Source organism: Somniosus microcephalus, unplaced genomic scaffold (genome assembly GCF_052327205.1).
Source record: "Somniosus microcephalus isolate GS21.2 unplaced genomic scaffold, FLI_Smic_1.0 unresolved_chr2, whole genome shotgun sequence".
NCBI lineage: Eukaryota > Metazoa > Chordata > Chondrichthyes > Squaliformes > Somniosidae > Somniosus > Somniosus microcephalus.
In genome coordinates, this window is record NW_028225180.1 from 94606450 (window position 1) to 94750628 (window position 144179).

General features: G+C 48.6%; 1 protein-coding gene across 2 annotated transcripts; it reads left to right on the top strand.

The window, feature by feature from the left end:
• The first annotated feature begins 24748 nt into the window (after positions 1-24748).
• Positions 24749-93867, top strand: LOC147093050 (NACHT, LRR and PYD domains-containing protein 3-like). 2 transcript variants are annotated; one of them, XM_085976375.1, is made up of 9 exons: positions 24749-24836; positions 28978-29144; positions 35411-35582; positions 35688-35753; positions 68289-68561; positions 71824-73291; positions 93212-93298; positions 93440-93607; positions 93780-93867. In XM_085976375.1, the coding sequence occupies exons 1-9, from the start codon at positions 24773-24775 to the stop codon at positions 93865-93867; spliced, it is 2553 nt and encodes an 850-aa protein (XP_085832501.1). In that variant the 5' UTR covers positions 24749-24772. The 2 variants fall into 2 exon arrangements, with proteins under 2 accessions (XP_085832501.1, XP_085832502.1); XM_085976376.1 differs by lacking the exons at positions 93212-93298; positions 93440-93607; positions 93780-93867 and having other exon boundaries at positions 24758-24836; positions 71818-73295.
• Positions 93868-144179: the final 50312 nt, after the last annotated feature.

The window sequence follows — 144179 nt, forward strand, 5'->3', positions numbered from 1 at the left end:
GGGTTTCAGGGCTGGGTGAGTGGAATGTGAGATTGAGTCAGTGGGGTGTGGGGCTCGGTGAGTGGAATGTGAGATTGAGTCAGTGGGGTGTGGGGCTGGGTCAGTGGGTTGCAGGGATGGGTGAGTGGAATGTGAGAGTGAGTCAGTGGGGTGTGGGGCTGGATGAGTGGAATGTGAGATTGAGTCAGTGGGTTGCAGGGCTGGGTGAGTGGAATGTGAGATTGAGTCAGTCGGGTGTGGGGCTGGACCAGTCGTGTGTGGGCCTGGTCTGTGTGGTGTGCGGCTGGATGAGTGGTATTTGAGGTTAAGTCAGTGGGTTATGGGCTGTGTCAGTGCGGTGTGGGGCTGGGTCAGTGGGCTGTGGGCTCGGTCAGTGGTGTGTGGGTCTGTGTCAGTGGGGTGTGGGACTGGGTCGATGTGGTGTGGAGCTGCTTCATTTGGGTGTGGGGCTGGGTCAGCGGGATGTGGGACTTTGTAAGTGCGGTGTGGGGCTGGGTGAGTGTGGTGTGTGTCTGTGTCAGTGTGGTATGGGCTGGGAAAGTGGGTTATGTAACTGGGTCAGTGGGGTGCGGGGCTCGGTCAGTGGGCTGTTGGCTCGGTCAGTGGTATGTGGGTCTTTGTCGGTGGGGTGTGGGGCTGGGTCGATGTGCTGTGTAGCTGGTTCATTTGGTTGTGGAGCTGGGTCAGTGGTGTGTCGAGCTGCGTCAGTGGAGGGTGAGTTGCTTGGCTGGGCTATTGGTGTGGTGGGCTGTGTTTGTTGGGTTTAGGACCCAGTCAGTGGGCTATGGATCTGATGTAGTGGGGTGTCTGTGTTGGGCTGAAACAATGTGATGTGGATATGCATCAGTGGGGTGTGCGGCTGTGTAAGTGGGGTGTGGGGCTGGGTCATTGGGGTTTGGGGCTGCCTCATTGGGGTGTGAGTCTGGGTCAGTGGGGTGTGGGGCTGGGTCAGTGGGGTGTGGGGCTGTACCCCTGGGGTGTGGGGCTGGGTCAGTATGTGTGGGGCAGAGTCAGTGGGGTGTGGGGCTGGGTCAGTGGTATGTGGGGCTAGGTCAGTGTGTGTGGGGCTGGGTCAGTGGGGTTTGGGGCTGGGTCTGTGTTGTGTGGGGCTGGGTCAGTGGAGCGTCGGGCTGGGTCAGTGGGGTGTGTGGCTGGGTCAGTGGTGTGCGGGGCTGGGTCAGTGGTGTGTGGGGCTGGGTCAGTGGGGTGTGGGGCTGGGTCAGTGGGGTGTGGGGCTGGGTCAGTGGGGTGTGTGGCTGGGTCAGTGGGGTGTGGGGCTGGGTCAGTGGGGTGTGGGGCTGGGTCAGTGGGGTGTGGGGCTGGGTCAGTGGGGTGTGGGGCTGGGTGAGTGGAATGTGAGATTGAGTCAGTGGGGTGTGGGGCTGGGTGAGTGGAATGTGAGATTGAGTCAGTGGGGTGTGGGGCTGGATCAGTGGGTTGAAGGGCTGGGTGAGTGGAATGTGAGATTGAGTCAGTGGGGTGTTGGGCTGGATCAGTGGGGTGTGGGACTGGGTGAGTGGAATGTGAGATTGAGTCAGTGGGGTGTGGGGCTGGGTGAGTGGAATGTGAGATTGAGTCAGTGGGGTGTGGGGCTGGATCAGTGGGTTGAAGGGCTGGGTGAGTGGAATGTGAGTTTGAGTCAGTGGGGTGTGGGGCTGGGTCATTGGGTTGCAGGGCTGGGTGAGTGGAATGTGAGATTGAGTCAGTGGGGTGTGAGGCTGGGTCAGTGGGTTGCAGGGCTGGGTGAGTGGAATGTGAGTTTGAGTCAGTGGGGTGTGGGGCTGGATCAGTCGGGTGTGGGCCTGGTCTGTGTGGTGTGCGGCTGGATGAGTGGTATTTGAGGTTAAGTTAGTGGGTTATGGGCTGGGTCAGTGGGGTGTGGGGCTGGGTCAGTGGGCTGTGGGCTCGGTCAGTGGTGTGTGGGTCTGTGTCAGTGGGGTGTGGGGCTGGGTCGATGTGGTTTTGGAACTGGTTCATTTCGGTGTGGGGCTGGGTCAGTGCGATGTGGGACTTTGTCAGTGGGGTGTGGGGCTTGGTGAGTGTGGTGTGAGGCTGGCTCAGTGTGGTATGGGCTGGGAAAGTGGGTTGTGTAACTGGGTCAGTGGGGTGCGGGGCAGGGTCAGTGGGCTGTGGGCTCGGTCAGTGGTGTGTGGGTCTGTGTCGGTGGGGTGTGGGGCTGGGTCGATGTGGTGTGAAGCTGGTTGCTTTGGGTGTGGGGCTGAGTCAGTGGCGTGTCGAGCTGCGTCAGTGGAGGGTGAGTTGCTTGGCTGGGCTATTGGTGTGTTGGGCTGTGTTTGTTGGGTTTAGGACTCGGTCAGTGGGCTATGGATCTGATGTAGTGGGGTGTCTGTGTTTGCCTGAAACAATGGGATGTGGATATGCATCAGTGGGGTGTGCGGCTGGGCAAGTGGGGTGTGGGGCTGGGTCAGTGGGGTGTGGGGCTGGGTCAGTGTGGTTTGGGGCTGCGTCATTGGGGTATGTGTCTGGGTCAGTGGGGTGTGGGGCTGCGTCACTGGTGTGAGAGCTTGGGTCAATGGAGTGTGGTGCTGGGTCAATGGGGTGTGGGGCTGCTTCAGTGTGGTGTGTGTTGCTTGGCTGGGCTATTTGTGTGTTGGGCTGTGTTTGTTGTATTTGGGACTCGGTCAGTGGGCTATGGATCTGATGTAGTGGGGTATCTGTGTTGGGCTGAAACAATGGGATGTGGATATGCATCAGTGGGGTGTGCGGCTGGGTAATTGGGCTGTGGCGCTTCATCAGGGAGGTGTCAGATAGGGTTTGGATCAATCTGGTTTCAGTGCTGGGGATTGGTCGGTGGGGTGTGGGGCTGCGTCAGTGGGGTGTGAGGCTGGGTCAGTGGGGTGTGGGCTGTGTCAGTGGGGTTAGGGGCTTTATCAGTGTGTGTGGGGCTGGGTTAGTGGGATGTTCGTCTGGGAAGTGGGGTGTGTGGCTGCATCAGTGGGATATTGGTCTGTTCCAGTGTGGATTGGGCCTGTGTCAGTGGGGTGTGGGCTGGCTCAGTTCGGTGTGGGCTGTATCAGTGTGTTGTGGCGCTGGGTCAGCGGGGTGTGCGTCTGGATCAGTGGTGTTTTGGTCTGTGCCAGTGTGGTGTGGGCCTGTTTCAGTGGGCTGTGGGCAGGCTCAGTGGGGTGTGGGCTGTATCAGTCCGGTGTGGGCCTGTGTCAGTGGGGAGTGGGCTGGTTCAGTGGGGTGTGGGCGGTATCAGTGTGTTGTGGGCTGGCTCAGTGGGTTGTGGACTGTGTCAGGGTCGTTTTAGTGATAGGTCATTGGGATGTCATTGTTTGGCTGGGCCACTGGGTTTTGGGACTGGGTCAGTGGGGTATGGCGCTGGGACAGTGGGATGTGTGGTGGGTCAGTGGGGTTTGGGGTTGGGTCAGTGGTGTGTGAGGTTCTGTCAGTGGGGACTTGTTCTAGGCCAGTGTGGTGTGAGCCTGTGTCATAGCGGTGAGGGCTGTTTCAGTGGGGTGTGTGCTATGTCAGTGGGGTGCGGGTCTGTGTCAGTGGGTGTGGGGCTGGGCCAGTGTGGTTTGGGGGCGGGGCTGCGTCAGTGGGGTGCGGGGCTGTGTCAGTGGGATGTGGGCCTGGGTCAGTGGCGTAAGGGTCTGTGTCAGTTGGGTGTGAGGCTTGGTCAGTGGGATGCGGGACTTTGTCAGTGGGGTGTGGGGCTGGGTGAGTGTGGTGTGAGGCTGGGTCAGTGTGGTATGGGCTGGGAAAGAGGGTTGTGTAACTGGGTCAGTGGGGTGCGGGGCTGGTTCAGAAGGTTGTGGGACTAGGTCAGTGTGGTGTGGTGCTGCGTCAGTCGGGTGCGGGTCTGGGTGAGTCGAATGTGAGGTTGATTCAGTTGGCTGTAAGCCAGTGTCAGTGGGGTTTGGGCCTCTGTCAGTGGGGTGCTGGGTTGGGAGTGTGGGGTATGGGGCTTGGTCAGTGGGGTGCGGGGATGGATGAGTGGAATGTGATTTTGAGTCAGTGGTTTGTGGGTCTGGGCAATTGCAGTGTAGAGCTGCATCAGTGGGGTATGGGTCTGGGTCAGTAGGGTGTGGAGCTCCATCAGAGGGGTGTCGGTGCGGTGTTGGAGCAATCTGGTTCCTGTGTTGGGCTGGACAAGTGAGGTGCGGCGATGTGTCAGTGGGATGCGGGCCTGGGTCAGTGTGGTGTTGGGCTGGATCAGTGTGGTGTGGGGTTTGGTCAGTGGTGTGTGCGGCTGGGGCAGTGGGGTGTGGGGCTGGGTCAGTGGGGTGTGGTGCTGGGTCAGCGGACGGTGGCACTGGGTCAGTGGGGTGTCTTGCTGCCTCAGTGGGTTGTAGGGGTGGGTCCGTTGGATGTGGAGTTCGGTCAGTGGTGTGTGAGGCTGTGTCAGTGGGTTGCAGGGCTGTGTCAGCGAGGTTTGGGGCTGGGTCAGTGTGGTGTGGGGCTGGGTAAGTAGGGTGTGGGTCTTAGTCAGTGTGGTTTGGGGCTTGTTAAGTGTGGTGTTCGCCTGCTTGTGATCTTTGGTCACTCATGTGTTCGTGTTGGGCTGGGCATTCAAGTTTCGGTGGGAGCTAGGTCAATGTGGGTGGGGCTGGATCACTGGTGCGAGGTGCTGTGTCAGTGGGGAAAGTGGGGCTCTGTCAGTGGGGTGTGCGGCTGGGTCACTGGGGTGTGTGGCTGAGTCAGTGGGGTGTGGGACTCTGTCAGCGGGGTATGGGGCTGGATCAGTGGTGTGTGGAGCTGGGTCAGTGGAGTGTGGGGCTAGGTCAGTGGGGCGTGGGACTGTGTTTTTGGGGTGTGGGGCTGGGTCAATGTGGTGTCGAGCCTGTTCATTTGTGTGTGGATGGGTCAGTGCCGTGTGGAGCTGCGTCAGTGGAGTGCGGGTTGCTTGGCTGGGCCAGTGGGGTGTTGAGCTGTGTTTGTTGGGTTTGGGACTCGGTCAGTGGGGTGTGGATCTGATATAGTGGCGTGTCTGTGTTAGGCTGAAACAATCGGGTGTGGATCTGCTTCAGTGTGGTGTGCGGCTGGGTGGGTGTGCTGTGGAGCTCCGTCAGGGAGGTATTGGAGAGCCGTTGGATCAATCTGGTTTCAGTGTCGGGGCTGGACAAGTGCGGTGTGGCACTGGGTCAGTGGGATATGGGGCTGAGTCAGTGGGTTGTGGGGCTGTGTCAGTGGGGTGTGGGCTGTGTCAGTGGCGTGTTGGGTGTGGGCTGTGCCAGTAGGGTGAGTGGCTGGGTTAGTGGGTGTGGGACTGGTTCAGTGGGTGTGGTGCTGGGTCAGTGGTGTGTGTAGCTGCGTCAGTGGGCTGTTGGTCTGCGCCAGTGTGGTGTGGGCTTGTGTCAGTGGGGCGTGGGCTGGGTCAGTGGAGTGTGGGCTTTGTAAGTGGGGTGAGTGGCTGGGGTGCTGGGTAAGTGGGGTGTGTAGCTGTGTCAGTGGGCTGTTGGTCTGTGCCAGTGTGGTGTGGGCGGTGTCACTTTCGTTTTAGGGATGGATCATTGGGATGTCATTGTTTGGCTGGGCCACTGGGTTTTGGTACTGGGTCAGTGGGATATGGGGCAGGGTCAGTGGGATATGGGGCTGGGTCAGTGGGGTGTGCAGCTGGGACAGTGGGGTGTGCGGTGGGTCAGTGGGGTTTGGGGTTGGGTCAGTGGGAATGAGGCTGCTTCAGTTTGGGTTTGGCATGTGTCAGTGGAGTGCGGGGCTGGGTCACTACGGTGTGGGGCTTTGTCAGCGGGCTGTGGGACTTTGTCAGTGGGGCTGGGTCAGTGCAGTATGAGCTGGGAAGCTGGTTTGTGGAAATGGGCCAGTGGGTTGTGGGTCTTGGTCAGTGCGATGAGGGGCTGGGTCAGTCGTGTGTGGGACTGGGTCAGTGTGGTTTGGGGCTGCGTCAGTTGGGTGTGGGGCTAGGTCAGTGGGGTGTGAGGCTGGGTCCGTGTGGTGCGGGTCTGCGTTAATGGAGTGTGGGTCTGTGTCAGTGGAGTGTGGGTCTGTGTCAGTGGGGTGTGGGTCTGTGTCAGTGTGGTGTGGGGCTGGGAGAGTGGTGTGTGCTGCTTGATCAGTGGGGTGCAGGGATAGTTGAGTGGTTTGTGGGTCTCCACAAGTGCAGTGTGGAGCTGCGTCAGTGGTGTGTGGGGCTCGGTCAGTAGGGTGTGGAGCTCTGTCAGAGAGGTGTCAGAGAGGGGTTGGAGCTATCTGGTTTCTGTGTCGGGCTGGACAAGTGGGGTGTGCTGATGGGTCAGTGGGGTGTGCAGCTGTGTCAGTGGGATGTGGGCTGGGTCAGTCAGGTGTGGTGCTGGATTAGAGGAGTGTGCGGCTGGGTCAGTGGGGTGTGGGGCTTGGTCAGTGGGGTTTGTAATGATCAATAACATGTCATTCTAGAGTGGTACACTAGGTGCAGCTGTACAGCTGTATAGAGCTGTATATTTAGTTGTATGTGTTTAAGACTACACTACCCACAATGCCGTAGGCTACCCAGAATGCAGTAGTCAAGATGGCTGCCTGCACACAGAAGTACGCATGCTGAATCTCTACAGATGCTGTACCTAGAGAATGTGTACTGAATAAATGACTAGCTAGAAGCTAGCTGTTCATAATAAGAAAGTCTAGTTATTAATGAACATAACACGGTACCAGGATTGGTGAAGATCTGCTCAAAATTGTGAAACGCGACATGGAGAATTTGAAGCCACCGGAGTTTTTGAATCTCACGGGAAATGTCGACTACAATTGGCGGACATTCAAACAACAATTCGAACCCTACATTGCTGCCATCTGGTTCAGTACAAGCCAGACGCAAGGAAGGTAGCGTTGCTGCTCACGGTTGCAGGCCCACAAGCGATAGAGGCATTTAATACATTTGTATTCAATCCAGAGGAGAACAGAGAAAAATTATACGATGTGCTAAAGAAATTTGATACATATTGTTCTCCCAAAAAGAATGAAACCTATGAAAGTAACGTGTTCCGTTCAAGGACAAAGCAGCAAAATGAGACTTTTGATAACTTTGTGACCAGTCTGAAACTGAAAGCACAGACATGTAATTTCTCTGAACTAAAAGCATCCATGATTCGTGACCAGATTGTGTTTGGTATTCAGGATAAAAAGGTCAGGGAACGTCTGTTGAGAGAAACCGAACTGACATTGGAAAATGCTGTGAAAATATGCCAAGCCAGTGAGCTAGCTCGACAGCACGCGAAGACATTCAGTGAAATCAATAATGTTGCGATTGTCGTAAGTGCTGCTGTCGGTGCTGTGTCCTAGAAAGGGAAGAAACATGGGCAGAACAGAAATAAAAAGCAATCGGAGGAAGGAATTTTTAATTGTAAACGCTGTGGTTACAAACACCAGTTAAAACAATGCCCAGCGTTTGGAAAAATATGCACAAAATGTCTTGGAAGGAATCACTTTGCCAAACAATGCTTTACAAAAGTAAAAACAAAGAAAGGGCAACGAGTTAATGTGATTGAGGACACTGATTTAAGTGAGACATTTTTTGTAGGAATGGTGTCATGTGACAATATAGAAAAGGATACAGAAAATGTGCAGCCCTCAGGAATAAACAATGCTGAACATAAACTTAATGCAGTAAAAGAGGACAAATGGATGATCCCACTGCAGGTAAATGGAGCATTAGTTACATTGAAACTAGATACTGGGGCAAAAGCAAACTTAATCAGTATGAATGACATTAAAAACATGAAAGAAAAGCCCAAAATACAGAAAAAGTCAGTAATACTGAAGAGCTATAATGGACAGAAAATAGATAGCTTAGGTGTATGCAGACTTAAAGTGACAGTCAAAGAGAAAGAGCATCATCTCATGTTTTCTGTTGTGGCTGAAGGACTTGATTCACTAGTAGGTGACAAAGCTTGTGAAGACTTAGAACTGGTCAAGAGGGTCTTCCGTATAAACTGTGCCATAAGCAGACCAGATGACTCGGTGGATTCTGTAGTAAATAATTTCCAGGATGTGTTCAAAGGATTTGGAGTTCTACCATTCACTTACAAGATCCAGCTAAAGGAGGATGCTCAGCCAGTGGTACATGCTCCACGAAGAGGTCCAGCACCCCTGCGTGACCAGCTCAAGAAAGTACTGGACAGAATGACTAAACTAGGAGTCATCAGGAAAGTCGAAGAGCCAACAGACTGGGTTAACTCCATGGTATGTGTAAAGAAAAAGAACAATGATCTAAGAATATGCATGGATCCAAAGGACTTAAATGCAAACATAAAACGTGAACACTACCAGATTCCCAAGCGAGAAGAAATCACCAGTGAAATGTCAGGTGCCAGATACTTTACAAAGCTCGATGCCTCAAGGATTTGGCAACTAAAACTGGATGAAGAGAGCAGCAAATAATGTACCTTCAACACACCATTTGGCAGGTATTGTTTCCTCAGAATGCCTTTTGGGATAATATCTGCATCTGAAATCTTTCATCGAGCGATGGAACACATAATTGAAGGTCAGGAAGGAGTCCGGGTCTATGTTGAAGACATCATCATCTGGGGCTCCACACTGAAAGAACACAATGTGCGACTGACTAAAGTGCTACAGAGCAAACGCCGGAATGGACTGAAGCTCAACAAAGCCAAGTGTCAGTTTGGCGTCCAGGAAGTCACTTTCCTAGGAGATATTCTATCTGGTAAATGAATAGAGCCAGATATGGAAAAAGTAAATGCCATACTCAAATTGCCCCGACCCACTGACAAAAAAGGAGTACTACGCATCATGGGGATCCAGGCCGCACCTGGAATACTGCATACAGTTTTGGTGTCCATACTTAAGAAAAGACATACTTGCTCTTGAGTCAGTACAAAGAAGGTTCACTCGGTTAATCCCGGGATGAGGGGGTGGTCATATGAGGAGAGGTTGAGTAGATTGGGACTCTACTCATTGGAGTTCAGAAGAATGAGAGGCGATCTTATTGAAACATATAAGATTGAGAAGGGGCTTGATCGGGTGGATGCGGTGAGGATGTTCCCAATGATGGGTGAAACTAGAACTAGGGGGCATAATCTTAAAATAAGGGGCTGCTCTTTCAAAACTGAGATGAGGAGAAACTTCTTCACTCAGAGGGTGGTAGGTTTGTGGAATTTGCTGCCACAGAAAGCTGTGGAAGCTGCATCATTAAATAAATTTAAAAGAGAAATAGATAGTTTCCTTGAAGTAAAGGGAATTAAGGGTTACGGGGAGCGGGCAGGAAATTGGACATGAGTCTAGGTTCGGAATGGTCATGGCGCTGTGGGTAGTGGAGTGGGCCCAGGGGCCGTGTAGCCTGGTTCTGCTCCTACTGTGTTCTAATTCTGTGTTAGATTTCAGGAGATGGTTTTATTCCTGTTCCTGGCTGGGGTGGAGATCGCCTTTACAGAAGGCAAGTACTGTCGAAAATATAGGGACAGAGTGATCTCCTGGAAGAATTTCTATCGCCTAGATGGGTCGGAGAGTAATTTCCCAGATTTTTTTCTCCCAAATTGGCCAGTGGGTCTTTATCTGGTTTTTCGCATCTCCCGGGAGATCACATGGGTTCAGGTGGATGCACAGTGATAGAAGATTTGAGGTTAGAATCAGATCAGCCATGATCTTATTGAATGGTGGAGCAGGCTCGAGGGGCCGATTGGCCTACTCCTGCTCCTATTTCTTATGTTCTTATGAAAGTTAATTCCTAACTTGTCAGCCAAGACAACCTGTCTGCGAGACCTGCTACATAAAACAAATGAGTTCACATGGACAGAAAGTCATGAACAAGAGTGGATGAACCTCAAAACAGTGCTGACAACCACACCTGTACTCACTTTCTTTGACCCAACAAAGAGAATCAAAGTGTCAATGGATGCATCAAAGGATGGCCTAGGCGCGGTCTTGCTACAAGCAGAGGGTGACATTTGGAAGCCAGTTGCCTATGCCTCCAGGTCTATGACTGATACTGAGTGTCGATACGCCTAGATTGAAAAGGAATGTCTAGGCTTGGTAGTTGGATTAGAAAAGTTCCATGACTACATATATGGACTTCCCACCTTCACAGTTGAGACAGACCACAGCCCACTGGTTGCCATCATAAAAAATAATCTGAATGAGATGTCTCCAAGGATCAACGACTCATGATGAAGCTGCAAAGATATGACTTTGAACTGATCTACACACCAGGCAAATTCATAGTGTTAGCAGATGCACTATCCTGAGCACACGCAATGAGTCATGTGAGCTCTACTGAAGAAGACGTGGATGTTCATGTGAATATGGTCACTGCTGCACTGCCCCTGTCAGACACAAAATCAAAGCAAATAGCAGAAGAAACAGTAAAAGAAACAGTGTTACAAACAGTAATAGAGAACATTCATCATGGTTGGCCAAAAGGTTCCTGTCCAAAATACTATCACATAAGGTCAGATGTGAGTGTCGTAAGTGGACTATTACTAAAACAGAACAGAATAGTCATTCCACAGGCTCTACGTCAAGACATGCTCAAAAGGATTCATGAGGGACACCTCGGAATTGAAAAATGCAAAAGGAGAGCAAGAGACACTGTTTATTGGCCTGGCATAAATAAGGACATTGAGAACATGATAGGCAAATGTGAGACATGTCAGAATCACCAAAACAAACAAACAAAGTAACCAATGATAGTAGCTGACTTACCAACAACACCATGGCAAAAGTTTGGTATGGACCTCTTTCATTTAAATGGTAAAGACTACCTAATAGTGATTGACTGCTATTCTAACTATCCTGCGATGGCGCTGCTCTCAAGCACCACAGCAAGCAGACATGGAATTCCCAGGATTGACATTAGCGACAATGGTCCGTGCTTCAACTGTAAGGAGTGGCAACAGTTTGCAGCACATTATGACTTTCAGCACATCACATCCAGTCCTTTGTATGCTCAGTCAAATGGTAAGGCAGAGAAAGGTGTTCAAGTTCTCAAGCAGCTGCTGAAGAAAGCGACAGAAAGCAAGTCTGATCCTTATCTCGCCCTGCTGAGCTACCGAGCCTCACCTTTAGACTGTGTTTCTTCACCTGCTGAACTACTAATCGGTCGCAAGTTGCGCACCACGCTACCCTGCTGTGCAAAAGATCAGCAAAGTAAGGAACTGAGACAGAGACTTCAACTGTTAAAGCTGAAACAGAAATCATACGATGGCAAGTCATCCAAAACTCTAAAACCATTGACAAGGGATGATGTTGTCAGGATTGAGGATCCAGATGCATGGAACAGGAAAGCTACAGTTCTTGAGGAAGTACGACCAAGGTCATACACTGTTAGAACTGAGGAAGGACAGATTCTCAGGAGGAGCCGCCGTTCCCTCCTGAAAACACAAGAAACTATCCAAGAGCAGATTGATGACAATGCCGCAACTGAATCTTGTCATTCACCACCAGAACAATCTCATGAAAACACATCAGACTTACCCGTGCTGAGAAGATCCACACGCGAAGTAAAAAAGCCTGATAGACTTAATCTTTGAGTACAAAGAAAAACTATATTGAAAATGTATTGACTGTTGTGAAAATGTTTATGTTTATAGAGCACTAACAAAAGTGTTACTGATATCATCTTTATCGTTTTTCTTGAAAGTTGATTGATATTGATTTTGTTAACCTCAAAGAAAGAGGGATGTAATGATCAATAACATGTCATTCTAGAGTGGTACACTAGATGGAGCCGTAGAGCTGTATATTTAGTTGTATGTGTTTAAGACTACACTTCCCACGATGCACTAGGCTACCCAGAAGGCAGTAGTCAAGATGGCTGCCTGCACACAGAAGTACACATGCTGAATCTCTACAGATGATGTACCAAGAGAACATGTACTGAATAAATGACTAGCTCGAAGCTAGCTGTTCATAATAAGAATGTCTAGTTATTAATGAACATAACAGGGTTTGGGGCTGGGCCAGTGCGGCTTTGTTAGAGGGGTCTAGTGGTGGGTTAGTGAGGTACAGTGCTTGGTCAGTGGGATGCGGAGTTGTGTCAGTGGGGTGTGGGTCTGTGTCAGTGGGGTGTGAGTCTGCGTCAGTGGGGTGTGGTGCTGTGTCAGTGGGGTGCGGGCCTGTGGCAGTGGGGTGTGTGGCTGGGTCAGTGGGGTTCGGGACTGTGTCACTGGAGTGTGGGTCTGTGTCAGTGGGGTGCGTGGCAGTGTCAGTGGAGTGTGGAGCTGTGTTAGTGGGTTGTCTCTGTTGGGCTGAGACAATGGGGTGTGGAGCTGCAACAGTGGGGTGTGGGGCTGGTTCAGTGGGTTGCAGGGCTGTGTCAGCGAGGTCTCAGGCTTGGTCAGTGTGGTGTGGGGCTGGATAACTGGGGTTTGGGGCTGGGTCAGTGGTGTGTGGGGCTTGGTCAGTGGGGTGTTGGTCTGGATGTGATCTTTGGTCACTCGGGTGTTGGTGCTGGGCTGGGCCGTGCAGTTTCGGTGGGAGCTAGGTCAGTGTATGTGGCCTTGGGTCAGTGGGGTGAGGAGCTGGGTCAGTGGGGTGTGGGGCTGTGTCAGTGGGGTGCGGATCTGGGTCAGTCGGGTGTGGAGCATGAGACAGTAGTTTGCGTGACTGGATCAGTGGGGCGAAGGACTTGCTCAGTGGGGTGCGGGTCTGTGTCAGTGGGGTGTGGAAATGCTTCACTGGGGTGAGCGGCTGCATCAGTGGTTTGTGTGACTGGGTCATTGGGAGTGTGGCTGGGTGATTGGGTGTTGGGTTGTGTCAGTGCTTTGCGGAGCTGGGTCAGTGTGGTGTGGGGCTGTGTCAGAGTTATGTGGGGCTGGCTCATTGGGGTGCGGGGCTGTGTCAAGTGAGGGTGTGAGTCTGGGTCACTGGCAGGAGTGGCTGAGCCACTGGTTTGTGGGGCTGGGTGAGTGAGGTATGGGGCTGTGTCAAGTGGGGTGTGGTGCTGGGTCAGTGGGGTGTGACATAGAACATAGGAGCAGGAGTAGGCCTATCGGCCCATTGAAACTGTTCTGCCCTTTAATGAGATCATGGCTGTTCATCCAAATTTTGTACCCTGTCCCTGCTTTCTCCACACATCCCTTTAGCCTTAAGAAATATATCTAACTGCTTGTTTGATGTATTTATTGAATTGGCCTCAACTGCCCTATGTGGTAAATAATTCCACAGGTTCACCACACTCTGGGTGAAGAAATTCCTCCTCATCTGAGTCCTAAATGGCTTACCCCTTAACCTTAGACTGTGCCCCTGGTTCTGCACTTCCCCTCCATCAGGAATTTACTTCCTGCATCTAGTCTCTCTAGTCCTGTTAGAATGTTATAAGTTTCAAGGAGATCCCCTCTCATTCTTCTAATTTCTAGCGAATACAAGCCCAATAGACCCAATCGCTCTTCATACGTCATTCCCGTCATCCCAGGTATTAGCCTGGTGCATCTTCGCTGCACTCCCTCCATGGCAAGAATATCCTTCATCAGATAAGTCGACCAAAACTGCACACAGTACTCAAGGGGAGGTCTCATCAAGGCCATGTACAACTGCAGCAAGGCATCCAAGCTCCTTTACTCGAATCCTCTCGTTATGAAGGCTAACATACCACTTGCCTTCTTAACCGCCTGCTGCACCTGCATGTTTACCTTCAGCGACTGGCAGGGCTGTGTCATTGGTTGTGGGCCTGGGTCAGTGAGCTGTGTGGGGCATTGATATGTGAGGCTGAGTCAGTGTGGTGCAGGGCTGGAGCAGAGGAGTGTGCGGCTGGGTCAGCGGCCTGTGGGGCTTGGTCAGCAGAGTGTGTGGCTTGGTCAGTGTGGTGTGGGCCTGGTTCAGTGAAGGTTGGGCCTGGATCAGAGGAGTGTGAGGCTTGGTCAGTGGGGTGTGCTGCTGGGTCATTGGGGTATGGGGTTGGGTCAGAGGGGTGTGGAGCTTGGTCAGTGGGGTGTGGGGCTGGGTCAGTGGGGTGTGGGATTGGGTCAGTGGGGTGCAGGGCTGGGTCAGTGTGGTATGGGGCTGGGTCAGTGTGGTGCAGGGCTGGGTCAGTGGAGTGTGGGGCTGGGTCAGTGGGGTGTGGGACTGGGTCAGTGGGGTGTGGGGCTGGGCCAGTGGGGTGTGGGACTGGGTCAGTGGGGTGCGGGGCTGTGTCAGTTTGTTGCGGGCCTGGGCCAGTGGGGTGCGGGACTCGGTTAGTGTGGTGTGGGGCTGGGCCAGTGGGGTGCGGGGCTGGGTCAGTGGGGTGAGGAGCTGGGTCAGTTGGGTGCGGGGCTGGGTCAGTGGGGTGCGGATCTGGGTCAGTGTGGGGTGGGGTTGAGTCAGTGGTGTGTGGAGCTGAGTCAGTGGGTTGTGGCGATGGGTCAGTGGGTTGTGAGGCCGGGTCAGTGGGTTGTGCGGCTGGGTCACTGGGGAGTGGAGCTGGGTCAGTGGGGTGCGGGGCTTTGTCAGTGGGTTGCATGGTGTGTCAGTCGAGTATGGGGCTGTGTTAGTGGGGTGCGGAACTGTATCAAGTGGGGCTGTGAGTCTGGGTCGCTGGCGTGTGTGGCTGGGCTACTGGATTGTGGGGCTGGGTCAGTGAGGTATGGGGCTGTGTCAAGTGGGGTGTGGTGCTGGGTCAGTGGGGTGTGACATAGAACATAGGAGCAGGAGGAGGCCATCCGGCCCATCGAACCTTTTAATGAGATCATGGCTGATCATCCAAATTTGGTACCCGGTTCCTGCTTTCTCCCCATATCCCTTGATCCCTTTAGCCTCAAGAAATATATCTAACTTCTTGTTTAATGTATTTAATGAATTGGCCTCACCTGCCCTCTGTGGTAGAGAATTCCACAGGTTCACCACTGTCTGGGTGAAGAAATTCCTCCTCATTGCTGTCATAAAAGGCCTACCTCTTATCCTTAGACTGGGTCAGTGGGGTTCGGGGTTGTGTCAGTTCGGTGTGGCTGGGTCAGTGGGGTTTGAGACTCGGTCGGTTGGTTGTGGGGCTCGGTCAGTGGGGTGCGGGGCTGGCTCCTTGGAGTGTGGTGCTGTGCCAGTGGGGTATTGTGCCAGGTCAGTGTGGTGCGGGACTGGGTCAGCGGGGTGTGGGGCTTTGTCAGTAGGGTGTGTGAGGCTGGGTCAGTGGGTGCGGGGCTGTGTCAGTGGGGTGTGGGCCTGTGTCAGTAGGGTGTAGGGCTGGGTCAGTGGGTGCGGGGCTGTGTCAGTGCCGTGTGGGGCTGTGTCAGTGGGGTGTGGGGCTGGGTCATTGGCGTGTGGGGCTGGGGCAGTGGGGTGTGTGGCTGGGTCAGTGGCGTGTGGGGCTGGGTCAGTGGCATGTGGGGCTGGGTCAGTGGCGTGTGGGGCTGGGTCAGTGGCGTGTGGGGCTGGGTCAGTGGGTGCGGGGCTGTGTCAGTGGGGTGTGCAGCTGTGTCAGTGGTGTGTGGGGCTGGGTCATTGGCGTGTGCGGCTGCGTCAGTGGGGGTAGTGGGGCTGTGTCAGTGGTTTGTGTGTCTGTGTCCGTGGGGTGTCTGTGTCAGGCTGGACCAACGGGGTGTTTGCTGGGTCAGTGGGGTGCGGGGCTGCGTCTGTGTTCTGTGGGTCTGAGTCAGTGGGGTGTCTGTGTCAGGCTGGGTCAGCGGGGTGTTTGCTGGGTCAGTGGGGTATGGGACTCGGTCAATGGGTTGTGGGGCTCGGTCAGTGGTGTGTGGTGCTGGTTCATTTGGGTGTGGTGCTCTGTCAGTGATGTATTGTGCTGGGTCAGTGTGGTGTGGGGCTGGGTCATTGGCGTGTGGGGCTGGGTCAGTGGGATGTGTGGCTGGGTCAGTGGGGGTGGTGGGGCTGGGTCAGTGGTTTGCGTGTCTGGGTCAGTGGGTGTTGGGGCTGGGTCAGTGGGGTGTGGGGCTGTGTCTGTGGAGTGTGGAAGTCAGTAAGTAATTTGCAGGGCTGGGCCAGTGGTGTGGGTTGTTCTGCTGTGTTAGTTTATTTTGGGACAGTGTCTCTGGGGTGTGGAGATGATTAGTGGAGTGTCTGCGTTGTGCTGAATCAATGGGGTGTGGGGCTGGGTCAGTGGGGTTGGGACAGTGGCGTGCAGGTCTGGGTCAGTGCGGCGTGAGGCTGTGTCAGTGGGGTGTTGGGCTCTGTCATTGTAGTGTGGGGCTGTGTCAGTGCGGTGTGGGGCTGTGTCAGTGTGGTGCGGGTCTGGTCAGTGTGGTGCGGGTCTGGGTCAGTGGGGTGTGGGTCTGGGTCAGTGGGGTGCAGGGCTGGGTCAGTGGTTTGCTGGGCTGGGTCAGTAGCTGCTGGGGCTGGGTCAGTGGGGTGTGGGGCTGTGTCAATGGAGTGTGGGTCTCAGTTAGCATTTTGCGGGGATTGGCCGTTTATGTGGGGTGATGTGCTGTGTTAGTTTGTTTTGGGCAGTGTCCCTGGGGTGCAGAGATGATTTAGTGGCGTTCTGTGTTGGGCTGAATCAATGGGGTGTGGATCTGCATCAGTGGTGTGTGGGGCTGGGTGAGTGGGGTGTGGGGCTGGGAGAGTGTGGTGTGGGGCTGGGACAGTGGTGTGTGGGGCTGGGAAAGTGGGGTGAGCGGCTGGGTCAGTGGGTTGCAGGGCTGGGTCAGTGGGTGATGGGGCTGGGTCAGTGGGTGCTGGGCCTGAGTCAGTGGGTTGAGTGGCTGTGTCAGTGGAGTGCGGCACTCGGTCTGTATGTTGCGGGGCTGGGTCAGTGGTGTGGGGTGTTGTGCTTTATTAGTGTGTTTTGGGACAGCGTCTGTAGGGTATGGAGATGAATTAGTGGCGTGTCTGTGATGGTCTGAATCAATGGGGTGTGGGGCTGGGTCAGTGGGGTGTGGGGCTGGGTCAGTGGGGTGTGGGGTTGGGACAGTGAGGTGCGGGGCTGGGTAAGTCCAGCGTGGGGCTGTGTCAGTGGGGTGTTGGGCTTTGTCATTGTAGTCTGGGGCTGGTTCAGTAGTTTGCTGGGCTGGGTCAGTAGGTGTTGGGGCTGGGTCAGTGGGGTGTGGAGCTGGGAGAGTGGGGTGTGGAGCTGGGTCAGTGTGGTGTGGGGCTGGGTCAGTGGGGTGTGTGGCTGGGACAGTGGGTATCGGGGCTGGCTCAGTGGGTTGTGGATCTGTGTCAGTGGGGTGAGGGGCTGGGTCAGTGTGGTTTGGTGCTGTGTCAGTGGGGCATGGTGTTGGGTGAGGGTGATGAGGGGCTATGTCAGTGTGGTGTGGGATGTGCCAGTGGAGTGTGGGGATGTGTCAGTAGGGTGCCGGCCTTGGTCCGTGGGGTTCGGGGCTGTGTCAGTGGGTTGCGGGTCTGGGTCAGTGGGGTGTGCGGCTGTGTCAGTGTAGTGTGGCAATCGGTCAGTATATTGTGGGGCTGGGTCAGTTGTGTGGGGTGTTGTGCTGTGTTAGTGTGTTTTGGGAAAGCGTCTGTGAAATAGAGAATAGATTTGCGTTTCTAATCTAGGCTTTATTAACTTAAAAATCCTGTAGCACATCTTCAACACCCAGTCCCAACTAAAGGCTGGAAAGAACTGAATTTAAGATGGCCACCACAAATCACATGACATCAAGTACCAATGAGATTACAGCATATATCCCAAGGCAGGAAACAAACAACCAATCACAATACTTCTTACTAAACATAAAGAATAATCACCACATTCACCCCTCCTTTTAAAATATACTCCAATCTAAATAACCTTTACAATTTACAATTATTTACAACTAAAACTATGCACAGACAAAATAAAACTATTCAACATGACACAATACTAAGTGAGCAACAACAAATAGTAACATTGCCCAGAAGTATTAAGTATCTCTCAAATAAAACAATATAATATAATATAATATAATTTTAAAACATTACTATCAATTTAAATGTCCATTTTCAATCGGTCGACCGGATATCTTGTTTGTGTCGACCTTCTTAACCTTGGTGAAATTCCTTGCCCTCCCACACCAGGAGACAGAGAAGTATCTTCTGCAGGAAGGCTATCCATATCCCGATTTTCAACGGTTTCCGGATTAGAAATCCCATCAGGAGGTAAACTGGGATGGTCATGAACTTCCATCAAGGGCTGACTAATAGAAGTATAATTATCTGCAGTCGGATTGGAAATATTCGTAGTATCTGTAACAGCATCCACATTACCTGAATCATGACTATTGTTAATATCCTCAGAAGAGGGCAGGCCACCACAAGAAGCCAAGTCTTTAATTGAAACGGTACTTTCTTTCCCATCTTGGAATCGAATATGAGCATATTGGGAATTTGCCTCCAACAGCTCCACCTCCTCCACTAAAGGATCATATTTTGACAATCTAACATGGCGTGGAAGCAGCACAGGTCCCTGCATAGTAAGCAATGAAGGTACCGAATATCCCGTAGTAGATCTCCGTGGATAGTTAAAGAGCCTTTCATGGGGGGTCACATTAGTAGCCGTTGAAAGCAATGATCTAATGGAATGCAGGGCATCAGGCAGTATCATTTCCCACTGTGTATTCTTAAGGTTCCGGGATGTCAAAGCCAACATAACTGCCTTCCAGATCACCCCATTGTATCATTCGCACTGTCCATTACACTGGGGATTATACGGGGTAGTTCTGCTAGCAGAAATTCCCCGACTCTGAAGGTATTCCTTCAACTGGGAAGACATAAAAGAACTTCCCTGATCCGAATGGATATACGCAGGCATCCCAAAGATGACAAAAAGTTGAGTCCGACATTTGATAACTGTAGCAGCTGATACATCTGTGCAAGGAAAAGCAAAAGGGAACCTTGAAAACTCATCCACAACAGTAAGTATATATCGGTTTTGAGTCGTTGAAGGAAGAGGCCCCTTAAAATCGACGCTCAAACGTTCAAAAGGAGAAGTAGCCTTTATAAGATGAGCTCGTTGAGGCTTAAAGAAATTCGGTTTACACCGAGCACAGATAGAACATGATGAAGTCATTCGCTTGACGTCTTCAACTGAAAAGGGCAAATTCTTACTGCGTACGAAGTGTATCTACCTCGTAACCCCAGGATGGCATAAGGCATTGTGAAGATTAATAAGCGTATCTCCGTGAATAACAGAACAATAAGCCCTCGACAGCGCATCAGCAGCAACATTATCCTTCACGGACGATAAACTATATCAAAATGGTAACATGCCAACTCAATCCTCCACCTCATTATTTTATCATTCTTAATCTTTCCAAAATGTTTGACATCAAACATAAAGGACACAGACTTTTGATCAGTTACCAACGTAAAATGTCGCCCCGATAAATAATGTCTCCATTTACGCAGTGCTTCTACTATTGCATATGCCTCTTTCTCTATTGAAGAATGCCTTTTTTCACTATTGTTCAAGGTACGTGAGAAAAAGGCCACAGGTCTTCCATTTTGGTTCAGAGTAGCCCCAATTGCATAATCAGAAGCGTCCGTCTCAATCACAAAAGGAACCTGCTCATCAATAGAATGCACAACTGCTCCAAGGATATCCTTTTTAAAATTATCAAAACACGTTCTGGCCTCCCATGATAGAGGATATGTCGTAACCCAAATAAGAAGCCGGATCTTCTGTGAAAAATTTGCAATCCAATTAGAATAGTAAGAAAACAGTCCAACAACTCGTTGCAAAGCCTTAGAATTAGTAGGACAAGGTAAATCAATCAATGGTCGCAGACGTTCTGGGTCTGGTTTAATCTTGTTTCCCGAGATAATGTACCCCAGTAGATTTACCTCAGTGGTCGAAAAGGTACACTTCTCTTTATTGAAAGTTAAACCAACTTTTTCTGCAGCTTGAAGGAATCATTCTAAATTAGAATCATGCTCCACCCTTGATTTGCCACACACCGTGATGTCATCTAAGTATGAAAAGGTATCAGAGAGAGAGTTATCACTTATAAAAGCATCCATTGCCCGTTGAAAACAAGCAACATCATTAGTAACACCAAATGGTATTCGGCAAAACTGATACAGCTTTCCACCAGCCTCAAAGGCCGTATATGGTTGATCCTTCTTAACAATAGGAATCTGATGATAAGCACTCTTTAGGTCAATAGTGCTATAAACCTTATACTGAGATACTTTATTGATAAGCTCATCAGTCTTAAGCAAATGGTACGCATCTAATTGAGTATACCTGTTAATAGTTTGGGAATAGTCTATCACCATTCGTTTCTTATGTCTCTCATTAGTCGTGACAACTACCTGTGCCCACCAAGGCGAACAACTAGGTTCAATGATTCCTTCCAATAAGAGACGTTGAACTTCAGAATTAATAAATTATCTATCCTGACTGCTATACCTTCTTGACTTGGTAGCAATTGGCTTACAATCCGGCATCAAATTGGAAAAAAGTGATAATGGAGAAATGGATAAAGAGGTTAATCCACAAATAGATAAAGGTGGCTTAATCCCTCCAAATGAAAGACTGAGAGACTCGTGTAACTGAAGCACATCATGATCAATCAAAATATCCACACAGAGATTAGGCAAAACAGATAGGCGTATATCAGTATACGTATTACCTAGAAGAATCAATTTCACAAGGCAACAACCAGCTACTTGTGAAGTGAGAGTCGTCTGAGCCATACACACCTGATAGGAAACAGGCGAAATTTTCAAATGCTTCTCCTTTGCAAACTGAAGACTTATAAAACTCTGGGTACTGCCCGTATCTATAAGGGCCTTCACTTCCAACCCATTAACTTGGGCTGTAAATATAGCTTTGTTTAGGCCATGAGCAAATGCAGCAGAAATTGATGCAATAAATGCCCTATCTAAAGGCTGAATAGTCACAGAGGAGGTAATTGAACCTGATGATTTACACACACGTGCTTAATGACCTCTCTTGCCGCATTTACTACACACAGCCTCCCGAGCAGGACACTTCAGACGAGGGTGCCGGACGTTCCCACAAAAATAACACTTCTGAATCCTAGAGGCAACAGCCGCTGAAGTAGAAACTATTTCAGAATCTAGTAAACCACTCCTATTAAGCCCACATAATTCCTTTTCATCCAGAACTGCCGAAACCTCAGTCACAGGCCGATTAAAAAGAGCATAAGAATCCGAACTTCTCTGAGCCACATCCAATGTAGAAGCTTGCTCAAAAGCACTCTTAAGATCCAAAGTCTTATTTTCTAACAACCGCTGAGGAATTGATCTAGACAGTAATCTATTAATAAAAGCATCCCGTACCGATTCTTCCTTATATTCTTCAGCCGTCACGGCCTTATAATTACAGTTAACACTAAGGCACCGAAGTGCTTGTAAATAAGTATCCAAAGATTCTCCCACCTGCTGCCTACGGGCAGATAGAAGGTGACGTGCAAATACCTCATTCTTTGGTTTAACAAAAATCTTTTCCAATGTAGAAATAGCCACTTCGTAAGTTTTACAGTCCAAAATATACTTATACACATCCGGAGCAATGTAGTTGATCAGCATATTCAGCTTATTTAGAGACTCCTGATCCAACACGCCCAAAAAGTTTTTAAATGTACAATACCAGTGTTTCCATTTATCATCCACTCCTGCAGAATTAGGGTCAGCATTGAATCGTTCTGGTTGTAGATATCGCTCCATTCTGACATAAAGTTAATAAATTGAAATAAAGAATAGATTTGCCTTTCTAATCTAGGTTTTATTAACTTAAAAATCCTGTAGCACTTCTTCAACACCCAGTCCCAACTAAAGGCTGGAAAGAACTGAATTTAAGATGGCCACCACAAATCACATGACATCAACTACCAATGAGATTACAGCATATATCCCAAGGCAGGAAACAAACAACCAATCACAATACTTCTTACTAAACATAAAGAATAATCACCACAGTCTGTCGGGTGTGGAGATGAATTAGTGGCATGTCTGTGTTGGTCTGAATCAATGGGGTGTGGATCTGCGTCAGTGGGGTGTGGGGCTGGGTCACTGGGGTGTGCGGCTGGGTCAGTAGGATGTGGGGCTGGGACAGTGGGGCGTTGGGGTGGGTCAGTTGAGTGTGGGGCTGGGATAGTGGGATTTGCGACTAGGTCAGTGGGGTGTGGTGCTGGTTTAGAGTGGTGTGGAGATGGCGCAGTGATGTGTGGAGCTGGGTCAATGTTGTGCGGAGCTGGGTCAATGTTGTGCGGTGCTGGTTCAGTGGGGTTCGTGGCTGCGTCATTGTGTTCAGTGCTGGGTCTGTAGGGATCGGGGCTGGGTCAGTGTGGTGTGGGGCTGTGTCAGTGGGGTGTGGGGCTGTGTCAGTGGGGTGTGGGGCTTGGTCAGTGGTGTGTGGGGCTGGGTCAGTGGTGTATGGGGCTGGGTCAGTGAGGTGCGGGGCTGGGTCAGTGGGGTGTGGGGCTGGGTCAGTGGTGTGTGGGGCTGGGTCAGTGTGTTGCGGGGCTGGGTCAGTGGGGTGTGGGGCTGGGTCAGTCATGTGTGGAGCTTGGTCTGTGTCAGTGTGTTGCGGGGCTGGGTCAGTGGGCTTCGAGGCTCGGTCAGTGGGGTTCTGGGCTGGGTCTGTGGGGATCAGGGCTGCGACAGTGTGGTGTGGGGCTTGGTCAGTGGGGTGCGGGGCTCTGTCAATGGTTGGGCGCAGCTGGCTCACTGTGGTGTGTTTCTGTGTCAGTTGGGTGAGGGGCTGGGACACTGGGGTGTGTGGCTAGGTCAATGTGGTGCGGGGCTAGTTCAATTTTGTGTGGGGTTTGGTCAGGTGGGTGCGTGGTTGGGTCAGCGAGGTGCGGTTCTGGGTCAGTGTGGTGTGCGGCTGTGTCAGTGGGGTTTTGGGCTGTGTCTGTGTGGTGCGGGGCTGGGTCAGTGGGGTGCGGGGCTGGATCATTGGTGTGCAATGCTGGGTCTGCGGGCTGCAGGACTGGGTCAGTGGGGTGCGGGGCTGTGTCAGAAGGGTGTGTGACTGGGTCAGTGGGTTGTGGGTCTGTGTCATTGGGGTGTGGGCCTGCGTCAGTGGGGTGTTGAGCTGGGTCTGTGTGTTGCCAGGATGGGTCAGTGGGATGTGGGGCTGGGTCACTGGGGTGTGGGACTTGGGCAGCGGTGTGTGGGACTGCATCAGTGTTGTGCGGGGCTGGCTCAGTGGGGATCGGGGCTGGGTCAGTGGGGTTCGGGGCTGGGTCAGTGGGGTTTCGGGGCTGGGTCAGTAGGGTTTCAGGGCTGGGTCTGTGGGGTTCGGTGCTGGGTCAGTGGGGTGTGCGTCTGTGTCAGTTTGGTGTGGGGCTGTGTCAGTGGGGTATGGGGCTGGGTCAGTGGGGTATGGGGCTCGGTCAGTGAGGTGCGGAGTTGGCTCAGTGGTGTTCCTGGCTGGGTCTGTTGTGTGGGTGGCTGCGACTGCGGTGTGAAAAAAAGCATCAAAACTCTGCTCACAGATCCCCCCTGTCCTTGCGAACTTGCAATGGCTCGTGGATCCCCAGCACATGCAAATTAAAACAGACAACATCGTTTAAATTCCGTCATGGTCTTCTCCCTCCCTGTCTCTGTATTCTCCTCCAGCCCTACAATCCAGCACCACCAAGATCGCTCTATTCCTGCGGCTCTGGCCTCTTGTGACATTTCGCCCACTCCTCCCCATGTCTATGGCGGCTGTACCTTCCGTTATCCCAGCTCAATGCTCATCAATTCCCCACGTAGACCTCTCCAGCTCCCTCCTCCTTTAGAACCCCCCGAAACTCACTGCTGTGACCAACATTCTGACCACGTCTCCTTCTACCTCCTTTAGTCTGAGCCCATCTTTTGTCATGCTTGGCTTCTGTGAAGCACCTTGTGATGTGTTTCGATGGAAATGTAAGTTGTTGTTGCTGTGTGTTTATTGTGCCAGTGGCAGCGTGAGTGACACAGCAGATAACTGAATCTTACAAGATCTCAAACTTGGTTATAATTTAATGCGGGAGAATAACTTCAATTACATTTTGGAGGTATTACTGATCCGAGACTGAATCACTTTTACATTTCCCCAGTGGGGAAAGGAAAGGTCACTGATTGAGAATTTGATTGAACGCACGTACGTGGACACACATACAGCGAGACACGCGTACAATTGCAGAATTGTGTTTGTTAAACAGCAGGCAAATCCACCACTTATATATACATGGCCAATTTTGAGATTGCAAGACCCCTAAAGATAATCCACAAATCAATGTTGAGCAGCATCTTAACATTTAAAGTTACATGATGCACTTCATTATACATTGGTGTTAATATTAGTGGAACAGCGGTAAATGCCCTACAGTGATCAATAGTCGGTGCTGACACCATGAGAGATATGCTGAATATATTCAAATATAAACACCAACCAGGACACGTCTGCATGAAAACACGGACAATGTCACTGCCCATAGAGACCAGAGCGATCACACCCAGCTATATATTGTATATGTGGATAGATGTCATATTCATAAAGCACCAGAATTTAATATCAAAACTCAATCTTGTCATTCAACACAAATCTGTGCTTAAAAATAATCCAATTCCACCAGACTGCGAAAACCTACTGGTGGATTATTCAATTCATCAATGATCGCCCCACTCCATATTTCCCTGCAGAATATTCTCTACCTCAGGAATAAGGCTGGTTTTCGCCTGCACTGTGTGAGTAAATCTCACCAATAGGCGCTCCCAGTGCGGAGTCTTGGCCGATGCGAACCCGTCAGGAACTGGGTTGTGGAGATCAGCGGAACTCACTGGATTTCACTGGGCAGCTGTCTGTGTCACACCTGATGTGGAGAGTTGATCATAACACTCGGGAAATGCTCGATCCCGGAGCTAACAGCTGTTGTACTGATGGGGGAGGAGGGATTGATATCATGTTTAACAAGGCAATATTCTCCATCTCATTTTATTATTTCCATCTATCCCTCCTAATATTACATTTATTACAGGGAATAAGAATCTGGGAACGCCTGTCACCACAATGGCTGAAGGTCCAACCAGGGGAGAAGATCGAATAACTTCAAGAAGAATGAGAATGGACACAGGTTGGTTCACAAAATTCCTTAGAGTTTTATGTTCGTCCTGACAAAAGGTCCAGATCTCCAGCAAGAACCAACAACTCACACCGGGTGAGGGAATAGGACAGGAGCTGAGTAAAAAGAGGGCAGTGACTGATTTTCCACTGGGGCATCACAGTCACAGTTGTAGGGAGCCCCTGAGTACTGGAACTGTCCAATATGTACTTGGTATTGGAGCTTATAAGGTGGATAGAGACAGTGATTCAGAGGAGTGTTTTCCTGAGCAACAGTTTGACACCAGGGAGCAGGAAACCACCCCAAGTTTGGCTGAGGTGAGGGGCAGGTTGCGAACATGTATAGCAGAGCGATAGTGACGGGAGATTTTACAGTCAGGGGGATACACGTACTCTACTGAAGCCCTGACCAGGTCGCGAATGGTAAGTTTCCTCCATGGTGCCAGAGGGAAGAACCTACTGGAACGGGTTTGACCATCTCTGGAAAGGAAAGGAGAGCAGAATTTATCCATGGTAGGAACCGATAACTTAAGTTTATGAAGGGAATTTTAAGACTTCTGCACTAGACTACAAACAAGCTCTCAGTACAAGAACACATTCGTAATCTTGCAGATGGGACAGTTAAGTGGGAAATGAAATTTAAAATAGATAAAACTGTGGTGATGCACTTTGGTAGGAAAAATAGAAACATCACCTACACCTTAGAAAATACAAAGTGAATGAGATAGAATGGAAAGATAACTAGGAATACAGGTAAACAACTCCTTAAAACAGTTTCAGAGGTCAGAAAAACATTTAGATACCCCAACAAACACTGGGTTTATTTCTGGGGGTTTAGCGTTCAATATTAATGAAGTTATTTTAAACTTGTAAAGAAACCTGGTCAGGCAGTACTTCGAGTACAGTGCACAGTGCTGGTATCCAGAATATACAAAATAACATTCAAGCACTGAAGAAAGTGCAGAAAAAATTATAAGGATGGTACTAGAACTGAGGGGTTACAGCTGTCGGGAAATATTGAACAGATCAGGACTTTTCCTTAGAAAAAGATCTTAGATGCGACCTGATAGAGTTCTTCAATATTTTGAATTGTTTGGACAGTGTAGATGTGGAATGAATGTATCCATTTGTGGGAAAATCCAAAACTAGGGTCCATAAGTACAAGACAGTTAATAATAAATCCAATAAGGAACTAAGCAGAACTTTCTTCCCTCAAAGAGTGGTTAAAGTGCGGAATTTGCTATCGCATGAAGTGATTGAAGTAAATAGCTTAGATGCTTTCAAAAGGAAACTAGATGAGTACGTGATAGAAAAAAAAAGATTGTAAAGAGGGGCTGAAAGGCTGAGGTGACGTAGATAGAATTGAAGGGGAATCATGTGGTGTGTAAGCACCAGCACAGACTAAAATAGCCAAATGAGCTGTTTCTATGCTGTACATTCAGTGTAATTCAAGGTGGTGATCTACAGATTGTTTTACACTGTTTCGCTTCAGTAGTGCAACATGGGGCAGTTCAATGTGCGGCGGCAGGGCTGGAGCAGAAGGGAAGTGTTCACGTTCTTGGGACACTAGAGTGAGTTCAGGTAGAATGGAATGGATGGCCATGATCTGAACCGATAGCCAACAATGGTTTTGCATAAAAATGAATGGAGCAGTGAGAAGCTGATAGGAATGGAAGTTGGGAAATTTCAGGATCTGAGACTAGAGAGAGGAATTATTAAAACTGTTAGAGATGGAACACAAGATTATGAAATAGTGAAAAGCCATTACCAGGAAAGAAGGAAAATATTTTCAAGTAGTGAGCGATAAAGTCACTTGCTATTAAATGAAAAATGAAAACGGGTAAATATTCAAAGGAAATGGAATTTGGATTGAGTGCTTTGCCGGTAATATGTGCAAATCACTCCAAACACATATGGATCTTAAGAGGCATGTGAGCTGTGATTTGGTATCTATAAGACAGTTTTTTTTTAAATTCATTGATGGGATTGGGCGTCGCTGGCTAGGCCTGCATTTAGTGCCCATCCCTATTTGCCCTTGAGAAGATGGTGGTGAGCCGTCTTCTTGAACCGCTGCAGTCCATATGGTATAGGTACACCCACAATGCTGTTAGGAAGGGAATTCCAGGATTTTGGCCCAGCGACAGTGAAGGAACGGCGATACAGGTCCAAGTCAGGATGGTGTGTGGCTTGGAGGGGAACTTGTAGGTGGTGATGTTCCCATGCGTCTGCTGCCCTTGTCCTTCTAAGTGGTAGAGGTCGCGGGTTTGGAAGGTGCTGTTGAAGGATCTTTGGCGAGTTGCTGCAGTGCATCTTGTAGATGGTACACACTGCAGCCACAGTGCGTCGGTGGTGGAGGGAGTGAATGTTGAAGGTGGTGGATGGAGTGCCAATGAAGTGGGCTGCTTTATCGTGAATGGTGTCGAGCTTCTTGAGTGTTGTTGGAGCTGCACTCATCCATGCAAGTGGAGAGTATTCCATCACACTCCTGACTTGTGCCTTGTAGATGGTGGAAAGGCTTTTGGGCGTCAGGAGGTGAGGCACTCGCCACAGAATTCCCAGCCTCTGGCCTGCTCTTGTAGCCACAGTATTTATATGGCTCGACCAGTTCAGTTTCTGATCAATGGTAAGACCCAGGATGTTGATAGCGGGGGATTCAGCGATGGTAATGCCATTGAATGTCGAGGGCAGATGGTTTGAGTCTCGCTTGTTGGAGATGGTCATTGCCTGGCACTTGTGTGGTGCGAATGTTACTTGCCACTTGTCAGCCCAAGTCTGAATGTTGTCCAGGTCTTTCTGCATATGGACACGGGCTGCGTCAGTATCTGACGAGTCTCGAATGGTGCTGAACAGTGTGCAATCATCAGCGAACATCCCCACTTCTGATCTTATGATGGAGGGAAGGTCATTGATGAAACAGCTGAAGATGGTTGGGCCTAGGACACTGCCCTGAGGAACTCCTGCAGTGATGCCATGTGATTGAGATGAATGACCTCCAACAACCACAGCCAACTTCCTTTGTGCTAGGTATGATTCCAACCAATGGAGAGTTTCCCCCTTGATTCCCATTGACTTCAGTTTTGCTAGGGCTCCTTGATGCAACACTCGATCAAATGCTGCCATGATGTCAAAGGCAGTCACTCTCACCTCACCTCTTGAGTTCAGCTCTTTTGTCCATGTTTGGACCAAGGCTGTAATGAGGTCAGGAGCTGAGTGGCCCTGGCGGAACACAAACTGGGCGTCAGTTAGCAGGTAATTACTGAGTAAGTGCCGCTTGATAGCACTGTCGACGACACCTCCCATCACTTTGCTGATGATTGAGAGTAGACTGATGGGACGGTAATTGGCCGGGTCGGATTTGTCCTGCTTTTTGTAGACAGGACATACTTGGGCAATTTTCCACATTGCTGTGTAGATGCCAGTGTTGTAGCTGTACTGGAACAGCTTGGCTAGGGGCGCAGCTAGTTCTGGAGCAGAAGTCTTCAGTACTATTGCCGGAATATTGTCAGGGCCCATAGCCTTTGCAGTATCCAGTGTCTTCAGCCATTTCTTGACATCACGTGGAGTGAATTGAATGGGCTGAAGACTGGCATCTGTGAAGCTGGGGACCTCAGGAGGAGGCCGAGATGGATCATCCACTCGGCACTCCTGGCTGAAGATAGTTGCAAATGCTTCAGCCTTGTCTTTTGCATTCATTTGCCTGGATTTTCACAGAATTCTAGAAAAATATTCAGGTCATAATGTTTTGAGAGGAGAAAGAAACAACCGTGGATGCCACTATTAAGAAAGGGTTCCCCGATGGCACCAGAAAAGAAGGGTGTGTCGGGAGTTTTGTTAAGATAAAATCCTTATGTACGGACGTAGTTGAGGAATAGGAAGGGAAATATCACAATTCTCGGTGGGCATTGCTGGCCGTGCAGCAGAGATGAGATAGAGGGGAAGATTCACAGACACTGCAGGGACCCGTACAAGAACAACAGGACTTTAATACTGGCAGTCGCAACTGTCCCAAAATATAACCTGCGGTGTATGTGCGTTATCAGAAGCTGTTTGATAATGTGGCTCACAGGAGCTTTCAATCGTTTGATATTAGAGGGAATATAGCCACCCGGATAGAAAGTGTTAAAGTATTTAGTTTTCTCCATTTGTGTTCACAGATCCGAACACTACAATCACTTGGTTCTTGACGAAGTGTGACGATTACCAGCTGTTCCAGTTGACGAAATTCTACCGGGACAGTCTAGAACAGGCGATCGAAGAAGGTGTGGAGGGACTCGGTCTCTGGTTAACAGGAGAGGACCATTTCAATTCACAAGAATATCACGTAAGTGAGAGAGACGCAGATTGAGTTTAGTTTATTCTATCATCACAGAACTAACAAAATATCAAATTTTAGAATTATAGAATGTTATGGAATTGAAACCGGCAAATGGGGGAATAGAGGATAAAACTGCAAATATTGTGAATCTGAAACCATGATACGAAAAGGTGACAACTGAGTGCAAAAGAGGAAATCCTCTGGCCCTGTGCTCTTGGTGGGGAATGTCAGTCCCCAGAAGGGAATATGAGATTGAGCTCATTCCGTGTGTCATTTCCTGGTCCTGTGCTCTTGGTGGGAATTGGCACTTCCCAGCAGAAAGAGGAGACTGAGCTCGTTCAGTCTGTCATTTCCTGGTCCTGTGCTCTTAGTGGGGAATGTAAGTCCCCAGAATGGATATGAGATTGAGCTCATTCAGTCTGTCATTTCCTGGTCCTGTGTTCTTGGTGGGGAATGTCACTCCCCAGGAATAATATGAGATTGAGCTCATTCAGTCTGCCATTTCCTGGTCCTGTGCTCTTGTTGGTCAATGTCACTTCATTGAGTCTGTCCCACACAATTGCGATACCTTGTGTATCACAACATATAGGCCTAGAAATTCAGTGGTGTTAGCGCCCACTTAGCGCCTAAAGAGGTCTTTTGCGCCGGCGCTGTTGGTAGCCTGGAATTCAGTGTAGCGCAAATGGTGGCGTTAGCCGGTAGCGCTGCGCCGGCAGCGATGATGTCATCGGTGTGCGCAATGCCCCAGTTCCAACGCGATGCCGGCCCGACACCCAAATTCAGTTGCCGCCACCTCTCCCGTAGCGGGCGCAAAGAGCGTTTGTAAAACGGGGCCTTGCAGCTCCGAGAGGCCGGGGCATAAAGGTGGAGGTGCGGCCGGCCGCTTTCCCGGCGGCCGCTTGGCCGCACCTTCCTCCCCGGACTCCCACACCAACCCCCCCCGCGGCATTGGTCTCTGACCCCCGCGAGCCCGGCACTTCTCCGTGGTGCCGGGCTCATTTGCCGGGGGAATCCAGCGGCGATCTCACGGCTGCAGGCAGCTCCTCCTTAAGAGAAGGAGGAGGCCTGCAGTACCTCAGCCTGCCGCACCGCATCGGGTGGCGCTGCGGCAGCTGGACGCCTGAAATTGACTTTCGGCGCCCCAAGCGGAGGCGGCCAAACACTGCAATAGCGCCCGCCTCCGTCTTGGGGCGCTGCAACTGAATTTCAGGCGGGCGCTACGGGAATCCGGGCGTGCGCTAACTTTCGGGCGCTAAAGACCTGGCGCGGCGATAGCGAATTTCTAGGCCATACACTCCTCCCCACCCCAACCGAAACCATGTGATCTCCTGGGAGAGGCAAAAATACAGGTAAAATTCCAGGTCAATTTGGGGGAAAAAATCTGGGAACTTCCTTTCCGACCCATCTGGGCGATCGAAAAAAGTCCAGGAGATCACTCTGACCCAGAATTCCCTGCAGTACCTACCTTCTGTAGGAGGTGATCTCCACCCCATCAGAAACAAAAAAAAGGGTATCAGGATGCCAAAAGGAAACAGACACTGTGGATAGAGGATCACTTCCGCAACAACTCGGACACCCGGCGCATGTGGCAAGGCATCCAGTCCATCACTGACTATAAGGGCAAAAACACCAGCCCCCCGGCTAGCGATGCCTCCCTTCTGGAGGAGCTTAACAACTTCTACGCTCGCTTCGACAGGGACAACAGGGAGCCGGCTACCACAGCCTTGCCTCCCCCGGAAGACCAGGTGCTCACTCTGTCGACATCCGACGTAAGGGGTGTTCTACGCGGAGTGAACACACGAAAGGCTGCTGGACCGGATAGCATCCCTGGACGGGTACACAAGGAATGTGCTGATCAGCTGGCTGATGTCTTCACAGCCATCTTCAATCTGTCATTGGCCCAGGCAGTTGTCCCTACATGCTTCAAGACCGCTACCATTATTCCTGTGCCAAAACAAACGGCTGTGACGTGCCTGAACGACTATCGACCTGTCGCACTCACACCCATCATAATGAAGTGTTTCGAGAGACTGGTCTTAGCCCACATCAAAGCCAGTGTTCCTGCCTCTCGTGCAAACAGATCAACGGAGGATGCAATCACAACTGCTCTACACTCGGCACTGAATCACCTAGATGGTAAGGAGACCTACATCAGAATGCTGTTCATAGACTACAGCTCAGCATTCAATACTATCGTCCCCAACAAGCTGGCCAGCAAACTCCAAACTCTTGGCCTGAACACTTCCCTCTGCAACTGGACCCTGGACTTCCTAACAAACAGACCCCAGTCTGTCAAATTAGGTAACCACACCTCCCCGCCCTAACCCTGAACACGGGGGCCCCACAAGGATGTGTGCTGAGCCCCCTCCTCTACTCCCTCTGCACCCACGACTGTGTGACTGTTAATGGTTCCAACACCATCAAGTTTGCAGATGACATCACGGTAGTAGGCCAGATCACCAACAACGATGAGTCAGCCTACAGGGAGGAGGTCCAGCATCTCGTGAAGTGGTGCGCCGATAACAACCTGGCCCTTAACATCAAGAAAACCAAAGAAATCATTGTGGACTTCAGGAAGTCCAAAGGCGGAAGTCACACCCCCATCCACATCAATGGGGCTGTGGTGGAAAGGGTGGACAGCTTTAAGTTCCTCGGAGTCCACATCACGGAAGACCTCTCCTGGTCCCTCAATACCTCCTCTCTGGTGAAGAAGGCCCAGCAGCGCCTATATTTCCTAAAGAGGCTGAAGGGATGTAACCTGTCACCCCTGATCCTCTCTAACGTTTATCGCTGCACTATGGAGAGCATCCTGACAAACTGTATCACAGTATGGTATGGCAGCTGTAGCTACTATGATCGGAAGGCCCTGCAGCGGGTAGTCAAAATTGCCCAACGCATTACCGGCACCCGGCTACTGACCATAGAGCACATATACCAGAAACGCTGTCTACGGAGGTCACAGTCCATCATCAAAGACCCTACCCACCCCAGCCACAGTCTGTTCGCCCTCCTGCCATCTGGGAGACGCTACAGATGCATTCGCACCCGTACGAGCAGATTTAGGAACAGCTTCTTTCCCAGGGCTGTCATCCTACTGAACTCCACAAATAAACTCTAAAGCCTGCACATCTGCCAATGCACTTTATTATGATTATGTTTATGTTAATATACTACAAGCCAAATGTATGTTGAATGTTTAAATGTCTTAATCCAAATGTACACTCTCGGGAGCCGTAAGCCTACATTTCGTTGTACTGCACTTGTGCACTAACAATGACAATAAAAGTCGATTTGATTTGATTTGAACAGGTCCAGCCTGTTCCAGACATCCACTGTTCTCTGGGAAAGAACTACCTCCTGACATCTAACTTAAATCTAGCCTTATACAACTTAACTTTGTGACCCTAGGGAACAGCAGTAAATTGAGCTCATTCATTCTGTAATTTATTGTCGGTTAACTTTAATTTGGTGGTAGTTTGATTATGGAGATAGTGACTGAGAGATTGGTAGCTAAGTCTTTTTATATTCTTGCACTGGTTAGCATCTGTATATTTCTTTAGATCATGCCGTTTATTTAGTTTGATTGATTTCCAGTTAAATATTGGGAAGACTGAATCATCATCTAATATCAATCCCACAAACTCTGTCTTCTCACCGCTTGATTACATTCCCCTCCCCGGCAACTCTCTGGTGCTAAACCTAAATGTTCACAACCTCGGCATCCTATATTCTCTAGAAATAAGCTTTCGACCCCACATCCTCTCCATCTCAAATACCACATCTTCACCTTCATAACATTGTCCACCTCCACTCCTACCTCAGCCCATCTCCTGCTGATACCTCATCCGTGCATTTGTCACCTTTATCCTTCATCATAATAATGCTCCCCTGGCCGACCGAACTTCCTGAGCCCTCCGTGAACGTCAGCTCATCCAAATCTTTGCTTGTACCCTGTCCTGCCGCAAACCCCGTTAACCAACGCTCATGTGCTCTTTCCCGGTCCTCGAATGCCTTCTGTCCATCTTCCAATATAAATTCCTTCACCACCTCGCCCTCTCCTATCTCTGTATCCAGCTCCAGTGCAGAAACCTTCTGCAGGCCTAGGATTGCCTGTTCCACGATCTCTGGCCTCTTGTGCACCCCTCGACCTTCTGCTTACCAGTGGTGGTACAGCATGCATTTGCCTTAGGATCTACGCTCTGGAATTCACTCACTAGATCGCTCCACCTTTCCAGCTTCATTTCCTCCTTAAAACTAAACACATACTTTCTGCTTTCTCTCAACCCTACTCGGTAAAATGCTGCATTGATGTCAAGGACAATCACTCTACCTTCACCTCTGGAATTTAACTCTTTTGTTCATGTTTGGACCAAGGCTCTGATGAGGTCTGGATCCAATTGGTCCTGGTAAAAACTAAATTAAGCACCGGTGAGCTGATTAATGGTGAGTAAGTGCTGCTTGACTGTATTTTGATGACTGCATCCCTCAATTTGCTGAAGATTGAGAGTTGTTTGATAGGACATTAATTGGCTGGATTGGATTTGATCTGCCTTTTGTGAACAGGACTTATCTGGGCAATACACTACATATTTTGTTATCAAAAGTTATATTTTATAATCCATAATAATGATGTAGCAATTCACACAAGCCTCAAGCGATACATACAACCTTTATACCAAGGAATCCATGTCAAGGCAGCAGAGTGATCAGCTCCCACCTGGCACTTTAGGTTCTTCGAATGGGAAGCCCTCGTCCACGGCGCAGCCAGTGTCAGAGCAAGGAAGGACATACCGCAACTTCAGGATGTCCAGATTTAGATGCCCATGTGCTAAATCCTGATGTTGTGGTCATTTTCAGTGGTGTAATAATGGCGAACGCTGATAGGGCCGTTGTTTTTGCAGTGAGGAAAGGCTGAACACCTCAGCAGTTTTTGATCATTTGGTACATTTTATAGTTTATTATTCCTGTCCCAATTGCCTCCTTACTTCCTTATCAGTAGTTTTTGCAAACGAGACGCCTGCTACTAAACAGTTATTGAATATTCTTAAAGCCGCTAAAGTGATTTCAGTGACAACACACTGCCATTTTTGCAGTTTAAACTATCAATGCCCAAATGGATTTTCGAGTATTTACTTTACCACCACCTACAAGGCAAAAGTCAGGAGTGTGATGGAATACTCTCCACTTGCCTGGATGAGTGCAACTCCAATAATACTCAAGAAATCTCGACACCATCCAGGACAAAGCAATCCACTTGACCAGTACCACTGGCGGAAGGTGGTTGAAGTGTTTATCAGCTACAAGATGAACTGCAGCAACTTGCCAATCTTCTTCAGCAGCACCTCATGAACTCTTGACCTCTATCACCTAGAAGGACAAAGGCAAAAGGAGCAGGGCAACATCATCATCTGCAAGTTCCCCTCCAAGGAATACACCATCCTGACTGGGACATATATTGTTGTTCCTTCATCATCGCTGGGTTGAAGTCCAGGAACTCCCTCCCTAACATCACCGTGGGAGTACCTTCACCAAATAGACAGCAGCGCCTCAAGGAGGCATCTCACCCCTACAATCTCAAAGGTAACTAGAGATGGGCAATAAATGCTGTCCCCATCAGTGACGCCCACATCCTGTGAATTAAAAAATGGAATTAAAAAAGACGACATATAAATTTAGGCTATTGTCGATGAAAGTGCCCCATTGCTGGACATGTGCTCCTGGTTATCGAGGTTTCATACTGGCAGCGGGTGTGCAAAATAATATTTCAATTACTGAGGGGGAACAAGAGATTAGAGTGAAGGGAATTTTCATTGTTAGAATTACTGGTCGATTCTCCACACCGATAACCACCAATGGTTGTTTTGATCAGTCGGTGTAAATTCTCAGCCAGTTTTCTAGCTGCTTCCCTCACTTAACATTAGACCGAGTGCATCATCTTATCAATCAGTAATCTGATGTCATGTTAGAGACGGAAGGGCAGAGAAAATTAATCCCATTGAAACTATTGCAGATTCTCAGTGATTCCTGACTTTCCAGAAATGATATTTCTGATTTTATTTTAGTTTCTTTACATGTATGTCCCGTTAATGAGTGGATCAAGATGTTTACAGAATATTGTCCCCCTGGTCAGAATGGATCAGTACCCGGCCTTGTGATTGTTTTCTTTGATCAAAACAAATTGGAGATCCCATCACTGAGCAGATCATTTCCTTCCCATTCTCACTGTTTGTCTTTCAATGCGGTCCTCAATATATTCATTAATGTTTTAAGAGAAAATAACTGAGCTCGCGGAGAAGGGAAACCGGGAGGACAGTTCCAAACTTCTTCTAAACCTGGTGATGGATAAAGGCTCTCAGGCCCTAAGGGTGATGTGGGAATCATTTGTGAAAATGCGCCACAGGTTACCAAAGCTGAACAAAATACTGATAGAAATACAGGAACATGGTACGGTAAAATCACACACTGAAAGCAAATTCAGATTCAAACACTGCAGACTTTATTATAATGTTACACAGATATGATTCCATGAAGTTTAATTGATTTAAACAGGTTTTGATCCAGTTGATTACATGAACATCGCACGAGATTTATCCGAAATACCCAGTCAACTGAAAGGTAAGTGATGGAATGGAGATTAAAAAACGTTTATTTACCTTCGGAAAATCGGAATGATTGAATGTAGCCATATGTTTAGAGATTGTCAGAATATGGGAATCAGAGGCGCAAAGTCTGGGTAAACAGGATTGAACGTGGTTTGGATATGTCATCAATTCTGAACTACTCACTGTCAATTCAAGTTACAATTAATATGATTTTTATTGTTTCCTGTAAACGTGCTCTAAATTCAGCTGCTGATCGCTATCACTTGTGAAGTGTTAAGTACAACTGACAAGTACCTGATACACTGTCAAACCCCATACACACATGGCAGGATCCTGATACACTGTGAAACCCCATACGCACCTGGCAGGATCCTGATACATTGTGAAACCCCATACACACCTGGCAGGATCCTGATACACTGTGAAACCCCATACACACCTGGCAGGATCCTGATACAATGTGAAACCCTATACACACCTGGCAGGATCCAAATACACTGTGAAACCCCATTAACACCTGGCAGGATCCTGATACACTGTGAAACCCCATAAACACCTGGCAGGATCCTGATACACTGTGAAACCCCATACACACATGGCAGGATGCTGATACACGGTCAAACCCCATACACACCTGGCAGGATCCTGATACACTGTGAAACCCCATACACACCTGGCAGGATCCTGATACACTGTGAAACCCCATACACACATGGCAGGATCCTGATACACTGTGAAACCCCATACATACCTGGCAAGATCCTGATACACTGTGAAACCCCATACACACCTGGCATGATCCTGATTCACTGTGAAACCCCATACACACATGGCAGGATCCTGATACACTATGTTCCCCATACACACCTGGCAGGATTCAGATACACTATGAAACCCCATACACACCTGGCAGGATCCTGATTCACTGTGAAACCCCATACACACATGGCAGGATCCTGATACACTGTGAAACCCCATACACACCTGGCAGGATCCTGATTCACTGTGACACCACATACACACATGGCAGGATCCTGATACACTATGTTCCCCATACACACCTGGCAGGATTCAGATACACTGTGAAACCCCATACACACCTGGCAGGATCCTGATTCACTGTGAAACCCCATACACACATGGCAGGATCCTGATACACTATGTTCCCCATACACACCTGGCAGGACCATGATTCACTGTGAAATGCCAGACACACCTGGCAGAATCCTGATACACTCTGAAACCCCATAGGGCAGAGATGGGGAAGAATTTCTGAAGAGTGTTCAGGAGAACTTTCTTGATCAGTATGTTTCCAGTCCAATGAGAGAGGAGGCATTGCTGGCTCTGGTTCTGCGGAATGAGGTAGGACAAGAGGAGCAAAGTGAATATTTAGGGATCAATGGTCATAATATCATAAGGTTTAGATTAGATATGGAAAAGGACAGGAAGCAATGTGGAGTTAAAATACTTAATTGGTGGAAGGCAATTTTCCGTGGAATCAAAACAGACCTGGCCCGTGTAAATGCGATCAAAAGAGTGGCAGTCAAACCTGTAATCAAACAATGGGCTGCATTTAAAGAGGAAATAGTTTGGATACTGTCGAGGTACATTCCCACTGGGCGAAAGGTAGGGCAAATAATGTCAGAGCTCCGTGGATGACGAAAGAGATAGAGTGTAAGAAAAAGCAGAAAAAGAGCACTTATGACAGATTTCAGATCGAGATTACATCTGAGAATCAGGCAAAATATAGAAGCTCAAGCAAGAGCTGCAAAAGAAAATAAGAGGGGAAAAGAGAAGGTATGAAAATAGAATGGCAGTTAACAAAATCATTCTAAAAGTCTTCTATTGGCATATAAATAGTAAGCGGGTAGTAATAGGAGGGGTGGGGCCGAGTAGGGACCAAAAAGGAGACCTACATATGGAGGCAGAGGGCATGGCTAAGGTGCTAAATGAGTACTTGCATCTGACTTCATCAAGGAAGCAGATGCTGCCATAGACATATTGAAGCAGGAGGTATAGGAGATAATGGATGGGGTAAAAATGATAAAGAAGAGGTAATAGAAAGGCTGGCTGAACTTAAAGTAGGTAAGTCACCACGACCTTATGGGATGCATCGTAGGATACTGAGGGAAGTGTAGAAATAAATCACGGAGGGACTGGACATAATTTTGCAATCCTCCTTAGAAACGAGAATGGTGTGAGAGGACTGGAGAATTGAAAATGTTACACCCTTGCTCAAAAAATGATATACAGATAAACCGAGCAACTACAACCACGGAAGTGGGCATTCTTTTAGAAACAATAATCAGGGACAAAATTAAAAGTCACTTGGACAAGTGTGTATTAATTAAGGAAAGCCAGCACGGATTTGTTAAAGGCAAATCATGTTTAAACAAATTGATCGATTTTTTTGATGAGGTAACAGAGAGTGTTGATGAGGGCAATGAAGTTGACATGGTGTACATGAATTTCCTAAAGGCGTTCGACAAAGTGCCACATAAAGGCTTGCCAACAAAGTTGAAGCCCCCGGAATAAAAGCGACAATGGCAGCAGTGATAAGAAATTAGCTAAGTGACAGCAAACAGACAGTAGTGGTGAACGGTTGTTTTTTGGTCTGGAGAAAGGCCATAGAATCATAATGGCGCAGAAGGAGTCCATTTGGCCCATGGAGTCCGCCCCAGCTCCCTGTAGAGCAATCCAGTCAGTCCCATTCCCCCGCACTATCCAAGTAGCACTGCAAGTTTATTTCCATAAAGTGCCTATCCAGTCTCCCCTTGAAAACATTGAGCGTCTCTGCTTCCACCACTTCCGTTCACAGTTAAGCCCAGGTCACCACTCGCTGTGTAAAAAAGCGTTTCCTCATGTCCCCCCTGTATCTCTTGCCCAAAACCTTAAATCTGCAGCCATTAGTCCTTTTACCATCAACTAGTGTCAACATCCTTTCTCCATCTAGTCTATTCAAACCCGTCATAATCTTGTACACCTCTATCAAATCACCCCTCAACCTCCTTTGCTCGAATGAAAGGAAATCCAGCTTCTCCAACCTGTCCTTGTAGCTAAGATTCCTCATCCCCGGAACCATTCTGGTAAATCTCCTCTGCACCCTCTCAAGGACCTTCACATCCTTCCTGAAGTGTGGTGACCAGAATTAGAAGCATTGGTTCAGTTGTAGCCTAACCAGTGCTTTATAAAGGTTCAGCATAAGTTCTCCAATTTTGTGCTCAATACCTATATTTATGAAGCCCAAGATACAATGGCCTAGAAATTCAGTTGGTTGCGCCAGCAGTTAGCGCCTAAAGAAAAGTGAATGTCGGGCGCTATGCGTGTTGCGCCCGGGCGCAGCGCAGTTTGCGCCTCGCCCCAAATTAAGTTGGCCGTTAGCGCCGGCGCAAAGTTTTGCGCCCGCCCGGATGCGCACGCAGAAAATGACGTCACATCCTCGTGCAACGCCCTTTGGCCACCCCGATTCCAAACTTCAGTCGGACCGCCCCATTGTGCGGCTGGCGGCCGGAGCATTTGAAAAAGGGAACACAACACAGCCAGCGCGGGCCCCAGGGGGCGCAAATTAAAGGGGACGTACCCTCCAGTATAAAGGCCAGCCATTTTGTAGCAAACACTCTTGTGCAACGCATTTCTGGACACACAACAAGGAGGATAGCTAGCTGGTTTCAAGCAGCAACAGCTCAGGTATTTTTGGACTCAGGCCAGAGCGCTGCAAGTGGCCTTTTGGAAATTTGACTGTTTGCCAGGATTTGATGGGGGTTGCATGGGGTGCCAACGCGGAACTGCAGCGCCATGTCCGTAGGGCTCGCAGACGCATTGTGAGAGGGGCATCCCTGGCTAGAGGCAGAGGGGGCAACAGGCGTCGGCCACGTAGGCTTTACCCAGTCAGGCTATACCGCCAGCAGCGCTCCTACCTCAACATGACTGGCGCGTGATGTGTTAGAAGGCTCCGATTCCGAAAAGAGGTGGTTGCAGAGATCTGCCACCTGCTTCGCAGAGATCTGCGTCCAAAGCTCAGGTGCAGGATGTCTCTGTCGGTGAAAGTGAAGGTGATGGTGGCATTGAACTTCTATGCCACCGGCTCCTTCCAATCCGCTGCTGGGGACATAGCTAACATCTCCCAGTACGGCGTGCATCACTGCATCCACCAGGTGACCGAAGCACTGTTCAGAAGGAGACGCCAATTCATCTCCTTCCCCATGGCCCTGGAGAGCCAGCATCAGCGCGCATTGGGATTTGCAAGACTCGTGGCCTTCCCCTTGGTGCAGGGCGCCATTGACTGTACGTATGTGGCTTTGCGGGCCCCTCTGGAGCATGGCGAGCAGTATCGCAACAGGAAGGGCTACCATTCTCTGAATGTGCAGCTGGTGTGTGACCACAAGCAGCGCATCATGGCTGTCAATGCCAGCTTTCCAGGCAGCAGCCACGATGCGTTTATCCTGCGGCAGAGTACTGTGCATGACATGTTCGAGGCACAGCCTCCCCCAAGAGGATGGCTACTCGGGGACAAAGGCTATCCTTTGTGTACATGGCTCATGACCCCGCTCCGCGCGCCCAGGACCGCTGCTGAAGAGGCATACAACGACAGCCATCAAACCACCCGCAACATCATCGAGCAAACTATTGGGGTCCTCAAGCAGCAGTTCCACTGCCTTGATCGCTCCGGAGGATCTCTGCAGTATTCGAAGGACCGGGTCTCCAAATTTGTGGTAGTTTGCTGCATGCTACACAACCTGGCTATCTGCAGGACTCAGGCACTGCCACCTGATGTTGGACCACCACCTCAGGAGGAGGAGCAGGAGGAGCAGGAGGAGGAGGAGGAGGAGCTGGAGTACATTCCCAGGAGGGAGCGACCAGGGCCAAGGGCCACGCGACGCCACTTTATTACACGTTACTTCTAAGCCCCCTGTCAGGGAATGCCTTGTGGCCATGAGGGAAGATGAATGCAGCCGCTCCGCAAGCCCTCAGCCAGCGAAGCCAACAAACACTGACAAGAATAACCATGGAGACTCTATGAATAAAGATAATTATTTATTACACAAAAATGAAAACCCCTTCCCACATGAATCCCCAAAAACAATCAATGGGCCCCACAAAAGCCCAACGAACGACTCACTCCCACAAACTGGGGAGGAGTAACTCCACATTTGTACAAACCTGGCCTCAACCTCGGCCTTAACGCAAAAAATAAGCCCACGAACCAAACAACCATGGGCAAAAATAAGATGGCCACCGCCATATAAAATGAAAGCTGGCCACACCCTCTACTGAGTGGCCCGCGAGGGCGAGACCTTGTCCAGCCTTTTGCCTCCCCTGCCCGGCCTGCTGCTCCTTCGCAAACTCTGCCCAGTGGCTGCTGCGAGGCTGGGAGAAGGTGCCTGAGGCTCAGATGTCCTTCCGCCAGATGCCCTTGGGGGGCGGCATACACGGCCTTTGGGCCTCGAGGGGTCGGCTGCTGAGTGGCGCACCTGAGCCTGGCCACCATCAGCTCCAGCCGCTTGCCCTTGACGCCCCAGTGGGGGAGTGGCAGCGACGGATGGCACAATGTGGGTAAGCTGGCGTCTGGGATGCGCTGGCTGGTGCTGTGGCGCGCTGGCACTCGGCCGGGCCCACACTGCAGGATCCGCACCAATCAGCCGAGGAGCGGCTCGCTGGGATGCTGCAGTGCGGCGGGTGCCCTGGCGATGCCTGCCTGAGACAGCGCGTGTGGTAGCAGTGAGTGCCCCTGTTGTCCTGGTGTGCGCCCGCATCACACCCGCCAGGGACTTGACGGCATTAGTGAGCATGCGGCCACTCGCGGCAGTTGATGCCCCGAACTCGCGCACACTGTTCGCCAGTGACTCGATGGCCTCAGGCATGCGCCCCACCACACGCATGAGCTCCGTGTGGCGCCGGTCCGAATCCTCTGCCATCTTGTCCAGCTTCCGCGCCTCCTCCGAGGTGAAGGTGTCCGGACTGGAGTCGGGACTCTCTCGCTGGGGAGCAGGGGACCGAACTAGGGGAACCTTACCACGTTGGTGGCAACGAGTGTCCCGATCAACTGCACTCCCCTCTGATCCTTCCCCCCTTTGGGGGAAGGCCGCGGCCCATGCGCAGGGCTCCTGGGTGGCTAGACGCCACTGGTCCCAGCAGCTGCAATCCCCTGCGACAGTTGGTCCAGGCACTCGTGCAGTGAGGACGTGTCAATCATTTTACATAGATACATAGATACATAGAAGATAGGAGCAGGAGTAGGCCATTCGGCCCTTCGTGCCTGCTCCGCCATTTAATGAGATCATGGCTGATCCTTTAATTCAGTATCCCGTCCCCGCCTTCTCTCCGTAACCCTTAACCCCTTTTGCCCGTAGAAATTTTGTCCTCTCCTGCGGGATCTGAGAGTTCCCCTGATGGTCCGGCTTGCTCTTGCTCCTCCTCCTCCTCCTCCTCCTCCTCCTCCTGCTCGGAGGGGCTGTCACTGGCAGCTTCATGGACCTGGTGTCACCAGCTGAAAGCAGGAATGCACATGAGTAGCTTTAGAGTGAGGAGACGGCATCAGCGAGGGAGTCAGGACTGGTGGCATTCAGCGCATTGGTGGGACAGTGGCAAAGGATGTAGCTCGGATGCGCAAGTGCGACGCAAGAGGGCCAAAAGGCGAGGTCCTTACCATTGCCGGGCAGTGGAGGGTCGGCTACTCCGCACGCTGTGGGCACGATCAGCCGGGCTCCCATGAGCCCACTCACGCGATCCTCCAGGGGAGTGAGCTTCTGCAGCTTGGCGTGGCCTCCCCTGGTCCTGGCACGGGCCTGGCACTTATTGGCAAGTTTAGCCTGCAAGAGAAAGGACGGGCTGTAAGTAAGGAGTGTAGCCCTGATGTAGTGTGCACTGCCTCCCATGGTGGAATAGCTTGGCCAGAGTGTAGCCCTGATGTACTGTGCACTGCCTCCTATGGTGGAATAGCTTGGCCAGAGTGTAGAGTGCAGAATGGGCAATTGATGCTCATGACAGTCCCAAAGCTGCTGGCTGAGGGCTGGCCATTAGGCCTTTCAGCTCCCTTTGCCCATCATGTCAGTTGTACATGCAAGAATGAGAAGGAGACTGGAAAGGGTACTCACCCTGACAATCCTGGTCAGGTCGTTGAATTTTTTCCGACATTGGGTGTGGGTCCTGGGGGCATCGCCGGTGACCGTCACCCTGTTGGCGATCTGCTTCCAGGCTCTGGTGTATACTTGGTGGGTCGGATTCCTCCCAGTCTCTGGGAACAAGATCCTGCGCCTCTTCTCCAGAGCTGTCACCATTATTCCCAGATCACGCTCTGAGAAACGCAGGGCACGCTCACGGGCCTTCTCTGGCGTTGCCATGACTCCCTGGGGCTGAGCAGCAGTGTTGAGGCCTATTTGCAAAGCTGCAGTTTGCAGGGCGTGGCAGCAGACCAAATCGTCCCTTCCCCCTTTAAGAGCTGGTTGGCGCCACGGGTTCGGCTGTCAATCAAAAAATGACCGCACCCGCGCTGCGCCCCGCCTCGGCGCTATCCCTCTGCACCGCCGACTTAGCGCCTAAAGATGGTAGTGGAACGCCTCTTTTAGCGCTCCAGCAACCTATTTGGGTGAAGCGACTGAATTTCCGGCAAGGTGGTGCCACTTTGGGGCGGGCGCTAACTTCGGGCGGGCGCTAACATTAGCGCCCCAAAACTGGCTATACTGAAATTCTAGGCCAAAATGCTTTGTTAACCACTCTCTGAATATGTCCTGCAACCTTCAAGGACGTATGCACATTAACTCCAAGTCCCTCTGTCCCTACACACACTTTAAAACTGTGCCATTAAGTGTATATTTCCTCTCCCTGTTCCTTCTGCAAAAATGCATCACCTCACACTTCTCTGTATTAAGTAACATCTGGTAAATTTAGATATTCTACACTGTATTCCAATATCCAGAGTCACATATATTATATATATATATATATAAAAAAGCAATGGCCCTAGTATTGGCCCCTTGGGGAACACCAATGTCTACCATCCTCCAGTCTGAAAAACGGCCATTTAAAAAAACTCGCTGTTTTATGTCCTTAAGCCAAATCCTTACCCACGTTGCCACTGCCCCATCTATTGCATGAGCCTCAATTTTGTTAATCAGCCTTCTATGTGGTACTTTGTCAAACGCCTTCGGAAAATCAATGTGGACAACATCTATTGCATTCCCTTCATCAATCCTCTTTGTTGCTTCATTAAAAAATTCAATTAGATTCGTCAAACACGGTCTGCCTTTTACAAATCCGTGTTGGCTCTCCTTAATTAGGGTAATACTCTCCAAGTGGCTGTTAATTTTTTCCTTCATTATTGTTTCTAAAACTTTACCCACCACTGATGTTAAACTGACCGGCCGGTAGTTACTCGGATTGTTCTTGCACCCTTACTTGAATAATGGTGTCACATTTTCCACTTTCCAATCCTCCGGCACCCCACCCGCATCAAGGGAAGATTGGAAAAATTGCAAGCCCACCCGCTATCTCCTCCCACAATTCCCTCACTAACCTGGGATGCAAGCCGTCTGGACCAGGCGACTTCTCCACTCGAAGCATACCCAGCCTTTCTAGTATATACTGTCTATCAATCTTCACCACTCGATTGCTTCTACCTTTTCCACTTCTACTGATATTTTGTCAGCATCCACTTCCTTAGCAAACACTGATAAAAAGTGCACGTTGAGTATTCTAGCCTTGCCCTGCACCTCTAAGCATGTATCTCTCCTTTGTTTCTAATAGGCCCCACCACAACTCTTATTACACGCTATATAATAGCAAAATACTGCAGACACTGGAAATCTGAAATAACAACAGAAAATGCTGGAAATACTCAGCAGGCCAGGAAGGATCCGTGGAGAGAGAAACAGGGTTAACGTTTCAGGTCTGGGACCCTTCATCAGAACTGGAAAAAGCTGGAAATGTAACAGATATTAAGCAGGTGCAGAGACAGGGGGGCGGGGTGAGGGGCTTCGGAGGGGAGGAAGGAATTGAAAGAACATGCTGTGAAAATGTTGCAAATGGGAATGGCAGAATCATACTGCATGAAAAATGGGGGCGGGGATTATAATCTGAAATTGTTGAACTCTACGTTGAGTCCGGCAGGCTGCAAAGTGCCTAAACGAAAGATGAGGTGCTGCTGCTCGAGCTTACGTTGAGCTTCATTAGAATGTAAGAGGCCGAGGACAGAGAGATCAGAGTGGGAGTGAAGTGGACAATTAAAGTGACAGACAACCGGAAGCTCAGGGTCACCCGTATGGACTGAACGGAGGTGTTCTGCAAAGTGATCGCCCAATCTACGTTTGGACTCCCCAATGTAGAGGAGATCGCATCGTGAGCAGCGAATAGAGTATATTAAATTGCAAGATGTGCAAGTAAATCGCTGTTTCACCTGGAAGGGGTGTTTGGGGCCCAGGACAGTGGGAAGGGAGGAGGTAAAAGGGCATGTGTTGCATCTCCTGCATTTTCACGGGAAAGTGCCAGGTGAAGGAGAAGGGCTGTTGGCTGTGATTGAGGAGTGACCAGGGAGTCACGGAGGGAGCGGTCCCTTCGGAATGCTGAAAGGGGAGGTGAGTGGAAGATGTGTTTGTTGGTGGGATCACGTTGGAGGTGGCGGAAATGGCGGAGGATGATCCATTGAATGTGGAGTCTGGTGGGGTGAAAGGTCAGGACAAGGGGAACCCTATCATGGTTCTGGGAGGGAGCGGAAGGGGTGAGAGCAGAAGAGCGGGAAATAGAACAGACACAGTCAAGGGCCATGTCAACCGCAGTAGAGGGGAATCTTCGGTTGAGGAAAGAGGAAGACATGTCGGAAGCACTGGTATGGAAGGTGGCATCGTCAGAACAGATGCGGCAGAGATGGAGAAACTGGGAGAATGGAATAGAGTCCTTACAGGAAGCTGGGTGGGAGGAAGTGTAGTCCAGGCAGCTGTGGGAGTCGGTGGGCTTGTAGTGGATGTTTGTCGAAAGCCGATCGCCAGAAATGGAGATGGAGAAGTCAAGCAAGGGAAGGGAAGAGTCGAAGATGGACCATGTGAAGGTGAGGGAAGGGTGGAAATTGGAAGTAAAGTGAATGAACTTATCTAGTTCAGGGCGAGAGCAGGAAACGGCACCAAAACAGTCATCGATGTACCGGAAAAAGAGGTGAGGGAGGGGACTTGAGTAGGACTGGAACAAAGAATGTTCCACATATCCCATGAACAGGCAGGCATAGCTAGGGCCCATGCGGGTTCCCATAGCAACTCTTTTAATTTGCAGGAAGTGAGTGGAGTCAAAGGAGAAGTTGTTCAATGTGAGACCAAGTGTGAGTTCAACAATTTCAGCTTATAATCCCTGCCCCCATTTTTCATGCAGTATGATTTTGCCATTCCCATTTGCAACATTTTCACAGCATGTTCTTTCAATTCCTTCCTCCCCTCCTAAAGCCCTCCCCCCTCTGTCTCTGCACCTGCTTAATATCTGTTACATTTCCAGCTTTTTCCAGTTCTGATGAAGGGTCCCAAACCTGAAACGTTAACCCTGTTTCTCTCTCCACGGATGCTGCCTGGCCTGCTGAGTATTTCCAGCATTTTCTGTTGTTATTTCTTACTACACGCTTACTGTTTACATGCTGGCAGAAAATGTTTGTGATCCCTTTTATGTTAACCGCAATTCTACTCTCATGTTCTCTCTTTGCCAATAATATTTTCAGCTTCACAGCCCCTCGCAACTTATTGTATTTGGTCTGGTTCTCCCTTGAAGAATTCACATTACATGCATCATATACCCAGTTTTCTTGTTTCATCGTCTTCTCTATCTCTCTCGTCATCCAAAGATCACTTGCTTCAGTTCCCTTACTATTCCGTCGTGTTGGAATATACCTCGCCTGTACGTGGATCATCTCCTCCCTAATGATCACCCATTGTTCCATTACAGTTCTTCCTGTCTGCCTTTGGTTCCATTTTACCCTTCTAGATCCTTTTGTATCCCATTGAAGTTAGCCCTATTCAAGTTTAGAAGTTCCACTCTAGATTGTTCATTGCTCCTCTCCATTGCTAATCTAAATCTTAATACAGTGATCCCTCGTAGCCAAGTGTTCTCCCACAGACACTTGGTCGTCCTGGTCCACCTCATTCCCCAGCACCAGATCGAGCAATGCCTCCTTCCTAGTTAGGCCAAGAACATACTGGTAAAGGAAATTCTCCTGAACACATTTCTAAAATTCCTCTCCTTCCTTTCCCTTTACCCTAGCATTATCCCAATCGACATTTGGATAATTAAATCCCCCAATATCAGCACTCTATATATTTTGCTTACCTTTGCGATTTATCTGCAGATTTGCTGCTCTACCTACCTCTCACTATTTGGAGGCCTATAGAATAACCCCTATAGCGTGCTCATATGCGTTTTGCTCCTCAACTCTAACCAGACGGATTCTGTCCTTGTACCCTCAAGAACACTCTCTCTTTCCAGCACCACAATTTCTTCCTTAATCAGCACTGCCACCTCACTTCCCTTCTTCCTTACCTCTCTTGTCTGAACACCTTGTACCCTTGTATATTAAGTGCCCAGACCTCTCCGTTTTTAAGCCACGTTTCTGTTATTGCCATAACATCAAATTGTGCTTGTAGCTCACCAACCTTACTCACCACACTTCATGCGTTTAAGTACATGCATTCATAAACCAATTTTTTAATTTTCCATCGTCTTTCTGTTTGCTCCGATCTAATATGGTTCTGCAACCGCCTATAGTACTACTTTCTCTAGCACTATCCAACACACTCAATTGTTAATGCAACTTATTCCTCTTTTCTACTCCTATATGCTGCTGCCCATTCCGCTGCCAAGCTAGCTTAAACCATCCGCAACAGCACTAACAACCTCCCCGCGGGAATATTGGTCCCGGCTCTGTTGAGGTGTAACCCGTCCAGCTTGTGCAGTTCACACCTTCCCCAGTAATGGTCCCAATGCCACAGGAATCTAAAGCTCTCCCTCCTGCACCATGTCTCCAGCTATGCATTGATCTGCTCTATCCTCCTATTCCTCTACTCACTAGCAGGTTGCACCAGGAGTAATCCGGACATTACTAACTTTGAGATCCTGCTTTTTAATCTCTCTCCTAGCTCCCTAAATTCTGCCTGCAGGACCTCATCCCTCTTTCTGCTAATGTTGTTTGTACCAATATGGACAATGACCTCTGGCTGGTCACCCTCCCCGCTCAGAGTGTCCTGCAGCCGTTCAATGACATCCTTAACCCTGGCACGAGGGAGGCAACATAACATCCTGGAGTCACATCTGCGGCCGCAGAAACGCCTGTCTGCTCCGCAAACTATCGAATACCCTAACACTATTGCTCTTCCAGTTGTTTTCCTCACCCACTCTGCAGCTGAGCCTCCCGTGGTGCCCTGTACTTGACCCTGGCTACACTCCACAGAGGAACCATCGCCCTCACTTGTATTCAGAACAGAATACTGGTTGGAGACAGCGATGCACTCCGGGTCCTCCTCTTCTGTCAGGTGATTACCCATTCACTCTCAGCCTGCATACTCTTAAGCTGCGGGGTGACCACCTCTAGAAACGTGCTATCCACGTGACACTGAGCCTTACGGATGCACTGCTGTGACTCCAGCCGCCACTAAAGCTCTGAAACCTGGAGCTCGAGTAAGAGTAGCTAGCAACAACTCCCGCACATTTGGTCGTCCAGACTACTTGAAGTGTCCAGGACTTCCCACATGGCACAAGATGTGCACTCCACTGGACTGAGCTGTCCTGCCTCTATTTAATAGACTTAGAACTAACCCAGCAGAAATAAGCTTATAACATAAAACACACTCCCCAGCTACTTACCATCATCACTTTCCCTCTATTTAATAGGCCATTAACAAACTTAGCAGAAATAAACTTATAAACTTAAAAAAATACACTTACCAGCTACTCGCCATTCAGCTCCTTCCCTTGTGTGATGTCACTTTTTCAAATACTACCTCCGTTGATTTGCTGCCGCTCCTTTTAACTGCTCCACTCTCGCAGTGCTCCCTCCATGTCTGCTTCTTCCGGTATCGGGCTCCTTCCACTCAGGGCTGCTCCTTTTAACTGCTCCACTCTCACGGTGCTCCCACTCTCGTGGTGCTCCCACCAGGACCGCTCCTTCTTGTATCAGTCTCCTCTGCTCGGGACAGCTCCTGTTAACTGCTCCGCACTCGCAGTGCTCCCTCCAGGTCCGCTCCTTCCGGTCTCAGGCTCCTGCCACTCAGGACAGCTCCTTTTAACTGCTCCGCTCTCGCAGTACTCCCTCCAGGTCCGCTCCTTCTGGTCTCAGGCTCCTGCCACTCAGGGCAGCCCCTTTTAACTGCTCTGCTCTCGCAGTGCTCCCTCCAGGTCCACTCCTTCCGGTCTTAGGCTCCTGCCACTCAGGGCTGCTCCTTTTAACTGCTCCGCTCTCGCAGTACTCCCTCCAGGTCTGCTCCTTCTGGTCTCAGGCTCCTGCCACTCAGGACAGCTCCTTTTAACTGCTCCGCTCTCGCCGTGCTCCCTCCAGGTCCGCTCCTTCCAGTCTCAGGCTCCTGCCACTCAGGGCTGCTCCTTTTAACTGCTCCGCTCTCGCAGTACTCCCTCCAGGTCTGCTCCTTCTGGTCTCAGGCTCCTGCCACTCAGGACAGCTCCTTTTAACTGCTCCGCTCTCGCAGTACTCCCTCCAGGTCCGCTCCTTCCGGTCTCAGGCTCCTGCCACTCAGGACAGCTCCTTTTAACTGCTCCGCTCTCGCAGTGCTCCCTCCAGGTCCGCTCCTTCCGGTCTCAGGCTCCTGCCACTCAGGACAGCTCCTGTTAACTGCTCCGCCATCGCAGTGCTCCCTCCAGGTCTGCTCCTTCCGGTCTCAGGCTCCTGCCACTCAGGACAGCTCCTTTTAACTGCTCCGCTCTCGCTGTGCTCCCTCCAGGTCTGCTCCTTCCGGTCTCAGGCTCCTTCCACTCGGGACTGCTCCATTTAACTGCTCCACTCTTGCTGTGCTCTCACCAGGACCGCTCCTTCTTGTATTAGCCTCCTGTGCTCGGGATTGCTCCTTTCAACTGCTCCGCTCTCACTGTGCACCCACCAGGTCCGCTCCTTCTGGTGGTGGTCTCCAACAGCGGTCAGTTCTAAGAAACAAATAACTACATATGGGTATGATCTTGTGGCCATTACAGAAACATGGCTGCAGAGTGACAATGCCTGGGAATTAAACATACCAGGTTATTTAACGATCAGGAATGACAGGAAGGAAGGGGAGGTGGCTATGTTAATAAAGGAAGGAATCACTGTAATACAGAGAAATGATATTGGGTCAAAAGATCAGGATAATGAAACAGTTTGGGTGGAGGTAAGGAATAATAAGGGGAAAAAAACACTAGTGGGCGTAGTCTATAGGCCTCCGAACAGTTGCAACTCTATTGGACGGAATATCAATCAGGAAATAGTTGAGGCTTGTAATAAGGGAACATCTATAATTATGGGGGATTTTAACTATCATATTAATTGGACAAATCAAATTGGGCAGGGCTGCCTTGAGGATGAGTTCATTGAGTGTGTTAGGGATGGGTTTCTTGAGCAGTATGTAACTGAACCGACCAGGGGGCAAGCAACCTTATATCTGGTCCTGTGTAACGAGACAGGATTAATTAAAAATGTCCTAGTAAAGGATCCCCTTGGAACGAGTGACCATAACATGGTTGAATTCCATATTCAATTAGAGGGTGAGAAGATTGGATCTCAAACAAGCGTGCTAAGCTTGAATAAAGGAGACTATGAAGGTATGAGAGCGGAATTGAGTAGAGTGGATTGGGAAAATAGATTAAAGGGTAAGACGATACATGTTCAGTGGTGTACATTTAAGGAGTTATTTTACAACTTCCAAAAAATATATATTCCACTGAGAAGAAAAGGGTGTAAAAGAAAAGACAGCCATCCGTGGCTAAGTAAAGAAATTAAGGATAGTATTCGACAAAAAACAAGGGCATATATGGTAGCCAAATCTAGTGGGAGGATAGAGGATTGGGAAAACTTTAAAAGAAAGCAAAAAATAACAAAAAGATTGATTAAGAAAGGGAAGATAGATTATGAAAGTAAATTAGCAAAAAATATAAAAACAGATAGTAAGGGCTGAAAATTCAGTAGGGTTAGCGCCCATTTTGCGGCGCTAGAGGGCCTAGCACCGCAATGATAGCCGTTTCTGAAATTCACTTCGGCGCTGCCATCTGTGTTCGCCGGTTGCGCTGCGCCGGGACCGATGACATCATCGGTGTGTGCAGCGTCCCGGTTGCCGTGGCAACGCGCCCGAACGCCGAAATTCAGTTGCGGCCGCCTCGCCCGTGGCAGCCGCAACTAAGACTCTGGCAACCGAGTCTTACACAAGTTAGCGCCGGCGCATTAAGGTCGGGCGGTGGCCGGCCGCTTTCCCGCCGGCCGCCTGCCCGCACCTCCCTCCACGGAGTCCTCCACCACCCCCCCACGGAACAGATGCGTCTGCCCTGCAAGCCCGGCACTTGTCCGAGGATTCCGGGCTCATTTTTGAAAAAATCAAACGGCCAGCGATCGGGTGAAGGCAGCGCCTCCTTAACGGGAGGAGGAGGCCTGAACTTCCCCAGCCTGCCGCACCACATCGGGTGCCGCAGCGCCGGATTAGCGCCGCAATGCGGCACTCAGCGCCCATTGGGAGACACTCACGCCCGCCAGTAGTGCCGGCAGCCGTCTGGGCGCGGCGCTACTTAATTTTTGGCGCGCGCAAGGGAATTAGCACCAGCGCTAAATTTCCAGCGCTAAAGCCCTGGCGCTGCGTCAACTCAATTTCTATGCCTAAGAGTTTTACAGTTATATGAAAAGAAAAAGGGTGGCTAAAGTAAATGTTGGTCCCTTAGAGGATGAGACCGGGAAATTAATGGTGGGAAATATGGAGATGGCAAAAAAACTGAATAAATTTTTTGTTTTAGTCTTTACAGTAGAGGACACTAAGAATATCCCAACACTGGACAAACAGGGGGCTATAGTGGGGGAGGAGCTAAACATGATCAAAATCACTAAGGAAGTGGTACTCGGTAAAATAATGGGACTCAAGGCGGATAAATCAGCTGGACCTGATGGCTTACATCCTAGGGTCTTGAGGGAAGTTGCGGAAGGGATTTTGAATGCATTGGTAATAATTTTCCAAAACTCCCTGGACTCAGCAAAGGTCCCGGCAGACTGGAAAACTGCTAATGTAACATCCTTATTTAAAAAGGGCAGTAGAGTGAAGGCTGGAAACTATAGACTGGTTAGCCTAACATCCGTGTTAGGTAAAATTTTGGAGTCCATTATTAAGGAGACAGTAACAGGACATTTGGATAATCATAATTTAATAGGACAAAGTCAGCATGGTTTTATGAAGGGGAAGTCATGTTTGACAAATTTGCTGGAGTTCTTTGAGGAAGTAACATATAGGGTTGATAAAGGGGAACCAGTGGACGTAGTGTATTTAGACTTCCAAAAGGCATTTGACAAGGTGCCACACAAAAGATTATTGCTTAAGATAAAAAATCACGGGATTGAGGGTAATATTCTGGCATGGATAGAGGATTGGCTATCTAACAGAAGGCAGAGAGTTGGGATAAATGGTTCATTCTCCGACTGGCAATCAGTAACTACTGGTGTTCCGCAGGGGTCAGTGCTGGGTCCCCAACTATTTACAATCTATATTAATGATTTGGAGGAGGGGACCGAGTGTAACATATCAAAGTTTGCCGATGATACTAAGATGGGAGGGAAAGTAGTGAGTGAGGAGGACATAAAAAACCTGCAAGGGGACATAGACAGGCTAAGTAAGTGGGCAGAGATTTGGCAGATGGAATACAATACTGGAAAGTGTGAGGTTATGCTCTTTGGCAGGAAAAATCGTAGAGCAAGTTATTATCTTAATGGCAAGAAACTTTAAAGCACTGAAGTACAAAGGGATCTGGGTTCCCTGATGCACGAAACTCAAAAGGTTAGTATGCAGGTGCAGCAAGTGATTAAGAAGGCCAATGGAATGTTGGCTTTCATTGCTAGGGGGATAGAATATAAAAATAGGGAGGTATTGCTTCAGTTGTACAAGGTATTGGTGAGACCGCACCTGGAATACTGCATACAGTTTTGGTGTCCATACTTAAGAAAAGACATACTTGCTCTCGAGTCAGTACAAAGAAGGTTCACTCGGTTAATCCCGGGGATGAGGGGATGGACATATGAGGAGAGGTTGAGTAGGTTGGGACTCTAGTCATTGGAGTTCAGAAGAATGAGGGGCGATCTTATTGAAACATATATGATTGTGAAGGGTTTGGATTGGGTGGATGTTCCCGATGATGGGTGAAACTAGAACTAGGGGGCATAGTCTTAGAATAAGGGGCTGCTCTTTCAAAACTGAGATGAGGAGGAACTACTTCACCCAGAGGGTGGTAGGTCCATGGAATATGCTGCCCCAAAAAGCTGTAGAAGCTACATCATTACATAAATTTAAAACAGAAATAGACAGTTTCCTAGAAGTAAAGGGAATTAAGGGTTACGGGGAGTGGGCAGGAATTTGGACATGAGTCTAGGTTTGGATCGGACATGGCCCTGTGGGCAGCAGAGCGGGCCCAGGGGCCGTGTAGCCTGATCCTGCTCCTATTTCATGTGTCTAATTCTGTTAGATTCAGGAGATGGTTCTGTGATAGTGGATTGGCGGTTAGGATCAGATCAGCCATGATCTTATTGAATGGCGGAGCAGGCTCGAGGTGCCGATTGGCCTACTCCTGCTCCTATTTCTTATGTTCTTAAGTTCTTATGGATGTGGGTGTACAGGGCACAATTTCAAAATTTGCAAATGACACAATACTTGGAAGTATAGTGAACAGTGAGATGAATAGTGATAGACTTCAAAAAGACATAGACATGCTGGTGGAATAGACAGAGACATGGCAGATGAATTTTAACACAGAAATGTGCGAAGTGTTACATTTTGGTACACAGAAGGAAGAGAGGATATATAAACTAAAGGGTGCAATCCTAAAGGGTGTGCATTAACAGAGAGACCTAGGGGGATATGTGCACAAATCATTGAAGGAGGCAGGGCAGGTTGACAAAGCAATTTAAACAGCTTACGGGACCCTGGGCTTCCTGAGTAGAAGTATAGAGTTCAAAAGTGTGGAGATTATCATTGAATCATAGAATCATAGAAATTTACAGCACAGAAGGAGGCTATTTCGGACCATCGTATCTGCGCCGGCCAACAAGCAGCTATGCAGCCTAATTACACTTCCCATCTCTTGAGCCGTAGCCCTGCAGGTTACAGCATCTCAAGTGAACATCCAGGAAATTTTAATTTGTGGTTAGTGTTCCTGCCTCTACCAGCCTTTCAGGCAGCGAGTTCCAGACACCCACAGCCCTCTGGGTGAAGAAATTTCCCCTCAAATCTCCTCTAAACCTTCCACCAATTACTTGAAATCTGTGCCCCTTCATTTTTGACCCATCTGCTAAGGGAAATAGGTCCTTTCTATTCATTTTATCTAGGCAGCTCATAACTTTATACACCTCAATAGGGTCTCCCCTCAGCCTCCTCACTTCCAAGGAAAACAAACCCAGCCTATCCAGTCTTTCCTCATATCTAAGATTTTCTACACCCGGCAACATCCTTATAAATCTCCTCTGTACCAACTCTAGTGTAATCACATCTTTCCTGTAATGTGCTTACCAGAACTGCATGCAGTAATCTAGCTGAGGCCAAACTAGTGTTTTATACAGTTGAAGCTTAATCCCCTCCTCTTGTATTCTATGCCACGGCTAATAAGGGCAAGCATTCCGTATGCCTTCTTAACCAACTTATCTATCCGGCCTGCTACCTTCAGTGGTCTGTGGACATGCACTGCAAGGTTCCTTTGTTCTTCTACACTACTCAGTGTCGTACCATTTAACGTGTATTCCCTTTCCTTGTTGGCCCTCCCCAAATACATTACCTCTCCCTTCTCCGGATTGAAATCCATTTGCCACTGTTCTGCCCACCTGTCCAATTTAATGATATCGTCCTGCAGTCTACAGCTTCCTTCTTCAGTATCAACCACACAGCCGATTTTAGTATCATCTGCAAACTTCTTAATCATACCCCTTATATTCAAGTCTGGATCATTGATATATACCACAAAAAGCAAGGGACCTAATACTGAGCCCCGCGGAACCCCACTGGAAACAGACTTCCAGTCAAAAACACCTATCAACCATTATCCTCTGCTTCCTGCCTCCAAGCCAGTTTTGAATCCAACTTGACACTTTGTCCTGGATCACATGGGCTTTTAACTTCGTGACCAGTCTGCCATGTGGAACCTTATCAAAAGCCTTGCTAAAGTCCATATACACTACATCAAATGCACTACGTGCATCTACCCTCCTGATTATCTCCAAAAAAATTCAATCAAGTTTATCAGACACGACCTTCCTTTAACAAATCCATACTGACTATCCTTGATTAATCCGTGTCTTTCTAAGTTAAGATTTATCCTGTTGTTCAGAATTCTTTCCAATAATTTTCCCACCACCGAGGTTAGGCTGACTGGCCTGTAATTAATCGGTTTATCCTTTTCTCCCTTTTTAAACAAGGGTACTACATTAGCAGTCCTCCAGTCTTCCGGCACCACACCGGAAGCCAGAGAGAATTGGAAAATGATGGTCAGAACCTTTGCTATTTCCTCTTTTGCTTCAGTTAACAGCCTGGGCTACATTACATTCGGGCCTGTGGATTTATCCACTTTTAAAGCTGCTAAACCACTTTTTACTTCCTCTCTCACTATGTTAATTTCATCTAATATTTCACACCGCTTCCCCCCTGATAGCAATATCTGCCTCGCCCCTCTCCTTTGTGAAAGCCGATGTAAAGTATTCATTAAGAACGCTGCCGATGTCTCCCGCCTCCACACACAGATTACCCTCTTGATCTCTAATAGGCCCTACCCATTCTTTAATTTCTGTCTTAATCTTAATATATTTATAAAATATCTTTGGGTTTTCCTTGATTTTACTTGCCAAGAATTGTTCCTGCTCTCTCTATGCTTTCCTAATATCCTTTTTAATTGCACCCTACACTTTCTGTTCTCCTCTAAAGATCCTGGAGTAAAAAGCCCTCGTAATCGGTCAAACACCTCCCTTTTTTCTTTATCCTATCCTGTAATCCCACCTTTTTTCTTTCAGGGCACTTATTTGGTCTGAACCATTTGGACCTCCTCCTTGAATGCTTCCCACTGCTCTGACAGTGATTTACATTCAAGTAGCTGTTTCCAGTCCAATATGGCTAAGTCCCCTCTGAGCTTAGCAAAATTAGCTTTTCCCCAATTTAGAAATGTTATTCCTGGTCTATCCTTGCCCTTGTCGAGAACTAGAGGACAAAGATTTAAGGTGATTGGCAGAAGAACCAAAGGCAAAATGAGGAAAATATTTTTTACTCAGCGAGTAGTTCTGATCTGGAATGCACTTCCTGAAAGGGTGCTGGTGGCAGACTCAATCCTGGCTTTCAAATGGGAGTTGGATAAGTACTTGCAGGAAAAAAATTGCAGGGCTATGGGGAAAGAATAGGACAGTGAAGACTGGCTGAATGCCGAGAGCCGGCACGGATTCGCCGGGCCGAATGGCCTTCTTTTGTGCTGTAACCATTCTATGATTCTACAGACCTGGCAAGATCGTGATTTACTATGAAACCCCAAGACAATACTTATGGTGTGTAGGACGTTATTGGCGAGCTTCCTTATGGCAGTGAAAGGGATAATATTAATATTCCTATTGTCAGCATTTTCCTTCATTTCAGATATCATTCTAGACCCAATGGAATATCTAACAGCAGCAAATATTTTAATTTCCCAATTCTGCATTATAGAAAACTAAGTCCAAAATTAAACCTATACTTTTGGTAGATCTGAACGAATTCTGCTCTAACATTACATTTAAAAAAAACAAGAAAATGCTGGAAAAACTCAGCAAGTCAAGCAGCATCTGCAGAGTGAGAAACAGAGTTAACGTTTCAGGATGATGACCCTTCGTCAGATAAGAAGTATGGAAGAGCATGCCAGGAACAGCACCAGGCGTAGCTAAAAATGAGGTGCCAACCTGGGGAAGCTACAACACAGGTTTACATGCAAGCAAAAAAGTGGAAGCAGCATGCTTTAGACAGGGCTGAGCGATGCCAGATTCAGCGGAACAGCTCCAAGCTCTGCAGTCCTGCCACATCCAGTTGTGAATGGTGGTGGACCAATAAACAACTGGAGGAGGAGGCTCCCTGAATATCCCCATCTTCAATGTTGGTGGAGCAACAGACAAGGCTCAAGCGTTTGCAACCATCTTCAGCCGGAATTGCGAAGTGGATGATCCATATCGGGCTCCTACTGAGGTCCCCACCATCACAGAAGCCAGTCTTCAGCCAAATCGACTCACTGCACGTGATATCAACAAACGACTGAGCGCACTGGAAACAGCAAAGGCTATGGACCCCAACAACATCCCGGCTATCATGCTGAAGACATGTGCTAGAGAACTAGCCGTCCCTCTAGCCAAGCTGTTCCAGTACAGCTACAATACTGGCATCTCTGCAACAATGTGAAATGCTGCTCATATATGTCCTTTCCACAAAATGCAGGACAAATCCAATCCGGTCAATTACCGCCCCATCAGTCTACTGTCAATCATCAGCAAAGTGCTGGAACGTGTCATTGACAGTGCTATTACATGGCTCTTACTCACCAATAACCACCTCACTGATGCCCAGCTTGGTTTCCCCCAAGGTGTCTCAGCTCCCGACCACATTACAGCCTTCGTCTAAACTTGGACAAAAGAGCTAAATTCCAGAGGTGAGGTGAGAGTGACTGCGCTTGACATCAAGGCAGCATTTCATCGAGTGTGGCACAAGGAGCCTGGGAAAACTGAAGTCAGTATGAATCGGGGATAAATCCCCACTGGCTGGCGTCATACCCAGCACAAAGGAAAATGGTTGTGCTGGTTGATGTTCAATCATCACAGCCCCAGGACATCGCTGCAAGAGTTCCTCGTGGCAGTGTCCTATGCCCAACCATCTTCAGCTGCTTCACCAATGATCTTCCCTCCAACAAGAGGTCAGAAATGGGGATGTTCGCTGATGAGTGCAAAGTGTTCATTGGCATTCATAACTCCTCAGATATTGAAACAGTCCATGCCCCGCATCACAGATGCCAGTCTTCAGCCCATTCAATTCACTCCACGTGATGTCAAGAAATGGCTGAAGACACTGGACACTGCAAAGGCTTTGGGCCCTGAAAACATTCCGGCAATAATATTGAAGACTTGTGCTCCAGAACTAGCTGCGCCCCTAGCCAAGCTGTTCCAGTACAGCTACAAAACTGGCATCTAGCCGGCAATGTGGCAAATTGCCCAAGTATGTCCTGCCTACTAAAAGCAGGACAAATACGACCCAGCCAATTATCGTCCCATCAGTCTACACTCAATCATCAGCAAAGTGATGGAAGGTGTCGTCGAAAGTGCTTGGACAAAAGAGCTAAATTCCAGAGGTGAGGTGAGAGTGACTGCGCTTGACATCAAGGCAGCATTTCATCGAGTGTGGCACAAGGAGCCTGGGAAAACTGAAGTCAGTATGAATCGGGGATAAATCCCCACTGGCTGGCGTCATACCCAGCACAAAGGAAAATGGTTGTGCTGGTTGACGCTCAATCATCACAGCCCCAGGACATCGCTGCAAAAGTTCCTCGTGGCAGTGTCCTATGCCCAACCATCTTCAGCTGCTTCACCAATGACCTTCCCTCCAACAAGAGGTCAGAAATGGGGATGTTCGCTGATGAGTGCAAAGTGTTCATTGGCATTCATAACTCCTCAGACATTGAAAAAGTCCATGCCCCGCATCACAGATGCCAGTCTTCAGCCCATTCAATTCACTCCACGTGATGTCAAGAAATGGCTGAAGACACTGGACACTGCAAAGGCTTTGGGCCCTGAAAACATTCCGGCAATAGTACTGAAGACTTGTGCTCCAGAACTAGCTGCGCCCCTAGCCAAGCTGTTCCAGTACAGCTACAAAACTGGCATCTAGCCGGCAATGTGGCAAATTGCCCAAGTATGTCCTGCCTACAAAAAGCAGGACAAATCCGACCCAGCCAATTATCGTCCCATCAGTCTACTCTCAATCATCAGCAAAGTGATGGAAGGTGTCGTCGACAGTGCTATCAAGCGGCACTTGCTCAGCAATAACCTGCTAACTGACGCCCAGTTTGGGTTCCACCAGGGCCACTCAGCTCCTGACCTCATTACAACCTTGGTCCAAACATGGACAAAAGAGCTGAACTCAAGAGGTGAGGCGAGAGTGACTGCCCTTGACATCAAGGCAGCATTTGATCGAGTGTGGCATCAAGGAGCCCTAGCAAAACTGAAGTCAATGGAAACCAAGGGGAAAACTCTCCATTGGTTGGAATCATACCTAGCACAAAGGAAGTTGGCTGTGGTTGTTGGAGGTCATTCATCTCATTCACATGACATCACTGCAGGAGTTCCTCAGGGCAGTGTCCTAGGCCCAACCATCTTCAGCTGTTTCATCAATGACCTTCCCTCCATCATAAGGTCAGAAGTGGGATGTTCGCTGATGATTGCACACTGTTCAGCACCATTCGAGACTCGTCAGATACTGACGCAGTCCGTGTCCATATGCAGCAAGACCTGGACAACATTCAGACTTGGGCTGACAAGTGGCAAGTAACATTCGCACCACACAAGTGCCAGGCAATGACCATCTCCAACAAGCGAGACTCAAACCATCTCCCCTTGACATTCAATGGCATTACCATCGCTGAACCCCCCACTATCAACATCCTGGGGGTTACCATTGATCAGAAACTGAACTGGACCAGCCATATAAATACTGTGGCTACAAGAGCAGGCCAGAGGCTGGGACTTCTGCGGCGAGTGTCTCACCTCCCGACTCCCCAAAGCCTTTCCACCATCTACAAGGCACAAGTCAGGAGTGTGATGGAATACTCTCCAGTTGCCGGGATGAGTGCAGCTCCAACAACACTCAAGAAGCTCGACACCATTCAGGATAAAGCAGCCCGCTTGATTGGCACTCCATCCACCACCTTCAACATTCACTCCCTCCACCACCGGCGCACTGTGGCTGCAGTGTGTACCATCTACAAGATGCACTGCAGCAACTCGCCAAAGCTCCTTCAACAGCACCTTCCAAACCCGCGACCTCTACCACTTGGAAGGACAAGGGCAGCTGACGCATGGGAAAACAACACCTACAAGTTCACCTCCAAGCCGCACACCATCCTGACTTGGACCTGTATCGCCGTTCCTTCAGTGTCGCTGGGCCAAAATCCTGGAACTCCCTTCCTAACAGCATTGTGGGTGTACCTACACAATATAGACTGCAGCGGTTCAAGAAGGCGGCTCACCACCATCTTCTCAAGGGCAGTTAGGGATGGGCACTAAATGCAGGCCTAGCCAGCGAAGGCCAAATCCCATCAATGAATAAAAAAAATTAAAAAAATAAAAAAATGCCCGCATGCAACAAGACCTGGATAACGTTCATGCTTGGGCTGATAAGTGGCAGGTAACATTTGTGCCAAACAATTACCAGGCAATCACTTTCCCCAACAAGTGAGAGTCTCACCACCTCCTCTTGACATTCAACAGCATTACCATCACTGAGTCCCCCACAATCAACATCCTGGGGGTCACCATTGACTAGAAACTTAACGGGACCAGCCACATAAATACTGTGCCAACAAGAGCAGGTCAGGGCTTGGGTATTCTGCGGTGATTGTCTCACCTCCCGCCTTTTAACCATCCACAAGGCACAAGTAAGGAGTTTGATGGAATACTCTCCACTAGCCTGGATGAGTACAGCTCCAACAGCACTCAGGAAGCTCGATACCATCCAGGACAAAGCAGCCCGCTTGATTGGCATCCCATCCACCACCTTGAACCGTCACCCCCTCCACCACCAGTGTACCGTGGCTGCAGTGTGTACCATCTAAAAGATGCACTGCCGCAACTCGCCAAGGATTTTTCGACAGCACCTCCCAAATCTGCGACCTCTTCCACATAGAAGGACAAGAGCATCAGGTGCATGGGAACACTGCATGTTCACCTCCAAGTCACACACCATCCTGGCTTAGAAAAAATCGCCAATTCTTCATCGTCGCTGGGTCAAAACCCTGGAACTCCCTACCTGTCATCAATGTGCGAGTACTTTCACCACACAGACTGCAACGGTTCAAGCAGGTGGCTCACCACCATCTTCTCGAGGGCAATTAGGGATGGGCAATAGATGCTGGCCTTACCAGCGGCGACAACATCCCAGAAATGAATAAAAAAATCAAAAAACTTTAACTCTGTTTCTCTTTCTACAGATGCTGCCCAACCTTTTGAGTATTTCCAGCATTTTCTGTTTTTAATTCAGATTTCCAGCATCCGCAGTATTTTGCTTCTGTGTTACACTGAGTGAAGTGGGTGACAGTTCTATTTCTAATTCCAATCAGAGATATGACAGGATTGTTATAAAAACAATTGTAATGAATGTATGCATAAATCTGCTGCAAAATATTTCATAATTTATGAAGCAGATGTAATATAGAGTCATAGAGTCGTAGAGTTATACAGCACAGAAAGAGGCCCTTCGGCCCATCGCGTCCGCGCCCGCCATCAAGCCCTATCTAATCTAATCCCATTTTCCAGCATTTGGTCCGTAGCCCTGTATGCTATGGCATTTCAAGTGCTCTTCCAAAAATTCTTGAATGTTGCGAGGGTTCCTGCCTCTACCACCCTTTCAGGCAGTGGGTTCCAGATTCCAACCACCCTCTGGGTGAAAAAGTTTTTCCTCAAATCCCCTCTAAACCTCCTGCCCCTTACCTTGAATCTATGCCTCCTTGTTATTGACCCCTCTACTAAGGGGAAAAGTTCCTTTCTATCCACCCTATCTATGCCCCTCATAATTTTATATACCTCAATCAGTTCCCCCCTCAGCCTTCTCTGCTCCAAGGAAAACAACCCAGCCTGTCCAGTCTTTCTTCATAGCTGAAGCGCTCCAGCCCAGGTAACATCCTGGTAAATCTCCTCTGCACCCTCTCCAAAGCAATCACATCCTTCCTATAGTGTGGCGACCAGAACTGCACACAGTACTCCAGCTGTGGCCTTACCAGCGTTTTGTACAGCTCCATCATAACCTCCCTGCTCTTATATTCTATGCTTCGGCTAATGAAGGCAAGCATCCCATAACCCTTTTTAACCACCTTATCCACCTGTTCTGCTACCTTCAGGGATCTATGTACATGCACACCAAGGTCCCTCTGATCCTCTGACTTTCCTAGGGTCTTACCATTCATTGTGTATTCCATTGCCTTGTTAGTCCGTCCAAAATGTATCACCTCACACTTTTCAGGGTTAAATTCCATTTGCCACTGTTTCGCCCATCTGACCAACCCATCTATATCGTCCTGTAGCCTGAGGCGTCCCGCCTCGCTAATTACCACCCCAACAATTTTTGTGTCATCGGCAAACTTACTGATCATACCTTTTACATTCACATCCAAATCATTAATGTAGACAACAAACAGCAAGGGACCCAGCCCCGATCCCTGCGGTACCCCACTGGACACAGGCTTCCAGTCACAAAAACAACCTTCCACCATCACCCTCTGCCTTCTGCCACTAAGCCAGTTTTGGATCCAATCTGCCAAGGCACTCTGGATCCCATGGGCTCTTACCTTCCTGACCAGTCTCCTATGTGGGACTTTATCAAAATCCTTACTGAAATCTATGTAATCCACATCCACTGCACTACCCTCATCCACACATCCAGTCACCCCCTCCAAAAATTCAATCAAATTGGTCAAACATGATCTTCCCTTGACAAAGCCATGCTGGCTATCCCTAATTAATCCCTGCCTCTCCAAGTGGAGACCAATTCTGTCCCTCAGAAGTTTTTGCAATAATTTCCCTACCACTGATGTTAGGCTCACTGGCCTGTAATTCCCTGGTTTATCCCTACTACCCTTCTTGAATAATGATACTACGTTAGCTGTTCTCCAGTCCTCTGGCACATCCCCTGTGGCCAGAGAGGTTCTGAAAATTTGTGTCAGAGCCCCTGCAATCTCCTCCTTTGCCTCACATAGTAGCCTGGGATACATCTCGTCCGGGCCTGGGGATTTATCCACTTTTAAGCCTGCTAAAACCGCTAGTACCTCCTCCCTCTCGATGCTAATATGTTCAAGTATATCACAGTCCCCCTGCCCGATTTCTATGTCCACATCGTCCTTCTCCATAGTGAACACAGATGCAAAAAATTCATTTAAAACCCCACCTAAATCCTCTGGCTCTACACACAGTTTGCCACTTTTGTCCCTAACGGGCCCTACTTTTTCCCTAGTTATCCTCTTGCCCTTAATATACTTATAAAATACCTTAGGATTTTCCTTTATTTTGCTCGCCAGTGTTATTTCATGGCCCCTCCTAGCTCGCCTAATTTCTTTTGTTAGTATCCCCCTGCACTTTTTATACTCTTCTAGGTCTTCCTCTGTCTTTAGTCCTTTGTATCTGCCAAAAGCTCCCCTTTTTTTCCTAATCCATTCTCGTATATCCCTTGACATCCAAGGTTCCCTGGGCTTGTTGGTCCCACCCTTGACCTTTACATGTTGCCATTGTACTCTCTCAATTTCCTTTCTGAAAGACTCCCATTGCTACGATGTGGATTTTCCTTCAAGTAGCTGATCCCAGTCCACATTGTCAGAGCCTGCCTTATCATATTAAAATCGGCCTTCCCCCAATTTAGAACATTTATTTCTGGTCCATCCTTGTCCTTTTCCATGACTACCTTAAATCTCACCGAATTATGGTCACTGTCACCAATGTGCTCACCTACTAACACTTCTACCACTTGCCCGGCCACATTCCCTAGAATTAGGTCCAGTACCGCCCCCTCTCTTGTAGGACTTTCTACATGCTGGCTCAAAAAACTCTCCTGGATGCACTTTAAGAATTCTGCACCCTCTAAGCCTTTCACACTCTGACTATCCCAGTTAATATTGGGGAAGTTGAAATCCCCCACTATAATTACCCTATTATTTGCACACTTCTCTGAGATTTGCCTGCATATCTGTTCTTCTATCTCCCCCTGGCTGTTTGAGGCCTGCAGTACACTCCCAGCAAAGTGCTAGCCACCTTTTTGTTTTTAAGTTCAACCCATATGGCCTCATTAGAGGAATCTGCTAATATATCATCCCTCCTTACAGCAGTAATTGTTTCCTTAATTAATATTGCGACACCCCCTCCTCTTTCCCCACACCCCCCCATCTCGCCTGAAGATTCTATACCTCGGAATATTGAGCTGCTAGTCTTGCCCCTCCCTCAAACATGTATCCGCGATAGCAACAATATCATACTCCCATGTGTTCATCAACACCTTCAGTTCATCCACCTTATTCGTAAGACTCCTTGCATTAAAAAACATGACATTTAGCCTTGCCCTACTCCCTTGTGCCGTTACATATTTGCTCTGCCTTCCAGTCTGACTTATTTTTTCCTCTATACTTTGCTGTACATCACCCCCTATTATAGCTCCACTCTGTATCCCATCCCCCTGCCAAGTTAGTTTAAACCCCCCCGAACTGTGCTAGCAAACCCATCCGCAAGGATATTTGCCCGCTCTGGTTCAGCTGCAACCCGTTCGACTTGTACAAGTCCCACCTTCCCCAGAAGCAGGCCCAGTGATCCAGGAAACTAAAGCCCTCCCTCCTGCACCAAATCTTTAGCCACGCATTCATCTGCTCTATCCTCCTATTCCTATACTCACTAGCTCGTGGCACTGGGAGTAATCCAGAGATTACAACCTTTGAGGTCCTGCTCTTTAGTCTGCTGCCCAGCTCCCTAAATTCTTGCTGCAGGACCTCATCCCTCTTCCTACCCATGTCATTGGCCCCAGTGTGAACCACGACCTCTGACTGTTCACCATCCCCCTCAACAGTATCCAAATCGGTATACCTGTTTGAGAGCGGGATGTCCACAGGGGACCCCTGTACTACCTGCCTGCTTCTACTGCTCCGCTTGATGGTCACCCATTTCCCTTCTGCCTGTGCAGCCCTTACCTGCGGTGTGACCAACTCACTAAATGTGCTACTCACGACCCTCTCAGCATCGTGAATGCTCCAAAGCTCATCCATCCGCAGCTCCAGCGCCGCAATGCGGTCTACTAGTAGCTGCAGCTGGATACATTTCTGGCACACATGGTCGTCAGGGACACAGGCAGCGTCCCTGAATTCCCACATAGAGCAAGAGGAGCATAACACGGGGCTGGGCTGTCCTGACATGACTTACCGTTTAATTAATTTAAATTAATTCAATACCACCAATTAAAGATATACACTAGGGCGCTTGTATGGTTTACCAACAGTCTCCGCTACACCAGAAAGATCTTAGCAACTATAAACCAGAGTTAAAGTTTAAAAAATAGAGAAATACTCACCAACCAATAAATTACCTTCTCCCTGGTGACGTCACACTCTGATTACTTTTTACCTCTCTCCCCGCTGCTGGGTTGGTATGCCTCGCTGCTGCCGCCGCTTTTCTGCTCCGCCTCGGTCACTGCTCTCCCCCAGATTCAGCCGCTTTGGTCGGGCCTCGCTGCTGCTGCTGCTTTTATGCTCCACCTCGGTCACTGCTCTCCCCCAGGTCCAGCCGCTCTGGTCGGGCCTCGCTGCTGCCGCCGCTTTTATGCTCTGCCTCGGTCACTGCTGTCCCCCAGGTCCAGCCACTGTGGTCCGGCCACGCTGCTGCCGCCACTTTTATGCTCCGGCTCGGTCGCTGCTCTCCCCCAGGTCCAGCCGCTGTGGTCGGGCCTCGCTTCTGCCACAGCTTTTATGCTCCGCCTCGGTTGCTGCTCTCCCCCAGGTCCAGCCGCTGTGGTCGGGCCTTGCTGCTGCCACCGCTTTTATGCTCCGCCTCGGTCACTGCTCTCCCCCAGGTCCAGCCACTGTGGACAGGCCTCGCTGCTGCTGCCGCTTTTAAGCTCTGCCTCAGTCGCTGCTCTCCCCCAGGTCCAGCTGCTGTGGTCGGGCCTCGCTGCTGCTGCCGCTGTTATGCTGCGCCTCGGTCACTGCTCTCTCCCAGGTCCAGCCGCTGTGGTCGGGCCTCGCTGCTGCCGCCGCTGTTATGCTCTACCTCGGTCACTGCTCTCCCCCAGGTCCAGCAGCTGTGGATGAGTAGGGTCAGGAAAATTACCTTTGGCCAAATGATTCTCTCTCTTTAGCAGAGATGATCCCACCTACCCTTCCTCTTAGTGTATACGCAGACACAGACACATCTTTAATTGTATGTAAACCCCGCTTATATTGCACCTTTAGTGTCCTTCCCCAGTAACTAGTCCCTCACTATATTTAGTCTTTGGGCGAACACATATCCCTGATTTCACTTCTTACTTCTGACATTCAATTTTCTCCATTATTAATTGTTTGGTAATTGTGAAACTGTTTCCTGCACTAATGTTGTGAATTCCATTTAAATACCTGAGTCTCATGTCCAAACACAATACATCTTAACACCCTCATCCTAAACTCTTGTTAACGTAAATCAACTATCTGATTCCCCTCATTCATAATAGTAGTAAACTTTGCCTGTGATCGGGTAACGATAGCAGTGCAGGTAATACCCCAGTTAACCTGCATGATCCCTGAAACACAAACAATCTGCCCTTCTCTCTGCACACAATAAAGCAGAGCATCTGCCCGAGTCCTGATACAATAACACTGGAGCTTATATTAAGAGAAGGAACAGTTAAGGAGGTAATGGGGAACTCAGGGCCGAGGAATCTGACGGCACGGCCGCCAATGTTGGATGGATGGCAATTTGGGGTGCACAAGAGCCCAGAACAGGAGGTGCACAGAGATCTCTGTTGGTTGTAATGCTGGAGAAGGTTACAGAGATATGGTGCTGACAATACCATTGAGTGATTTGAAAACAAGAATGAGAATATTTAAATCGAAGAGTTTCTGAACTGTGAGGCAACGTAGTTCAGTGAGCACGGGGGTGATGGGTGAACGAGGTTGGTGCGAGTGTGGATACGAGCAGCAGGATTTTAGATGAGCTCAAGTTTATAGAGTTTGCAACATTGTAGGACTAAAATAGAGCCTTGGAATAGACCAGACAGGAGGTAACAAACGCTGTAGGATTACAATAGAGCCTTGGAATAGACCAGACTGGAGGTAACAATGCTTTGTTTAAGGTTTGAGCAGCAGATGAGCTGGGGCATACAGAGGCGATATTATGAAGGTGATCTTCGTGGTGGAGGGGATATGGGCTGGGAAGCTCAGATTAGGGTCAAAAAGGACACAGAGTGGAACTTCTGTCCATTCACAGTCTGCTCCTCTTTCACTGAACAAAGTACCACAGATAATCTGTGTAAGATCTGATAAAATTACAGTGGATCTCTGATATATTTGCAATCTGCTCCTCTCCCATTGAACAGAATACACCAACTCATAGAATGATACAACAAATAAGAGGACCATTTGCTCCATCTTGCCTGTGCCGACTCTCTGGTAAAGCTATTCAATTAGGCCCACTTCCCTGCCCTTTCCCCATAGACCTGCAATTATTTTCCCTTCAAGTATTTATCCAATTCACTTTTAAAAGTAATTATTAAATCTGCTTCCACCACTGTTTCAGGAAATTAATTCCAGATCACCAAAAATCGCTGCGTCAGCAAATTAGTCACCTCGCCTTTGGTTCTTTTGCCAATCACCTTAAATGTGTGTCCTCTAGTTACCGACCCGTCTGCCACTGGAAACAGTTTCACTTATGTACTCGATGAAAACAGTTCCAAGGAACATATGAACAATGGCGGACAGGTAAAGACCCTTTGGTCCACCACGCCTGAGCCACAGAATTGTGATACTTTGTGTAAATTATATACACTCTCCACCTATTAGACACAGTGATCTCCAGGGAGAAGCAGAAAACCAGGTAAAAACCTAAACTAATTGGGGGTGGGGGATATCTGGGAATTTCTTCTCCTAGGCGTTTGGACATGTTCCAGCAGATCACTGTGGCATTACATTCCCCGCAGTATCTATCTTTTGTAAGAGGTGATGTCCAGCTCAGCGAGAGAGCTGTCCAGATCTAGGTTGAAGGAATTCAGCGAATCAGCATCCACTGTTCGAGATGCCAGCGTTCCACTATTCTATGCACTATTCATACATTTAGCATTAGAACCACCACTGTTTTCTAACCAGAATCATGATTGATTTTTAATGAGATGTTCATAGCGCTGGTAGGGCTGATAATATTAACCATCATAGGGAAACTGGCACCTTCAGGGAAATGTCCAAATTGCATAAATAGTAAAATCAAGTGAGCATCTGAAACATTTCTGAGCCAACATTGTCTTTCAACCACATTTCTCACTCACTTGATTTCATATTCTCTCCACGCCTCCAATGAAGCTGTGAAATAAATCGTTTGTAAGCTTACTGAATTGCAAAGTGCTATTTCCAATTTGTGTTGATATTGAGAAGAAATTTCTGTCTGTTCTAATTAAAGATGTTCAACAGAAACATAAGGAAATACTCCGGGTACAAATTGAAACTCTGAGAGTGAACATTATCCTAATAAAGGAGAAGGTTAAGAGTTTCCAGCTGGCTGATCGATACACTGAGCTAATGGTCATTTCTACTATTCGAGATAGGAAACTTGTAGAACATGAACTGCTGGCAAGAGGCCAAGATCATGAAGAGTGGAGAGAGAAACACCTACGGAGAGAGCTTGAAAAAATCCGAACTGACCAATTGTTCAAGAGCAGTTTCTCCCGGAGATGCCGATTGCTCCAGAAAATACATAGATACATAGATACATAGAAGATAGGAGCAGGAGTAGGCCATTCGGCCCTTAGTGCCTGCTCCGCCATTCGATGAGATCATGGCTGATCCTTTAATTCAGTATCCCGTCCCCGCCTTCTCTCCGTAACCCTTAACCCCTTTTGCCCGTAGAAATATATCTAATTCCCTCTTAAATATATTTAATGAGCTGGCGTACACTGCCCTCTGTGGCAATGAGTTCCACAGGTTCACCACTCTCTGAGTGAAGAAATTCCCCCTCATCTCTGTCCTAAATGGTTTAGCCCTTATCCTTAAATTATGTCCTCTAGTTCTGTTCTCACCCGCCAAGGGAAACATTCCTTCTGCATCCAGTCTGTCTAGACCTGTCAGAATTTTATACACTTCTATGAGGTCCCCTCTCAATCTTCTAAACTCCAGTGTGTACATCCCTAAACTACATAGTCTCTCCTCATAGGTCATTCCCGCCATTCCTGGTATCAGCCTGGTGAATCGCCGCTGCACCCCCTCCATGGCAAGAACATCCTTCCTCAGATGAGGCGACCAAAACTGTACACAGTACTCGAGGTGTGGTCTCACCAGTGCCCTGTACAGCTGCAGCAAGGTATCCCTGTTCCTGTATTCTAATCCTTTTGCTATGAAGGCCAGCATACCGTTTGCCTTCTTGACCGCCTGTTGCACCTGCATGCTCGCCTTCAGTGACTGGTGTACAAGAACACCCAGGTCTCTCTGTACTTCCCCCTCTCCCAATCTATTGCCATTTAAATAATAATTTGCCCTCCCGTTCCTGCACCCAAGGTGGATAACTTCGCACTTGTCCACATTATAGTGCATCTGCCATTTATCCGCCCAATCGCCCAGTCTGTCCAAATCGCTCTGGAGCTTCCTGGTCTCTTCCTCTGAGCCCACCCCCCCTCCTAGTTTAGTGTCGTCTGCAAATTTGGAAATGCTGCATCCGACTCCCTGATCCAGGTCATTAATGTAAATTGTGAACAGCTGGGGGCCCAGGACAGATCCCTGTGGTACCCCACTTGTTACTGCCTGCCATTCAGAAAATGAGCCGTTTATTCCAACTCTCTGTTTTCTATCTGACAGCCAGTTCCCTATCCACGCCAAAACTTTCCCCTTTATCCCATGAGCCTCAATTTTCCATGCTAATCTTTTATGTGGGACCTTATCGAAGGCCTTTTGGAAGTCCAGGTACACCACATCTACTGGCTCTCCCCCATCTATTCTACCAGTTACTCCCTCAAAAAATTCCAATAGATTAGTCAAGCACGATTTACCCTTTGTAAATCCATGTTGACTCTGTCCTATCCTGTCCCCATTTGCTAATTGCTCCGCTATTTCATCCTTAATGATGGACTCCAGCATTTTGCCCACAACTGATGTAAGGCTTACAGGTCTGTAATTACCTGCTTTTTCCCTACCCCCCTTTTTGAATAGTGGGGTAACGTTAGCTACCCTCCAATCCATCGGCACTGTTCCCGAGTCTAATGAATTCTGAAAAATCATCCTTAGTGCATCCGCTATCTCTAGGGCCACCTCCTTCAGTACCCTAGGATGCATGTCATCAGGCCCTGGGGATTTGTCCACCTTCAATCCCTTTAGCTTCCTTAACACCATATCCTTAGAGATATTGATTTGCGTCAGTTCCTCCTTTGCCAATGTCCCTATTTTTCCCGATATCCCAGGGAGGTTTTTTGTGTCTTCCTTCGTAAAGACTGACCCAAAGTATGCATTTAGTTGATCTGCCATTTCCTTATTTCCCATTATATATTCCCCCGTATCTGACTGCAATGGACCAACTTTGGTTTTCACCAGTCTTTTCCTTTTGATATACTTATAAAAGCTTTTGGAGTTAGTTTTTATATTTTCCGCCAGCTTGTTTTCGTAAGCTATTTTGCCCCTCTTGATTATGCCCTTTGCCCTCCTTTGCTCTATCTTAAACTGTTCCCAATCTTCCGCTCTGGCGCTTTTTTTGGCTATTTTATACGCCCTATCTTTGGATTTTATGCTGTCTCTAATTTCCCCTGTTATCCACGGTTGAGTCACCTTTTTAGATTTCCTTTTATGCCAGATTGGTATAAACAATTTTTGCAATTTTGTCATTCTATCTTTAAATGTTTGCCATTGTTTATCTACCTCCAGTCCTCCCAGGAACGTTGTCCAATCAGACCTACTCAGTTCCCGTCTCATGGCATCATAATTCCCCTTGTTTAAATTCAGGACCTTAGTCTCTGAGTCAATTTCTTCGCTCTCCATTTCGAGTGAGAAATCGATCATGTTATGATCGCTCTGACCCAAGGGTCCCCGTACAACAAGATTACTGATTAGTCCCTTCTCATTGCACAGTACCCAGTCCAATATAGCCTGTTCCCGAGTTGGTTCCTCGACATATTGATCCAGATAACCATCCCTCAAACACTCAAGGAATTCCTCCTCCTCATTATTTTTACTGATTAGGCTAGTCCAATCTATATGTAAGTTAAAGTCACCTATGATGACAGCTGTGCTCTTATTGCACGCTTCTCTAATTTCCCTCGTGATGCCCTCCCTAACCTCTATTTTACTATTTGGAGGCCTATATACCACTCCTATTAATGTTTTTCGCCCCTCGCTATTTCTTAGCTCCACCCATATAGATTCTGTATTAACTGAGTTAATATCCTTCCTTTCAATTGCATTTATCCCCTCTTTTACTAGCAATGCTACCCCTCCTCCCTTTCTTTTTTGTCGATCCTTCCTAAATACTGAATACCCCTGTATGTTAAGCTCCCAGCCCTGCTCACCCTGCAACCATGTTTCCGTAATCCCAATTAGGTCATAATTATTAACCTCTATTTCCACAGCTAATTCATCTACCTTGTTCCTGATGCTTCTCGCATTAAGGTATAAAACCCTCAGGCTTTTTTTATGCTCACATTTTTTATGAATTAGTTTGGCCCTTTGTTTTTTGTTCCTCACCCTTTTATCATTTATTTCTGTCTGCCTTTCACTTTCCTCTATTTCACTACATAGGTTTCTAGCCCCCTGCCATACTAGTTTAAATGCTCCCGAACTGCTTTATCAAAAATTACCCCGAGAACATCAGTTCCATCTCTGCACAGGTGTAGACCGTCCCTTTTGTATAGGTCACACCTACCACAAAACTGGTTCCAATGCCTCAAAAATTTAAAACCCTCCCTCTTACACCACTGCTCAAGCCACGTATTTAGCCAAATCTTGGAGCTCAGCAGCAGTGAGTGAAGTGCAGGGGAGTTCAGCAGCAGTGAGCGGAGTCCCAGGGATTGGAAAAGCAACAATGGTACAAAAGATTGTTCATGACTGGGCCACTGGGAAAATATACCCGCACTTTCAATTTGTTTTCAGTTTCAAATTCCGGGATTTGAATGCTGTTAACTGTAGAATAAACCTGAGGAATCTGATACTGGATCTGTATCCTTACTTTGGGAATATTCTTAGGGAGCTCTGGAAGAACCCAGAGGGATTGCTGTTTATATTCGATGGTTTGGATGAATTCAAGGACGGGATCGATTTTGCTGACAATCGGAGGAATACAGAACCTCAGCACATGTGCACAGATCCCGAAGACTGGTGTGAAGTGTCTGACATTGTGTACAGTTTAATACAGCACAAGCTGCTCCCGGGATGTTCAGTGCTAGTGACCAGCCGCCCCACTGCATTACATTTATTGGAAAATGTTGAGCTCAGTGTCTGGGCTGAAATCATGGGATTTGTTGGTGAAGAACGGAAGGATTATTTCAACAAGTTTTTTGAAGATCAGACGGTGGCAGCAGCTGTTTTCAAACACGTGGAGGAGAACGAGATCCTGTACACCATGTGCTACAACCCTTCCTACTGCTGGATCCTTGGCCTGTCACTGGGCCCCTTCTTTACACAAAGAGACAGGAAAAAGCAGCGAGTTCCCAAGACCATCACCCAACTATATTCCTACTATATTTACAACATTCTGAAAAACCACGGCCGAGAAATTGAAAGCCCCCGTGATGTGTTACTGAAGCTTGGTGAGATGGCCTTCACAGGAGTCTCCGAGAAGAAGGTTGTGTTTAGAAATGATGATTTGATCAAGTACAATCTGCAACCTTCCCAGTTCCTGTCTGGGTTTATGATGGAACTTTTGGAGAGAGATGATTCTGTCCAGAGCGTGGTGTACACACTCCCGCACCTCACCATCCAAGAGTTTGTAGCCGCACTCGCACAATTCCTGACTCCAGATCCTGGGGACATCCAGAAAATCCTCAGCGAAGCCCACAGCAAAGAAGATGGGCGATTTGAGATATTTCTCCGTTTTGTTGCTGGTCTCTCCTCCTTAAAGTCAGATCGGCCACTGGAGGAGTTTCTGGGTCCATTTCTTCATCAAACCACCTGCCGAGTGATTGACTGGGTAAAGGAGAAATTTGAAGGAAAGATTGGAAATACAGCGAGAGCAACTGGTAAAAGGGACTTCCTGAAAACGTTGCACTATCTGTTTGAGTCTCAGAATACAGCGCTAAATCGGGCCACAGTGGGAACTGTGGAAAGACTTACATTTAATGGCTTGCGACTGACCCCAATTGACTGTGCGGTCCTGTCTCATGTCATTGGACTCTGTGATACATTAAAACACCTCAATCTAGTGAACTGCTACATTCAGTGTGAAGGCCTCCAGCGGCTCGGACACGTACTGCACAAATGCCGAGAGTTGAGGTAACTGTTTATTTGTCTTGAACTGTTGGGTGAATTGTAGAATAGTCACGGATGGTGTTGTTTCTCCGTAATTAAGGGTAACAAACAGTTCAGATAAACCAGATTCAACAAAATATGACCAATAATAAGAGGATCGGTTGGTAATTCCCTGAGGGCGGGAAAATATAGAACTGATCCTCATGGAAAGCTAGGGATTTTAAAGTCATTTCAGATGAGCAAATACAAGTCACTGAAATGGTCTAATAATTGAATTACAATGGCCCGGATTTTCTGATCGCAGGCCTCCCGCATGCGGAGGCCTGCGATCTGGAAAAATCTGCACTCTTACCTGAGGGTTCTCGGGACGCACACACTTCCGATCCTGGGCCTATCCAAACTCCAAGTGCGCAGGGCTCATGTATCCCAGAGACGCAGGCATTTCGCAGCATCCCTGGGATCACGTGGGCCATGGGGAGCCAATCAAAGAAGGGAATCTCCTTTCATACACTTGAAAGGAAGAACTGTCAAATATATGAATGGAGATCACCTCAAAACATAGTAAAATTTATACACTTTTAAAAAAAAATCACATTTTTAAAATGACTTGAAATTACAATAAGTTAAATATTTTAAACAAAAAATTAATTAAAGATTTTAACGGGGCTAAAAATAAACTTACCTTTTTTTAAAAAGTATTTTTAAATGATAAATCAGTGAAAACATTAAAAAAAAAACTTTTTCCACTATTATCCTGGTAAAAGCAGGCCTTACGCTTTTACCAGGCGTAAGAATTGTAATGATTTTCTGCGGGCGGAGGGTCTCCAAAAAACGGATCTATGTGCCCACAGAGGCACTTCTCCAGGGCAGGCAAAGGATCTGTCAGGAGAATTCTTGACAGATCAGAAATGCTGGTATTCAGCGCATGTGCTGTGCATGCCTGAAACCGGCATTTCCGAGGACACTACGGGTGGGTACACAGCATGTACCCACCTGTAGGGATCGGAATATCTTCGCCATCAAATCATATTTAATACGCCTGGAAAGCAGAAAGTAAACAAAATACAATCCAGCAGTAAATATAAAATTAATTTAAAATGTTTTCCACATCCACCATTTCAACTAGAAACAGGAGAGAAACCCGAGTATAAATCACTAACAGTTCGATTTTTAACCCAATACCATGGAGGCTGTGTCTTCTCGAGTGAGAAGTTTCCAGGATTGGGAGTTTTGGGGTATTGAGAATTATTTCAAGACCTTAAATCTGCCCGTAAAAACGTTCCAATCTAACGTGTTGTGGGGTATTAGACCCGGCCAGTGGTGGGGCTATGCACACAGTGGGCAGTTCCTGGATAAACCGGGGGCAGTGAACCAGGGGAATTTCCCATATTCCCACCCTTGTGTGTGAGGCCCTGCTCGGGAAGGGAACTCCGAAAATTCCCCAAAAACTGTCGGGACAGTTACACCTGAAATAAATGAAGGGCCTGTTTAATGGGGAACAAGTGAGAGACTCCCCTGCCCTATAAACTAGGAGTACAGGGACATTTAAAATTGTAATGGGACAGAATCAAATCTCCTTGATATATAAAATCCGGGGGGCGGATTTTACAGCAGCAGTTGGCGCCGTTTCACAATATAACTCACCCCAAGATATTATACAGATTCATATAATGCACAAAGTACAGGGAATCAATGCTTTATCATTTGATTAGTGGTAATTCGTCCCGTTCCCAAAAAATACTGAACTTAAGGAGCAGCTGAAATGAGACATGTTTCCCCAAACATGACGGGGCCGGTCACTGAGCTCCATGAGGGTAATTTTCATCATCAGGGAATGTGACCGGACTGAGGGACATTTAAAGGCTTCACACAGACCGCACTTTATTTAATAAACACATTTACTGACCGCCCCTGAATATATGGGGAGCTGGACAGAGTGAGATACATTCACAGTGAGGAGGACATTTTGAGAGAGTTCAGCGCACACGATCAGTGGCGGGTGGGTTGGGAACATGGACTTTTCCCAGGCGGGTCTGGACCCCGCTGTCAACCCTCTACCACGAGCATTACCCAAATATCCGGTCTGTCAGTGCTGAGCATACACGATATGCAGCAGCGGGGGAGGCAATTCACTTCCTTATGACCATGTTAACAAAGGATTAACAACTATTTTCAGCACGCCTCCAGAGTTTACCAGGTCTCCTACGTGTTGCACAATACTCCGCGATCACGTAGGTGAAGCATTGTAGGAGTTGAATGGCCATGGAATCATCTCATTACTTGACAGCTTAAAATGTGCTATAAATGCTCCCATCTCACAGCTTGTCACTTTCCAAGCTCACAAGTTAGTACTTACTGCATTTGGAAGACAGATTGATCTTTATGCAGGTTGCAAGTGTTTGGATAACACACTCTAACCAGTGTCCCCTCATTGGAACAACCTCTCTCAACCTCTCTCACCATTAACAGATTTCTTCTGTCATCTCAAATTCACCTGCCATTTATTATGTCAGAATGGGTACAGTTTATACTTTCTCACCTTGGGCCTCAGAATCTGACCAGGATCAGCACCAACACCTGCAACTCCAGGCACAGCAGCAGCACAAACATCAACACCAAGCTTCTCCACAATCACCTGATGCCGTACAGGACAGAGGACATCAGCACCTGACAATATTACTTCCCGGGAGACCAGGAATGGTCACCATGGCTAGATTTACTTCACTTGACGCTGCACAACCTGACTGCCACATGATGTACCAGGTTGGCACCACCCCACACCAATAAAATAAAGTATCCCTACAATGCCCAAACCATTCCTTTCACACTTAGCAGTATTGCGGGTGTACCGTTATGTCACACCATTCACTGCATCTGATTAAGCCGCATCAAAATGCAGTAAAATCAGTCTAAGAATGGAATGTATTGAAAATAAATATTTACATTTTTGATAAAACATTAACAGAAACTTCTCATGAATATTGGCTAAAACACATATTTGTATGTTGTTACTTGGTATGATTGGACTAGGATGAAGCATTACAGGAAGGTATTAACGTGGGAAATGATAAACTGACCATAACAGGAAGGAATAGAGAGGATAAATCTAAGAGTAAATCAACAGATAAGGCTAGAGGTTACAAAAATAATAAATGGACAAAACTAAAGGCTTGCGCGTCTGAATGCATAGCATTCAAAACAAAAAAGATGAACTGATAGCGCAAATAGAAATAATTAAATTTGTTCTGATAGCCATTACAGAATCCTGGTTGCAGGATGATATAGATTGGGACCGGAATATTGAAGGGTACATGACATTTAGGAAGGGCAGGAAGGTGGGAAAAGGTGGCGGCGTGGCTCTGTTAATTAATCATGGTATTAGCACAATAGAGAGGGATGACCTAAGTTCAGGAATCCAGGATGTAGAAGCGGTTTTGGTACAATTGAGAAATAATAAAGGCAAGAAGTCACTTGTAGGAGTGGTGTACAGGCCCCCTAACAGTAACCACATGGTAGGATGGAGTATAAAGGAAGAAATAATGGGAGCTTGTCAGAAGGGTACAGCAATAATCATGGGGGATTTTAATATGCATATAGACTGGGAAAATCAGATGGGCAAAGGTAGCCTAGATGAGGAGCTCATGGAATGTTTTCGGGATAGTTTCTTAAACCAGCTCGTTCTGGAGCCAACCAGAGAGCAGGCTATACTAGATCTGGCATTGTGCAACGAGATAGGATGAATTAATGACCTCCTAGTGAAGGCGCCCCTAGGTCGCAGCGATCATAAATGATTGAACTTTACATTCAGTCTGAGAGTTAGAATTGGGTCCAAAACTAATATTTTAAACCTAAATAAGTACAATTGTGAGGGCATGAAATCAGAGCTAGCTAAAGTGAACTGGCAAATTAGGTTAAGGGATAGGTCAATAGAGTTGCAGTGGCAGACATTTAAGGGGTTATTTCAAAATACACAGAATATATACATTCCAACAAGAAAGAAAATTTCCTAGGGGAGGACCCACCATCCATGGTTAACTAAAAAAGTTAAAGATAGTATTGTAGGCATAAGTGTATTCCTAACCAAATCAGTGAAGTCGACTCGGGAGAAACAATCCAACAGGTTTTTAATGAAAGATTTGACGAAGTACAGAAAACAACCAAGATCAATGCAGGGGAGCCTTGGAACAGGTCTTACCTGAACGGGGACATCACGAGGACTGACTAGGCAGTCCGGAGGTTTGCGCGATGACGTCATCGCGTTTGCATCATGACGTCATCGCTTTGCTCGCGTTTCCCGCGCTTAGGGCATCACGTGACTTGCGATGTGACGTCATCGCGTTTACCCGGCACTGGAGCTGGCCGGTGCGGCCGAAGTCGCGGGAGCAGGAGGCCGAGCTGGGCCGGCGATTGCCGTGGGAGCGGGAGGCCGAGCCAGTCCGGCAATTGCCGCGGGAGCGGGAGGCTGAGCTGGGCCGGCTCGCGTTTAGGTGAACCATGTGATGCGCGACGTGACGTCATTGTGTTAGGTCGCGTTCTTAAAGGGGCAACGGCCCGAACAGGTAAACTACATATATACATAGGTAAGTTAAAGTGAATTATTATCTATCTATCTATATATATATGTATATATATATATATATATAAAAAAGAGTTTGTCTGTTTGTCTGTCTGTCTGTCTGACTGTCCGGCTATACAATCAAAAGTTATAGAGCGTACCTACACGCATGTTATATCAAAAGAAAGCTTATCATTAGGGCAGTCTCGTAGGTGTATTTACTTTTTGGTCAGACAAAAATTGTTCGGACAGTACACAAAAAACTTTCAAAAATCCTCAAAACTCCGCTCATTAGCAGTTGACCAATCCTACCACTCATTAGCATTGAGTGACGTGCTGGTTGACCAATCCTACAGTTCAGTGAACTGATGATTGACCAATCGGAGTGTCATGGGCGGGGCCTAATCCTCCAGTCTCCCGAAACTTTGCCGCCATTTTTTTCATCCCCACAGCGACAGCACCAGCACAACAAACCCCCACATTGCGGCTCCGGGAGCGGCAGGTGAGTTTACACACAGCGGGTGGGGGAGTGGCAGCGGCTGGCCGTCGACCATGCCATCTGCGGGGTAGCTCAGCTGGGGTCCGTCTCGGCCAGAGAACCCGGTCGTGCCTGAAGCGCTAGGCCCCACACGGCCGGTATCACAACGGCACCGGGCCTCAGGCGCTAGGCAGGGAGAGGGGAGGGATGGAGGGCAGGGAGGGAGAGGAGAGGGGGAGAGGAGGAGACAGAGAGAGGGGACAGACAGGGGCAGGGAGACCACGTGGCCCAAAATTGCCCTGGCAACGCCAGGCACCCCCAGCTAGTGTATAATAAGTAAGGGACACTCAGTGGTACCACTACATGCACTTCCCCAGAATTCGCTTTAATGAACGACAAAAGGTCAGGTAGTCTGACGAGCCTGTCCGAACGCCTCCTGTGGTGTCGAGACAGAGACTGTTGGGTGGTTGGTCATCAGGCGGACGATCGTAACAGATGTGCTGTAAGGAAGATGGGTGGTCGGTGATCACGGCAGTCGTGCTGTCTGCACTTGGCGGGCGAGGTCAAAAGGTGCTGGACATGAGAGGATCCTTGCGTGCATCGTGGTGAATAAAATGCATCCAGCCATGCGAAGGACTGTGGCGTCATGGCAAATAAATGTATTTCGCCATGCAAAGGACCGTGGAGATGCGGCCCGTGGGTCGAAGCGGGCACCGGGGCGAAAGAGCAGGCTGCATCATAGTGACGGGCAGGTTGGGCAGACGCGGACCATGGTTCTGATGATGTTGGAAAAGGTCCCCAGGCTGACAAAATCTGCAGGAACGCCGAACGGGTGATCCAGGAGGACTTGGCGGGCGAGTTTCGTGAACTCGCCAACAGGTGAGCGAACTCTTCGGCAGTCTGGAACGCATGGAACTGTGTGTGCCGTAGTGCTAAGATGGTAACACAAAAGAGCGTGAACCATTGCTGCGTTGATCAGTGATCGGTGATGACAGCAACTTTCGCGTAACCGAGCGCGGCCGCCGGATGCCCGTTGGACCTGTCGTCGGTGTTTGCAGCGACAGTAGATGTTTGCGTTTGTTGAGGGGAACACTGTAGAGAGGGTGGCAACGCTTCGAGTTGTTGTTGATTTAGGGGGAAACCTGCCGGGAGGCCGGCAACGCTTCGCTTTTGCACCAAAAAGCTTGGTAGAAAACACAACCAGCAGGCTGACGGGCTGGTGCGTCGTCGGCGGGGAATGAGTCTTCTTGTTTCACGAGGGATGGATCCTCGTGGTTTGCGAGGGATGGGTCCTCATGGTTCATAAGGGATGGGTCCTCGTGGTTCACGAGGGATGGTTCCTCGTGGTTGGCGAGGAATGGGTCCTCGTGGTTCACGAGTAGTGCGTCCTTGTGGTTCATGAGGGATGGGTCCTCGTGGTTCGCGAGGGATGGGTCCACGTGGGTCTTGAGGAGCGAGTTCTCGTGGCATCTCCGCGAGGGCACGCTCCAATCTTGTGGGCCCGCAAACCTGCGGAACCCGCGCTTGGAGGGATTCATACTTGCTGTAGCGTTGCGAGATGTCATGGAGGCGGACGATTCGTAAGGCGGTAGAGCTGATGAATAAGGAGACCTCGTTGGTCTGCACTGCATTGAGGTTCTTGGCGAACGGGGCTTCTACCTGAATAAATCACGAGGGCAGTTGCTGCTCCCTGAATTGTGGTAGCGACAGCGAAACGGCTGATGCTTCCATGGCGTGCTTCTTTTGTGAAAATCGTTCACAAAAATCGGGGTCTGGTTGAGTTTCGTTCGTGAAAAAAGGGATCACCTCCAGGTTGCGCTTCCTTTGTGAATACATTCGCCAATGTAGGAATAGGTGTTCATCGGTTGTTGCTTGTCGGATGTTGTTCGTCGGGCTCTTCTTTTGTGAAAGCGTTCACACGAATTCGGCTGTGCACGTCGGTCATCTTCTGTGAAGGCGAGGTTCAGGCTGTGCGCTTCTGCCATGAAACACGTTCATGGAGGCGGAGTCACCAATGTAGCTGTTGGACGAATTCAGCTGTGCACGTCGGTCATCTTCTGTGAAGGCGAGGTTCAGGCTGTGCGCTTCTTCCGTGAAAAGCCTTCGTGGAGGCGGGGTCACCAATGTAGGAATAAGTGTATTCTTAACGAAATCACTGAGGTCGACTCAGGAGAAAGAATCCAATAGGTCTTTAATGAAAGATTTGATGAAATACAGAAAACAACCAAGATCAATGCAGGAAAGCCTTGGAACAGGTCTTACCCGAACGGGGATGCCAAGAGGACTGACTCGGCAGTCTGGAGGTTTGCTCGATGACGTCATCGCGTTTGCATCGTGAGGTCATCGCGTTGCTCGCGTTTCCCGCTTTTGGGGCGTCATGTGAATTGCGATGTGACGTCATCGCGTTTAACCGGCACCCGGTATTGGAGCTGGCCATTGCGGCCGAAGTCATGGGAGCGGGAGGCCGAGCTGGGCTGGTAATTGCCGCGGGAGCAGGAGGCCGAACTGGGCCGGTGATTGCCGCGGGAGGCCGAGCTGGGCCGGCTCGCATTTAGGTGAGTCAAGTGATGCGCGACGTGACGTCATTGCATTAGGTCACGTTCTTAAAGGGGCAACGGCCCGAACAGGTAAACTATATATATATACATAGGTAAGTTAAAGGGAATTATGTATAATAAGTAAGGGACACTCGGTGGTACAGCTACAGTATTAAACTTTAAGAAAAAGCATATAATTGCGCAAAGATCTGTGGTAAGCCAATAGATTGGACAGAATATCAAGAAACAGAAAAGAATGACTAAATGATTAATAAGGAGAGAAAAAGTAGAGTCTGACAGAAAGCTAGCTAGTAATATAAAAACAGATAGTAAGAGATTCTATAGATATTTTAAAAAGAAAAGATTTAACAATGTGAGCGTTGGTCCTATAAAAAGTGAGTCTGCGGAATTAATAATGGAAAATAAGGAGACGGCAGTTGAATTGAACAGGAATTTTGCATCGGTCTTCACGATAGAGGATACAAGTAACATCCCAGAAATAGCTATAAATCTGGAAATAGAAGGGAGGGAGGAACTCAAGAAAATTATAATAGCCAGGGAACTGGTACTGAGCAAATTGTTGGAGCTGCGGGCTGACAAGTCCCCGGGTGCTGATGGACTTCATCCTAGGGTCTTCAAATAAGTGGCTAGCAAGATAGTTGATGCGTCAGTTTTAATTTTACAAAATTCCCCAGATTCGGGGAAGATTCCATTAGTTTGGAAAATAGTGAATGTAACTTCTTTATTCAAAAAGGGAGGGAGAGAGAAAGCAGGAAACTACAGGCCAGATACCTTAACATCTGTCCGAGGGAAGATGTTACAAGCTATTACTAAAGAGCAGGGCACTTAGAAAAGTTCAAAGTAATCAGGCAGAGTCAACATGGCTTGTGAAAGGGACATCGGCCTAGAAATTGAGTGGGCTTTGCGCCCATTTTGCGGCGCTAGAGGTCATTGCGCTGGACTTACAGCCGGTTCAGAAATTCCCTGGGGCCCTACCATCGGCGGTAGACAGGTTGCGCTGCGCCGGCACCGATGACGTCATCGGTGTGCGCAGCGTCCCGGTTGCCGTGGTGACGGGCCCCAGCGCCGAAATTGAGTTGCGGCCGCCTCGCCGGTGGCAGTCACAACTAAGACTCTGGCAACCGAGTCTTACAGGAGTTTGCGCCGCCGCATTAAGGTCGCGCGGCGGCCGGCCGCTTTCCCGCCGGCCGCCTGCCCGCACCTTCCTCCCCGGACTCCTCCACCCCCCCACCGCCGAACAGATGCTTCTGGGCTGCGAGCCCGGCACTTCCCCGAGGTGCCGGGCTCATTTTTGTGAAGATTTCACCGGCCAGCGGGCGGGTGCAGGCAGCTCCTCCTTAACTGAAGGAGGAGGCCTGCACTTCCCGAGCCTGCCGCACCGCATTGGGCGCCGCAGCGCCGGAATAGCGCCGCAATGCGGCAGGTAGCGCCCATTTTCAGGCGCAAACACCTTTCAGTAGCGCCGGCAGCCATTTGGGCGCGGCGCAACTGAATTTTTGGTGCGCGCAGGGGGACTTAGCGCCGGCGCTAACTTTCCGGCGCTAAAGCACTGGCGCGGCGCCAACTGAATTTCTAGGCCATCATGTTTAACCAATTTATTGGTGTTTTTTGAGGAAGTAACGTGCTGTGGAGAAAGGGGAACCGGTGGATGCACTGTACTTAGAATTCCAGAACGCATTTGATAAGCTGCCACATCACAGGTTATTGTGGAAATGAAAGCTATGTAGGGGGTAACATATTGGCGTGGATAGAAGATTGGCTAGCTAACATGAAACAGAGAGTAGGCCTGAATTGGTCGTTATCGGTTTGGCCAGATGTAACGGGTGGTGCGCCACAGGCATCAGTGCTGGGGCCTCAACATTTTACAATTTACATAAATGACTTTGATGAAGGACTGAAGGTATGGTTGCTAAATTTGCTGAGGACACAAAGATAGGTAGGAGAGTAAATTGTGAGGAGGACATAAGGAGGCTAAAAAGGGATATAGATAGGTTACGTGAGTGGGCAAACATCTGGCAAATGGAGTATAATGTGGGAAAATGTGAAGTTGTCCAATTTGTCAGGAAGAATAAAAAAGAAGCATATTACCTGATGTGCCTCAATAATTCCGAGACTCGAAGGGAGCAGAACAAAACAAGGCTTTTATTAACTTAGAACGAAACACGTAAGCGAGAGAGATGTCGTCCTTCTGGAGATTGGGGCTACACTGAAGCTGGCTTACAAACGGGGCCAGGTATGGGCGGAGCCCTACACACAGCACATTCCAGCACATTCCAGTATACAATACAGCACATTCCACTACACAATACAATGAGGTCTGGGGGAAGGGAAATGACACTGAAACCGATCTCAGTCACAGGCAGTGATGAATGGAAATATTTCATCACGTTCACCCCTTCTATAGATTTAGGGCTAGATTTTCAGTATAGGCAGTTTTGGGGCGCTAACCTTAGCGCCCGCCCGAAGTTAGCGCCCGCCCCAAAGTAGCGCCCCGTTGCCGGGAATTCAGTGGCTTCGCCCTAAGAGGTTGGTGGAGCGCTAAAAGAGGCGTTCCACTACTCTCTTTAGGCGCTAAGCCGGCGGTCCAGAGGGATAGCGCCCAGGCGGGGCGCAGCACGGGTGCGGTCATTTTTGCACTGACAGCAGACCCCGTGGTGCCGACCAGCTCTTAAAGGGGGAAGGGACGAATTGGTCTGCTGCCACGCCCTGCACACTGCAGCCTTGCAAAGAGGCCTCAACACTACTGCTCAGCCCCAGGGAGTCATGGCAACGCCAGAGAAGGCCCGTCAGCGTGCCCTGCGCTTCTCAGAGGGTGATCTGGACATAATGGTCACAGCTCTGGAGGTGAGGCGCAAGATCTTGTTTCCAGAGAGTGGGAGGAATCCAACCCACCACGACTACACCAAAGCCTGGAAGCAGATCGCCCAGAGGGTGACGTTCACCGGCGAGGCCCCCAGGACCCACAAACAATGCCGTAAGAAATACAACGATCTGACCAGGATTGTGAGGGTGAGTAGCCTTTCCAGTCTCCTCCTCATTCTTGCATGTACACCTGACATGATGGGCAAAGGGACCTGAAAGTCCTTTTGGCCAGCCCTCAGCCAGCAGCATTGGGACAGTCATGAGCATCAAATGGCCATTCGGCACTCTACACTTTGGCCAAGCTATTCCACCATGGGAGGCAGTGGACAGTACATCAGGGCTTCACTCTGTCCAAGCTATTCCACCATGGGAGGCAGTGCACACTACATCAGGGCTTCACTCTGTCCAAGCTATTCCACCATGGGAGGCAGTGCACACTACATCAGGGCTTCACTCTGTCCAAGCTATTCCACCATGGGAGGCAGTGCACACTACATCAGGGCTTCACTGCGCACTTACAGCCCGTCCTTTCTCTTGCAGGCTAAAGTAGCGTTTAATCGCCAGGCCCGTGCCAGGGGTGGCCGCGCCAAGCTGCAGAAGCTCACTCGGCTGGAGGAGCGCGTGTGTGTGCTCATGGGAGCACGTGTGATTGTCCCCACAGCGTGCGGTGTATCCGACCCTCCACTGCCCGGCAATGGTAAGGACCTCGCCTTTTGGCCCTCTCGCGTCGCACTGGCCCATCCGAGCTACCTCCTTTGCCACTGTCCCACCAATGCGCTGAATCCCACCAGTCCTAACTCCCTCGCTGACGCCGTCTCCTCACTCTGAAGCTACTCTTGTGCATTCCTGCTTTCAGCTGGTGACGACCAGGACCCTGAGGCTGCCAGTGAAAGCACCTCCAACCAGGAGGAGGAGGAGGAGCAAGCCGGACCTTCGGGGGAACAGTCACGTCCCGCAGGAGAGGAGGAAATGCTCGACACCTCCTCACTGGACGAGTGCCTGGAGGAACTGTCGCAGGGCAATGCAGCTTCTGGGACCAGTGGCGTCCAGCCACCCAGCAGCCGTGCGCGTGGCCCGCGGCCTTCCCCCCAAAGGGGGGAAGGATCAGAGGGGAGTGCTGCTGCTCGGCACACTCGCCGTCACCAACGCGGCAAGGGTCCCCTAGTTCGGCCCCCTCCTCCCCAGCGGGAGAGTCGCGACTCCAGATGGCCGACGACTCGGACCGGCGCCACACGGAGCTCATGAGCGTGGTGGGGCGCATGCCTGAGGCCATCGAGTCGCTGGCGACCAGTGTGCGCGAGTTCGAGGCAGCAACTGCCGCGACTGGCCGCATGCTAACTGATGCCATCAAGACCCTGGCGGATGTGATGCGCGCGCACACCAGGACCACAGGGCCACTCACTGCTGCCACATGCGCTGTCTCAGGCAGGCATCGCCAGGTCAGGCGCCGCGCTGGACCATCCCAGCAAGCCGGCCGTCGGCTGATTGCTGCGGATCCTGCAGTGCGGGCCCGGCCGAGTGCCACCGCGCCACAGCACCAGCCAGCGCATCCCAGACGCCAGCTGGCCCACATTGCGCCATCCGTCGCCGCCATTCCCCCTCTGGGGCGTCAAGGGCAAGCGGCTGCAGCTGATGGTGGCCAGGCTCAGGTGCGCCACTCAGGAGACGGCCCCTCGAGGCCCAAACGCCGTGTAGGCCGCCCCCCAGCGGCATCTGGCGGAAGGGCATCTGAGCCTCAGGCGCCTTCCCCCAGCCTCGCAGCAGCCACTGGGCAGAGCTTGCGAAGGAGCAGCAGGCAGGGCAGGGGAGGCAAAATGCTGGCCAAGGTCTCGCCCTCGCGGGCCACTCAGTAGAGGGTGTGGCCAGCTTTCCTTTAATATGGCGGTGGCCATCTTTATTTTGCCCATGGTTGTGCTTTTGGAGGGCTTTTTTTTTGCGTTAGGCCGACGTTGAGGCCCGGTTTCAGTAAAGGTGGAGTGGCTCCTCCCCAGTTTGTGGGAGTGAGTCGTTTGTTGGGCTTTTTGTGGGGCCCGTTTATTGTTTTTGGGGATTCATGTGGGAAGGGCTTTTCATTTTTGTGTAATAAAAAATTATCTTTATTCATGCAGTCTCCATGGTTGTTCTTCTTAGTGTTTGTTGGCTTCGCCGGCTGAGGGCTTGCGGAGCAGCTGCATTCATCTTCCCTCATGGCCCCTGGCCATTCCCTGACAGGGGGCTTAGAAGTACCGTGTAATAAGGTGGCGTCGTGCGGCCCTTGGCCCTGGTCGCTCCCTCCTGGGAACGTACTCCTGCTCCTCCTCCTCCTCCTCCTCCTCCTCCTCATGCTCCTCCTGCTCCTCCTCCTGAGGTGCTGGTCCAACGTCAGGTGGCAGTGCCTGAGTACTGCGGATAGCCAGGTTGTGTAGCATGCAGCAAACCACCACAAATTGGGAGACCCGGTCCGGCGAATACTGGAGAGCTCCTCCGGAGCGATCAAGGCAGCGGAACCGCTGCTTGAGGACCCCAATAGTTAGCTCGATGATGTTGCGGGTGGTTTGATGGCTCTCGTTGTAGGCCTCTTCAGCAGCGGTCCTGGGCGCGCGGAGCGGGGTCATGAGCCAGGTGCACAAAAGATAGCCTTTGTCCCCGAGTAGCCATCCTCTTGGGGGAGGCTGTGCCTGGAACATGTCATGCACAGTACTCTGCCGCAGGATAAAGGCATCGTGGCTGCTGCCTGGGAAGCTGGCATTGACAGCCATGATGCGCTGCTTGTGGTCACAGACCAGCTGCACATTCAGAGAATGGTAGCCCTTCCTGTTGCGATACTGCTCGCCATGCTCCAGAGGGGCCCGCAAAGCCACATGCGTACAGTCAATGGCGCCCTGCACCAAGGGGAATTCCCCGAGTCTGGAAAATCCCAATGCGCGCTGATGCTGGCTCTCCAGGGCCATGGGGAAGGAGATGAATTGGCTTCTCCTTCTGAACAGTGCTTCTGTCACCTGGCGGATGCAGCGATGCGTGCCGTACTGGGAGATGTTTGCTATGTCCCCAGCAGCATATTGGAAGGAGCCGGTGGCATAGAAGTTCAATGCCACCGTCACCTTCACTTCCACCGACAGAGACGTCCTGCACCTGAGCTTTGGCCGCAGATCTCGGCGAAGCAGGTGGCAGATCTCTGCAATCACCCCCTTTCGGAATCGGAGCCTTTTAACACATCGCGCGGCACTCATGTTTAGGTAGGAGCGCTGCTGGCAGTATAGCCTGACTGGGTAAGGCCTACGTGGCCGACGCCTGTAGCCCCCTCTGCCTCTAGCCAGGGCTGCCCCTCTCACAATGCGTCTGCGAGCCCTACGGACATGGAGCTGCAGCTCCGCGTTGGCACCCCATGCAACCCCCATCAAATCCTGGCAAACACTCTAATTTCCAAATGGCCACTTGCAGCGCTGTTGCCTGAGTCCAAAAATACCTGGCTCTTGCTGCTTGAAACCAGTTAGCTATCCTCCTTGTTGTGTCTCCAGAAATGCGTTGCACAAGACTGTTTTCTGAAAAAAGGATGGCCTTTATACTGGAGAGGACGTTCCCTTTAATTAGCGCCCCCCGGGGCCCGCGCTGGTTGTGTTGCGTTCCTTTTTCCAAACGCTCCGGCCGCCCGCCGCACAATGGGGCGGTCCGACTGAAGTTTGCAATCGGGGCGGCCAAAGGGCGTTGCACGAGGATGTGACGTCATTTTCTGCGTGCGCATCCGGGCGGGCGCTAAACTTTGCGCCGGCGCTAACGGGCAACTTAATTTGGGGCGGGGCGCAAACTGCGCTGCGCCCGGGCGCTACACGCATAGCGCCCGGAAATCACTTCTCTTAAGGCGCTAACTGCTGGCGCAAGCTACTGAAAATCTAGCCCTAAGTCTGTTCGGGGGTTTGATAGTCGTCTGCGACCGATGTGGCTGTTGCGGTGCCGCGGGTGTCGGCTGGGTGTCCCCGGTAGCCTCCTGGGTCGCTGCCGGGGGTGCCACCAGGGTTGTTGAAGGGGTAGTTGGTGGGGGTGCCATTGGTCGGTGTTCTTCCGGGGGTGATGAAAGAGTAGTGGGTGGGTAAGAGTTGCTGTGATCGTCGTTGCCGCTATTGCCGTGGTTTTTGTCGATGCCGGCTGGGGCAACGTCTTTTATGGACACGGTGTCCTCCCTTCCGTCGGCGTGCCGGATATATGCGTATTGGGGGTTGGCGTGGAGTAGGTGTACTGGCTCCATGAGAGGGTCCATCTTGTGGCCCCTCACATGCCTTCGCACGAGTACCAGACCTGGGGTGGTGAGCCATGACGGCATGGATACGCCTGAGGTGGATTTCCGGGGAAAGACAAACATTCGTTCATGAGGCGTGGTATTAGTGGCCGTACACAATAGCGACCATATCGAATGGAGCACATCCGAGAGGACTTCCTGCCAGCAGGAGATAGGGAGGCCCTTTGGTCCTTAGAGCTAGAGTGACTGCTTTCCATACTGTCCCGTTCTCTCGCTCCACTTGGCCGTTACCCCGGCGGTTGTAGCTGGTGGTACAGATCGTGGCGATCCCCCTGGACAGCATGTACTGGCGTAGCTCTTCACTCATGAAGGACGCTCCCCTATCCGTATGGATGTAGCTCGGCATACCGAACAGGCAGAACAGGCTGTTGAGGCATTTAATGACCGTGGCGCTGGTCATGTCTGGGCAGGGGAAGGCGAATGGGAACCGGGAGTATTCGTCCACAATGTTCAGGAAGAAAAATTGCGGTCGACGGACGGGAGTGGGCCCTTGAAATCTAAGCTGAGCCGCTCAAAGGGCCGTGTAGCTTTGATTAAGTGGGCTCTAACTCGGCGGTAGAACCGAGGCTTTCACTCAGCGCAAGTGCGGCAGTTCCTGGTCACGGACCGAACTTCCTCAATCGAGTAGGGTAAGTTACGGGACTTTATGAAGTGGAACAGCCGCGTGACCCCTGGGTGGCAGAGGTCGTTGTGGAGGGTCTGTAGCCGATCCCCGGTGGCGCTGGCACACATCCCTCGTGAGAGGGCGTCAGGGGATTCGTTAAGGGCCCCTGGCCGGTAAATGATGTCGTACTCGAAGGTGGAGAGCTCGATCCGCCACCTAAGAATCTTATCATTTTTAATCTTCCCCCTCTGTTTATTATTGAACATAAACGCTACCGACCGCTGGTCGGTAAGTAGGGTGAAGCGTTTGCCAGCTAGGTAGTGGCGCCAGTGGCGCACTGCCTCCACGATGGCTTGGGCCTCCTTTTCCACGGAGGAGTGTCTGATCTCGGGCCCTTGGAGGGTCCTCAAGAAGAAAGCTACGGGCCGCCCCACCTGGTTGAGGGTGGCCGCCAAGGCGAAGTCAGACGCATCACTTTCCACTTGAAATGGAGTGTTCTCGTCCACTGCCTGTAGCGTGGCCCGCTCAATATCCTGCTTAATGCTTTTGAAGGCAGCGTGGGCCTCAGCAGAGAGCGGGAAAGAGGATGCTTTCAAGAGGGGGCGGGCTTTGTCGGAGTAGTTGGGGACCCATTGGGAATAATAAGAAAATAACCCCAGGCATCTTTTCAGGGCTTTGGGAGTGTTGGGCAGGGGCAGCTCCCGTAGGGGGCGCAATCGGTCGGGGTCTGGTCCGATTTCCCCATTCTCCACCACGCTGCCTAGTATGCAGAGGCGTGTGGTGTTGTAAATGCACTTGTCCTCGTTGCAGGTGAGGTTGAGTTTTTGTGCGGTTTTCAGGAACCTCTCGAGGTTCGAGTCGTGATCCTGCTGGTTGTGACCGCAGATTGTGATGTTGTCGAGGTAGGGGAAGGTTGCCTGCAAGTGGTGGTCATCGACCATGCGCTCCATCTCCCTCTGGAAGACCGAGACCCCATTCGTCACCCCAAAGGGGACTCTGAGGAATTGGTAGAGGCGTCAGTTCGACTCAAAGGCGGTGTACAGGCGGTCCTCTGGTCTGATAGGGAGCTGGTGGTATGGCGACTTGAGGTCGATGGTGGAGAACACCCGGTGTTGGGCGATTTGGTTCACCGTTTCTGATATGCGGGGTAGCGGGCAGGCATCTAGTAGGGTGTACCTGTTGATTGTTTGACTATAGTCGATCACCATCCGTTTCTTCTCGCTACCCCTTACCACTACCACTTGGGTGCGCCACGGGCTGTTGCTGCGTTCAATAATGCGCTCTTTCAGGAGCCTGTCTACCTCGGTCGCGATAAACTGCCTGTCCTCCCAGCTGCACCTCCTGCTTTTGGTCGCTAGGGGTAAGGTTCGTGAATAGCGAAGGCGGCTTTACCTTTAGGGTAGCCAGGCCGCACACTGTGAGGGGCGGCTGGGACCCACCGTACTTGAGCATGATGCTTTGGTGGTTGCACTGGAAATCCAGGCCCAAGATCACGCTCGCACATAGATTCTTCATGATTAATACTTTAAAATTATCATATACAGTTCCGTTAACGCACAATTGTACCGTGCAGTAACCCAGAATGGTCGATGTCTGGGTTTTGTCAGCCATAGAGATGGTACCCTGAGTAGGGACCACCTTTAGGGAGAGTTGTTGTGCCAGTTCTGGGTGGATAAAGCTCTCCGTGCTTCCACTGTCAATTAAGCATTTAACCCGGCACCCGTTTACCTCGATGTCCACCATTGATCTGGACAGCGGGTGCGGCCTGGTCTGGTCCACTGTGACCGATGCCACTGTAGGGCCCTGATCGATACAAGATGGCGTCCACGCTGTCTGCTCACAAGATGGCGGACCCCACGAGGTCGGGCAAGATGGCGTCCAAGATGGCCGCTCCCACGGCACACACGCGGCGGTGGCGGGTTTTCCGTCGGGGTTCCCTCTGCACACCTTCCCGAAATGCCCCTTCTTACTGCACTTAAAGCAGGTGGTGCCTTTCACCGGGCACAGGTTTCTGGTGTGCTTTGGCTGCCCGCAGAAGTAGCAGTTGGGTCCCTGATGCGTCGCGGCTGTCGTAGGGCTTCTGGGGGGAGAGCGGGGCCCAGCCGGTGTCGGGCTGTCGGGCGGGGAAGATGCCTTCCAAGATGGCGGCGCCTTCGGTGCACACGTGGCGGCGTGGATGGCGCGGGCTGAAGAGTAGGCGTCCGAGTTTCTCTGGGCCACATCCAGGGATCGCGCGGTGTCCGCAGCCTGTTTCAGGCCCAACCCCGTTTTTTCCAGCAGTCTTTGCCGGATGTAAGGGGAGCTGAGGCCTGTGATGAAGGCATCGCGAACAAGCTCGTCAGTGTACACCGCGGCTTTTACATCTCGGCACTTGCAGTCTTTGCCAAGCATTTTCAGGGTGCTTAGGAACTCCTCCACCGATTCCCCAGGTCGCTGTGCGCGGGTGGCGAGCAGGTGCCTAGCATACACCTCATTCATAGGCTGCTGGTAATGCACCTTTAAGGTGTCGCAGGCGGCCAGGTACGCCTCGGCGTCTTGGATGAGGGGGTAAACCCGGTGGCTTACCCAATTCCGCAGAATTCCGAGTCTCATCCTTGCAGCGTCCGTAGCGTCTTTGACGGCTGCGGAATTTTCCAGGAAGAATTCCATACACTCAAACCAGTGTCCGAAGCGTGCTGATGCGTCCGGAGCATGTTGATCCAAATCCAAACGTTCGAGTTTCAGGAGTTGATCCATAGTGTTGAAAAAATAAGTTAATAAAATTGATGTGCCTCAATAATTCCGAGACTCGAATGTAGCAGAACAAAACAAGGCTTTTATTAACTTAGAACGAAACACGTAAGCGAGAGAGATGTCGTCCTTCTGGAGATTGGGGCTACACTGAAGCTAGCTTACAAACGGGGCCAGGTATGGGCGGAGCCCTACACACAGCACATTCCAGCACATTCCAGTATACAATACAGCACATTCCAGTACACAATACAATGAAGTCTGGGGGAAGGGAAATGACACTGAAACCGACCTCAGTCACAGGCAGTGATGAATGGAAATATTTCATCTCATTACCTAAATGGTGAGAGATTGCAGAGCTCTGAGATGCAGTAGGATCTGGGTGCCCTAGTACATGAATCACAAAAAGGTTACTTTGCAGGTACAGGAATTCATTAGGAAAGCTAATAGAATGTTATTGTTTAATGCGAGGGGAATTGAATACAAAAGTAGGGATGTTATGCTTCAATTATATAGGGCATTGGTGAGACCATATCTGGAGTACTGTGTACAGCATTGGTCTCCGTATTTAAGGAAGGATGTAAATGCGCTGAAAGAAGTACAGAGAAGGTTTACTGGACTAATACCTGGAATGGGCGGGTTATCTTATGAGGTAAGCCTGGACAGGCTAGGCTTGTACATGCTGGAGTTTAGAAGAGTAAGAGGTGACTTGATTGAAACATAGAAGATACTGAGGGGTCGGGACAGGGTGGATGTGGAGAGGATGTTTCCTCTTGTGGCAGAATCTCCAACTAGTGGTCACTGTATATAAAATAAGCGATCGGCCATTTAAGACAGAGATGAGGATTTTTTTTCTCACAGAGGGTCGTGACTCTTTGGAACTCTCTTCCTCAGAGGGTGGTGGAAGCAGAGTCTTTGAATATTTTTAAGGCAGAGGTAGATACATTTTCGGTAAGCAAGGGGGTGAAAAGTCATCGGGTGTAGGCGGGAATTTTGAGTAATCAGATCAGCCATGATCTTATTGAATGGCGTAGCAGGCTCGAAGGGCAGAGTACCATAATCCTGCACCTAATTTGTATGTTCGAATGGGTGAGTGTGGGTTAGTGAGATGGGGAAGTGATAATGTAGATAGAACGGGATGGGTGGAGGTGCAAGTAAAGCGGTGTGAGTAAGCATGTGCAGGATTAGGGTAGAGAAGGCAGAATGATGGGAATGTGATGAGTGGAACAGCAGGATGAGGTTGAGTGTGACGTTGCAGTAACTCTTCGTGATCTACTGGCATTAGTGAAAGGTTTGCCCCACTAAAGCCTGGTCCTCCTGACAACATCCCTGCTTGTGTGCTCCTGTACAATGTGCAACCAGGCTGCGTTAGTCTAAGGGGGAAGGCTCTTCCGCTCAATAGAAGGGAACAGAATCTCTCTGCGGGTTGTGATTCCCTCCATATGCATATGGAGCGAGTCATGGGAGAGCCTGGGTGCATCCGCGCACCTATGTGCAATGTTTCTCAGTGCTTGCAGCGCTTCAATGCTGTAAAATACTGACAGCACAACTGTCAAACTAAATTTGCGCATGATCCCTTTAAGGAAATCGGTTGCTGACTCGCATCGGTGACGTCACCAGTCCCGCTTCTTCTATTTGGTTGGGAAACGTGCTGGGCGGGGCTAAGCAATCCAATCAGGAGAAAGTTGTTTAAAAGATAGGGCAGAGACCCGCCAGCGACCCTGCTGCACCCGACCTGCCGAGGTAGGGAAATCGCGGGGGGAAAGCGGGTTATCAATTTCCTTAAGTACTTTCAGTGATTACTGTAATATCTGCAAGAGAAAAATATTTCCAATGCGGGGTTTCATTCAGTTTGTTTCTCACTCTCTGTCTGTTTCTGTTTAGACTAAGGGGCAATAACCTGGGAGATTCAGGAGTGAAACTACTGTCTGCGGCTCTGAGGAACCCGGACTGTAAAATACAGGAACTGCGGTAAGTACCAGACTGTGTGAGATTGTGTTTATAATAACTGGATGTCTGACACTGAACATTATTATGAGTATCAATAATACTGTTATTAATATACACTGGGGATTTACTCTGATTCCTGTTATTTCTCTCTCTGCTCACCAGGTTGGATGGCGGCGGTCTCACAGTTTCTTGTACCGAGGATCTCGCCTCCGCTCTCAGTTCAAACCAGTCAGTGACGGATCTGGACCTGGGATCAAACTCCTTCACAGATCGATCTGTTCCCGTTCTTTGCCGCCTCATACTGACCTGCAGGAGTCTACAGCTGATCGAGTGAGTGTTTGTTTTAATGTTTAATGTAATAAATAAAATATAAATGGGGTTCAGTCACTTTTATGGGTAATATTTGTCTTTTATTATTATTGAAATATTAACCCACGTCTCTCTGTTATTTACACTGTTGTTCAATCTGTTTATTTTCTGTTTAATATTTAATCTGTTTCAGGCTGGGCTGGAATCACTTCAGTTTAACCGGAAAGAGACACCTGGAGTCGCTGCAGGGAACAAGATGCGGACTGAGTGTGGTTGTGTGAACATTTCAATTGAAGACCATCGCTGCTCTCATTTACAATTTTTGGCCGATTTCCTGCCCCTCCCCTTTAATCGGGTGCGCTCAGGGTTTAAATCCATCGGCCCCTTTTAGGGTTTCCAGTTCGAGCTGAGCGAGTGTCATCTCGCATTTTGACATCAGAGGGTCAGCCACCGGGTCCCGATACTCAGCCGCCCGGCCACACAGCGCTGCCTCAGGATATCCAGGGCTGAATGTCCCCCAATGGGCCACTGTGGAAATGCACAGACAGGAAGGGCCCAGGGTGGGGCTACATCTGGGCTGCAGTGAAACACTGACAATTGCACTCAATATTCCTGCGTGTCTGTCCCAGAGTCAGTTTCCGTAAAAAAGTGTCCCTGTGTACAGTGTGTTTCTCTCCCAGTGAGGAGTCGGACTCTGTAACAAGTGTCCCTGTGTACAGTGTATGTCTCTCCCAGTGAGGAGTCTGACTCTGTAACAAGAGTCCCTGTGTACTGTGTGTGTGTCTCTCCCAGTGAGGAGACGGACTCTGTAACAAGTGTCCCCAGGTACAGTGTATGTCTCTCCCAGTGAGGAGTCTGACTCTGTAACAAGTGTCCCTGTGTACTGTGTGTGTGTCTCTCCCAGTGAGGAGTCGGACTCTGTAACAAGTGTCCCTGTGTACTGTGTGTGTGTCTCTCCCAGTGAGGAGACGGACTCTGTAACAAGTGTCCCTAGGTACAGTGTGTGTCTCTCCCAGTGAGGAGTCTGACTCTGTAACAAGTGTCCCTGTGTACTGTGTGTGTGTCTCTCCCAGTGAGGAGTCGGACTCTGTAACAAGTGTCCCCGTGTACAGTGTGTGTCTCTCCCAGTGAGGAGTCAGACTCTGTAACAAGTGTCCCTGTGTACAGTGTGTGTCTCTCCCAGTGAGGAGTCAGACTCTGTAACAAGTATCCCTGTGTACAGTGTGGGTCTCTCCCAGTGAGGAGTCAGTCTCTGTAACAAGTGTCCCTGTGTACAGAGTGTGTCTCTCCCAGTGAGGAGTCGGACGCTGTAACAAGTGTCCCTGTGTACAGTGTGTGTCTCTCCCAGTGAGGAGTCAGACTCTGTAACAAGTGTCCCTGTGTACAGTCTGTGTCTCTCCCAGTGAGGAGTCAGACTCTGTAACAAGTGTCCCTGTGTACTGTGTATGACTCTCCCCGTGAGGAGTCTGACTCTGTAACAAGTGTCCCTGTGTACAGTGTGTGTCTCTCCCAGTGAGGTGTTGGACTCTGTAACAAGTGTCCCTGTGTACAGTGTGTGTCTCTCCCAGTGAAGAGTCAGACTCTGTAACAAATGGCCTTACAACCCTCAAGATCCCTCCCGTCATAAGAACCCTTGCGCATCCTACATTTTCATTGCTCCACATTGCCGCCCATGACTTCAGCTGCTAAGGCACTAACCTGTGGAATTCCCTTCCTAAATCGCTTTGCAGCTCTACCTCTCTCTCCTCCTCCTCCTTTAAACGCTTCTTAAAACATAGAGGCCTAGAAATTGAGTTGACGCCGCGCCAGGGCTTTAGCGCCGGAAATTTAGCGCCGGCGCTAATTCCCTTGCGCGCGCCAAAAATTCAGTAGCGCCACGCCCAGACGGCTGCCGGCGCTACTGGTGGGCGTGAGTTCCTCCCAATGGGCGCTGAGTGCCGAATTGCGGCGCTAATCCGGCGCTGCGGCACCCGATGCGGTGCGGCAGGCTGGGTAAGTGCAGGCCTCCTCCTCCCGTTAAGGAGGCGCTGCCATCACCCGATCGCTGGCCGTTTGATTTTTTCAAAAATGAGCCCGGCACCTCGGACAAGTGCCGGGCTTGCAGGCCAGATGCATCTGTTCCGCGGGGGGGGGGTGGAGGAGTCCGGGGAGGGAGGTGCGGGCAGGCGGCCGGCGGGAAAGCGTCCGGCCGCCGCGCGACCTTAATGCGCCGGCGCTAACTTGTGTAAGACTCGGTTGCCAGAGTCTTAGTTGCGGCTGCCACGGGCGAGGCTGCCGCAACTGAATTTCGGCGCTGGGGCCCGTCGGCATGGCAACCGGGATGCTGCGCACACCGATGATGTCATCGGTGCCGGTGCAGCGCTACCGGTGCAACGCCGCTTTAGGGCCCCAGGGAATTTTTCAACTGGCCATAACTCTGGCGATAGTCCCTCTAGCGCCTCAAAAGCCGCGCTAAGGCTAGTGAATTTCTAGGCCAGAGTCATAGGCCTAGAAATTGGGTTTTGGCTTAGCCAGGGCTTTAGCGCCGGAAATTAGTGCCGGCGCTAAGTCCCCTGCGCGCGCCAAAAATTCAGTGGCGCCGCGCCCAAACGGCTGCCGGCGCTACTGAAGGGTCTTAGCACCTGGAAAAGGGCGCTAACTGCCGTTTCGCGCAGCAATTCCGGCGCTGTGGCACCCGATGCGGTGCGGCAGGCTGGGGAAGTACAGGCCTCCTCCTTCCATTAAGGAGGAGCTGCCTGCACCCGGCCGCGGCCCGCGCAAATCTTCTTAAAAATGAGCCCGGCACCTCGGACAAGTGCCGGGCTTGCATCTGCTCCGGGGGGGGCGGGGGGAGAGAAGTCCGGGGAGGGAGCTGCGGGCAGGCGGCCGGCGGGAAAGCGGCCGGCCGCCGCGGAGCCTTTAATGCGCCGGCGCTAACTGCAGTAAGGCACCTCTGACAAAACGCTGGTTGCGGCTGCCACGGGCGAGGCGGCCGCAACTCAATTTCGGAGTTCGGGTGGGTTACCACGGCAACCGGGACGCTGCGCACACCGATGACGTCATCGGTGCCGGCGCAGCGCTACCGGAGCAACGCCGATTTAGGGCCCCAGGGAATTTCACTACTGGCCATAACTCCGGCGCAAGGCCTTCTAGCGCCTCAAATGAGGCACTAAGGCTACTGAATTTTCAGCCGATAGAGTTAGGCAGCACAGAATGACGCCCTTCGGCCCATCGTGTCCGTGCCCGCCATCAAGCCCCGTCTATTCTAATCCCATTTTCCAGCACTCGAACCGTAGCATTGTATGCTATGGCGTTTCAAGTGCTCATCTAAATGCTTCTTGAATGTTGTGAGGGTTCCTGCCTCAACCACCCTTTCCGGCAGTGAGTTCCAGATTCCAACCACACCCTGGGTGAAATTTTTTTTCTCAAATCCCTTCTAAACCTCCTGCCCCTTACCTTGAAATTATGTCCCCTGGTTATTGACCCCTCTACTAAAGGGAAAAGTTCCATTCTATCTAACCTATCTATGCCCATCAACATTTTGTACACTTCAATCAGGTCCCCCCTCAGCCTTCTCTGCTCTAAGGAAAACAACCCCAGCCTGTCCAGTCTCTCTTCATAGCGGAAATGCTTCAGCTCAGGTAACATCCTGGTGAATCTCCACTGCACCCTCTCTAATGCAATCACGTCCTTCCTATAGTGTGGCGAGCAGAAATAGACACAGTATTCCAGCTGTGGCCCAACTAGCGTTTTGTACAGCTCCATCATAATCTCCTTGCTCTTATATTCTATGCCTCAGCTAATGAAGGCAAGTATCCCATATGCCTTTTTAACCAGCATATCTACCTGTCCTGCTGGCTTCAGGGAACAATGTACATGCACAGCAAGTTCCCTCTGAGTCCTTCCTAGGGTCCTACCATTCATTGTGCATTCCCTTGCCTTGTTAGTCCACCCAAAATCTATCACCTCACACTTTTAAGGTTTAAATTCCATTTGCCACTGTTCTGCCCATCTGACCAACCTGTCTATATCGTCCTGTAGCCTGAGGCTTCCCCCCTCGCTATTTACCACTCCACCAATTTTCGTGTCATCTCCGAACTTACTGATCATACCTGCTACTTTCATATCAAAATCATTAATGTACACTACAAGCAGCAAAGGACACAGCACCGATCGCTGCGGTACACCACTGGACATAGGCTTCCAGTCACAAAAACAACCTTCGACCATCACTCTCTGCCTCCTGCTACTAAGCCAATTTTGGATCCAATATGTCAATTTGCCCTAAATCCCATGGGCTCTTACCTTCTTGACCAGTCTCCCATGTGGGACTTTGTCAAAAGCCTTACTGAAGTCCATGTAGACTACAAAAACTGCACTACCCTCAATCACACATCTTCCCCCCCCTCGAAAAATTCAATCAAATTGGTTAGACATGATCTCCCCCTGACAAAGCGATGCTGACCATCCTTGATTAATCCTTGCCTCTCCAAGTGGAGACTAAATCTGCCCCTCAGAATGTTTTCCAATAATTTCCCTACCGCTGATGTAAGGCTCACTGTACTCTAATTCCTTGGTTTAACCTTACTTCCCTTCTTGAATAATGGTACTACGTTAGCTGTTGTCTAGTCCTCTGCCATCTCCTCTGTGGCCATAGAGGTTCTAATAATTTGTGTCAGAGCCCCCGAAATCTCCTCTCTTGCCACACATAGCAGCCTGGGATACATTTCGTCTGGGCCTGGTGATTTATCCACTTTTAAGCCCGCTAAAACCGCTAGTACCTCATCCCTCTCACTGCTAATTTGTTCAAGTATATCACAATACCCCTGCCTGATTTCTATGCCTGCAGCGTCCTGCTCCCTAGTGAACACAGATGCAAAATATTCATTTAAAAACCTACCTCTTTAACAAAGCTTCTGTTCATTATTCCTAAAATTTCTATTTGTTGCTCAGTGTCAAATTTTGACTGAGATTTGCCCCGTGAGGTTTCACTGCATTAAAGTCACTATATAAATGTAAGTTATTGTTGTTGTCCCTGTGTTGTGTTAATAGAACTCCACCGCTTACTTCAACTCGCGCCTGGTCTCCTCGTTATTTTCACAAAAACTGGCTTCATTGTTTGAATATATTAAATAAAGTTTCCTCAATAGTACATCCCACCTTCTCCAAACGACACTGTAGACATGACCTGTCGGTCTATTGAAGTGGGTGGTCTTACTCGGGGGCTGGATATACAATCTACAGAAGATGGCGAGACTGAGTCAGCAAAAGAGCGCAGCTGGGACACTAAAATTGCCACCGCACAGGCATTGGGAAATGGCCGCCATGAACTTGTTGGAAAATGGCCAACATCACCCTGCAGCAAAAGTACCCCCCATCAATCTGCAACATATCAGAGAATCATACAGCCCATTGGGTCCATCCTGCGCATTGGAGGAGCGAAACAATTAGTCCCTCTCTCCCCGTAGCCCTGCAAACTGTGTCTTTACAAGTATACAAGTACAATCCGTCTCTACCACCCTTTCAGGCCGTGCGCATCCCATATCAGAAGAAATCACTGCATAAAAAAAAATCCTCCTAATCTCGGCTCTGGATCTTTGCCAATAAGTTTAAACCTGTGCACTTTGCTTTCCTAACGACCTGCCACTGGACATAATTTCTCCCTATTTACTCTATCAAAACATAAGAAAGGAGAGCAGGAGAAGGCCACATGTCCCCTCGAACCTGCTCGGCCTTTCAATAAAAGTATTGCTGATCATCGACCTCCACTTTACTTTCCTGCCCTATCTCCATATCATTAGTTTCCCTTAGAGTTCAAAATCTATCTAAATCGGCCTTGAATATACTCAAAGACTCAGCATTCAAAGCCCTCTGGGGCAGAAAATTTCAAAGATTCACAACGCTGAGTGAAGAAATTCCTCCTCATCTCAGTCTTAAATGGCCTGCCCCTAACACTGACACTATGCCCCCTACTTCCAGACACTCCCACCAAGGGAAACAACCTCTCAGCGTCTACCCTGTCAATGCCCTTCAGAATTGTGTATATTTCAATGAGATCACTGCTAATTCGTCTAAGCTTCAGCTAGTAAATGCCCATTCTACAAAATCATCATCACAGGACAGCCCTCTCATCCCAGGAATCAATCTAATGAACTTTCGTTGCACCGTATCCAAGGCAAGTATATCCTTCCTTAGATAAGGTGATTATAACTGTGCACAGTACTCCAGGTGTGGTCTCACCAAGGCCCTGTACAATTGCAACAAGACTTCAATACACTTAACATCCAACCTCCTTGCAATAAAGGCCAACATGCCACTTGACTTCCTTATTGATTGCTGTACCTGCATGGTAGCTTTCGGTGTTTCTTGCACGAGGACACCCAAACCTGTCTGAATACCAACATTTGAAAGTTACTCCCCATTTAAAAATATTCTATTCTTCTATTTTTCCTACCAAATTAAATAACCTCACATTACCCTATATAATACTCCATCTGCCACCTTATTGCCCACTCACTTAGTCTATTTATATCCCTTTGCAGACTCTTTGTATTCTCCTCACAGCTTACGGTCCCACCGAGCATTCTATCATCAAATAATGCAACATCAAAACGCCTCAAATAGCCTCCATGCCCCCTCAAATTTGTCGCATCGCTCCAAAACACCAGAATTTTTTTGCAATCTCCATCCACAATGTTTGCGTTTCGGCCTTTAACTTCCTTCTCAGCCCCTGTTCATCACGCACCGAGTTAACATATTTCTGTTAGATTGCAGGCCGGGCTATTTTAATCACAGGCTTTAATCTCTTTAAAAGGCAAGGGCCAGAATCGAACAGGAACTTGTTAACACGAGGCAACAAAACAGGGCCCAGAGAGGAAATTCAACCCCAGGTAATAAGCAGAGAGAACTCAGGTGCGCCCCATTGGACACAACCTCTGGAGGATGTCTCGGTCAGTCCCATCTGGAGGAGGCTTCATTCAATCCCCTCTGGTGAAGCTCTAGGTCAGTCATCTCTGGAGAATATCTTCGTCTGTCCCCTCTGGAAAAGATGTCGGTCAGTCTCCTCTAGTGAAGGCCGAGGCCAGTCCTGTTCGACGACCTGATTATCTGACAATTTATAGAGTTCTGCCCCGTGGAACAGACAACACAAAACACAATGAATCTGTGAAACTTCTTTTACTTAATAATCAAGAGGTTACAAATAATTCCCAGAATACAAACTGCACTCAATTCATGTACATATCATAAGCAAGCACCTAAATTCATCGACTTTAAGGTCAGATGATTATAACAAAACCACATACATACTATTCAGCAGATGAGAGATCAATTCATTGATGACGAGATTTATGACTAACTGTAACTGGCAACTGGCCAGGTAATTTCAACTATAGCCACGAATGTCAGTGTCGAACAGTTATACCCCAAAACTTGGCAACTCGCCCACATCATTCATGTTTCTAACTATATGGCATAATGGCCATTAATTGTATCTCAGACACTCGTATCACTAGTTAGTTGAGCAACTGTGGGTCTCACTGCTAGGTACATTCCATCATCTGAAGAAGCTTCGTTATTGCACTGATCTCACAGTCAATAGCGTGTTACCACAGAACCTCAATTAGTTTGTTTTCCATATCTTTTGAAAGGCAATTGGCAGCTTTTGCCGTTTGCAAGTCAAACAGATTATTTTGCAATGTTCTCACAGCAACCAGTCTTGTCCTCGTGAAGCATGATGGAAAAATGTGATCAATTGTTACAGCAAATATTGTGTTCCACAGTGACCACCCTCAAATAGTGTGTTCTACAGTGTCCATCGTCAAATAGTGTGTTGTACAGTGTCCACCCTCAAATAGTGTGTTCCACAGTATCCACCCTCAAATGGTGTGGTGTACAGTGTCCACCCTCAAATAGTGTATTCCACAGTGTCCACCCTCAAATAGTGTGTTCTAGTGTCCACCCTCAAATAGTGTGTTCCAGTGTCCACCCTCAAATAGTGTGTTCCACAGTGTCCACCCTCAAATAGTGTGTTGTACAGTGTCCACCCTCATAGTGTGTTCCACATTGTCCACCCTCAAATAGTGTGGTGTACAGTGTCCACCCTCAAATAGTGTATTCCAGTGTCCACCCTCAAATAGTGTGTTCTACAGTGTCCACCCTCAAATAGTGTGTTCCAGTGTCCACCCTCAAATCGTGTGTTCCACAGTGTCCACCCTCAAATAGTGTGTTCCACAGTGTCCACCCTCAAATAGTGTGTTCCACAGTGTCCACCCTCAAATAGTGTGTTGTACAGTGTCCACCCACAAATAGTGTGTTGTACAGTGTCCACCCACAAATAGTGTATTACACAGTGTCCACCCTCACATAGTGTGGTGTACAGTGTCCACACTCATATAGTGTGTTGTCCAGTGTCCACCCTCAAATAGTGTGTTGCAGTGTCCATTCTCAAATAGTGTGTTGTACAGTGTCCACCCTCAAATAGTATGTTGTACAGTGTCCACCCTCAAATAATGTGTTGTACAGTGTCCACTCTCAAGTAACTGTGCCTCTGAGTCAAAGGTCACAGGCACTTACAATGTGTAGATGCTGTGTTCTTCCTTCGGCATGTTCTGTAATAGCTTGACCAGTGCTTGCTGCTTGCACCTTCTGTTGACTCGACAAGTTATCGTTAGTAAATATAACACAATCATGAACTGAACAACGACCAGAACATGGGAGATAATTATTATCCAGGGATGATCCTCAATACTCATTCAGATATCCCACCAGGAAGAACCGTCCCCAAACTTAGATACTTATTTGCATAGGTTCCGTTTTTTCTGGGTCAGGGTTTACAAGTACCTTTGTGACTGACTAACTCGTTGCATTAACTCTACCAGGTGTTCTGTTAGAGGTGAAATGTCACGGCCGTTTCGATTCACGTACTGGTGTAAATGAACTGTTAATTTATCTTCTACAGCGATATCTACTTGCCTATGCGAATAAATGCTTAATAAACCCCGCGCCCCAAGTCTTACAGGTTGGACTGGGGTAAAGCAAAAAGTTCCCGCAGCAATGGGACAAGTCAGGTTGTTGTTGTAGTGTCCGCGTATCAATAATACACGGACTGCAGGAGGACAATAATTACAGGTATTTACTGAACAGAGGGTAAGCTTAAACTGAAAGTACAGAAGTCTGCTATGGCTTTATATACAGGTGTGGTCACTGCTGGTACTACAGTATAAAATCCGTTCTCTCTTAAAGGTACATACACAACAATTCCTCCCCTTTTAGATAAACAGTACATAACATTCATTTAACAATTAAATAATAACTAATTACAATTACAATTTTCTCTGTACTATATACATCAACTGAAATAAACATTTATAAGTTCAGTCTTTGAGGAGGCTCCCTGATCCTGACTGGATAGCGCCTTTCTCGAGTATCCTGTTCTTGCGGCGGAGTCGATTCTGGCTCATTGTCATTGGTTGGTTCGGCAGCTTCCAATACCACCGATTCTGAGGTAGATGCAAACTGTACTTCGGGTTCATTACCAGGTGCACATGCTCGTGGTATGGGTTTGGCTTGTTCCTGTGACTCTAGAATCTGGTCAGCATGGCGTCTCACGATGCTCTCTCCAACGTCCACTGTGTACATTAGTGGTCCCTTCTGTGTGCATATCGTTCCTGGCTGCCATTTTTCTGTTCCGTAGTCGTGGGCCAAGACTGGTTGCCCTATCTTGAAGCTCCTGATTGGCTTCTCATTGATGTGCTGGAATTGCTTATCCTCAACATCCCGTCTTATGTTTGGTTTGAGCAAATCCAGGCGACATCTTAGCCTTCGGTTGAGGAACATTATGGCTGGAGCTTGGTTGGTGACGGCATGTGTCGCATTCCGGTAAGTAAACAGGAAGTTATCCACCTTGTGTTGTTGTGGTATGTTGTTGTCATACATCGCCTTTATTGCCTTTTTAAAGGTCTGAACAAACCTCTCACCCAATCCATTTGTGGCTGGATGATATGGGGCAGATGTGTAATGTTTCACCCCATTATTCCTCAGAAACCTCCGGAAATCCTCGGATACAAACTGTGGTCCATTGTCGGAGCAAATCTGTTCTGGCAAGCCATTCCTGGTGAAGATGGTCCGTAGGACTGCAATAGTTTTCTCCGTGGTGGTGGAGGACATTTTGATGACCTCTGGCCATTTCGAATGGGCATCCATGGCGATTAAAAACATTGAGTCCATAAATGGACCAGCAAAATCAATGTGTACCCGTTGCCATGGAGATGAGGGCCACTCCCATGGGTGTAGCGGGGCCTGTGGTGGAGCGTTTTGGGCCTTCAGGCATCCTGTGCATCTCTTGGTCATATCCTCGATTTCTTTATCGATTCCCGGCCACCACACAAACGCCCTGGCTAGGCTCTTCATTTTTACCCCTCCCAGATGACCCTCGTGAAGCTCATTGAGCACACTATCTCTCAACTTGGGTGGAATTACCACTCGGGATCCACACATCAAGGTCCCCCGGCACACTGACAGCTGTTCTCTCCTTGGCGAGAATGTTGGCAACAGTGAGTCGCCATGTGCTGGCCATCCCTTCACCGTCAAATCATAGAGTGTGTCGGGTCATTTTGGGTTTCCTTCTCTATACTTGAGTTTGTAACAGGTAGACATTCGGCTGTGGTCGAATGGAATTTATCAACAGGGTCCACTGCAGGTGCTCCATCCACCATAGGCAATGGTAGGTGCGACAGCCCATCAGCGTTTCCATGCTGTTTCGTACCCTTGTACTCTATGTCGTACTGATGTGCCCCTAAAAAAAGTGACCATCTTTGCAGCTGTTGCGCCGTCATCACCGGAACGCCCTTCTTTGGGTTAAAAATGGAGACCAGAGCCTGATGATCAGTCAGTAGGGTGAATTTCTACCCGTGCAGATAGTGATTGAACTTCTTCAGCCCCCACACCAGGCTGAGGGCCTCCCTGTCAATCTGGGCGTAGTTACGCTCGGCTGAGTTTAACGAGCACGACACAAAGGCTTTGGGCCTCTCTGAATGGTCAAGGAATTTGTGTGACAGCACCGCTCCAATGCCGTAGGGAGACGCATCACATGCCAACCGAATCGATAGTGTTGGATTGTAGTGGGCCAATACTTCTTTTGAAGTGATTAGGCATTTACATTACTGAAAGGCACGCTTACACTCATCACTCCATTTCCATGTTACTCCAGTTTGCAGCAGGGCGTTCAGTGGGTGCAGAATTGTAGATAAATTCGGCAAGAACTTATGATAGTAGTTCACCAACCCGAGGAACGACCTCAGTTGCGACAAATTTTCCGGTGCTGGAGCCTTGACTACTGCCTCAATCTTGTCTGGGGACTTATGCAACCCTTCCTCATCAATCATGTGGCCACAATACGAGATTTGTCTCCTGAAGAACTGGCATTTGGGGCGGTTGGCTCGTAGCCCATATTCTTGTAATCTAGTGGGCACCTGCTCCACGTTGGCAAGGTGTTCACTGTCATTTTCGCCCGTAACCAGGATGTCGTCCAAATAATACTGGGTCCCCGGGATCCCTTGCAGGACTTGTTCCATCGCCCTCTGCCAAATAGCCGGGGCCGATGCTACCCCGAATACCAATCGGTTGTACTGGTAAAGACCTTTGTGAGTGTTTATCGTAAGGTATTTCCTAGATGCTTCTTCCACCTCCATGTGTAGATACTCTTGGGCCAGATCAATCTTTGTAAAGCGTTTCCCACCAGATAGCGAGACGAAAATATCTTCTATCCGTGGCATGGATATTGTACTGTGTGCAGGACTGGGATCACAGTTACCTTGAAGTCCCCACAGATGCAAACCTTCTTCGGCTCCCCAGGCGTGCTGCTCAATGATTTCTTCATTACAGGAACGATGGGTGTGGCCCACTCACTCCAGTCCACCTTGGACAGCACACCTGAACGCTCCAGACTCTCCAGCTCTGCTTCAACGGCTGGGCGGATTGCGTACGGAACCGGTCTGGCCTTAAAAATTTTTGGCTTTGCGTTATCTTCGATTTTTATCGTTGCTGTTACTCCTTTTAGAGTCCCAAGTCCTTGTTGGAACATCTCATTCGCGTCAGTTAGAATTTTTGACAGTCGTCCAGGTGTGACGTTGTCATCCTTTTTGTCAGTCACAGTTAGCGCCTGAATGGAATGCCAATCCAATTGTATTTTTCGGATCCATTCACGTCCCAATAATGGTGGTCCTCCATCTTGTAGTATATATATACAATTTCTGTGTTTCCTTGCCGTTGTATTTAACTGGCACCCTTATTTTTCCTCTGTGGTAGACTTTTAGCCCCGTGTATGTCTTCAATACAATGGACGTGTCCTTCAAGGTTATGTGTGAGAATAGCCGCTCATAGTCTCGTCGATTCATGACAGTTAGGGCTGCTCCTGTGTCCAATTCCATCTTTACTTGGGACCCTGCTATCATGAGGGTGACCCAAATGGTTCGGTGATCCTCCTTTGCCATCACGTTGTGTAACTTTAGACAACTTAGTCTCCTGCTCCCGGAGTCATTATCACTCTCCTGAACTACTGTCTGTCATTTTTTTTTACTTTCTTGTACTTTTCCTTAGTAGTTATTTTAGTGTTGGTTTTCTTTCCCGACCTGCAGACTCTTGCTATGTGTTCCATTTTCCCACATTGCCTGCATACTTTGTCCTTAAACCAGCAGTCCTTCTGATCATGGGTTGTTCTGCCGCAGCGATCGTACTTTTCTGCTCCATATGCCATTTCGTTAGCGCTGTATTCTTGTGGTTTCTGTTGTATTTCCACAGCTCCCCGTGCTGCTGCTTCGTAGGATACTACCACGCTGAAAGCCTGTTCTAGCATCAGGTCCTTTTCCGAAAGTAGTCGTTTCTGCGTTCCTTCACTCTGGAGCCCGCAGACAAACTTATCCCTTAAGGTGTCTGCCAGTCTTGCTCCGAACTGGCAGTTCTTCGATAACTTGCATAGTTCCGTAAGATAGTCAGCATTGCTCTCATCTTTGTGCTGGTTTCTTTTATGGAGCTTGAATCTTTCTGCTATCAGCAGCGGTGTAGGGTTTAGGTGTTCCTGTAAGATATTAACTATCTCTTCAAAACTTTTCTCCATTGGTTTAGCTGGGGTAATTAAATTCTGCAATAGGCCGTATGTTCTCGGGCCCATCAAATTTAATAATACCGATGCCTTCTTTCCATCGGCCACCTCATTTGCCTTGCAGTACACTTCAATTCTTTCCACATACGTGGTCCAGTCTTCTACCTCGTTGTCGAAAGCAGTGATACTGCCACTCTTTGGCATCTTGGGTGGTTTAAAGTGGCGCCTCCCGCGCTTTTCCTTCTTCCCCAATGGAAAAAAATGGCGCCTCCCACGCTTTTCCTTCTTCCTCTTGCTGCCACGCTGCTCCTAGCGTTCTACAGGGTAATGGCAGCGACCCGCGGCTTCAGCGCGTCTCACTTTTCCTTCCCCTCGTTTTATTTTCTCTACGCTGCCTGGTTCTTGAACACGGACCGTGCCCTGTGCGCTCCACCCTCTCTCTCTCTTTTCCTCCCGACGATGCTGCACGGCCCCTTTGCAGAGCCGCTTGATCGAGCTCGAGCCCGCCGCAGTCCGCAAGGGTCAGCGCACTACCTGCTACCAGCACAATTTGCTGGAGCACCTTGACTGGGGAGCCAAGCCCAGCTCTCCAGAGCCTCCCCTGCAATTCTCCGAACTCTGATGGATCCCTGGGCGGTTGCCCGCGGTCGACGCCCGTTGCTCTGACTTCGACCTCCAAGAAGCTTCTTTGCAGGGAAAGATCCCCGTGAGGTGATGCAATACTGCAGGCGAGTATGAACCTGCTCGTCGCCAGAGTAGTGTCCGCGTATCAGTAATACACGGACTGCAGGAGAACAATAATAACAGGTATTTACTGAACAGATGGTAAGCTTAAACTGAAAGTACAGAAGTCTGCTATGGCTTTATATACAGGTGTGGTCACTGCCGGTACTACAGTATAAAACCAGTTCTCTCTTAAAGGTACATACACAACAGTTATCATCCTGGTATTCCGGTGTATGGTGGTGACACAATACTCACCTTTCCCTCGGTACCCAGATTTTACGGGGAAATGCTTTCCTGCAACTACTTTCACGGTGCAGTTCCACTCCATCCCATCCCAATCGAATCTGCACACAGGTGCTGCGTGCTCTACCACGTCATAAGTGCAGGCAAATGCATCCCGAGCTTGAGCGCACTCGGTCAAATCTGGGGCCACCCATGTGGTCCCATCCACCCGGGTCAAATGCTGCGGGGGTTCAGCATCCCTTACTGAGCGGTCTCCCTGGCGTAATCCTCATTCTCCACGTGGAATAGGGGATTTTGGGTCGCCTTTTCGTGCAGGGTGGGATAATACAATACCATCTCTAATGAGCTGATGTCGCTCTGTTCTTGCAAATGACATTCATATTTCACCGGATACACCTGAACCAACACCGGACTTTGCACATATTCATGGTACATTGATAAGTGGACATTGCCCTCAGGTGTCGATCAGTTGCCCACAATGGGAGTTCCCCTCAGCAATGCTCTGCAGGTTATCAAGGGCTTGTTCCACTAACCAGGATCCATACATTACATAAACATCATTCTGTGCGGCCTCACTAGAGGCATTCAGATTCTCCTTTAAAATTTGTTTTATCTTTTTAGCATGGGATTCTAAATAATTAACCATGTCCTTCAGATGACTATATCATAATTCCTCTTGTTCCAGACCATTCAGTTTATTCAGAATTTCCTTTAGACGATTCCTAACTGCCTTTACATATTGATCAAAACTAACCAAATCAAGACTATTAACAAGGGAGGTTCCGGTATTAAAAACAGTGGCTGCATCATTTATCAGACCCCGTCGTGTTCTGATATGGTCCCCTTTAATACCGAAACCGACGTTGTTTCGTTCAGTGATCTCAGTATTTTCGCCAATGTTATTGTTAAATCCATTACAATCTCCTGATCCCTTGCGATATAATGGGCCTAAGTCCGATACCGCCAAAGTTGAGCTGACTCTTTTCCAAAATCCATTTATTAATTCCCGCAACATTCTCCTATATAACCGTGCTGTTCTGGTTTGCACCGGTCCAGTATTCGCACCTCGGTCAGATTTAATATCACAGGTGCCACCTCGTGATGCACATCATGGTACAATATCCGAGTTGGGAGGACCATTTGTCGGCCCCGAAGTGTGGTTGGGAGAGACAATCCGGGTTTTTTCTTCTTCTTCCCGTGATTGTGTTTTATTTGCGGGTGGTGGGAGGGGGAGTTTAGGACAGACTTTCACTTTTAATTCTGTGGCATCTATGGTTCCGTTTTCGTATTCCGATACATGATAATTAACATACATTTCTTGGGATATCCCTCCCTCCTTATCATCCAGCATCCATTGATAAGGGGGTAATTTTCTGCACTGTACACAAACGCAGGAGAAAGGCTGCAAACCAGGAATTCGAACCCAAAATTGACCCAATTCTTCAGTGGGCCTGGTCGATGATTTACGCATCCATACATACCCTCATGCTCCTGCCACCACCGTGGCCAACACAACATGGTTTCCCCATTGTCTTCCGATTGAGTTGCGCTCCCAATATATCCCCAAGGATCTCCTTTCTGGTGGTAACTAGTATTGTCACCCACCTTTGCCTAAATTAACCCTACACACGGCTGATTCACAGTCACACTCTTACACTTTATGCATATCCCCCTCCCTTCTTGAACTATGAATGTGGTTACCCATACAATTCCTGAACTAATTGTGTCGCATGTACCCTTGTTAGATTGGAGGGTAGCGTCCCGAGCGATACCTTGGGGCGGAGTTATGGACAATGGTATTCTGACTGTCATAATTGAATCGCTGGATGCTTCCCCATGAGTTCCTGCTGCCCTTTCGAGATGGAGCGCTATGTCACACAGCAACTAAAATATCCTCCACATTTCCCTGCCTTGTTCTGGCCTGTGGAAGAGGCGAACAAGGCACAGAGTTACTCCCTGTCCTGCCTCCCTTCTTCCCAACATTGCCGTTTTAGGCTCTGCACTGACTATTCACTGGACCACCTTTACCGTTTCCGAGGTCGTTGTCTCAGATCACAATCACCATACCTGGGCAGCCACCTTGTCATGCGGAGGTGCCTCAGGTGGGGCTGCCACATCAGGCATGCCTTCTCCATCATTGGAGCGGCTGAGTCAGTCTCACCATGCTCATAATCGTGGCTTGCGGTCTTCACCTGCTTGTGGGCTGAAAACTCTTCATCTGTTTAATGATAAACCGTTTGATTTTCTTCGGTAATGAACAACGTATAGCAGAGGACAAACTTTGTCAACAATGTTATACGGTCCCTTGTAGAAGGTTTCGAGAACGCCCACCCTCGCATAGTTTCGTACCATTACCTGGCCCTCTACTTCCCACTCCTGGGTTTTAAGAACATAAGAACATAAAAAATAGTAGCAGGAGTAGGCCAATCGGTCCCTCGAGCCTGCTCTGGCATTCAATAACTTTATTGGTTGATCTGATCCTAACCGCCAATCTACTATCACAGAACCATCTCCTGAATCTAACAGAATTAGACACACGAAAAAGGAGCAGGATCAGGCTACACGGCCCCTGGGCCCGCTCCGCTACCCACAGGGCCATGTCCGATCCGAACCTAGACTCAAGTCCAAATTCCTGCCCGCTCCCCGTAACCCTTAATTCCCTTTACTTCTAGGAAATTGTCTATTTCTGTTTTAAATTTATGTAATGATGTGGCTTCTACATCTTTTTGGGGCAGCATATTCCTTAGACCTACCACCCTCTGAGTGAAGTAGTTTTTCCTCATTTCAGTTTTGAAAGAGCAGCCCTTTATTCTAAGACTATGCCCCCTAGTTGTAGTATCACCCATCATCGGGAACATCCTCCCCGCATCCACCCAATCCAACCCCTTCACAATCTTATATGTTTCAATAAAATCGCCTCTCATTCTTCTGAACTCCAATGAGTAGAGTCCCAAACTACTCAACCTCTCCTCATATGTCCATCCCCTCATCCCCGGGATTAACCAAGTGAACCTTCTTTGTACTGACTCGAGAGCAAGTATGTCTTTTCTTAAGTATGGACACCAAAACAGTATGCAGTATTCCAGGTGCGGTCTCATCAATACCTTGTACAACTGAAGCAATACCTTCCTATTTTTATATTCTATCCCCCTAGCAATGAAAGCCAACATTTCATTGGCTTTTTAAATCACTTGCTGCACCTGCATACTAACCTTTTGAGTTTCGTGCACCAGGACCCACGGATCCCTTTGTACTTCAGTACTTTCCAGTTTCTTGCCATTAAGATAATAACTTGCTCTACGATTTTTCCTGCCAAAGTGCATAACCTCACACTTTCCAGTATTGTATTTCATCTGCCAAATCTCTGCCCACTTACTTAGCCTGTCTATGTCCCCTTGCAGGTTTTTTATGTCCTCCTCACTCACTACTTTCCCTCCCATCTTAGTATCATCTGCAAACTTTGAAATCTTATACTCGGTCCCCTCCTCCAAATCGTTAATATAGATTGTAAAGAGTTGGGGACCCAACACTGACCCCTGCGGAACACCACTAGTTACTGATTGCCAGTCTGAAAATGAATCATTTATCCCAACTCTCTGCCTTCTGTTAGATAGCCAATCCTCTATCCATGCCAGAATATTACCCCCAACCCGTGATTTTTTATCTTAAGCAATAATCTTTTGTGTGGCTCCTTGTCAAATGCCTTTTGGAAGTCTAAATACACTACGTCCACTGGTTCCCCTTTATGCACCCTATATGTTACTTCCTCAAAGAACTCCAGCAAATTTGTCAAACATGACTTCCCCTTCATAAAACCATGCTGACTTTGTCCTATTAAATTATGATTATCCAAATGTCCTGTTACTGTCTCCTTAATAATGGACTCCAAAATTTTACCTACCACAGATGTTAAGCTAACCGATCTATAGTTTCCAGCCTTCTGTCTACTGCCCTTTTTAAATAAAGGTGTTGCTTTAGCAGTTTTCCAGTCTGCCAGGACCTTTGCTGAGTCCAGGGAGTTTTGGAAAATTATTACCAATGCATCCACAATCACTACCACCACTTCCCTCAAGACCTTAGGATGTAAGCCATCAGGTCCAGGTGATTTATCCGCCTTGAGTCCCATTATTTTACCGAGTACCACTTCCTTAGTGATTTTGATCGTGTTTAGCTCCTCCCCCCCTCTAGCCCCCTGTTTGTCCAGTGTTGGGATATTCTTAGTTTCCTCTTCTGTAAAGACTGATACAAAATATTCATTGTGTTTTTGCCATCTCCATATTTCCCACCATTAATTTCCCGGTCTCACCCTCTAAGGGATCAACATTTACTTTAGCCACCCTTTTTCTTTTTATACAACTATAAAAACTCTTACTATCTGTTTTTATATTTTTTGCTAATTTACTTTCATAATCTATCTTCCCTTTCTTAATCAATCTTTTTGTTATTTTTTGCTGTCTTTTAAAGTTTTCCCAATCCTCTATCCTCCCGCTAGATTTGGCTACCTTATATGCCCTTGTTTTTAGTCGAATAATATCCTTAATTTCTTTACTTAGCCACGGATGGCTGTATTTTCTTTTACACCCTTTTCTTCTCAGTGGAATATATATTTTTTGGAAGTTGTAAAATAACTCCTTAAATGTACACCACAGATCATGTATCGTCTTACCCTTTAATCTATTTTCCCAATCCACTCTACTCAATTCCACTCTCATACCTTCATAGTCTCCTTTATTCAAGCTCAGGTGTAATCTGTTGCGTTGGTGTCTATTCCCAATGTTGTGGGCGACTCTCAAGTTTAGTTCTTTCAATTGTCCCCACAGGTCACTCAGGAATTTGTCCCGAGTGAATTATTTCTTTGGTTTATCAGTCAGAGTGGGGGTCAACAGTTGTGTAGGAGTTCGCATGGGTCCCCCTGTTATCAATTAATGAGGGGAGTGACCTGCTCCTTTGGATTTGTTACTACTTTTCTCCATAAGGATTAGGGGAAGTACCTCATCCCACTTAGTGTGCTGTTCATTTAATTCCTTTCACAGGGCCAACTTCAATGCGTACTTCATTCTTTCCACAATCCCTGATGACTGCAGGTTGTGGGTTACGTGTCAATTCCCTTCAATTTCAAACAATTTCAGGGTGGCTTGCATCACTTGACCTGTAAATTGACTCCCTTGGTCTGACTCGACCAATCGAGAAAATACCTCCCTAACTAGGGTCTTGGCCGTCCACAATGCTGTGGCCCACTTGCATGGGCAAGCTTCGACCCACTTGGTAAAATTGTTTATTATCCTTCTTAATGGTGGGCAGGGGTCCGATAAAATCTATCTGGACAGACTGCCCCCGTCCCTCTGGTCGACGGGGGTCTCCGAGGGGAGCCTTTCATTCATGTTGGTCAGGTTTGTTAGCTGCACACACTAAACTGGTTTTACACTAATCTTCTATGTCTTTCCTCCGATGAGGCCACCACCCTACCTCCTCGACCGGCTTCCAGGTTGTTTCGGGTAAGGTGTGTACAGCCCCCGGTCCCACGTGAGCTAGCTGCACGAGTTCCTCCCTTTATCCCCCGGGCAAGGTCCACTTACCTTCTTTGAACAACATAGCTTCCCAGATATTTACATCTTTGGCCCCATAAGGCCCTTCTACAATCTGACATGCTTCTATTTCCTTGAGGACAACTTTTAGCATTACATCTGTCAGCTAAATTGTTTTGATATCAGGGGGAAGCAGAATAGTAGCAGCTGGAGTGATGGCTGCCACCACTCCCGATTGATATGGGTCCCATGGGACAACTCGCTCCACTCCCACCTTAGCAAGCTCGGCTGCTTTCACATTTCCCTCCCATCTGGGTTCTGCATTAGAGTGGGCTTTGACCTTATGGATATAGTATTCCTCGCCTCCCTTTCTTATGACTTCCACTATGGTTGCCAGTATTGCTGCGGTAACCAGTGGCTTGCCAACTGCTGATTTAAAACCTCTTCTAGCCCAAATCGCCAAATATTCTGTGCAAGACTTACATGTAATCAGAGTGTCAGAGTAGGTCGTATAGGGTGGGGAGAAATCGGTGGGATGCGTTACCACATAAGTTACGGCTGCTAACTCTGCCTGCTGAGCACTAAGAGTGGTGGGCAACTTAATCGCCACTTCCATTCCTTTCAGTTGGTCGTAAATTCCACATCCTGCTTTATGTTCCCCCTTTTCCACAAAACTAGACCCATCCACATATATGTCTCTCCCTTCAGCGTGGTTACCAGGTTTGAATCCGTCTTCTGTTTCCCACACCCTCTCGGCTGTACAAGTGTGAGTTTCCCCAATATATATAAGGCTGGGTGCTAATTTCGGATTGTTTACCGGTTTCACTTTCAGGTTCATCCCTTCGAACTGCAGGGTCTTTGTAGCTACCCGAGTGCTTGACACTGTTCCTTCTTAATTCGGCCATCTAACAGGAGGAAGGTTCGCGTGTGATGGGTAAGGTGAATGATCGGCTGGGTCCCCGAGAATAGGAAAAAATGCTTCACTGCCCAGAATGTGGCCAGCAAGTGCCGCTCACAGGCACATTATCCTGTCTCCAACTGAGGCAGCACTTTGGAGACATAAACAACTGGTCTCTCACTCCCAGTCACTACCTGTATTAAAATATTAAAACAGCACTCAGACTGGTCTGAGACTCCCATTCACTTCCTGTATTAAAACAGCACTCAGACTGGTCTCAGACTCCCATTCACTGCCTGTATTAAAACAGCAGTCATACTGGTCTCAGACTCCCATTCACTGCCTGTATTATAACAGCACTCAGACTGGTCACAGACTCCCATTCACTACCTGTATTAAAACAGCACTCAGACTTGTTAAATCCATGAATCTTAAGGTATGGTGTTCTTCAATAAATAGGAGGCTGCAGATGAACAATCAACAGGTTGTAGCGGTTCGTGTAGATAGCCACTAAATAAGAGAGTTTGACTTCGACGAACTATAAATAAGTTATTTACTTACAGGAACAGACTAATTACATCAGGTAAGATGGCTGACTCTAGGAGCACCGTGGTGTAGGTCTTGTCCCAGCGGGGACTCCACGAGGCCTCAGTTCGCAGTCCTGTGGAGAGCGCTCGCGTGCGCTTAGGCAGTCATGTGACCTGCGCCGTTGCGTCGGTGCCTCTTCCCGGTATGGAGGCTGGCCATTGAGACCGAGGTCGAGGCTGGGCTGTGCTGGCGCTTGCCGCGGGAGCGGAGGATCACTTCGCTCCCGCCGGCTGGCCGATGCGGCCGAAGAGGCTAGGCTGGGCTGTGCCGACAGCCGTCCTGGAAGGCCGAGTTGGGCCGGTGGCCACCGCATGCACGTCACGTCGTACGTGACGTGACATAAGCACGCTAGGGCACGTCTTAAAGGGGCAATGGCCCCAGCAGGTAAGTTAAAAGCGCAACGGCCCCAAAAGGTAAGTTAAACATACAGTAAGGTAAGTTAAAGGGAATTATGTGTCTCAATGTAAGGGACAACCAGTGGTACCACCACAAGATGTTTACTGGATGAGGGTATTCTAAAATCTAACAGTACAATCCCTTCTCAGGGTTTATATACAGGTGTGTTCACTGCCTATATATACAGTATACAGGAGCTGTAAAAGTAGTTCTCTTAAAAAGGTACATACACTATAATTCCTCCCCTTTTAGATTAACAGTACCATAATATTCAATTAACAGTTAACACTTTTTACATACATATTAACTGAAATAGTCCATTTATAGATTCAGTCTTTGGGGCGGCTTCCTGATCCTTTCTGGATAGCGCCTTTCCCGAGTGTCTTGCTCTTGGTGCGGAGGCGATTCTGACCCCCTGTCGTCGGTTGGTTCATCAGCTGCCGATGCTACTGTTTCTGGGGTAGATGCTTCCGGTATGTCGGGTTCATCACCAGGTACGCGAGACATGGGGTTGACTCGTTCCTGTGACGCCAGGATCTGGTCGACATGGCGTCTCTCAATGTTCTCCCCAACATCCACTGTGTACATTAGTGGCCCCTGCCGTGTGCATATCGTTCCTGGTTGCCATTTCTCTGTTCGGTAGTCGCGGGCCAGGACTGCTTGTCCTACATTGAAGCTCCTTGTCGGCTTCTCATTGATGTGCTGGAATTGCTTATTCTCAACATTTCTTTGTACATTTGGTCTGAGCAAATCCAGGTGAGATCTCAACCTTCCGTTAAAGAACATCATGGCCGGGGTCTGGTTGGTAACTGCATGTGTCGCATTTCTGTAGGCTAACAGGAAATTGTCCACCTGATGCTGCAGTGGAATGTCGTCATCGCACATGGCCCTTACTGCCTTTTTAAGGGTTTGTACGAACCTCTCAGCCAATCCATTTGTGGCTGGATGATACGGCGCGGATGTGTAATGCCTTACCCCATTCCTTCTCATAAACATCCGAAACTCTTCGGACACAAACTGTGGTCCGTCATCAGAGCAAATCTGCTCTGGCAAGACGTTCCTGGCAAATATGGTCCGTAGGACTGCAATCGTTTTCTCCGTAGTGGTGGAGGACATTTTGATCAACTCAGGCCATTTAGAGTGCGCATCCACTGCTATTAACAACATTGAGTCCATGAATGGATCAGCAAAATCAATATGCACCCGTTGCCATGGAGAGGAGGGCCACTCCCATGGGTGGAGAGGGGCGTGTGGTGGAGCATTTTGGACCTTCTGCCATCCTGAGCAGCTCTTTGTTAGGTCCTCGATTTGTTGATCCATCCCCGGCCACCACACATAAGCCCTAGCAAGGTTTTTCATTTTCACCCCTCCCAGATGGCCTTCGTGAAGCTCATTGTGCACTCTCTCCCTTAACTTGGGTGGAATTACCACTCGGGATCCACACATCAATGTCCCCTGGCATACTGACAGCTGTTCTCTTCTGGATGAGAATGCTGACAGTGAGTCGCCATGTGTTGGCCATCCCTTCACTGTCAGGTCATATACCCGAGACAGTGTTGGATCATTTCGGGTCTCCTTCTCTATATCCACGTTAGTTACTGGCAAGCGTTCAATTATAGTTGAATAAAATATTTCGACAGGGTCCACTGCTGGTACTTCCTCCACAGTAGGCAGTGGCAGTTGTGATAGCCCATCAGCGTTTCCATGCTGTTTCTTGCCTTTATACTCTATTTCATATTGGTTCGCCCCTAGAAAAAGGGACCACCTTTGTAGCCGTTGTGCAGTCATCACCGGAACGCCCTTCTTTGGATTAAAGATGGAGACAAGTGGTTGGTGGTCAGTCAGCAAGGTGAACTTCTGCCCGTGCAGAAAGTGGTTGAACTTTTTCATTCCCCATACTAGGCTGAGGGCCTCCCTGTCAATCTGGGCGTAGTTGCGCTCGGCTGAGGTTAGTGACCGAGACGCAAAGGCTACTGGCCTCTCCAACCTGTCTGGGAATTTGCGCGACAGCACCGCTCCAATGCCATAGGGTGATGCATCACACGCCAACCGAATTGATAGTGCTGGGTTGAAATGAGCCAACACCTCTTTTGATGTGATCAATTCTTTGCTCTTCTGGGAAGCTCGTTCACATTCGTCATTCCACTTCCATGGTACCCCCGTTTGCAATAGGGTGTTCAGTGGGTGTAATATTGTAAACAAAGTTGGTAAGAACTTATGGTAGTAGCTCACCAACCCGAGGAATGACCTCAGTTGTGACACATTTTCCGGTGCTGGAGCCTTGACTACTGCCTCAATCTTTTCAGGGGACTTATGTAACCCCTCTTCAACAGTAACATGTCCAAAATACGAGATCTGCTTCTGGAAAAACTCGCATTTGCGGCGATTAGCTCGTCGTCCATATTTCTTCAATCTAGTGAGCACCTGCTCCAGGTTGGCAAGGTGATCACTTTCATTTTCGCCCGTGACCAGGATGTCGTCCAAATAACACTGGGTCCCTGGAATCCCTTGCAGAACTTGATCCATTGCCCTTTGCCAAATAGCCGGAGCTGATGCTACCCCGAACACCAGCCGGTTGTATAGGTAGAGACCTTTGTGAGTGTTGATCGTGAGGTATTGTTTCGAGGCTTCTTCTACCTCCATTTGCAGGTACGCCTGGGCCACATCAATCTTAGTGAAGCATTTTCCTCCAGATAGCGAGGCGAAAATATTTTCAATCTGCGGAAGCGGATATTGTACTGTGTGAAGGACTGGGTTCACTGTTACCTTAAAGTCCTCACAGATGCAAACCTTCTTTGGTTCCCCAGGCGTATTACTCAACGACCTCTTCATTACAGGAACGATGGATGTAGCCCACTCGCTCCAGTCCACTTTGGACAGTACTCCTGAACATTCCAAACCTTCCAGCCCTGCTTCGACGGCTGGCCTTAAAAAACTTTGGGCTAGCATTTTCCTCTATTTTGAACGTCGCTGATATGCCTTTTAGTGTTCCGAGTCCCTCCTGGAATACTTCTTGTGCGGCAGTTAGCATTTTTGACAGTCGTCCAGGTGTGACGTCGTCATCCTTTTTGGGATTCAACCATCAGTGCCTGTATGGAATGCCAATCTAACTATCTTCCAGATCCATTCACGTCCTCGTAGTGGTGGTCCTCCATCTGGCAATACAAATAGATCCATTTTTGGTGTTTCCTTGCCATTGTATATCACGTTCACCCTTATTTTTCCTTTGGAGTAGACTTTTTGCCCCGTGTACGTCTTCAAGACAATCTCTGTATCTCTCAAGGGTATCTGTGAGAATAGCCGCTTGTAGTCCCTTCAGTTTATGACTGTTAGGGCTGATCCTGTGTCCAATTCCATTTTCACTTGGACTCCGTCTATCTTGAGTGTGACCCAGATAGTTTGGTGATCCTCCAATTTGATTACATTATGTAGTTTCAGACAACCCAGCTCCTTGCTTCCGGAGTCTATCACTTTTCTGTTCGTCTGAACTACTCTCCGTCACCTTATGTACCTTTTTGTACTTCTCCTGTGGAGATTTCTTGCTGCTGGTTCTCTTTCCCGACCTGCAGACTCTGGCTATGTGTCCTGCTTTTCCACACTTTCTGCACACTTGGTCCTTGAACCAACAATCCTTCTGGTCGTGTGTTGTTCTGCCGCAGCGATAACACTTCACTGCTCCATATGACATTTCATTGGTGCCATATATCTTGCGGTCTCCATTGTATCTCTGCAGCGCCCCGTGCGGCTGCTTCGTGTGATACTGCCATGCTGAAAGTCTTGTCCAGCCTAAGATCCTTTTCTGATAGAAGCCGTTTCTGGGTTCCTTCACTTTGAAGCCCACACACAAACTTGTCCCTTAACGTATCTGCTAGTCCCAATCCAAACTGGCAGTGTTTCGATAGCTTGCGCAGTTCCGTTAAATACTCAACATTACTTTCGTCTTTATGCTGGTTCCTTTTGTGAAACTTAAATCTTTCTGCTATCAGCAGCGGTGTGGGGTTTAAGTGGTCTTGTAGGATTGCCACTATGCTTTCAAAATCGTTATCCACTGGCTTCTCTGGGGTTACTAGGTTTTGCAGTAAGCCATACATTTTTGCACCCATGGAATTCAACAATACCAGTGCTTTCCTGGCATCTGGCACTTCATTCGCCTTGCAGTACACTTCAATGCGTTCCACATATGTTGCCCAATCTTCGACTTCATTGTCGAACGCTGTGACACTGCCATTCTTCGGCATCCTGGGTGTGGTTAAACTGGCTAAAATGGTGTCTTCCGCGCTCTCCCTTCTTCTCCGCTGGCTCAAAATGGCGTCTCCCACGCTTCACTTTCTTCCCACGCTCCCCTTTCTTCCCACGCTCGCCCTTCTTCTCCGCTGCGGCTTCAAAAATGGCGTCTCCCACGCTTCCTTTCTTGCCCCGCGGACGCTGCTCAGCCCTTGAGCACTGGCTGCGCTCTGCGCATTTTCATGCACACCTCTCTCGTTGCTGCCGCTCGGTCCTGAACCCAGGCTGTGCTTTACCCTCTCTCTCTTTTTTGTTTTCCGTCGACGCCGCTCGGTATTCAACCCCCGGCTGTACCCTGTGCGCTTTACCCTCTCTCTTACCCCGTTGGCACTGCTCGGCCTTTTCTGTGCTGTCGGTCGGCTCCAGCCGCCACTGTCCGGGAAGGGTCTGCGCCGTACCTGTTGCCACCCTGTTGCGCTGGATCGTCGTGAGTGGAGAACCAAGCCCAGCTCTCAACAGCCTCCCCTGCGATGCTCACTCTCTGCTGGATCACTGGGCGGTTGCTCGTGGTCGACGCCGGTGCTTCTGGCTTCGACTTTCTTCCACTGTCCTCCAGCAACGAATCCGTGGGAGGAAATGCAGAGTTGCAGGTAGGTTCGAATCGGCCTCATCGCCACTGTTAAATCCGTGAATCTTATGGTATGGTGTTCGTCAAAAAATAGACAGAGACTGCAGATGAACAATCAACAGGTGTTCAATGGATGAGGGTATTCTAAAAACTAACAGTACAGATCCCTACTCAGGGTTTATATACAGGTGTGGCCACTGCCGGAACTAAAGTATACAGGCGCTGTAAAAAGTAGTTCTCCTCTTAAAAGGTACATACACTACAAGACTGGTCTCAGACTCCCATTCACTTCCTGTATTAAAACAGCACTCAGACTGATCACAGGCTCCCATTCACTTCCTGTATTAAAACAGCATTCAGACTGGTCTCCGACTCCCATTCACTTCCTGTATTAAACCAGCACTCAGACTGGTCTCAGACTCCCATTCACTTCCTGTATTAAAACTGCACTCAGACCGGTCTCAGACTCCCATTCACTGCCTGTATTAAAACAGCACTCAGACTGGTCTCAGAACCCCATTCAATTCCCCTTTTAAAACAGCACTCAGACCGGTCTCAGACTCCCATTCATTAACTGTATTAAAACAGCGCTCAGACTGGTCTCAGAACCCCGTTCACTTCCTGTTTTAAAACAGCACTCAGACTGGTCTCAGACTCCCATTCACTTCCTTATTAAAACAGCACTCAGACTGGTCTCAGACTCCCATTCACTTCCTGTATTAATACAGCACTCAGACTGGTCTCAGACTCCCATTCACTTCCTCTATTAAAACAGCACTCAGACCGGTCTCAGACTCCCATTTACTTCCTGCTTTAAAACAGCACACAGACTGGTCTCAGGCTCCCATTCACTGCCTGTATTAAAACAGCACTCAGACTGGTCTCAGACTCCCATTCACTTCCGGTATTAAAACAGCACTCAGACTGGTCACAGACTCCAATTCACTACTGATATACCTATCAATTCCGTTCATGAAAAGCGACGAGTTAAGTTAGTAACTATAGGTTTATATTGGCTAAATAACAGAGCCCACCCTCGTGGGTGATCGGATCCAACAAGGAGGAATACCAGCTAGTCGACCGCCTTTATACCTGGGCAGGCAGGCGGAGCCATGGGCGGAGTCAGCTGTGGTCAGCCCAGGTATAAGAGCGTGGCAAGACGTGACCTTGTGTAGTGATACAACAGTGTAAACAGTGATAACCATAGTGTAACGATATAAACAGTGATAACCATAGTGTAACGATAGTGAACGATAAAAGTGGTTTACCACATTCACCCCTTGTTTAAATTTGAGTCCGGTGGGGTGAAGTGTACTACCAGTTCGGGTATGTCAGTCTGTCCGGAGGCCTCGTAAGCCTTTCTGATCGGCGCAGCAGCGGCGGCGGTGGTGCAGTATCCGATGTTAATGCTGGTGTCTGCGTGGTCGGCGAAGGCTCGTGGGGTTCCGGCATGCCGTCTACCTGGGCTGGATTTGAGGGGGTGGTGGGGGGGTAAAGGTGGTGTCTCAGGGGTGCCCGAGGGTGCGAGGTCTCGTAAGGAGACTTTGTCCTCCCTCCCGTCTGGATATGCCACATAGGCGTACTGGGGGTTGGCGTGCAGGAGGTCCACCCTCTCGACCAGGGGGTCCGTTTTATGGGCCCTCACGTGCTTTTGTAGCAAGATGGGCCCCGGAGAAGTCAGCCATGTTGGTAGCGAGGTTCCCGTAGTCGACTTCCTGGGGAAAACAAACATTCGTTCATGGGGGGTGGCGTTAATGGCAGTGCAAAGCAGTGACCGGATGGAATGCAGCGCTGCCGGGAGGACTTCCTGCCAGCGAGAGGTTGGGAGGCCCTTAGACTTTAAGGCTAAGAGAACGGCCTTCCAGACAGTCGTGTTCTCTCTTTCCACCTGGCCGTTCCCTCGGTGGTTGTAGCTGGTGGTCCAGCTTGCAGCAATACCTCTCGCTAGTAGGAACTGGCGAAGTTCCTCGCTCCTGAAGGATGAGCCCCGGTTGCTATGTATATAGTTCGGGAACCCGAGCAAGGTGAAGAGGTCGTTCAGGCATTTGATGACCATGGTACTGGTCATGTCTGGGCAGGGGAAGGCAAAGGGGAAACGGGAGTACTCATCAATAATGTTGAGGAAGTACACATTACGGTCAGAGGACGGGAGGGGCCCCTTAAAATCGATGCTCAAGCGTTCGAAGGGGCGGGTGGCCTGGATCAGGCTTGCTCTGGCCGGCCTAAAGAAATGCGGTTTGCATTTGGCACAGGTTTGGCAGTTCCTGGTCATGGTCCTGACCTCCTTGATGGAGTAGGGCAGGTTGCGGGCCTTAATGAAGTGGTAAAGTCTGGTGACCCCGGGGTGGCAGAGGTCGTTGTGGAGGGTCTGCAGTCGATCAATTTGCGCGTTGGCGCATGTACTTCGTGATAGAGCATCTGGGGGTTCGTTCAGTTTACCAGGCCGGTACAAGGTATCATAATCGTAGGTGGAGAGCTCGATTCTCCACCTCAAGATCTTGTCATTCTTGATTTTGCCCCTCAGCTTGTTATTAAACATAAAAGCGACCGAGCGCTGGTCGGTGAGGAGGGTAAATCGTTTGCCTGCCAGGTAATGCCTCCAGCGTCGTACTGCCTCCACGATCGCCTGGGCCTCCTTCTCGACCGAAGAGTGTCGGATCTCAGGGCCCTGGAGGGTCCTTGAGAAGAAGGCCACAGGTCTCCCCGCCTGGTTAAGGGTTGCAGCTAGGGCGAAGTCGGATGCATCGCTCTCCACTTGGAAAGGGATAGACTCATCCACCGCGTGCATTGTGGCCTTAGCAATGTCTCCCTTTATGAGGGAGAAAGCTGCGCATGCTTCTGCCGTCAGGGGGAAGGAGGTGGACTTCATGAGGGGTCTGGCTTTGTCCGCATAATTGGGCACCCATTGGGCATAGTAGGCGAAGAGCCCCAGGATTCTCTTCAGCGCCTTTGGACAGTGGGGGAGGGGAAGCTCCATGAGGGGGCGCATTCTTTCGGGGTCGGGGCCAATGACTCCATTCTCTACTACGCAGCCGAGGATGGCAAGGCGCGAGGTCTTAAACACACATTTCTCCTTATTGTAGGTGAGGTTCAGCCGTTGGGCCGTACGGAGGAATCTCTCCAGATTAACATCATGGTCCTGCCGGTCGCGGCCGCAGATGGTGACGTTATCTAGATAAGGGAACGTGGCATGCAGCCCGTTCTGGTCAACCATCCGGTCCATCTCCCTTTGGAAGACCGAAACCCTGTTGGTGACGCCGAAGGGAACCCTAAGGAAGTGGTAGAGGCGGCCATTCGCCTCGAAGGCGGTATACTGGCGGTCCTCAGGGCGGATAGGGTGCTGGTGATAGGCCGACTTAAGGTCGATGGTAGAGAATACCCGGTACTGTGCAATCTGATTGACCATATCTGATATACGGGGAAGGGGGTATGCGTCCAGCTGGGTGTATTGGTTTATGGTTTGGCTGTAGTCGATGACCAGGCGGTGTTTATCGCCGGTCTTAACGACTATGACCTGGACACGCCAGGGGCTGTTGCTTCTCTCGATAATGCCCTCCTTCAGGAGTCGCTGCACCTCGGAGCTAATAAAAGCTCTGTCCCCGGCGCTGTACCGCCTGCTCTTGGTAGCAACGGGTTTACAGTCGCGGGTGAGGTTAGCGAACAGGGAGGGTGGCGGGACCTTGAGGGTGGATAGGCCACAGGTGGTACGCGGTGGATGGTTTAAAAGCTGCTGGTTGTAGACTGTGAGTGGGGGGAGGGGTCCACCGTATGCCAAAGTGACACTTTGAAGGTGGGATTGGAAATCCAGCCCTAGTAGGACGGCAGCGCAGAGCTGGGGCAGGACGAGAAGTTTAAAATTTTTATACTCCGTGCCCCTAACCGACAGGGTCACAACACAGTAGCCGCTGATGTCTTTAGAATGGGACCTCGACGCCATCGAGATCCGGTTGCGCATTGGCCGGACAGTGAGGGAGTAGTGGCTCACCGTGTCTGGATGGATGAAACTCTCCGTGCTTCCGCTGTCGAACAGGCAGGTCATGGCGTGGCCGTTTACTTTGATGTCCATCATGGACTTGGACAGGTGATGCGGGCGAGATTGGTCAAGTGTGACGGAGGCTAGTGTATGGCTGAGCGAGCTGCTGTAGTCTGCGGATGAGGCGGTGGTCAGGTCTGGAAACAAGGTGGCGGTCGAGTGTGGTGAACAAAATGGCGGCGCCCACGACGTTGAATAAAATGGCGGAGAAGATGGCCGCCCCCACAACTCACATGAGGCACTGCCGGCGTCGGTGGCCTTGATGAAAGGTGGCCCCCCCCACGACTCACACGAGGATACTGGCATCTGTAGCCTTGATGAAAGATGTCCGCCCCCACAACTCGCATGAGGCACTGCTGGCGTCTGTGGCTTTCCCCCTGCAGGCCTTCGCGAAGTGACCTTTCTTTTGGCAGTCGAAGCAGGTCGCGTTTCTTGCAGGGCAGCGCGCCCTCAGGTGTTTCGCCTGGCCACAGAAGAAGCAGCCGGCGGCCCGATCGCGGGGCTCCAATGTCACAGCCGGTACCGGGGGTGGCAGTCCCGATCGGTTCCGGACACCAACGCTGTGGTAGGTCCCAGAGGCGGCGGTGTGAGGGGTATTGCAGCCGGGGTTGGGCCCGAGTCCCAGGGTTGCGCAGCACAGTACCTGGAGTACGCCTCGAGGTCCCGATGGGCCACTACCAAGGAGCGAGCGAGGATAGCAGCTGTTTTCAAGTCGATATCCTTTGATTCCAGCATTCTTTGCCGTGAGTAGTCTGACCGAAGGCCTTTACGAAGGCATCTCGGATGTTTCCATCTGTATGTTCTGCAGCTGTTACGGCTTTAAAGTCACAGTCCCTGCTGAGTATTTGCAGCGCCCGTAAGAAATCATCAACCAACTCTCCTGGCTGTTGCGAGCGGGGTCTTAGGAGATGCCTGGCGTACATTGAGTTTACAGGGCTCCGATACTGTTCTTTTAGCAGGATGAGAACGTCCTCGTATGTGGCAATGTCCCGGATGAGTGCAAATACTTTTGGGCTCACCTGAGCAGTCAGAACTCTTAGTTTGGATGCCGGAGGCACGCCGGATTCTCCCAGGTAGGCTTCGAAGCAGCTCAGCCAGTGTTCGAAGTCGAGGGCTGAATTCGCAGCCTGTGGGTTTAGATCCAGGTACAGCGGCCAGAGGGCTCATAGCCAGGCCGGCTGCTGGGGCTGTTGTAGATGGCCGTTTGGCTGAGGCTGCACGTCTGACTGGTCGTTTGGCTGCTCCGTTGTAGACATTGCAAAATTTAGCCAATAAAATTGATATACCTGTCAATTCAGTTCATGAAAAGCAACGAGTTAAGTTAGTAACTATAGGTTTTTATTGGCTAAATAACAGAGCCCACCCTCGTGGGTGATCGGATCCAACAAGGAGGAATACCAGCCAGTCGACCACATTTATCGCTGGGCAAGCAGGCGGAGCCATGGGCGGAGTCAGCTGTGGTCAGCCCAGGTATAACAGCGTGGCAAGAGGTGACCTTGTGTAGTGATACAACAGTGTAGACAGTGATAACCATAGTGTAACGATATAAACAGTGATAACCATAGTGTAACGATAGTGAACGATAAAAGTGGTTTACCACAACTACCTGTATTAAAACACTCAGACTGGTCTCAGACTCCCATTCACTACCTGTATTAAAACAGTACTCAGACCGGTCTCAGACTCCCATTATCTACCTTATTAAAGCAGCACTCAGACTGGTCTCAGACTCCCATTCACTTCCTGTATTAAAACAGCGCTCAGACTGGTCTCAGACTCCAATTCACTTCCTGTATTAATACAGCACTCAGACTGGTCTCAGACTCCCATTCACTTCCTCTATTAAAACAGCACTCAGACTGGTCTCAGACTCCCATTCACTTCCTGTATTAAAACAGCACTCAGAGTGGTCTCAGACTCCCATTCACTTCCTGTATTAAAACAACACTCAGACTGGTCTCAGACTCCCATTCATTACCTGTATTAAAAGAGCACTCAGAAGGGTCTCAGACTCCCATTCACTTCCTGTATTAAAACAGCACTCAGACTGGTCTCAGATTCCCATTCATTACCTGTATTAAAACAGCACTCAGACTTGTCTCAGACTCCCATTCACTTCCTGTATTAAACCGCACTCAGAGTGGTCTCAGACTCCCATTCACTGCCTGTATTAAAACAACACTCAGACTGGTCTCAGACTCCCATTCAATTCCTCTATTAAAACAGCACTCAGACTGGTCTCAGACTCCCATTCACTTCCTGTATTAAAACAACACTCAGACTGGTCTCAGACTCCCATTCACTTCCTGTGTTAAAACAGCACTCAGATTGGTCTCAGAGTCCCATTCACTTTCTGTATTAAAACAGCACTCAGATTGGTCTCAGAGTCCCATTCAATTTCGGTATTAAAACAGCACTCAGACCGGTCTCAGACTCCCATTCAATTCCTGTATTAAAACAGCACTCAGACCGCTCTCAGACTCCCATTCACTACCTGTATTAAAACAGTACTCAGACTGGTCTCAGACTCCCATTCACTGCTTGTATTAAAACAGCACTCAGACCGGTCTCAGGCTCCCATTCACTTCCTGTGTTAAAACAGCACTCAGATTGGTCTCAGAGTCCCATTCACTTTCTGTATTAAAACAGCACTCAGATTGGTCTCAGAGTCCCATTCACTTTCTGTATTAAAGCAGCACTCACACCGGTCTCAGACTCCCATTCAATTCCTGTATTAAAACAGCACTCAGACTGGTCTCAGACTCCCATTCACTTCCTGTATTAAAACAACACTCAGACTGGTCTCAGTCTCCCATTCATTACCTGTATTAAAACAGCACTCAGACTGGTCTCAGACTCCCATTCACTTCCTGTATAAAAACAGCACTCAGACTGGTCTCAGATTCCCATTCATTACCTGTATTAAAACAGCACTCAGACTGGTCTCAGACTCCCATTCACTTCCTGTATTAAAACAGCACTCAGACTGGTCTCAGAGTCCCATTCATTACCTGTATTAAAACAGCACTCAGACTGGTCTCAGACTCCCATTCACTACCTGTATTAAAACAGCACTCAGACTGGCCTCAGACTCATATTCACGACTTGTTTTAAAACAGCACTCAGACTGGTCTCACACTCCCATTCACTTCCTGTATTAAAACATCACTCAGTCCGGTCTCAGATTCCCATTCACTGCCTATATTAAAAGAGCACTCAGACTGGTCTCAGACTCCCATTCACTTCCTGGATTAAAACAACACTCAGTCCGGTCTCAGACTCCCATTCACTTCCTGTATTAAAACAGCACTCAGACCGGTCTCAGACTCCCATTCACTGCCTGTATTAAAACAGCACTCAGACTGGTCTCAGACTCCCATTCACTGCCTGTATTAAAACAGCACTCAGACTGGTCTCACACTCCCATCCACTTCCTGTATTAAAACAGCACTCAGACTGGCTTCTGACTCCCATTCAATTCCTGTATTAAAACAGCACTCAGACTGGTCTCAGACTCCCATTCACTGAATATATCAAAACAGCACTCAGACTGGTCTCAGACACCCATTCACTTCCTGTATTAAAACAGCACTCAGACAGGTCTCAGACTCCCATTCACTACGTGTATTAAAACAGCACTCAGACTGGTCTCAGACTCCCATTCACCACCTGCATTAAAACAGCACTCAGACCAGTCTCGGACTCCCATTCACTATGTGTATTAAAACAGCTCTCAGACAGGTCTCAGACTCCCATTCACTTCCTGTGTTAAACAGCACTCAGACTGGTCTCAGACTCCCATTCACTTCCTGTATTAAAACAGCACTCATACCGTTCACAGACTCCCATTCACTACCAGTATTAAAACAGGACTCAGACTGGTCTCAGACTCCCATTCACTATCTGTCTTAAAGAAGCACTCAGACTGGTCTCAGACTCCCATTCATTACCTGTATTAAAACAGCACTCAGACTGGTCTCAGACTCCCATTCACTTCCTGTTTTAAAACAGCACTCAGACCGGTCTCAGACTCCCATTCACTTCCTGTATTAATACAGCACTCAGACTCCCATTCACTTCCTGTATTAAAACAGCGCTCAGACCGTTCACAGACTCCCATTCACTACCAGTATTAAAACAGGACTCAGACTGGTCTCAGACTCCCATTCACTATCTGTCTTAAAGAAGCACTCAGACTGGTCTCAGTCTCCCATTCATTACCTGTATTAAAACAGCACTCAGACTGGTCTCAGACTCCCATTCACTTCCTGTATTAAAACAGCACACAGACTGGTCTCAGATTCCCATTCATTACCTATCTTAAAACAGCACTCAGACTGGTCTCAGACTCCCATTCACTTCCTGTATTAAAACAGCACTCAGACTGGTCTCAGACTCCCATTCACTATCTGTTTTATAACAGCACTCAGACCGGTCTCAGACTCCCATTCAATTCCTGTATTAAAACAGCACTCAGACTGGTCTCAGACTCCCTTTCACTTCCTATATTAAAACAGCACTCAGACTGGATACGGACTCCCATTCACTACCTGTTTTGTAACAGCACTCATACCGGTCTCAGACTCCCATTCACTTCCTGTATTAAAACAGCACTCAGACCGGTCTCAGACTCCCATTCACTACCTGTATTAAAACAGCACTCAGACTGGTCTCAGACTCCCATTCACTGCTTGTATTAAAACAGCACTCAGACCGGTCTCAGGCTCCCATTCACTTCCTGTGTTAAAACAGCACTCAGATTGGTCTCAGAGTCCCATTCACTTTCTGTATTAAAACAGCACTCAGATTGGTCTCAGAGTCCCATTCACTTCCTGTATTAAAACAGCACTCAGACCGGTCTCAGACTCCCATTCACTTCCTGTATTAAAACAGCACTCAGACCGGTCTCAGACTCCCATTCACTACCTGTATTAAAACAGCACTCAGACTGGTCTCAGACTCCCATTCACTTCCTGTATTAAAACAGCACTCAGACTGGTCTCAGACTCCCATTCATTACCTGTATTAAAACAGCACTCAGACCGGTCTCAGACTCCCATTCACTTCCTGTATTAATACAGCACTCAGACTCCCATTCACTTCCTGTATTAAAACAGCACTCAGACTGGTCTCAGACTCCCATTCACTACCTGTATTAAAACAGCACTCAGACTGGTCTCAGACTCCCATTCACTTCCTGTGTTAAAACAGCACTCAGACTGGTCTCAGACTCCCATTCACTTCCTGTATTAAAACAGCGCTCAGACCGTTCACAGACTCCCATTCACTACCAGTATTAAAACAGGACTCAGACTGGTCTCAGACTCCCATTCACCATCTGTCTTAAAGAAGCACTCAGACTGGTCTCAGACTCCCATTCACTTCCTGTATTAAAACAGCACTCAGACTGGTCTCAGACCCCCATTCACTGCCTGTATCAAAACAGCACTCAGACTGGTCTCAGACTCCCATTCACTTCCTGTATTAAAACAGCACTCAGACAGGTCTCAGACTCCCATTCACTACGTGTATTAAAACAGCACTCAGACTGGTCTCACACTCCCATTCACTACCTGCATTAAAACAGCACTCAGACCAGTCTCAGACTCCCATTCACTATGTGTATTAAAACAGCTCTCAGACAGGTCTCAGACTCCCATTCACTTCCTGTGTTAAAACAGCACTCAGACTGGTCTCAGACTCCCATTCACTTCCTGTATTAAAACAGCACTCAGACCGTTCACAGACTCCCATTCACTACCAGTATTAAAACAGGACTCAGACTGGTCTCAGACTCCCTTTCACTATCCGTCTTAAAGAAGCACTCAGACTGGTCTCAAACTCCCATTCATTACCTGTATTAAAACAGCACTCAGACTGGTCTCAGACTCCCATTCACTTCCTGTATTAAAACAGCACTCAGACCGGTCTCAGACTCCCATTCACTTCCTGTATTAATACAGCACTCAGACTCCCATTCACTTCCTGTATTAAAACAGCACTCAGACTGCTCTCAGACTCCCATTCACTACCTGTATTAAAACAGCACTCAGACTGGTCTCAGACTCCCATTCACTTCCTGTGTTAAAACAGCACTCAGACTGGTCTCAGACTCCCATTCACTTCCTGTATTAAAACAGCGCTCAGACCGTTCACAGACTCCCATTCACTACCAGTATTAAAACAGGACTCAGACTGGTCTCAGACTCCCATTCACTATCTGTCTTAAAGAAGCACTCAGACTGGTCTCAGACTCCCATTCATTACCTGTATTAAAACAGCACTCAGACTGGTCTCAGACTCCCATTCACTACCTGTTTTATAACAGCACTCAGACCGGTCTCAGACTCCCATTCAATTCCTGTATTAAAACAGCACTCAGACTGGTCTCAGACTCCCTTTCACTTCCTGTATTAAAACAGCACTCAGACTGGTCTCAGACTCCCATTCACTTCCTGTATTAAACCGCACTCAGAGTGGTCTCAGACTCCCATTCACTGCCTGTATTAAAACAACACTCAGACTGGTCTCAGACTCCCATTCAATTCCTCTATTAAAACAGCACTCAGACTGGTCTCAGACTCCCATTCACTTCCTGTATTAAAACAACACTCAGACTGGTCTCAGACTCCCATTCACTTCCTGTGTTAAAACAGCACTCAGATTGGTCTCAGAGTCCCATTCACTTTCTGTATTAAAACAGCACTCAGATTGGTCTCAGAGTCCCATTCAATTTCGGTATTAAAACAGCACTCAGACCAGTCTCAGACTCCCATTCAATTCCTGTATTAAAACAGCACTCAGACCGCTCTCAGACTCCCATTCACTACCTGTATTAAAACAGTACTCAGACTGTTCTCAGACTCCCATTCACTGCTTGTATTAAAACAGCACTCAGACCGGTCTCAGGCTCCCATTCACTTCCTGTGTTAAAACAGCACTCAGATTGGTCTCAGAGTCCCATTCACTTTCTGTATTAAAACAGCACTCAGATTGGTCTCAGAGTCCCATTCACTTTCTGTATTAAAGCAGCACTCACACCGGTCTCAGACTCCCATTCACTTCCTGTGTTAAAACAGCACTCAGACTGGTCTCAGACTCCCATTCACTTCCTGTATTAAAACAGCGCTCAGACCGTTCACAGACTCCCATTCACTACCAGTATTAAAACAGGACTCAGACTGGTCTCAGACTCCCATTCACCATCTGTCTTAAAGAAGCACTCAGACTGGTCTCAGACTCCCATTCACTTCCTGTATTAAAACAGCACTCAGACTGGTCTCAGACTCCCATTCACTGCCTGTATCAAAACAGCACTCAGACTGGTCTCAGACTCCCATTCACTTCCTGTATTAAAACAGCACTCAGACAGGTCTCAGACTCCCATTCACTACGTGTATTAAAACAGCACTCAGACTGGTCTCACACTCCCATTCACTACCTGCATTAAAACAGCACTCAGACCAGTCTCAGACTCCCATTCACTATGTGTATTAAAACAGCTCTCAGACAGGTCTCAGACTCCCATTCACTTCCTGTGTTAAAACAGCACTCAGACTGGTCTCAGACTCCCATTCACTTCCTGTATTAAAACAGCACTCAGACCGTTCACAGACTCCCATTCACTACCAGTATTAAAACAGGACTCAGACTGGTCTCAGACTCCCTTTCACTATCTGTCTTAAAGAAGCACTCAGACTGGTCTCAAACTCCCATTCATTACCTGTATTAAAACAGCACTCAGACTGGTCTCAGACTCCCATTCACTTCCTGTATTAAAACAGCACTCAGACCGGTCTCAGACTCCCATTCACTTCCTGTATTAATACAGCACTCAGACTCCCATTCACTTCCTGTATTAAAACAGCACTCAGACTGCTCTCAGACTCCCATTCACTACCTGTATTAAAACAGCACTCAGACTGGTCTCAGACTCCCATTCACTTCCTGTGTTAAAACAGCACTCAGACTGGTCTCAGACTCCCATTCACTTCCTGTATTAAAACAGCGCTCAGACCGTTCACAGACTCCCATTCACTACCAGTATTAAAACAGGACTCAGACTGGTCTCAGACTCCCATTCACTATCTGTCTTAAAGAAGCACTCAGACTGGTCTCAGACTCCCATTCATTACCTGTATTAAAACAGCACTCAGACTGGTCTCAGACTCCCATTCACTACCTGTTTTATAACAGCACTCAGACCGGTCTCAGACTCCCATTCAATTCCTGTATTAAAACAGCACTCAGACTGGTCTCAGACTCCCTTTCACTTCCTGTATTAAAACAGCACTCAGACTGGTCTCAGACTCCCATTCACTTCCTGTATTAAACCGCACTCAGAGTGGTCTCAGACTCCCATTCACTGCCTGTATTAAAACAACACTCAGACTGGTCTCAGACTCCCATTCAATTCCTCTATTAAAACAGCACTCAGACTGGTCTCAGACTCCCATTCACTTCCTGTATTAAAACAACACTCAGACTGGTCTCAGACTCCCATTCACTTCCTGTGTTAAAACAGCACTCAGATTGGTCTCAGAGTCCCATTCACTTTCTGTATTAAAACAGCACTCAGATTGGTCTCAGAGTCCCATTCAATTTCGGTATTAAAACAGCACTCAGACCAGTCTCAGACTCCCATTCAATTCCTGTATTAAAACAGCACTCAGACCGCTCTCAGACTCCCATTCACTACCTGTATTAAAACAGTACTCAGACTGTTCTCAGACTCCCATTCACTGCTTGTATTAAAACAGCACTCAGACCGGTCTCAGGCTCCCATTCACTTCCTGTGTTAAAACAGCACTCAGATTGGTCTCAGAGTCCCATTCACTTTCTGTATTAAAACAGCACTCAGATTGGTCTCAGAGTCCCATTCAATTTCGGTATTAAAACAGCACTCAGACCAGTCTCAGACTCCCATTCAATTCCTGTATTAAAACAGCACTCAGACCGCTCTCAGACTCCCATTCACTACCTGTATTAAAACAGTACTCAGACTGTTCTCAGACTCCCATTCACTGCTTGTATTAAAACAGCACTCAGACTGGTCTCAGTCTCCCATTCATTACCTGTATTAAAACAGCACTCAGACTGGTCTCAGACTCCCATTCACTTCCTGTATTAAAACAGCACTCAGACTGGTCTCAGATTCCCATTCATTACCTGTATTAAAACAGCACTCAGACTGGTCTCAGACTCCCATTCACTTCCTGTATTAAAACAGCACTCAGACTGGTCTCAGACTCCCATTCATTACCTGTATTAAAACAGCACTCAGACTGGTCTCAGACTCCCATTCACTACCTGTATTAAAACAGCACTCAGACTGGCCTCAGACTCATATTCACGACTTGTTTTAAAACAGCACTCAGACTGGTCTCACACTCCCATTCACTTCCTGTATTAACACAGCACTCAGTCCGGTCTCAGATTCCCATTCACTGCCTATATTAAAAGAGCACTCAGACTGGTCTCAGACTCCCATTCACTTCCTGGATTAAAACAACACTCAGACCGGTCTCAGACTCCCATTCACTTCCTGTATTAAAACAGCACTCAGACCGGTCTCAGACTCCCATTCACTGCCTGTATTAAAACAGCACTCAGACTGGCCTCAGACTCATATTCACGACTTGTTTTAAAACAGCACTCAGACTGGTCTCACACTCCCATTCACTTCCTGTATTAAAACAGCACTCAGTCCGGTCTCAGATTCCCATTCACTGCCTATATTAAACAGCAGTCAGACTGGTCTCAGACTCCCATTCACTTCCTGGATTAAAACAACACTCAGAACGGTCTCAGACTCCCATTCACTTCCTGTATTAAAACAGCACTCAGACCGATCTCAGACTCCCATTCACTGCCTGTATTAAAACAGCACTCAGATTGGTCTCAGACTCCCATTCACTGCCTGTATTAAAACAGCACTCAGACTGGTCTCAGACTCCCATCCACTTCCTGTATTAAAACAGCACTCAGACTGGCTTTAGACTCCCATTCACTACCTGTATGAAGACAGCACTCAGACTGGTCTCAGACTCCCATTCACAACCTGTATTAAAACAGCACTCAGACTGGTCTCAGACTCCCATCCACTTCCTGTATTAAAACAGCACTCAGACTGGCTTCTGACTCCCATTCAATTCCTGTATTAAAACAGCACTCAGACTGGTCTCAGACTCCCATTCACTGCCTGTATCAAAATAGCACTCAGACTGGTCTCAGACTCCCATTCACTTCCTGTATTAAAACAGCACTCAGACAGGTCTCAGACTCCCATTCACTACGTGTATTAAAACAGCACTCAGACTGGTCTCAGACTCCCATTCACTACCTGCATTAAAACAGCACTCAGACCAGTCTCAGACTCCCATTCACTATGTGTATTAAAACAGCTCTCAGACAGGTCTCAGACTCCCTTTCACTACCTGTATTAAAACAGCACTCAGACCGGACTCAGACTCCCATTCACTTCCTGTATTAAAACAACACTCAGACTGGTCTCAGACCCCCATTCACTACCTGTATTAAAACAACACTCAGACTGGTCTCAGACTACCATTCACGCCCTGTATTAAAACAGCACTCAGACTGGTCTCAGACTCCCATTCACTTCCTGTATTAAAACAGCACTCAGACCGGTCTCAGACTCCCATTCACTGCCTGTATTAAAACAGCACTCAGACTGGTCTCAGACTTCCATCCACTATCTGTATTAAAACAGCACTCAGACTGGTCTCAGTCTCACATTCACTTTCTGTCTTAAAGAAGCACTCAGACTGGTCTCAGACGCCCATTCACTGCCTGTATTAAAACAGCACTCAGACTGGTCTCAGACTCCCATTCACTATCTGTATTAAAACAGCACTCAGACTGGCCTCAGACTCATATTCACGACTTGTTTTAAAACAGCACTCAGACTGGTCTCACACTCCCATTCACTTCCTGCATTAAAAGAGCACTCAGACTGGTCTCAGACTCCCATTCACCGCCTATATTAAAACAGCACTCAGACTGGTCTCAGACTCCCATTCACTTCCTGTATTAAAACAGCACACACTCCGGTCTCAGATTCCCATTCACTGCCTATGTTAAAACAGCACTCAGACTGGTCTCAGACTCCCATTCACTTCCTGTATTAAAACAGTACTCAGACTGGTCTCAGACTCCCATTCACTGCCTGTATTAAAACAGCACTCAGACTGGTCTCAGACTCCCATCCACTTCCTGTATTAAAACAGCACTCAGACTGGCTTCAGACTCCCGTTCACTACCTGTATGAAGACAGCACTCAGACTGGTCTCAGACTCCCATTCACTACCTGTATTAAAACAGCACTCAGACTGGTCTCAGACTCCCATCCACTTCCTGTATTAAAACAGCACTCAGACTGGCTTCTGACTCCCATTCACTTCCTGTATTAAAACAGCACTCAGACTGGTCTCAGACTCCCATTCACTGCCTGTATCAAAACAGCACTCTGACTGGTCTCAGACTCCCATTCACTTCCTGTATTAAAACAGAACTCAGACAGGTCTCAGACTCCCGTTCACTATGTGTATTAAAACAGCTCTCAGACAGGTCTCAGACTCCCATTCATTACCTGTATTAAAACAGCACTCAGACCGGACTCAGACTCCCATTCACTTCCTGTATTAAAACAATACTCAGACTGGTCTCAGACCCCCATTCACTACCTGTATTAAAACAACACTCAGACTGGTCTCAGACTACCATTCACGCCCTGTATTAAAACAGCACTCAGACTGGTCTCAGACTCCCATTCACTTCCTGTATTCAAACAGCACTCAGACCGGTCTCAGACTCCCATTCACTGCCTGTATTAAAACAGCACTCAGACTGGCCTCAGACTCCCATTCACTATCTGTATTAAAACAGCACTCAGACTGGTCTCAGACTCACATTCACTTCCTGTATTAAAACAGCACTCAGACTGGTCTCAGACTCCCATTCACTGCCTGTATAAAAACAGCACTCAGACCGGTCTCAGACTCCCATTCACTGCCTGTATTAAAACAGCATTCAGACTGGTCTCAGACTCCCATTCACTTCCTGTATTAAAACAGCGCTCAGACCGTTCACAGACTCCCATTCACTACCAGTATTAAAACAGCACTCAGACTGGTCTCAGGCTCCCATTCACTTCCTGTATTAAAACAGCGCTCAGACTGGTCTCAGACTCCCATTCACTTCCTGTATTGAAACAGCACTCAGACCGGTCTCAGACTCCCATTCACTGCCTGTATTAAAACAGCACTCAGACTGGTCTCAGACTCCCATTCACTTCCTGTATTAATACAGCTCTCAGACTGGTCTCAGACTCCCATTCACTTCCTGTATTAAAACAGCACTGAGACCGGTCTCAGACTCCCATTCACTACCTGTATTAACACAGCACTCAGACTGGTCTCAGACTCCCATTCACTACGTGTATTAAAACAGCACACAGACCGGACTCAGACCCCCATTCACTACCTGTATTAAAACAACACTCAGACTGGTCTCAGACTCCCATTTACTCCCTGTATTAAACAGCACTCAGTCTCGTCTCAGACTCCCATTCACTACCTGTATTAAAACAGCACGCAGACTGGCCTCAGACTCCCATTCACTACCTGTATTAAAACAGCACTCAGACTGATCTCAGACTCCCATTCACTTTCTGTATTAAAACATCACTCAGACTGGTCTCAGACTCCCATTCACCACCTGTATTATAACAGCACTCAGACAGGTCTCAGACCCCCATTCACCACCTGTATTAAAACAGCACTCAGACTGGTCTCAGACTCCCATTCACTACCTGTATTAAAACAGCACTCAGACTGGTCTCAGACTCCCATTCACTTCCTGTATTAAAACAGCACTCGGACCGGTCTCAGACTCCCATTCACTACCTGTATTAAAACAGCACTCAAACTTGTTTCTGTTGCCGCTACTTCCAAAAAGAAGTCATTCTTAGTGTCTCCGGCCCCCAATGCTGGGGCTGTTTGTAGGACCATTTTCAACTTTACATAAGCTTCCTCACAGTGTTCATCCCATCTCATTCCACTCATTTTCTGATTACTCTCAGCAAAGGAGCTGCTGTCGCTGCCTAATTCTCAATACATTCTCTACAGTCCCCCGTGAGACTCAGGAATGATCTGAGGGCAGCTACTGAACCCGGGCCGTACAGTTCCTGGGCAGTTTGGCACTGAGCTTTATCTATCACACGCTCCCCTGGCAGAATAGTCAGTACATGAAACTGAACCTCTCCTTGCCCTATCTCTGCCTTCTATGGCTGCAAGCAATTCTAACAATTCCTGCAGTAGTTCCTCATGTTCCTCTTCGCTATCTGAGACCAGCAGTACATCATCTACATCCTGCACAAGCTGGCCTGGCTGACTGAATTCTGATTGGTTGTTAGCCATACACTGTTGGAAAATAGACGGGCTATTGTGGAATCCCTGTGGAAAACAAGTCCACGCATATTGCTGACCTTTAAAGGTAAAGGCAATCTTATACTGGTCCTCCAGTTGTGAGGGAATTGACCAGAATTGATTAGATATGTCCAGTACTGGGGACACAGGGGCAGAGCTGGGGTTGTTGCCGATGAATTCCATCACAGCTGCTCCTGTGGGATCACAAGCAGGGATGTTCCATTCAAGACTTGTGATCTACAGTCATCCGCCAGGAACTGTCTGGCTTCTTTACTGGCCAAACAGAAGAGTTAACATGCGTCACAATCGGTCTCAGGACCACGTGTTCTACTAAGGACGCAACAGTTTTCCTAGGTCTCTCTCTGCTTCCTTGGGGAATGTACACTGTTTCTGGGGCCGGGACATTGGCTCACCCCCCACGTGCACCACTTCTCCTGTCACCCTTCCACAATCATGTTTGTGGGTAGCACAAGCTCGCTTGACATTGTGCACTGGGGTTTGATACCTCTCGGGCACTCTGGCCGTTAGTTTTTCTAAGTCGTCGGTTCCCGCAGGTATAACCACCCGAGCTTCTCCATTTCTCGGGGGTATGACGATTACTTCTTCACCACAGTCCACTCCGCCCCACAAACAGTTATTATCCATATCCACTGTCACATTGTGAGCCAACATCCAGACAGAGTCCAGTACTCCCATTCCTGTCTGATCCTATTGCATTAGTAATCATGTCCACTTTGTTTGTAGGGGTCCGACTGTGAAGATTAAAGGTTTGGAGACCGCCCCAGCTGCTGAGTTACCCGTGAAACCTCCTAACACATAAACGGCTCCTCTTGACCATGGAGACGACATCGGGGAGGGAGAGTGGATCTACCCTGCCTGAAGCTCCATTATTTACCCAACAGTCCCCTCTCGCCCTCAATCAGGATGTCTACACACAGTCTTCCCCCATCAACGTACCTGAGTGGACACAGGTACTCGGGCTGGGCGTGGCCCCGTCATGCTCCGGTCTCCCCACGATCCTCCCCATGGGCCACCTGGGCCTTTCCTTAAGATGGTTCAAGCTCTTTCATCTGCTTAGTTACACATCTAATGAAATCCTCATAACTGGGGGCGCTGGGCTGAGATTCTGCCTCTCGTGGGGCAGCCTGAACCAATTCTTTCTTAGATGATCTTTTACAGTTCCGTCCATAATGTCCCATGACCCCTCAGGCAGGGCATTTCTATGCCTTACTCCCCTCTTGTTGCCACTTCCGAGGTGCCCACCTTCATTTCACTGACCTTGCCTTTTGATTTGCTCATTACCCCGGAGTTCTTTTTATCTACCTGTCATGCTTCGAAATGCAGGGTCATTTCCCGCAGCACCCTGACCTCAGTATTGGTGATATTTTCTGGGTCAAAGTCAGCCATTTCGCCTTGTAAATAGTGCAGACTGTGGGAGATCAGTGTCCGCAACCAATGGTTCCACGCTTCTCCGTCGAGGTCTGCTCTCCTTACCGCCCCTCCCATGGTGGCATTATAGTTCAGCCATAGCCTCTCAGCAAATGCTGTCGGGTCTTCGTAAGGGCCTTGATCCAGGTCCGTCACGGCCTTAAAAGGATCCCCTTTACCCTGTCCCAACACCTGGGCAACCCTCAACATTAGCACACCGTAAGTACCCTCTCCCCTCTTATTCTCTGTTGGAAGTCCATCAAAGACACTGGAGCTCAGGGTAAATAGCAGCAAGCGCTTCTTTTCATCCTCAACCAGGTCACTTAAAGCGGCCCTCTGTTCTACCTCCAGATAATGCCCTTGGGGGTCCCCTCCCATTGCCAGCTTGATCATATCACGGGACATTTTCCTTCACTCCTCAGTATTATACGGGACCACAAAATTCCCTCTCTAGTGCCCCCAACGCTCCTTCACCCGTCCCCACGGCCAGTGCCTGGGATCGTTTTTGACATATCGGGGCCGTATGTGGGGGTCTGACTCCCTCCCGTGGGCTACTTCCAGCTTCTGGGCCCCCATCCGGGTGATGTTTATAAACCCCTTTGCTATCCTGCGGATCTCCTCCAATCACAGGAGTCATGGCACACACAATACCCCTCTGGACCTTCAACTTTTCCCCCAGCTCCCTAATCAATTCCTTACATTCAGTGTGATCCCCGGCAGCACTCCGGTCCTCCAGAGCCTGTCTCTGAGTAACCCTGAACGCAGCCATCAGATCCTCATTAGCGTTCTCTGCCTGTTCTGCCCGATATCTCTGGTTGGCCGCCTCCTCTGACCAAACATCACACTGATTTTGATTATTTGTACACTGGCTCTCAAGGTACTGCCCTTTATTACACCAACTCTCCTTTACCTTTTCAGCTGTCCCCGAAGACTTTTCTTACTTTCTCTTTCATCCTCTAATTCCGTTCGAAGCCGGTTTACAACTGCTTCCTTACATCCTTTGCCATCTCTTCCATCTCCTTATGCATCTGAGCCATTTTACACACATCATTCTTAAACTGCCTCTGGTATGCCATTAACCAGGTAGTCTTTGCCATCCCTGGCCGGCAGGTGGACCCTTGGGTCCACTGTTCAGCCTCAGCCATTGAGTCAGCATCATCAATAATGACCCATACCCACCCCTCCCTGATGGGTAACTTCGCTTTCACATATTTCCTGACTAACTCATCCATTGTTTTTTTGTCATTGTTTGTTCCGAACGAGTTCAAGTTCGGGCGCCAATATATCAGTAAGACTTTCTGATTGTCTGACAGTTTATAGAGTTCAGACTCGGGGAACGGAGAACATAAAGCCCAATGAATCGGTGAAACTTCATTCCTTAAAAATCAACAAGACATTACAAGTAATTCCCAGAATACAAACTGTACTCAATTCATGCACTTATCACAAGCAAGCATCTAAAATCATTTACTTTAAACTCAGGTGATTATAAGTAAAACCACATCCATACTATTCACCAGATGAGAGGTCAATTCAACGATGACAGATATGTGACTAACTGTAACTGGCAACTGACCGGGTCACCATCGACTATAGCCCCAGATGTCAATGTCCAATATTATTTATAACCCAAAACTTATCAACTGGCCCCCAGCATTCATGTCCCAAACTGTGGGGAATGTTGTTTTCCTCGCTCTCTCTCTCTCACTCTCTCTCTCTCTGTCTATTTTGATGCTCAGTTCACCAAGGCCAGATTCCAAGGGCTGGAGACAGTCATTGTTTTTCACATCTGCAGGGTTGTTGAGATTCTCACAGAATTTTCAAGATCTTATCTTCTGAAGGAAAAGTACCAGCACATTATAAGTTTAGCAAATGTTTTTAGCCAAGCAGTCTCTTGCCCTCAAAGCATATCGGTACATTTGGTCACTTTTAGATTCAGTCAAATGGAGATCCAGTCAAGTTTACCAGGGCAGACCTATTTTGGGGCCTCAATTATTCACCGTTTTTTTTATAGTTTAGTTTATAGGATTGAGAGCCACATATCCAAGTTGGACGATGACACAATAGGCGAAATTTAGAAGGAAGCATGACATTAGAACAGATATTAATAGATTAAGTGAATGGGCAAAACTGTGTCAAGTTGACTTAAATATTAGCAAGTGTGAAGTGGACCTGAAATGGAGAGCTCAGAATACCTTCTAAATGGTGACTAGCTGGAACCAGTGGAGGCTCAAATAGACTTAAGGGTCTATGTGCTTATATTATTAAATTGTTATGGACAGGTACAGAAAAGACCAAAAAGGCTAATTGAATGGTGGGATTTATATATATAGGACTACAATGTAATGGAGAGAAGTTATGCTACAGCTACACAGCACACTGGTTAGACCACATCTGGAGCACTGTGTTCATTTCTGCGCATCAAACCTTAAGAAGGAAGTGTTAGCCTTAAAAAGTGAAGCGTAGATTTGCCAGAATGATACATAGAGGGCAAGGGTTAAATTATGAGGAGACATTAAACAAACAAGGATTGTATTTTCTAGAATTTAGAAGCTTAAGGGGTGATTTGATTGAAGTAGTCACGATATTTAGGGGAACTGACAGGGTAGATAGAGAGAAGGTATTTCCGATGATTCACAAGTCAAGGACTAGGTGACCTAGCCTAAATGTTAGATTAAAGCCTTTCAGGAGTGAAGTTAGGAAACACTTCTACGTGCAATGGGTTGTAGAAGTTTGTAACTTACATCTGCAAACAGCAGTTGAGGCTGGGTCAATTGTTAATGTTAAACCTGAGACTGATAGATTTTTGTTAAGCAAAGGTATTACGGGATCTGGAGAAAAGCGATGCAAACGGAGTTAGGAGACAGATCTCATTGAATAGATAGGCTCGAGGCGTTAAAAGGCCTATGCCTGTTCCTATAAATTGAGAGGGGATGTGAAGAAGAAAATAAGATTGGCAAAGAGAGAATATGAGAGTAGAATGGAGGTTAACATAAAAGGGAGCCCTAAAATCTTCTACCGGTATGTAAAGCATAAGCGGGTAGTAAGAGGCAGGGTGGAGCTTATTAGAGACAAAGAAGATGTTATATGCTTAGAGGCGCAGGGCAAGGCTAGAATACTAAATGAGTACTTCGCATCGGTGTTTACTAAGGAGGTGGATGCTGACAAAATATCGGTAGAAGTGGAAAAGTTTGAAGCAATGGAAGGAGTGAAAATGGAAAGACAGGATGTACTAGAAAGTCTGGGTACGCTTAGAGTGGACAAGTCACCTGATCCAGATGGCTTGCATTAGGTTGCTAAGGGATCTGGGGGATGAGATAGGGAAGGGCTTGCCATAATTTTTCAATCTTCCCTCGATGCAGGGGAGCTGCCTGAGGATTGGAAAGTGGCAAAAGTTACACCTTTGTTCAAGAAAGGATGTAAGGACAATCCTAGTAACTAAAGGCCGTTCAGTTTAATATCAGTGGCGGGTAATGTTTTAGAAACAATAAACAAGGAAAAAATTAACGGTCATTTGGAGAGGTTTAAGCTAATTAAGGAGAGCCAACACGGATTTGTGTCAGGCATATCGTGTTTGACTAAACTAATTGATTTTTTTGATGAAGTAACAGAGAAGATTGATGAAGGGAATGCAGTGGGTGTTGTTTACATGGATTTTCGGAAGGCGTTTGACAAAGTATCACATAGAAGGCTGGTTAACAAAATTGAGGCTCAAGGAAAAGTTGGGTCAGTGGCATCTTAGATAAGGAATTGGCTTAAGGACAGAAAACAGCGAGTTGTGGTAAATAGCTGGTTTTCAGACTGGAGGATGGTAGACTCTGGTGTTTCCCAAGGGTCAGTGCTGGGGCCACTGCTTTTTTGACATGCATAAATGTACTGGATATTGGAATACAGCATACAATTTCTAAATTTGACAATGACACTAAACTTGGGGGTGTGGCAAGCAGTGATGGTGATATAAATCGACTGTAACAGGACATAGAAAGGCTTGAAGAATGGGCAGACAAGTGGCAGATTGAATTTAATAAAGAGAAGTGTGAGGTGATGCATTTTGTCAGAAGGAAGAGGGAGAGGCAATATACACTTAATGGCACAGTTTTAAAGAGTGAGCAGGGAGAGAGGGACCTTGGAGTTAATGTGCATAGGTCCCTGAAGGTGGCAGGACATATTGGGAGAGTGGTTAACAAAGCATATGGGATCTTGGGCTTCATAAATAGAGGTATTGAGTTATGCTGAACCTTTATAATCTTAGCTACAAGGACAGGTTGAAGAAGCTGGATTTGTTTTCATTAGAGCAAAGGAGTTTGAGGGGTGATTTGATAGGGGTGTACAAGGTTATGACGGGCTTGGATCGGCTCAACGGGGAAAGGCTGTTCTCACTAGTTGATGGTAGAAGGACTAGGTGAAACAGATTCAAGGATTTGGCCAAAAGATACAGGAAAAACATTTTTATGGAGCGAGTGGTGATGACCTGGAATTTGCTACCGACGGAAATGGTGGAAGCACAGACACTCAGGCCCGTATTTTTCGATCGGAGGATTCGTGCGTACGGAGGTCTATGATCTGGAAAATATCTACGACTTTACCTGAGGGCTCCAGAGGTACGGCCATTTCTGCTCCTGGGCCTCTCCACGACGAAATGTGCAGTGCCCACATATCCTAGGGGCGTATGTGGTTCTCAAGCATCCCTCGGATCACGTGGGCCATGGGGAAACAAAGGGAGAAGGGAATCTCCCTTCATACATTTGACAGCTTAGACCTGTCAAAAGTATGAATGGAAATCATTCCAAAAACACAACAAAACAAAAATAAATTTTTAAAGATCACATTTGTAAAATTAGTTAAAATTACATTTAATTAAATATTTTAACAAAAATTAAAGTTTTTTAGGGGCTAAAAATAAACTTACTTTTTTTAAAAGTATTTTAAAATTATAATTGAGTGAAAAATGCATCTTATTTTAGTTTTTTAAAACTCTTATGCTGGTGAAAGCCGGCGTAAGATTTTTAGGGGGTTTCAGCGGGCGGAGGTTCTGCAGAAAGCTGAATTCTCCACCGGCAGAGGCTCATCTCCAGGGCAGGCGAAGGATCTATCAAGCGGATTCTTGACAGATCGGAAATGCCGGTTTTCAGCGCATGTGCGTCACATGCCTGAAACCGGCACTTGCGATGTCCCTACGCATGTGTACATCGGAAAATACAGGCCGCAATGTTTTCAAGGGGAGATTGGATAGGCAGTTGAGGGAAATAAACTTGCAGGGCTACGGGGATAGAGCGGGGGAATGGGATTAACTGGATTGCTCTACAGAGAGCCGGCACGAATCCGATCGGCCGAATGACCTCATTCTGGTATGCATCTATGATAGATTTTTGTGAACC

Excerpts from the sequence above, each read along its gene's own strand:
- LOC147093050 (XM_085976375.1), top strand. The coding sequence starts at position 24,773 with ATGGCTGAAGGTCCAACCAGGGGAGAAGATCGAATAACTTCAAGAAGA. Across the intron at positions 35,754-68,288 it reads AATACCCAGTCAACTGAAAG|ATGTTCAACAGAAACATAAG; the intron begins GTAAGTGATGGA and ends TTCTAATTAAAG. Across the intron at positions 68,562-71,823 it reads GAGCAGTTTCTCCCGGAGAT|TGAGTGAAGTGCAGGGGAGT; the intron begins GCCGATTGCTCC and ends GCTCAGCAGCAG.